The following is a 144,179-nucleotide window of genomic DNA, read 5'->3' as shown; positions in this document are numbered from 1 at the left end:
AGTCGATGGGTTATAAAGAGCTAAAAATATATATTTTTTAAATAATTTTTAATTTTTAGAGTTAGGATTAAATTGACATATTTTGGAAATGTTGAGGGCCAAATTTATTGAATTTTTAGAATTATAACTAAAATGACAACTTTTGTAAACATTGATGGCTAAATTTGTTGATTTTTTTATATATTTAGGATCAAATTGATACAATGTGTAACATTATAAGGCTAATTTTGTTGCTAGACTAATATAAAAAAGCCCACAGAAGCTTAGAGTGACTAAAATATTTAATTTTGAAAAGTTTAGTGACTGAATTGAAAAAATTAATAGTTGGGTGATCAAAATAGAATGAAAGGCAAAATTGGGTGACCATTTTATAGTTTACCCATAGAAAATAATTTCCAGCATGAATTTAATGTTCCATGTCATCATTTAAGAGAAAATTTTAAAGAAAGGGCTAATTTGCACGTTTCAAACTGTATAAGGGTTAATTTATTCATTTTTATTAGAGGAGCCGAAATGTAATCTGCCTTTAAATACAGGGGCTTCCCTAGTACTTTTACCTTAAAATATGCCATAAATTCATGTATTCTCCACAAATTTGGAATTTAATTCATATACTTTTTATTTCTAAGAATTTAGTCCTACTTTTAGATTTCAAAATTTTGGTTCAATTATTAACGTTGTTTTTTTTGTTAAGTTTATTGATGTGGCATTTTAAAATAGAAAAAAATACTCACTTCGTAGTCATGTAACTAAAAAGTGATGTTGCAATAAACCTAAAATTAAGAAAATAACTTTGATAGTATTAACAGTTGGACCTAAATTTTAAAAAATTTTAAAATAGATAAAATAAATTCCCAAAAATAAAAAGTATAAGAGTTAAACTTCTAATTTACAAAGAGTACAAAAACTTAATGACATATTATAACTAAACTCCAAAATCTACATGCTAGGCACAATAAAAATAAATTCAAATTAAGAAAGCAATGTAAAAGCTAAAAATGTTCACACAAAAAATATATTATTAATAATCATTTAAAAAAACTAAATTCAACTTAATTTTTTTTAACAATGTATCATCGGGATACAATTTTATACATTATCGATGTTGTAATGGCCTAAATTCAAGGTTATCGGAACAGTGGTTTCGGGACCACAAATCCGATAAGGAAAAATTTATTTTTCTTATATTTTTATGGTCTACGATTTCAAAAAATGATTTCGAAAAAATTTCGTTCGAAAATTTCGACGTTTGGGCACTCAATTTAGTTAAAAGGACTAAATTGTAAAAAGTGTAAAAGTTGAGTTCTACATGTTAGAGGTGTCCAATTGTTATGAAACTTTAAATTGGAGGTCCTTATATAGTAATTAGACCATTGGTTAAGTTGGTAGACAAAAATGGATATGAGATAAGTGAAATAGGAAATTTTAAGTTAGGGGCAATTTGGTAATCTAGTAATAAAAAGAATTAAAAGGGAAAAAGATGGCCAAAAATATCATCTTCTTCATAGTGAACGAAATCAGCAAGGGGGAAGCCATATTTAGGGTTTTTCAAGGTTCCAATCTTCATAGTAAGTGATTCTAAGCCCCGTTTTTAATGTTCTTTACGTTTTTGAGATTTCGGTAGCTTAATTTAGCTTATTCTAGCAATAATTTAACCTAGGGTTTATATTTAGAAAAATACCCATAGGTTAAAAGTATTTATTTTGATGTTTTATGATAGAATATGAAGCTAGAAATTATGTTAAACAACTTTTGCTAGTCGATTTTAAGCGAAAATAAGTAAAACCCCATAATCGGTAAAATACCTAATATTCATAAATACATGTTAGAGTGAGAATTTGATGTTGTCATAGAAGATAAAAATGTTCAGCGTGTTATAAAACATAAGAATAAGAGATGAAGTTTAATTTCAGAGCCTTGGGGCAAAAATGTAATTATGTAAAAGTTTAGGGGCAAAATTATAATTTTGAAAAAGTTAGAGTCGAGGGTTGTTTTAATGAATTTTAGTATTAAATAAGTTAAATTTTCTATTTTAGATCAAGAAGAACGAAACTCGAGCTTAGACTAAGGGAAGAATAAAGTTGAAGACTAAGTTGGTGAATTGGGTTATATTTGGTACCGAGGTAAGTTTACGGTAAATAAATGCAATATTTCAATAATTATTATTAATGCTACTATTTTCCAGCAACTATGAATTTATTTCATGAAATTATTTGATGTTGATTCAAGTATAAAATGATAAAGAATTAGTATTAAAAAAGTCCCGTTGATACATGAGGAAAATATTGGATACAAATGTCATGACATTTGGGTAAAGAGATCCCATGTAAGACCATGCCTGGGACATGGCATTGGCATCCTTGAGATCACGAGAGGTCCCATGTAAGACCATGTCTGGGACATGACATTGGCATCGAGACGAGAGGTCCCATGTAAGACCATGTCTGGGACATGGCGTTGGCACCGAGATGAGAGGTCCCCTATAAGACCATGTCTGGGACATGGCATGGCCACCGATATGAGAACATCCTATGTAAGACCATGTCTGGGACATGGCTTTGGCATGTTATGATCAGAAGAGACCCAAGTATCCTTATTATTCCAATGTCGCTCAACGGGCTAGTAAACGAATCATATATATGAAAGTTCAGTTAAAAGCAAAAAAGGCAAGCTTAGGTGAGTTATAAGAGTTAAGAATTTATTAAATTAACAATTGATATTCAACGATGTAGCAAGAGAAGAGTAAGTTATGCACACAAGTATACTAAGTAAACAAACAAGAGAACTAGAATGAGATTAACTAAAGAGTAAAGTAGAGATATAGACACTTGAGTTTAATTATTTGTGTTTAATGTTGTTATTTATTTGCTAGTAAACTTACTAAGCGTTATGTTTACTTCTTTTATTTCTCTTTCTCTTATAGTATTGCAAAGCTACTTCAATGATCCTAAAGAAGTCGAAGATCGTCCGTACTATCAACCACAACTGCTTGGTATTTTATGATGAAACACGTTTGAGTTATGGCATGTATAGGGATTTAGTTATTTTGCATGTTTGCAATTATGATTTTGCTAAAGAATGATGTGTAAGTATTTGATGGTGAATGGTTATTAAAATGGTTAAGTATGAAGGTGTTTGTTGTTATAAGAGTCTAGGTGATAAGTTATGCATGGAAATCATGAAAGGGGTAAAATTTTGCAAAGAAATAGAATTCAGGCAGCACAGTGATGTGACTTTGAAAAATCACCTAGGATAGTATATAATGATTTAGAAGGTGAATGATATATAGATTGAAAGATTATTGAGTCTATTTTCATGGAAAATTAAAGGTTTAACAAAAGGAATTTTATATTTTGAGATATGTGAAATTTAGTGAGACAGGGTCAGATCTGTTTTTGGAGTCCCCTGTTCTGAGTTTATAAAATCATTAAAAATTGTAAAAAAATGGTTATGAGTTATAGTTTATATTTCTAGATTCCTTATTGAGTCTATTTTTTGTAGAAACAAGTAAGAACTTCATATGAAAATTCTAAAGTGAGAAAACTTATTTTTAGTGGCAAGTGGTCAGGACAGTTAAGTGGTGAAACAGGAGAGACTTTAACTAATATATGAGCCTAGTTTCAGGGAAAATTTACGGAATTAAATTTTGAGTCCCGTAACTCGAGTTATAATCAATTTAATAACTGCTGCGCAATTGGACAGATTTGCTGTAAATAGTGAAATTAATTTTCAAAACAAGTTTTTATGCTCCGAATTAATAAGATAAGCTAAGTAATGCCTCGTGCTCGACTCCGGAAACGGTCTCGGGTAAGGGGTGTTACAGATGCATCAAATATTAATATAAAAAATTAAATTTAAATTTTGTCATGGGTTCTATTCGTATTTATTTTATCTAGGTCCATATATATTTTAATTGTTAGTCAATCACACTTCATATTAATTTATTTTTATTTTAATTATTTAAATATATTATTTTTAAATATAATTGTGAATTTACTATAATTATATTTATAATTTAAAAAAAAAGTAAAAAATATCATAGATCTCTTTTTCTTTAAATTATAATTGAAAACTGCATGGCTTTTATTTTATCAATAAGTCCACTACTATAATAATATTTCTTTATTTATGAATTATAGGTATCCAAGTAACAACTCCCCCACGTTTTACATTATCTTCATCACTGCAAATAGCCTAATTAAATACATTTTTTTAGCGTAGAAGACAAAGCAAAAGGCAATAATTGCGGCTTATAAACAAAGATGAACCAGTTATAGGACCAAATTGAACAAACCAAAAAACCGGCTGCCCCTCTTCCACAAATCTTCTATTCTAAAGGCTACTCATGCGTCCTTCTCTCTTTCTTTTTCTTGGAAAAAGTACTCTTCTCACACATCTTCATGCGTCATAATCATTTAGCATATTTTATACAATAATGTTATAATTTTAGTATTAGCCTGTTGATGGTTTAGCTTCGATGGTTTGGGGTAACTGTTGTAATATTTTATTATAGGGGTGAAATTAAAAAATTTTTAGGAGATTAAAATTAAATTATAATTTTACGATAGTAAAATTATAATTTTATTATTTGAATAGTTTATACTTTATAATTTTTAAAAGATTAAATTAATTTTTTTATTATTTTTAGAAGAGTCAAAATATAATTCTATCTTTATTAATTTAAAATTTTAAAATATTTAAATAAAAAATTATTTTAAAGGGGCCGGGCCCCTAACTACACCTCTGTTTTGTCCTTTACTCTCCACCTGAAGTAATTTTTTGACTTGTTATATGTTGATGCTCATATTTTGTAACACTAAGAACTGTGTTTGCTTAATGTTTGTCTATTTTTCCTTGATAAAAAAAATGTTATAATTTTAATGGATAATTTCAACACGTGATTATTGTAAGTTAAAATTTGTAGTTGTTCCAACCGAATCGAGTTGTATCTTTATTTAATTTATAATTAATTTTAATTATATAATGTAAAAATAAATATTTTTATATTAAAAATATTATATAGAACTTAATTTTTAAAAATATTATATAAAACTTATTGAATTAAAAATATTTATTGAAAATATTTTAAAATATACCAAAAATATGTTCAAATACTATTAAACAAGTCATTGTGTTAAAATAAAATCTAAAAACCCAAAATCTTAAAATTAATATAAAGAAAACCTAAACATGAAATTAAACCAAACTCATGGGCGTAGCTAAGAGGGAAAAGCAAGGACCCGACTTTAGGGGTGTTTAAACAATTAACCGAATCAAATTAATATTAACCAAAATTTTTAATTATTTAATTGTAAATAGAATCAAATTATTTTTTAAAAATTAACCGAACTGAAATATTTCTAACTGAATTAACCGGAATTTATATGTTTTTTTGTTAAAATAAGTATAAAACATATCAATTTTTTTGATAATGTTCATTTGATCGAATTATCTGAATTAATTAAATAAAATTACATATAATTTGTATTATTAGTTATTAAGTTCGGTTAATTACTTAATTTCGAACCGAACTAATTGATAATCAAACTTCCAAAAAATCATTAACCAACCGATTAACCGAATTAAATCAGTTCGACCGATTAATTCGATTTTAATCAAAAATTGAACACCCCCACCCACAACATTTTAAAATTATCTTCGTATTATAACTTACAAATAATATAAAATTATATGTAACTCTTCCATAATTTTTAATTTAGTCTTACTAATTTTGTAATGTAAAATTGGTAACACTTTTAATTCTACATTTCTTATTACTTTTAGCTTAATTTCTCTATATTTTTTAATTAATCAAATAGATATATTTATATTAATTAATTTGTTAGTAACATTTTTCATTCTATGCTCACAATAAAAGTAAAAATTAAATCATTATAATAATTAGTACAAAACTACAAATTGAATATTACTTATTTTACGTCTTAGTCAATGCATTCTTATTTTTTTAAAATAATTAATTATATTACAATTTCTTAGAAATTAACTTTAATAATTATAGAATATTTTAAATAAGTAACCACAAACACAATTTATAATATTTGAAATATAAAAAATATTTTATATTTTTTTAGTTTAAAATTTATATAATATTTAAATAAGATGTTTTGTTCATATTTAAAAATATTTTTAAAATTTGAATATTTTAATTGTTTGACATCTAAAGATTATTTTTTATTAAAATCGATAAAATATTTTTAAATTAAAAAAATTATTCAAATAACCGTCAAATTAGACAAATAATCTATCTTAATAACTTACTTTTAAAAAAAAATTAAATAATTAAATATAAATATATATTTAGGTATTATATAATTTAACTTCGCACCTACCGCCCTGACTGAACTATTCGAAAAATTCAAAATAACGAATCAAACTGGGTTGGGTTTAGCGAAAAGAGCGAAGAGGAAATCTAATGTTAAATACATGGAAAAGTGTGATTGGTCGAAGAAAGTCAGCTTTTTCTCTTTTCTTTGCTTTCTCTGACACGTAACCCTCTCACCTTCGCTTTTTCATTGATTTTAAAACTAATTAAAATTTTTAATTAAAATAATAACATAAATTTTTAAAAATATTTTTCCAACAAAAAATTATGTAAATACGATGAGTTGTCATGGTGGTTCTAAGGAAAAAGAAGAAGCTATGCAACATTTTAATTTAGAATAATTAATGATATTAATTATTTAGATTAATTAATGTATTATAAAAGATATGGATTAAATTATCTCAAATTAAACTAAAAGATTAAATCTTAAATTTCACCAAAACCATAATTTGATCGAGTACTTTTATACGAATAATATTTAAATTTCAATTATATTAACTACTATCAAGCTAAACGAATTATAGAAAGTTAAATTTAATGTGGGTTTGTATGGGCGGTGCGATACGATATGTTTAGCTTAATTTTTGTCTCACACTAATTGCAGATAAATCCATCCAAACCCACTTTTAATCACGAGTGAAGTCAAAAATTTTTTGTAGGGGCCGAAATTAGATTGTAATTTTTGCGATAGTAAAAATATAATTTCACTATTTTAATAACATATATCTTTATAATTTATTCAAAGGATTAAATAAATCTTTAATCATTTTATAATGAGAGTTAAAGTGTAGTTTTACCTTTATTAATTAAAATTTTAAAAATTTTAAAGAGCCTAAATATAAAAATTTTCATTTTAGGGGGGGCCAAGGCTTGTTAGCCTCCTAGCTACACCCTTAAATAGAATTATAATAAACTCTAACATAAATATTTATTCTAACATAAATAATAAATTTAGATAAAATATGCATATGTTAATATTTAAATTCAAAATAATATGAGAGTTTTCTTTTTTTGAAGGTTACATAACAAGACTTAAACTTGAATACTTGATATAAAACAGGGCGTAGTTAGGAGGGCTGCCAAGGCCTCGACTAGAGGTGCTCATGGGCCGGGTGGCCCGACTCGGCCCGACGGCCCGCCCGAAATATGAGAGAGTTTGGGTAAAAATATAGGCCCGAAATATGGGATTGGGCAAAAAAATTAGGCCCGTTTTCTGGCATTGGGCACAACTTTTTTGGCCCGGGCTGGGCCCGGCCCGAATATAATAAATATATATTTTTTATTTTTTTATTTTTAAAAATATTTTAAAATAATTTTTTTATTTTTAAAATACTTTTTTTAATTTTCTAAAAAAAAATTTGGTGTTTATTTAGAAAATGGGCCGGGCCCGGGCTTAGGAATTTTTCCCCGGGCCGGGCCTGGACAAAATTCTAGGCCCATATTTCGGGCCAGGCTGGGCCCGGGCCTAGGACTCGGGCTGAAATTTTTTTATGGGCCCGGCCCATGAGCACCTCTAGCCTCGACCCCCTAAAATGAATTTTTTTATTTAAACTCTTTAAAGTTTTAAATTAATAAAGGTAAAATTGCACTTTGGCCCCTTTTAAAAATGATAAAAATTTGATTTAATCTTTTAAAAGTTATAAAGATATAGACTATTAAAATGATAAAATTATATTTTTACTATCGTAAAAATTACAATTTAATTTCGTTCTTCCTAAAACATTTTCTGGTTTCGCCTCTTATGCAGAGTAATATCAGATTTTGCCAATGTTCTTTTAGTCACATTTTTGTTGCAAATTTCTAAAACGAAAATTTGTCACGGGAAACAGAAGAATTTCGAATATTCTGATATTCTCTGATTTTTTTAATTATTTTTTATGGTAGTTATTAGTTAAGCTCTTTTTGTACCGAACAATGATTAATAAATCCTAGGGGGACCCAACAAGCAAATTTCCACGGTCGGCAAGCAGGGATTATTCTAATTATTAATCCAAAAATAAAATCCACCTCCCTTAACAACTTTAATTCTTTATTATATATAAAATTCAAAATTATTTGGACAATTTTGTTTTTATTCAGCTAATTCAAAACCATATTACGAATCTTACAAAACAGATCTCCGCCGGCAATCTATTTATATTTTTATTAAATTTGGAATGAAGTCTACTTTTATAAAAAAAAATTCTTAATTTTTATTTTATTTTACAAGAGTCATACTTAAAAACCCTTATAGTTGAAAATAACTATATTTATATATTATTTTACAGTAAACCTATATAACGAGAAATGATTTTATGGACCCTTCCTACTACATCATTTATGGTTCCTTTTCGATTATTTAATAATATTTTAACAACTTTTTCTATGTCATTGATACATAATTTTGGTAATTTTTTTATTTTAAACCCTGAACCTTCAACCTTAAATTCTGAACCCTAACTCGAAATATCATTAAATAATTGAAAATGACTTGTTTAAAAGTTAACTTGCTCAAGTGTCAACTAAGTTTAAAATATTATTTTTATATTTGAATATTAAAGTAGAATCTTCCATGGAAATTCCAAAGAGTCACATTCTTCTCTTGGCTTGTTTTAAAACAGAAGTTGTTGATTAATGTGGAACGTGTTAAGAGAGGAATAGGATATGATAGCTCTTGTGGTATATGTGATTATCATTCTGAAGATATTCTGCATGTTATCAGAGATTGTCCGGATGCTAAAGTAAATATGGATGCAAGGTCTTCCAAATGAAATAAGTGGGAGCTTCTTTGCAGGAGACCTTCTCTCGTGGTTCAAGGTTAATTTGCAAAGTCCTGCTAAATCAGCTGATGGTGAAGTAATTTGGTCATATCTATTTCATTTACTTACCTGTCGAATTTGGAAAAATCAAAATTTTTTTTCGTTTTTCAAGGGGTTTCATGGAATACAAGTGAGATAATTAAGATTTCATATATACGAGTAAAACTGCTTTTTTTTTTGTTTTTTTTCATAGAGAAGACGTATCTAGCATATAGTTGGATTAGTCTTTACACCAATAGGACGGTTCAGATTGCTTCTAAGAATGCTGCATCAAGGGGAGAAATAAGAAATAAAAATGGAGAGTGGATTATGGGTTACAGCAAGTGCTAATTTTCATTTATATATTTATGGTGACGTGGTTCAATTCATACAAATTATTTAAAAAAAATTAAGTTAGTTTTGAAAAGTAGGCAAAACGTAGAATCGACACGTTTAGTGTTTGATTGCATGATTAATGAGTAATCAACCATTAATAAATTAGTTTAATTTAATTTGGATAGGATAATCATCAACGACCCCAAAGGAAGTGGGCACAATGGATAATGCTAGTGGGCCTCACAAGAGACCCAAAGTTTTTTTTTTTTTAAAGATAATGGGCAGTTAAAAGTTGAATATCAGGCAATGTATTAAACTTATGATTAATATTATTTTTATTGTTAGTGGATTTTTTTTTTAAATTCAAAAGTGAAACTAAAAACTTTGAGGTTTTTTTTATATTATTTAAAAAATTAATTAGTGAATCTCTAGTAAGTTGATAATATAATAATACTTGATTTTATTAATCACATTGCTATAGAATTATAATAAAATATAACAGGACTCGACCCGAAATTCAATCCGCTCTGGTGACTTGGAATCGACCCGGAAAACCCCCTTGAATACATCTCTAAATATCCTTTTGAGGGGGGTCCACTTTGATCTCCTTCTTCGCAAGAAAATCTTCTTCCTCCCTACTCTAATCATCTAAATCAGGAAGAAGGTGAACTGACCAACAGGGCGACCAACTAAGAGTTTAGTATTGCTTCTCAAAAGTACTTTTAGGCCAAAAAACACTTTTGAGCAAAAGCTAAAATTTTTTTTATGCTTTTGGCCAAAAAAGTGTTTTTACAAAGCATTTTTTTGTTCTAAAAGCACTTTTGAAAAGCTTAAAAATATATTGTTTAGCAATATTTTTATCTTAAAAATACTTTTTGTCCTAAAAAAACTTTTTAGAAGTAATATTAAACTGACCTTAAATCTGTATCAACACATAATATATTTAAATATATGAATTGAACATCTATTAACATATTTAATTGTTTAATTTTATTATTTTAAAATAAACTCAAATATTTAACGAATTGAAATATTCGATTAATATTATTTTTAAAATCAAGTAAAAAATAATAATGAGAGAATAATATATAGATTTCTATTTAAAATAAATTTAAATATGGGCGAACTATCTAGTTGGTCACCCATTTTTAAGGTGCTTTCATTTTGGTCACTCAAAATAAAATTTTTACGATTTGGTCATCCAACTTTTAGCGTACTTTAATTTTAGTCGCCCAAACGTTAAATCTCTAATGGCGGTTAAATGTATACACCATATCATGTTTGCACTTTCATTTTAGTCACTCAAATTTTAGGTCGTTTTAATTTTAGTCACCCAAAAATATATTTTTTTAAGTATTGATTGGGGTAAGAAAAATCAAGGATTAAAGTGAAAAAGCAGTAAAAACTAAAATAAAACACAAAAATTGTCAAATTGTACTTGTTTATCCCATTGCCGAAAATTATAAAATTTGGTTTTGAAATATAAATTTTTAAATATTAAGATTCAAAATCATAGTAGTAAACCAGTTCACATTATTAATGGATTAAAAATTTTCAACAAGTTATTTAATTTATTTTGATGTTTTAAAATTATTTTCAAAAATCAAAAATGAAAATTATTGTCTTTAATGGTTGTTTAAGAAACCCTAATTTCTTTTAATTATATGATCTTGAAACTTCCATACTAATCTAACAACAACAAAAAAAATCCTTACAATTAAATAAATAAATTAATTTTATCTTCCATTCCAAACAAAAATCATAAATGTTTCGTCACTTAACCCAAATGAAGAACAAACAATTAATTTAATTAATTTCAAGTATTTTTTCCTTTACTTTTAGCCTAGCGTGGAATATTCGAGATTATATAATCAAATGAAATTTAAGTTTCGCCTTTTCAATCAAAATCAAACAAACATTTCAATAATCCCCATGTTCGTATTTCAAAAGTAAAAGCTATCCGGACGATAGGCAATTCAAAAAAAAAATTCTTTCTAAATTTTCTATTTTGAAGGACCAGCTCTTACCAGAGTTATAAATGGGCAATGAGGACAAGGAACCCCCTTTGTTTTATGTATTTGTTTGTTTTTATTTCCCTCACAATTAATGAGTTATTTGGGTTGATTTCGTTAAGGATAACCTAGAAATTTAAAATAAAATTTTAAAATTTAAAAGGAGATTTAATTAATTAATTTTAATATTGTAGTAACAAATTGGTTGACATTATCAATGGTTTAAAAATTTTCAACAATTTATTCAATTTATTTTGATATTTTGAAATTTAAAATAAAAAAAAGACTTTTGGATAAACAATTACAATTTGATAATTTTTGTGTATTATTTTAGCTTCTATCACCTTTTCACTTTAATCCTTGATTTTTTTTACCCCAATCAATACTTAAAATTTTTTTTTAGGTGACCAAAATGAAAGCAACTTAAAAGTTGAGTGACCAAAATGAATGTATAAACATGATGCGACTTGTACAGTTTAAAGATTTAATGTGACTAAAATGAAAACACTCTAAAAATTGAATGATCAAATTACAAAAATTCCGTTTTAGATGATAAAAATATACACCGAACCCTTGCGGAAGGCATTGGGAGCCTAATCTGTAAATTTCAAATTTGTGTAATATCATGAATGCCAACCGAGATCCTACATTATCATTGTTTTGTTTGTTTATTTTAATATGGTGATATTAATGAAAAATGGATGACCACTCATTATTCTTCTCCTTTTTAATTCTCTTTTTAGCTCAAGCCCTAACCTTGAATTGGGAGTTATGATTTCACTTGGCATAGGTTTTGCTTTATTTAACTACTTTAATTAAAAGAAGAAAATTTTCACTCCCAGTTTCTGCATGGATCACACAATGGCTTGGTACTATGGGTTTCATTAAAAGTCTGAAAGCAAGCCATCGGCCTAGCGCCCTAGCCAGCCAGCTCCTAGTGCTGTAATTCCATCGAGCTACCAGAAAAAGAGAAGCCGTTTTCTTTTTTTCAATTCTTTCCCTACATGGGAGCAATGTTCTAGGGTGAGAAGAATTAAAATTTGGAAAATTTAATGAAATGATAGTTTTTGAATACTCTTATCGTTGTTATGAGTGTTGATACAAGTTTAGGGTTACGTAAGAGGAAAGTGGTTTGCATGGTAGTGCTAAGAGTAGGGTAGTGTGGTTTAAGAGTTTTGATTGAGCATCTCAGTGGATATATATATATATATTCCTAAGTGTTAACTTAGGAAAAACAATCAAATGAGTCATAAGGGATCTTCAACACATACATGTAAATGTAATTAAATAAGACATTATCTCATTGAATGATCCCTAGTTGAAGTTGATGTGTGTGTTGCATGTATGAATTTGGTTTGGAAGAGGTATGAGTTGACAGTGTAGTGATGTTATAATTTATGGTGAAGCGACTCCTTTGGGTGTGGTAGCTTCTTAAGATTAGTTTTCCATAATTGAGAGAGCTCCTCTTTGTCTCTCTTTTGGGTCAAGGTTGATTCTTGGTAATGAGTTTGGCAAGCTTTTCCATAACCCTGCTAATTATTTTTTAGCTCTTTTCCATGGCCCTAAAAGATCTCTACAGCTCCTACGCTCATGCAAAGGAAATTTAGAAAGATTGCAGGCAAGTTTGGTAGCCATGTGACCTTTATTACATGATACGGTCATATTGCCTTCGGAAATATCTTAAAAGCCCTCAAACCCATGCTTTTCAAATTGCTGTAATAACCAATCATGTTCTTGCTTTCAGTTGTATTGTCAGTTGCTTCTTCCTTTGTGGATTACTGTAATAACAATGATCCTGTTAGTGCTTCCATTTGTACTATCAGTTGCAACTAGACATAGCACACTCAATTTTCATGGTTTCAATTCGCGAAGATATTTGGTCTAGTAAAGATAATTTCAAGAGTTATAGTATAAAAATTTAATAGTAAAAGAAGTTCACTTGATGAAAGTTTTTTTTTTATCACATACCATGTTGAAGAGTTCTGATTAGGGTGTAATTCAAGATCATGCTAATGGAGATTCACAAGTCTACAACTCTCTTGAAGAGTTGTTTTGTTGTTTTATCTGTAAGTTAGAAAAAGCGCTAAAATATTCATTAAAGCAACTTATTTGATTGCAAATTGTTTATAAATCCATTGATTGGGTGACTTATACTTTCTGTTTATAGGGTGTTTGGTGATAACTTGAGAGCGGGTTGTCGGGACTTAAGAAGTGGAGGGTGTCTTCTCCTTGTATGTCAGTGTCACAAGTCGCGGATCCAAGTCCGTGTTGAATGTGCTAAGAGTATCTCATAGAGGTAATCAATTGATGAAATGAGGTTCATTCGATTCACTTTTACTTGAAGCTTTGGTGGCCCAAGTGAAGTACTTAAGAGAAAATTTAAGGCTATCAGGATAAATAAGGAAACCAATATTAGAAGATATTATAATGATAAGATTTGATTTTGTAATCTTAAAGGATTGAGTCAATCCCTTAAGAATCTCAATTCTAAATTAGCTCTAATATTGATAATCGATGTAACTGAATCTGTATCGTTGGTTTTGAGAGAATTCAACTATAAATAGAGGCATTCCCTCTCATTTGTTATCCTCTCAGGATTCTCAATTTTAATCCTTTGTAGTAATTGAATACAATTGAGAGTATTTACTCAAACACTTGATGTGTGTTGCTTTCTTGTAGTATTTTCTGTTCTTTCGTTGTTATTTCGTTTTGAGTTGTTTTCACATTATTTTCGGTGCCTTAGAGAATTTCTATCGAGAATTTTTCGTTTTGGCGAGATTTAGACTGATTTATGTAGATTTGAAATTAAGAAACTGCCTAAAACCACACGGATTGTAAGACTAAAGTTCTAACCCCGTGGCATTAGTAAGTGTATAGGATGCCTTCTTAAACCTTAAAGCAGAGGATTTTTTTGGGTGTGGGCTTCCTTTATTATCGGGCTTCTACTAGTATGCCATAAGGTCATCTTATGGGCCGTTGATGTGTTTTGCTCCCAAGATGAGCTTAATGAAGGCCCTTTGCAAGTCTATAACAGCCGAAATTGGATTCAAATCAGTTCTCTATATGTTTCCAAGTGTTAGATTCAAGTTTATGAACCAACTTTATCATTTGGTGTTCGGTGCTTTCGGTATCTTGATCTGTTTGCCATCATTATAATAATATTTATAATAACATTTTTTTAATTTTTATAATTTCTCAATAAAATTTTAATTATTTTTAAAATATTAATACAATTGTTAATGATTTTAATATATTTTTTAATATTTATAGATGAGACATGCCATGTCAGAATATTTATCAACGTGGCATGCCACATGTTACTTTTTAATTGGTTTTGTATATCATGGTACCTTTTATTACGGTTAAAAGAATTGATTGATTTTATTTTTACTAAAATTTTATTAATATGTTAACTACTAATTAATTTTTAACTTGGGTACTTTTATTAAATAGAATTATTAGTATCAAAGTTAGTATGTAATTGATAAATTATTAATATATTTATTTATTTTACAGATAAATAGTTATAAATTAATAGAACTAGGATTATCACCACGCATTGCATGATTTGACTTTTTATAAATAAAATTCACCATTAACTGGAGGATCAAAGTCGAAGATATTTCACAAAATAATCTTCTTACAAAAAAGGGGTCTTTTTTGCAAGCAAATATCATTCTTTGCTTATAGCCTGTTAATGTTATTAACCACTTGTCTCAAATTTCTTGGCACATTGAGAGGATTCATAATCCACTATACAAAATCGATATCTTCATATTCAACTAACATCACCAAAGATTTCCTCCATGCAGAGCTAGAAAAAAAAGTCAATACATAGCAAGGAAAAAAATTAGACTAAAAATGTAATATCTAGTATCCGACCCGATCGTCGAATTCAAGTTACGAGGTGTCACATTCATTGTCAGAGTAACTATGATTAATCATAGTCAATTAATACTACCAAATGATAAATTTTCAACTCAATTATGCATACAATACAATATAAAACAATTTTCGGGTCCTATACTAGCTTACGAAAACTCTAAAGCTAATCCGAGATAGAATTAAGACCAAATTGTAAGAACTTCAAAACATCGAGTGGATGTCGCGAAGTGAAGGGGTTCCTTGTTGCGTCATGACATACTGTGAGAGTCTCGTCGCGGCGACGTGGTTCCTCGTCGTGCTGTGGCCTGGAGTTCATATCTTGTAGCAACGACATTTGTATGACATCGGGATGTCACATCCTATTTATGCAATTTCTAATAGATATCAACCTACAATTTATTTCCATTAATTTAATATACATATTCAACTCATAAGTAATCAATACGCATATCTTTCAAGCATCAATTCAAGCCCATTAATACACTATCCATCAATATGCTTACGCCATATTACCTATAAATTATCTATCTAGTTCAATTCATTCAATTATACACATAAATGCTAATCCACAAATACCATTTGCAAAAACATCTTTTATACTTTACAAAAACCATATGATAAACACATATACAAATTTTGCATTCATATAATTAAGTCCATTTACCAAACATTCAATTCAACATTCTCAAAAATAGTAAAATACTAAAATCGACTTAACTTATGTACATGCTGTATAACCAACAAAAGAAAACAACACAAAGATTATTCTAGGATCTTTATTTGGATGCTGGAGTTGATGCTGAGAATCTCGATATATACCTAACCTGCACACGGGAAACAAACCATATGCTAAGCGATAAAGCTCAGTGGTATTTTTATAATTCAAATCGATATATCATATGAAATATTCAATTGCATTCAAATTCCATGTATATACTATCAATCAATATGAAAACATTATATAATCATATACTATCAATCAATATGAAAACATTATATAATCAATCTCATTCAACACATCTATATATGTATATATCACTATTATGTTCATACTTAAGATGAATTATATAATCACTTCATGAACTAGTAATCTATATGAATATTTCATACCATTATTACAATGCTAGATAGATTTGTATAATTACTCATCTTGTAACATATAATTATGCTTCATTTGATTACCAAATCGAATGATTCATTTCTTATCTTACCAAATCAGTTCTCTAGCCTTTAATCAGTTCTCGTGATCTTTTCCATACTCTTGACATTCAACGTCGTATATAAGTGCATGCATTTCAACTTTGTAACATTTAATCAATTTCAATCATCATTTAGCCAACTAGTATATTAAACCCCTTATTAACATGACTAGGGCTTGAACGGATACACGGATCCAACCAACACACCAATTTGATACTCAGTGTCTCATCAGAATGTCTGAAATAAGTAAATTCGCCCAACGCTCATCAATTTAACTAAAGTACTAATTGTGCATAGCACTCGTCAGAATGTTCGTAGGAAAATTGCACCCAACTCTCATCGACATATAGTCAAAGTAATCCCGTACTCAATCTATCCTATGACATGTCAATTATATCCAACCCTGCCCGAACAGCTAGTAGGGCAACCAATTATCCAATTCATCAAATAACTCAAATTACATTTCATCATTTTCAATTTATCAATCAATTTATCATTTCATTACATAACATAGTATGATTCAACCCATTTCAAAGCAAATTTCATCATTTCATCAAGTTCCACTATTTTTAATTCTATTCAATTTAGTCCTCTATCTCGATAATCAATCACATTCAATTGAATCAATCATCAATTTAATTTTTTTTATATTTACTTAAAATAGAAGCTGAACAATTAAAAATAAAATTATAATTTGTAATATGCTTAAATTTATTATTAACTTGATTTATCTAATATGTTTATATTCACTCCTAAATAAAATTATCACCCGAAAAGAGCTCAAAAATAGTTACATGTTTGTGTGTGATTATGTATATAAGTAATTGATTATTTGTAACTTGTATGAAATTAAAAGTTATAACAATAACTTCTAAACAATAAAAAGAAATAAAGCATAATATTAATTTAATATGTAACAACGAGATTAATGCATATAAATAGTTTGTAACCTCTATGAAGTTTAAAGTCATAAAATGCAAATGTGAATCTAATTAATTTTGAATCAAAATATTTATTTTTTTTCTTGGTTTAATATAATATTTGGTACTTGAAATTGACATTTTTCTTAATCCAATACCTAAACTTTTTTTTGGTGCAATTCGGTACTTAAACTTGCCAACTGTTACATATATAAGTTACCCCAAAACGCTAACGGTGTTAATTTTTTTTATGAGGTGGCACACATAGTTAATGTATGGCTAACACATGACATGTGAGGCCATCACAATTTCTGTTGGAAAATAATGGATATTTTGGAACTTTGAGGCATATTATTTTATTGATAAAATTGACGGTTTGAATAATAAATTATGGATTTATATTCTATATAACATGCTCTAAATTGTTAAGTGATGAATGATAAATTGATACTCAAATTAAACAATAGTTCTATCTCTTAATTAACAGTTGTATCTTTTGAATAATTGTATCTCTTGGTGAACAGATTCATTGCTTTTGGCTTAATATTGCATCTTTTCATTTATTATGTCTGTTCACTTATATCTATTAACTTTTCAAAAAACTCTTCATGAGTCGGTCTAAATTTCTTCATTCGTTTCCTCTCTTCTATATAAAGCTAAGTTAGGAGACTTTCAAAACACATCATCAAAAACCATCAATATAAAAAAATCCTTCTAAATTGATTCCTCCTGGTGATAGAGAAAGGCAAGATTGTGTTCGATTGATCACTGTTGTTGTGCTACTATTATGATCATTTGTTGTTGTATCATGGGAGACAGACATCCAATGTTACTCAAAGCACCGAGGAGAGGTCGAATTTATCTTAAGGAAACTATTCATACAGGCCTCAACAAAATTCTTTTTCTAATTTTCAACTCTGTCCGATTACAAGTATTTTGTAGGTTACTGCTACTGCATTGTATTGCATTATTATTGTTACTGACATATTAATACTACATACGATATTATATTTTCTTACATTCTTAGAACAAATTATTTGTTGTAGTTTTAATCTAAGGCGTACAGGTTACCATCGTAACTTATTTAGGTTGGTTTATACTCCTGTTTCAAATTTTAATTTATTTACGGATTCTGGTTCTTCATTCTGAATATAGAAAAATGTTTCATACATCAAACAACTCATCCAATTCAAAGGCTGAGGCGATTGTCACTGCTCAGGCTCAGGCTGTGAGCCAAACGTTACCTGTGACTATGAGTCACAATGAAAAGCCTACAAAATTCACTGGAAAGAATTTTAAAACATGGCAACAAAAAATGTTATTCTATTTGACCATGTTGAATATGACAAAATTTCTGAAGGATGATCCTCCTATTTTTAGAGAGGATGAGGAAGATGCTATTACCACTTTCAACATTGCCGAAGCATGAAACCACACTAGACCTGTCCATGGGCCGGTTCGGGCCGGACCCGGAAAAAATTTTCGACCCGCCTCCTAGGCCCGAGGGGCCTGGCCCAAAATATGGGCCTAAAATTTTGCCCAGGCCCGGCCCGGGAAAAATATCATAAGCCCGAGCCCGGCCCGGCATGGCCCATTTTTAAAATAAATATTAAAAATTTATTTTAAAAAAAATTATTTTAAAAGTATTTTAAAATTAAAAAATAAAAATAAAAAAAAAATATTTATTATATTCGGGCCGGGCCCGGGCTAAAAAAGTGGTGCCCGAGGCCCGGCCCGTTTTTTAAACGGGCCTCATTTTTTTTGCCCAAACCCATATTTCGGGCCTATATTTTTACCCGAACCCTCCCATATTTCGGACGGGCCGGGCCGCCCGGCCCATGGACAGGTCTAAACCACACATGTGAATTCACTATTAATCATATAAAAAAAAGGTAAAAAATTATAAATTTGTTGAGAAGTAAAAAAATTTTAAACTTCGTACTCGTAGTAACTTCTATCAAAAGTAACTTCCAAACAATAAAAAATTTAATGCATATAAATAGTTTGTAACTTCTATAAAGTTCAATTACCAATTTATTTATATACAAATAGATTTATTTATACATAAGAAACAAATAAAAATATAATAAAATTAAAATTTATAAATAAACCTTGTTTTTTTTTTGCTTTTTGTTTGCATTATAATTTCAAGATGACCAATACATAATTAACTAAAAAATTAAGTATATATAAATAGATTTATTTATAAATTAAATAAGAAATAAAAATAACTAAAATATAATAATATTTAAAACATATAAATAAATAAATTAACTTTTTTGCAAAACTTCTAAATAACCCTTATTAAGTTTAATGTCTAAATTATCCTTATTGATTTTTTGTACTATCTAAAATACCCCTGTTAAATCCTATGGTTGTTTAGGAGTTAGTTTTATATAATACGCAGATTATGCTGCTTTATTTAAATTTTATCTAACATCTTTTAATATAAAGAACAAAAGTCAGAGATTAATTTATCGCTATAAAAGTTATGAAAAATTATTGATAATGGATATTGTTATAATAAATGTCGATTATAGTAATAGAATGGTTGCAAAATAAGAAAAATAAGAAAACATAAATTTCATGTGAAAATTTTTTGGGAAAAGAAACACGGAAAGAGAAAAAAAAATTCACTAATGTTGAAAAATAATGATATAAGAGGAGTTTTGACTACATCTATTTAATGGTTGAAAAAACTTGTTATAATCAAAATCAAAGAGTAGAAGTATAGTTTTATACGGGCTCAACTTACGTGGAATATTTTATCACTGTATTTATTTCTTCAACAAGTGACGAGATTCGAGTCACACAAACTCTAAAAGATACCAAATGTTAATACCATAAATTTTGGAAAACATGAAAGTCTGGAAATTAAATTATAAATTTTTGTAAGTTTGGTAACTAAATTGAGGCTACCTCTATAATAGCTAGCACCTCCACTTAACTTGGGTCAACACATGATGAAATGTAATTAAGCTGTTGCTATGCAAGTCCTCAAAACACCTCCAATACCTTCAACTCCAGTGTCCATCATTACAGATCCATTGGTATTAAATTTCAACTAATCTCGAGTATGAGGATGCAAGAAACCACCTCACATTGCAGTTTTTTTTCCATAGAAATGGACTTAATTGAATTTGACAAATTGTACACGTTGGGAGGGTATAGAAGCTGTCAATGCCCCCACTTAGCCACCCTGATTGATCCCGTTTTGAACGCTACTGGATAACTATTTTTAACTATTTTTTCCTAAAGAAAATTCTTGCTATTCGTCATACTCCTTTTTTTTTTATTTTTCTGCATTTTCTTGGTGATTTCATAAACGAAAAAGAATTATTTTCCTTCAATATGATAGCATGAATTATATAGGTTAGTCAAAGTTGACGCCATTGTTGCAGCTAATTTACTTTTCCCTGGAAAGCCATTGCTCGCCTTAGAGAGCAAAGATCATGAATACCAATTCTTGTAGCGCCTTTCTAATGATCACTCTTTTGATGCCACTGATCATTTCGGCGTTAGTTTTTGTTGATGCTGAAATCATGGACTACCCCTCATTTGTTGATGGCCCGAAATCTTGGAGAATCCCTCCATCATCTGACTATAATTTCAGGGAGTCATTTGGTGTGAAGCCGATCCTTGTTAATGGGACGTTTGTCTGTGGTTTCCATTGCAGCTATGATGGTGACAATTGCCTATTTGCCATCTCCATCTTCAGCACGAGTTAGATGGTCATATCAGATCTTCTCCACAAGTGGTATGGTCGGCTAATAGAGGCTATCCAGTTGAGAGTCAAGCACAGTTGCAACTCACTCATGATGGCAAGTTTTGGTTGTTAGATGCTTACAATGTTTCTGTTTGGGACGCACTCATCTTTGATACGTCAAGGTTAAACTTGAGTGCGGAGGGAAACCTCATGCTGCTTAACAAAGCCAGTGACATGGTTTGGCAGTCATTTCACCACCCAACGGACTCTTTAGTTCTTGGTCAAAGTTTAATGCTACAGCATCCATTGACGACCAATGTATCGCTACCGAATTCAAGTATTGTTTCGTATGAATTTGCTATCAATGCTTCTGTTAACTACACTGCTTCTTTGGTTACCTATGGTGAACCCACTTTCACTGCTTCTATGGTAACTTATGGTGAATCCACTGCATCTATGGATCCCTATTACGTAAGTCCTATCTTGTCTTATGTTGATCTTGAATTCCAAAAAGGAAAGTTCGGGAGTTTCTCCGTGCCAGCCTCAGCTAAGTTTATACAGTTGGGAAGTGATGGCCACTTGAAGGCATATGAGTGGAAAGATCCCAAGTGGGAGGGCACTGATCTACTCCCCATTGATCCATGTAGTTATCCATTCGCATGTGGAAATTATGGCGTTTGCTTAAAAGAGGGATGCAGTTGCCCTGTTGATGCAAATGAAAATGGAACTACTTATTTTAAGCCAATAAATTATACAAAGCCAGATCTTGGATGTTATGCAGTTTCACCAATCTCTTGTGAGAGTTCTATTCATCAGAGTTTTCTCGAGCTACAAGGCTACAATTTTCATCCCGTGAAAAAATATTTGATCTCTGAGACAAAAACTTTAAAAGAATGTAAAGCACTCTGTTTAAACAACTGTTCTTGCGAAGCCTTTATGGATACAGAGGGTTCCTGCTATTTTCTGTCTGGAGGATTGTCCATCGCGAAAAGTTATTCTAGCGGCTATGGTACTTACAATGACAACTCAGCTTTTATAAAGGTGCAAAGTTCTCCAATTTCACAGAGTTCTAACAAGAATGTTTCATCACCCAAGTATACATCAGTTATTGTGGGCTCAACTCTTGGAGCTATCTTTGGTGTGTTTCTTATATGCGCTTTCATTATTCTAGGATTTAGAAAAGGGTTCCAAGAAGTTGAGGAAGATTATCTAGACAACATGCTGGGAATGCCAACTAGATTCTCATATGAAGAGTTGAAGAACGTCACCAAAAATTTTAGCAACAAGATTGGTGAGGGTGGTTTTGGGTATGTGTTTCATGGAACCTTACCTCCGGGATCTGAAGTTGCAGTGAAGCATCTTGTTGGCTTTGGTGCAGTTAACAAGTCATTTGTAGCTGAAGTTCAAACAATTGGAAGCATTAACCATTTCAATTTGGTAAGTTTGGTTGGATTTTGTGCTGAAAAATTCAACAGGCTTTTAGTCTATAAGTACATGGCTAATGGATCGTTAGACCGATGGATCTTCTATAAAAACCAAGAATCTGCTCTTAGATGGCAAATTAGAAAGAAGATCATTATAGATATAGCCAAAGGACTAGCCTATCTTCATGAAGGTTGCAATCAAAAGATAATTCACTTAGACATCAAACCTCAAAATATCCTTCTAGATGAGAATTTCAATGCCAAAGTTTCAGATTTTGGGTTGTCTAAGCTAATTGGAAGAGACCAAAGTCGGGTCGTAACAGCTATGAGGGGAACCCCTGGTTATATGGCTCTTGAATGGTTAAGCTCAGTTATAACTGAAAAAGCAGATGTCTATAGCTTTGGTATTGTGGTCCTGGAAATTCTATGTGGGAGACCAAACGTCGATAAATCTCAGCTAGGAGAGGATATGCATTTACTGAGACTTTTTAGGAGAAAGCAAGAAGAAGGGCTACTGTTGGATTTAGTCGATCAATGCAGCGATGATATGCAGTCGAATGCAACCGAAGTTGTGGAGATGATGAAGGTTGCTGCATGGTGTCTGCAAAATGAATATGCCAGGAGGCCTTCCATGTCCGCAGTGGTGAAACTTTTTGAGGACTCAAATTTGTTGGATAAATGGCAGTAGCAAAGAAAGCAAAAAACGATTGAAAGAAAAAAAAAACAAAAGAAAAGAACTCAGCAAGAAAAAAATTGTAACTGAGAAGTCATCATAATTTTCATTCAAACTTTGAATATATGATGGTTACAAAAGTATTTGACAGCTACCTACTAACTTAACTGCTCTTACTTACCAATATAGCAACTTGTATACAAAAGAAAGCTGGCATACCAGCTATTACATCAGTCAATCTTTCCTACTAACTTAGCTAACTCATTACAAAGATTTAGACTAAGTTCCATAGGAACAAATATTCAAAAAGTAATTTTATAACTGAACCAACTCCATTTCTTTGCTACAAAACAGTATAGCAGCTCAAATTGTACAATTTGCTGCTGTTGGTCTTTTGACCAATTTGTTGCTGCTGGTTCTTTGTTGCAATGCAGGCCACGGCTTCAACACTCCTCCTTGGTCTGTATGCAACAAACACCAATCCTTTCCTTCAAAGCATTAAATCGGTTGGCTCCCAATGGTTTAGTTAAAATGTCAGCTAGCTGAATTTCTGAGCTGCAATGAATTAAGCTAACCTCCCTAGATTGCTCAGCTTCTCTAACAAAATGAAATTTGATTTTGAAGTGCTTAGTCTTACCATGAAAGACTGGATTCTTGGCTATGGCCACAGCTGATTGATTATCCACTCTAATCTCAGTAGGCTGAACTTGACTTTCATTCAAATCATCCAAGATCTTCCTAAGCCAAATGGCTTGGTTCACAGCTGCTGCAGCTGAGATATATTCAGCCTCTGCTGTAGATTGTGCAACAGTTTGTTGCTTCTTCGAACTCCAGCTGAAAACACTCGAGCCTAAGGTGAAAAAATAACCTGAAGTGCTCCTCATGTCATCAACTGACCCTGCCCAATCGCTATCAGAATAGCCTACGAGTTTCAGCTCCCTTGCCCTCCAAAACTTCACACCAGTATCAATGGTTCCTTTGACATACCTTAACACTCTTTTTGCTGCCTTCAGATGTGCCACATTACTGCAGTGCATAAATCTTGAAAGTAGACTAACAGCATAGACAATGTCTGGTCTAGTTGCTGTTAAATAAAGCAAACAACCAATTAAGCTTCTATAAGCCTTCTTATCTACTCGATCATGTTCACTGGCACTTGACAATTTTTCTCCCAATGCAACTGGTGTAGTGACTGATTTGCATTTCAACATGCAAAATTTTTCAAGCACTTTGGAAGCAAATGTTTGCTGACTTATGAAAATGCCATCACTTCCTTGTTTTATCTCCATGCCAAGAAAGTAGGTCATAAGACCAAGGTCAGTCATCTCAAAGACATGTTGCATCTGTTTCTTGAAGTCTTCAATAAGTTCATCTTTGTAGCCAATAACCAACAGATCATCAACATACAAGGAAACAATTAACAAGGTTTCCTCCTGATCCTTCTTAACATAGAGTGTAGGCTCACTGATACTCTTTGTGAACCCGAGCCTTGCTAAGTAGCCATCAATCCTCTCATACCAAGCCCTTGGAGCCTGTTTTAGACCGTACAAAGCCTTTTTCAGCTTGTAGACCTTCTGTTCTTCACCAGTGACCATAAAACCCTCAGGTTGCTCAATGAATATTTCTTCATTAAGAAAGCCATTTAGAAAGGCTGACTTAACATCCAGATGATGCACCTTCCAATGCTTTTGAGCTGCCAAAGCTAGCAGCAATCTGATAGTATCCAACCTTGCAACAGGTGCAAAGGTTTCAGAAAAATCAACCCCTTGCTGCTGACTATAACCTTTAACAACCAGTCTGGCCTTATGTCTATTAAGAGAGCCATCTGCATTGTTCTTAATTCTATAGACCCACTTTACACCTATAACTTTTCTGTTTTCAGGTCTGTTTACAAGCTCCCATGTATTATTTTTCTGAATCATTTTAAATTCAGCTTCCATAGCATCCTGCCAGCATTTTTCTTTTGCAGCTTCTTCAAAACATGAAGGCTCTACTATAGTTACTGTACATCTCTCATAGATGTCAGTTAATGTCCTGGTGCCTCGAACAGGTTGATCATCATAGCCATTTTCAATTATTTCTTCATTTTCAGCTTGCTGCAGATCAACATCAATCTCTTCTTCATCTGGCAAATTTGCTTCAATTCCATCCCATTTCCAGCTACTTGCTTCACTGAATTTCACATCTCTGCTCACTACAACCTTCTTGGTCAGTGGATCAAAGACTCTGTATCCTTTCTTCACATTGCTGTACCCAACAAACACCCCAGGCATGGACCTCTTGTCCAACTTGGTTCTTCTCTCCTCAGGTACCAACACATAACATAGACAACCAAATACCTTCAAATGAGAGACAGATGGTTTCTGTGCAAACCAGGCTTCAAAGGGAGTTTTTCCTTTGACTGCATTAGTTGGCAACCTATTCAACAGGTAAATAGCTGTATTCACAGCTTCAGCCCAAAAAACATTAGGCATATTAGCCTCAAATAACAAACACCTAGCCATATCAAGGACTGTTCTGTTTTTCCTTTCACAAACACCATTTTGCTGTGGTGTGTACACAGTAGTCAATTGGTGTTGAATTCCAGCATCATCACACAATTTTTGAAACTTCTGAGATACATACTCAGAACCATTGTCAGACCTCAAACATTTTAGTTTGCAATTTGCTTGGTTTTCAACCAAGGCTTTAAATTTGCAGAAAAAGTCATAAACATCTGACTTATGCTTCAAAAAATTTACCCAACAGAACCTTGAATAATCATCAATGAAGAGTACAAAGTACCTGCTGCCATTTAAGGAGGTAGTCTTCATTGGTCCACAGATGTCTGTATGAATAAGCTGAAGCTTCCCTTGTGCTCTCCATGCCTTGTTGACTGGAAAGGGTAATCTGGTTTGTTTGCCAAGCTGACAGACCTCACATACAGCATCCTTTGGCTCAATTTTGGACATATCACTGACCAAATCCATTTTGTGCAGCATGCTCAGTGAATTGTAGTTCACATGCCCCATCCTCCTGTGCCACAAGTCTGTCTCATCAGACTGAGATGCGTATGCCTTGGCTTGCAGTTGATTCACATCCACAATGAAGGTTCTGTCTTGCATAGCCACTGTAGTCAACACTTCACCAGCAGCATTTTTGATCAAACAGTTTTTGCCTTCAAAAATCAGAGAGTAACCCTTCTCCAATAGCTGGCCAACACTTAGCAAATTTTGGTCAATGTCAGGTACATAGAGAACCTCAGAAATGGTTTTAATACCTGACTTGGTGCTTATCAAGGCCTTGCCTTTCCCTTTTGCCTCCAGCAGCTCACCATTGCCAATTCTAACTTTGGACTTGAAAGTGGTGTCAAGCTCCTTAAATATACTCTTCTCAGAAGCCATATGGTGGGTACATCCACTGTCAATCAACCATATTTTACTAACTTTGCTCGAGCTTGCAAAGCATGATGCTGAAAAAACATGCTCTTCAGGTGATTCAACCTCTTCTGCAGCTTGAGCTTGGTTTTGAAATTGTGGTTGTGGTTTTGGCTTGCTCTTACAGACCTTTTCGATGTGGCCAAATTGCTTGCAGGCTCTACATTGAATGTCTGGTCTGTACCAGCAGTATTTCTCGAGATGAGTAGTCTTCTTGCAATGGACACAAGGTGGGAACTTCCTTTTGACAGGTTCTTTCTTCTTCTTCTCAGTCCAGGGCTTCTTGCCTTTGGCATTTAAGTTTGCACTTGAGCTTTCTCTGCTTCTAGCCTGAAAAGCTCCTTCATAGTGGTCCTCCTGCCTATTTGCCCTTCTCTGCTCTTGAGCATAGAGAGCATTTATAAGCTCTGTCAAAGGGATTGTTGACAAGTCCCTTGAATCTTCCAGAGAAGAAATTTTTGCTTCATACTTCTCTGGCAAGGTTGTTATGACCTTCTCAACCACTCTTTGGTCACTGAATTCTTCCCCAAGCAGCCTTATGTTGTTGACAGTAGCCATGATTCTGTCAGCATACTGCTTGATGGTTTCTGAGTCCTTCATTTTGAGATTTTCAAAATCTCTTCTCATGTTGATCAGCTGCTGTTGCCTGGTCTTGTCAGACCCCTGAAACTCCTCCTTGAGTTTGTCCCAGGCCTGCTTTGGAGTGTCACAAGCCATTATTCTTGTGAAAATAACATCAGAAACTCCACTTTGAAGGCACGACATAGCCTTATACTTCTTGGCACAGTCTTCATTGTGCTGCCTAATCTGGGCTATAGTCGGGTTGGCTCTTAGTGGTGGTGGCTCAGTGTCATTGAGAACAACATTCCACAGGTCGTGTGCCTGCAGGTATGTTCTCATTTTCACTGCCCAGATGTTGTAATTTTCTCCAGCAAAGACAGGTGGAGGAGGTGGTGTAAAACTCATTTTTTTAGCAAGCAAAACAACCTCTTCTTCTTTTGTTTCAAACAAAATTTGCTTAGTGACAGTGTACAACCAAGGCCCTCAAAGACTGAAAGCTCTTGATACCATTTGTTGGATAAATGGCAGTAGCAAAGAAAGCAAAAAACGATTGAAAGAAAAAAAAAACAAAAGAAAAGAACTCAGCAAGAAAAAAATTGTAACTGAGAAGTCATCATAATTTTCATTCAAACTTTGAATATATGATGGTTACAAAAGTATTTGACAGCTACCTACTAACTTAACTGCTCTTACTTACCAATATAGCAACTTGTATACAAAAGAAAGCTGGCATACCAGCTATTACATCAGTCAATCTTTCCTACTAACTTAGCTAACTCATTACAAAGATTTAGACTAAGTTCCATAGGAACAAATATTCAAAAAGTAATTTTATAACTGAACCAACTCCATTTCTTTGCTACAAAACAGTATAGCAGCTCAAATTGTACAATTTGCTGCTGTTGGTCTTTTGACCAATTTGTTGCTGCTGGTTCTTTGTTGCAATGCAGGCCACGGCTTCAACAAAATTACGTTGTAAGTAACTTGAATGAAGATTTTCTAAATGGATTAACGTGGGAAATTGTGGGGAGTTTTGCTTCACAAGTTTCACCCTCTATATTATCTGGGCCAAGGTGATGAATATGGATATGGAGGAGATGTTCTAGGATGATATTGATGAAGATGGGATCAATTTAGTTTTGTCATTGTTTCCCTTTTTATCTTTTGCTAGTGTTTACTTGTCCGCTCTCAAAATCTGATCATTCTCCTACTGGTAAAAGATAAGGATGATGTAGAATCATGTTCAAATTGCTGTAATAACCAATCAAGTTCTTGCTTTCAGTTGTATTGTCAGTTGCTTATTCCTTTGTGGATTACTGTAATAACAATGATCCTGTTAGTGCTTCCATTTGTACTATCAGTTGCAACTAGACATAGTCCACTCAATTTTCATGGTTTTAATTCGCGAAGATATTTGGTCTAGTAAAGATAATTTCAAGAGTCATAGTATAAAAATTTAGTAGTAAAAGAAGTTCACTTGATGAAAGTTTTTTTTTATCACATACCATGTTGAAGAGTTCTGATTAGGGTGTAATTCAAGATCATGCTAATGGAGATTCACAAGTCTACAACTCTCTTGAAGAGTTGTTTTATCTATAAGTTAGAAAAAGCGCTAAAATATTCATTAAAGCAACTTATTTGATTGCAAATTGTTTATAAATCCATTGATTGGGTGACTTATGCTTTCAGTTTTTAGGGTGTTTGGTAATAACTTGAGAGCAGGTTGTCAAGACTTAAGAAGTGGAAGGTGTCTTCTCCTTGTAGTAAGCTTAGGAGGTGTGCCGGTGTCACAGGTCACGGATCAAAGCCCGTATTGAATGTGCTAAGAGTATCTCATAGAGGTCAATTGATGAAATAAGGTTCATTCGATTCACTTTTACTTGAAGCCTTGGTGGCCAAGTAAAGTACTTAAGAGAAAATTTAAGGCTATCAAGATAAATAAGGAAACCAATATTAGAAGATATTATAATGATAAGATTTGATTTTGTAATCTTAAAAGATTGAGTCAATTCCTTAAGAATCTCAATTCTAAATTAGCTCTAATATTGATCGTTGATGTAACTCAATCTGTATCGTTAGTTTTGAGTGAATTCAACTATAAATAGAGGCATTCCCTCTCATTTGTTATCCTCTCAGGATTCTCAATTTTAATCCTTTGTAGTAATTGAATACAATTGAGAGTATTTACTCAAATACTTGATGTGTGTTGCTTTCTTGTAGTATTTTCTGTTCTTTCGTTGTTATTTCGTTTTGAGTTGTTTTCACATTATTTTCGGTGCGTTAGAGAATTTCTATCGAGAATTTTCGTTTTTGCGAGAGTTAAACTGATTTAAGTAGATTTAAAATTAAAAAACTGCCTAAAACTACACAGATTGTAAGACTAAAATTCTAACCCCGTGACATTAGTAAGTGTATGGGATGCCTTCTTAAACCCTAAAGCAGAGGATTATTTTGGGTGTGGGCTTCCTTTATTATCGGGCTTCTACTAATATGTCATAAGGTCATCTTATTGATGTCTTTTGCTCTCAACATGAGCTTAACGAAGGCCCTCCTGCAAGTTTATAATAGCCAAAATTGGATTCAAATCAGTTCTGTATATGTTTCCAAGTGTTTGATTCAAGTTTATGAACCACCTTTATCATTTGGTGTTTGGTGCTTTCGGTATCTTGATATGTTTGCCATCATTATAATAATATTTATCATATTTTTTTAATTTTTATTATTTCTTAATAAAATTTTAATTATTTTTAAAATGTTTATACAAATTTTAATGATTTTTATATATTTTTAAATATTTATAGATGAGACATGCCATGTCAGAATATTTATCAATGTGGCATGTCACATGTTACTTTTTGATTGGTTCTGTATACTCTTAGAGGCGAATCTAAGGAGGGACTGCAGGGCCGAGCCCCCTAAAATGTAAAATTACTATTTAGGCCATTAAATTATTAAAGATAAAATTACACTTGACTTGGGTCAACACATGGTGAAAATGTAATTAAGCTGTGGCTATGCAAGTCCTCAAAATACCTCCGATACCTTCAACTCCAGTGTCCATCATTACAGATCCATTGGTATTAAATTTCAACTAATCTCGAGTATGAGGATGCCAAGCAACCACCTCACAATATTGCATTTTTTTTTTCCATAGAAATGGACTTATTTGAATTTGACAAATTGCACGCGTTGGGAGGGTATAGAAGCTGTCAATGCCCCCACTTTTTTAACTATTTTTTCCTAAAGAAAATTCTTGCTGTTCGTCATACTCCTTTTTTTTACATTTCTGCATTTTCTTGGTGATTTCATAAACGTAAAAGAATTATTTTCCTTCAATATGATAGCATGAATTATTTAGGTTAGTCAAAGTTGACGCCATTGTTGCAGCTAATTTACTTTTCCCTGGAAAGCCATTGCTCGCCTTAGAGAGCAAAGATCATGAATACCAATTCTTGTAGCGCCTTTCTAATGATCACTCTTTTGATGCCACTGATCATTTCGGCGTTAGTTTTTGTTGATGCTGAAATCATGGACTACCCCTCATTTGTTGATGGCCCGAAATCTTGGAGAATCCCTTCATCATCTGGCTATAATTTCAAGAAGTCATTTGGTGTGAAGCCGATCCTTGTTAATGGGACGTTTGTCTGTGGTTTCCATTGCAGCTATGATGGTGACAATTGCCTATTTGCCATCTCCATCTTCAGCACGAGTTACGATGGTCATATCAGATCTTCTCCACAAGTGGTATGGTCGGCTAATAGAGGCTATCCAGTTGAGAGTCAAGCACAGTTGCAACTCTTTCATGATGGCCAGTTTTGGTTGATAGATGTTTGTTGAGTACGACTATTATTTTAGTCAAATTTGAGAAACAATATTTTAGTTAAACTCTATTTATTTGTTTCAATTAAATTCTGATTAGTGTAGATTATTTTATTATTTGATGAATGTCTTTGATATGAGCCTCGATCTTTGATCTGTCTATTTGATTTGATTGACATTTCTTAATGATGGTTAATGCATCACCTTCAAACACTTATATTAATTAGACTAAATTGATAAAAAAATGTTAAATGAACAAAATAGGAAAGATATTATTTTAAAGTGATGTGCTTATGCATGTTTTATTATATCAATTTTCATAGTTATTTAAGGCTTAAGAATATAAAAAGTTTTCAAACTTTTTCAAAAAAAGTAATTTTTGCATTCAATTCAGTATTTGAACTTTCAAAATGCATAAAAAAGTCCCTCAAGTTTTTTCAAAAAAGGCAATTAAGCCCTTGCCTTTTTTTTTTCTTTTTGCATTCAATTAGGTACTTAAACCACCAAAATGCATAAAAAAGGCCATTTGATCATTAACTTTAACGGTTGACAGTTAAATTTAATCACCCCTTATTTTTTAGTTAAAGTCACAACATGTTACATCTACGACGTGATGTGTGAAAAAAGAAAGAAAGAAAAATTAATAAAAATTATAAAAAAAATATTAAATTGTAATAAAATATAAAATTTATAAAATCGTAAAAAATTATAAAAAAAATTGTAAAATTTTATAAAAGTTATAAATTATATAGAAATATAGAAAAAAATTATAAAAAATGTAAAGAAATATAAAAATCGTAAAATTATTATTTTTTAAATATCATACCAAAAGAAGTATTTTATAATTTTTCTATAACTTTTACTGATTTTTATTTTTTATCATCTTTCGCCACATGTCATGTTGTGTTGTAACACGTAATGGCTTTAATTGGAAAAAAATTGGAGTCATTAATTTTAACGATCAATGGTTAAAGTTAATGACTAAAGAGTCTTTTTTATGTATTTTATAATTTTTTATTTTTTATAAAAATTTACAATTTTTATATTTTCTTACTAATTTAATAATTTTAATAATTTTATTAAAATTTAATAATTTTATAACTTTTTTTATTTTTATATTATATAAATTTTTTATTACATATCATGCCGTGATTATGATACGGGATGGCTTTAATTGAAAAAAATTAATAACAATAACTTCAACTATTAAAGTTAACATCAAAATATTTATTTGATACATTTTGACATACCAAATTAAGTGAAAAAAAGAAGAAGCAAAAACTTAATTAATTTTTTTTTTAAACATTGATTGATTCCATTTTGAACGCTACATCATAACTATTTTCCTTTTTCCTAGAAGAAAATTATTGCTTTGGAAATTTCAGCTCTTTCGTGGTGATTTCTTCAACGAATTATAGCATGAATTATTTAGTTTATTCAAGTAATTTAGTCTTCCCTGGAAAGCCATTGCTCGTCTTCGAGAGCCATGATCGTGAATACCAATACCTCTAGTGCCTTTGTAATGATCACACTTTTGATTCTAATGATCATTCCGTCCTCATTTTTTATTGACGCCGAAATCATGGACTACCCTTCATTTGTGAATGGCCCGAATTCATGGAGAAACACTCCCTCGACTGATTTTAGCTTCTGGGAGTCAGCCGGTGTGAGGCCGATCCTTGTTTATGGAATGTTTGCCTGTGGTTTCCACTGCAGCTTTATTGGTGAAAGTTGCCTATTTGCTGTCTCCATCTTCAAGAGTAGTTCTGAAGGTAATTCCAGCTTTTCTGCCCAAGTGGTATGGTCCGCTAATCCGAACAATCCAGTTGAGATGCAGGCACTCTTGGAACTCACTTCAGAAGGCAAACTTAACTTGAAAGATGCAAACGATACTGTGGTTTGGTCCCCGAGCACCCCAGGCAAGTCCATTTCCAGGTTAAACTTAACTGCAGAGGGAAACCTCATGCTGTTTGACGAAACCAACTACATCGTTTGGCAGTCCTTTGACCATCCAACGGACTCTTTAGTTCGTGGTCAAAGGTTAGTGTCAGGGCAGAAATTGAGGGCCAATGTATCCTCAGCCGATTCAAGTGAAAGCCTGTACGCATTTGCTGTCATTGATGGTAAATTCGTTGCTTATATGGATTCAGATCCTTCCCAATCCTATTACCAAAGTTCTTCTATTCTCTCTGCTGAACCTGAATTCCAAAATGGGCAGTTCGGGAGTTTCCACGTAGCGGACTCAGCTAATTTTATACAGTTGGGAAGTGATGGCCACTTGAAGGCATATGAGTTGAAAGAATCGGGATGGGAGGGGACTGATCTACTCTCCATTGATCCATGTAGTTACCCATTGGCATGTGGAAATTATGGCGTTTGTTTAGAAAAGGGATGCAGTTGCCCTGACGATGTAAGTGAAAACGAAGCAGCTTTTTTTAGGCCAATAGATTTTACAACGCCAAATCTTGGGTGTTCTGCAATTTCACCAATCTCTTGTGAGAGTTCTCTTCTTCAGAGCTTTCTCGAGCTCAGTAGCGGCTACTTTCAACGCGTGTATACCTCGTTGTTCTCCAACACAATAGCATTAGAAGATTGTAAGGAAGCCTGTTTAAAGAACTGTTCTTGCAAAGCTACTACATATCGAAAGGGCTCCTGCTATTTTCTTTCTCAAGTGGACTCTCTCAAGAAAACTAATTCCAGCGACTTGACTTTTATAAAGGTGCAGAATTCTACAATTTCAGATAGATCACATTTCCCTGAAAGAAAAAAGCAGAATACATCAGTTATTGTGGGCTCAACTCTTGGAGCTATCTTTGGAGTGTTTCTTATTTGCACTTTCATTTTTCTAAGATTTAAAAAAGGGTTTCAAGAAGTTGAGGAGGATTATCTTGACAACATGTTAGGAATGCCAACTAGATTCTCTTTTGAAGAGTTGAAGAACGTCACCAAGAATTTTAGCAACAAGCTCGGTGAAGGTGGATTCGGGTCTATTTTTCAGGGAACATTACCTTCTGGTTCTGAAGTTGCAGTGAAGCATCTTGTTGGTTTCGGTCCAGTTAACAAGTCCTTCATGACCGAAGTTCAGACAATTGGAAGCATTCACCATTTCAATTTGGTAAGTTTGATTGGATTTTGTGCCCAAAAATTCAACAGGCTTTTAGTCTACGAGTACATGGCTAATGGGTCGTTAGATCGATGGATCTTCAATAAAAACCGAGATCTTGCCCTTGGTTGGCAAATTAGAAAGAAAATCATTTTAGATATTGCTAAAGGACTAGCCTACCTTCATGAAGATTGCAACCAAAAGATAGTTCACTTAGACATCAAACCTCAAAATATCCTTTTAGATGAGCATTTCAATGCCAAAGTTTCAGATTTTGGGTTATCTAAATTAATTGGAAAAGACCAAAGTCGAGTCATAACAACTATGAGGGGAACCCCTGGTTATATGGCTCCTGAATGGTTAAGCTCGGTCATAACCGAGAAGGTAGATGTCTATAGCTTTGGTATTGTTGTCCTAGAAATCTTGTGCGGGCGACGAAACGTAGATGAATCTCAACTGGAAGAAGATAGGCATTTATTGGGGCTTTTTAAGAGAAAGCAAGAAGAAGGGCAACTCATGGATTTAGTCGATAAGTGCAGCGATGATATGCAGTCGAATGCTGCCGAAGTTGTGCAAATGATGAAGGTTGCTGCATGGTGTGTACAAATTGAACATGAAAGAAGGCCTTCCATGTCCATAGTGGTGAAGCTTTTTGAAGGCTCAGTTGATGTTGCAGGTAACTTGAATGAAGATTTTCAAAATGGATTAACTCCAGAAGCTATAGAGACCTTTGCTTCAATAGTTTTACCATGTTTGTTATCTGGGCCAAGGTGATGATCATGAACAGGAGATCCATCTTCGAATACAGTTGATGACTATGAATGTAATGTGATGTAAGGGATGTTCCCAAACTCAAAGGTTGTGGAATATTGTCTGTTTTCATTATTGATTATATAGAAGAATTTATCATATTATCTGGTAGATCCATCCACTGATAGCATCAAATTAGGTAGCTAAATGAATTTTTTTAAAAAGTTATTTGTTAAATTAGAATTCATGTTGAATTTTCAAGTCTAAAATCTTTTGTATTCCAGTTTCTCAACGAACATACACATATCTCTGTGATTCCAGCTGTTCACACTCTTCATCTCACAACCGATGCAACACAAACCGAAAGTTCAAAGCTATGGCTTCCCTTTGAACCATAAAATGCTTAGTTCAACCTCGAAATTGTTCATGGCAGCATCATGAAACTCAGATTGTAACATTGTGCCACTCTTAAAACCTCTCGACAGGTTATGCCTCACAATACCAAGTCCCTCGCCTCTATAATGATCATTCGGACAAATGGAGGCCCACGGCCCCCCAGGGCATTTTGCAACAGCAGAGATGAATTGAGGACTCATCTCGTAGAAAGCATCCATGTATGACATTACAATACAATAATTGCATTAACATTACTCTATACATGTCAAGTTACGGTGAAATCAATGGAAGGTTTCTCCACTTTAAGAAAAAGTAAGTCAACCCCACTCTCCCCCTTCCTTTCTATTTCGTCCCCAGCAACGACAGGTAAAATTAAGGAAATTTCTTCTCTGAGTGAGAGTACCTGCCGGCTTCAACAATCGCTTTGTCGCTGAGAAGAACTTACAGATAAATTCGAAGTTTTGCTCTTCCTTCGTCCTTTTGGCCATTACAGACAATAGTTGGCTTTTGCATCTCAAGTGATTGCAGTGTAGATTGGAAAAATATATAATAATAATAAATTAATAACAATCAATAATTACGATGCCTGTTTTATGATTTCAAGTTTCATAGTTGTTGTATTAACTTTTGTTACATGTATAAGTTTAATGAACAATACATATGCGACTGAAATAAGGCGTTGACAAAAAGTGAACATTTTACAGATTAAGTCTTATTGCTCTCACCCCCGCTACATTGTTTGACCCTTGCAGAGTAGGTCTTATTGCTGTCTCCCCCACTACATTGATTGACCATTTTGAACGTTAATGGATGACTACTTGTGTTGAAGCCGTGGCCTGCATTGCAACAAAGAACCAACAGCAACAAATTGGTCAAAAGACCAGCAGCCGCAAATTGCACAAGTTAGATGCTATACTGTTTTGAAGTGAAGCAGTGGGGTTGAATGAAGGATCATATTTTAAATGTTTTATTCCTATGTAACTTTGACCAAATCTTTTGTAATATGATGGCTAAGTTAGTAGGATAAGATTGAATGATTCATTTTGATGTAATAGCTGTTATATCAGCTTTCTTTTGTAAGCAAACTTTATTTTAGTATGTATTAAGTAAGGGTAGTTAAATTAGTAGGTAACTGTCAAATTTGTTCTTTTGTAACTTCCATATATTCAAAAATTTGAATGAAAAAATACAACTTTCAGTTACAATTCTTTGCTGAGTTCTTCTTCATTTTTGTTTTTCTTTCATTCCATTTGCTTCTGTTTATACTGCCATTTATCCAACAAATGGTATCCAGAGCTTTCAGTCTTTGAGGGCCTTGGTTGTACACTGTCATTAAGCAAGCTATACTTGAAATAAAAGAAGCAAAGGTTGTTTTTGGTTGCTGAAAATGAGTTTTACACCACCTCCTCCACCTGTCTTTGCTGGAGAAAATTACAACATCTGGGCAGTAAAAATGAGAACATATCTGCAAGCACATGACCTGTGGAATGTTGTTCTCAATGACACTGAGCCACCACCACTAAGAGCTAACCCGACTATAGCCCAGATCAGGCAGCACAATGAAGACTGTGCCAAGAAGTATAAGGCTATGTCGTGCCTTCAAAGTGGAGTTTCTGATGTTATTTTCACAAGAATAATGGCTTGTGACACTCCAAAGCAGGCCTGGGACAAACTCAAGGAGGAGTTTCAGGGGTTTGACAAGACCAGGCAACAGCAGCTGATCAACATGAGAAGAGATTTTGAAAATCTCAAAATGAAGGACTCAGAAACCATCAAGCAGTATGCTGACAGAATCATGGCTACTGTCAACAACATAAGGCTGCTTGGGGAAGAATTCAGTGACCAAAGAGTGGTTGAGAAGGTCATAACAACCTTGCCAGAGAAGTATGAGGCAAAAATTTCTTCTCTGGAAGACTTAAGGGACTTGTCAACAATCCCTTTGACAGAGCTTATAAATGCTCTTTATGCTCAAGAGCAGAGAAGGGAAAATAGGCAGGAGGACCACTATGAAGGAGCTTTTCAGGCTAGAGGCAGAGAAGGCTCAAGTGCAAACTTAAATGCCAAAGGCAAAAAGCCTTGGACTGAGAAGAAGAAGAAAGAACTTGTCAAAAGGAAGTTCCCACCCTGTGTCCATTGCAAGAAGACTACTCATCTTGAGAAATACTGCTGGTACAGACCAGACATTCAATGTAGAGCCTGCAAGCAATTTGGCCACATTGAAAAGGTCTGTAAAAGCAAATCAAAAGTACAACCAAAGTTTCAAAACCAAGCTCAAGCTGCAGAAGAGGTTGAAACACCAGAAGAGCATGTTTTTTCAGCATCATGCTTTGCAAGCTCGAGCAAGGTTAACAAAATTTGGCTGATTGACAGTGGATGCACCCACCATATGGCTTCTGAGAAGAGTATATTCAAGGAGCTTGACACTACCTTCAAGTCCAAAGTCAGAATTGGCAATGGTGAGCTACTGGAGGCAAAAGGGAAAGGCAAGGCTTTGATAAGCACCAAGTCAGGTATTAAAACCATTTCAGAGGTTCTCTATGTACCTGATATTGACCAAAACTTGCTAAGTGTTGGCCAGCTATTGGAGAAAGGCTATTCTCTGATTTTTGAAGGCAAGAACTGTTTGATCAAAAATGCTGCTGGTGAAGTGTTAACCACAGTGGCTATGCAAGATAGGACTTTCATTGTAGATGTGAATCAGCTTCAGGCTAAAGCATATGCATCTCAGTCTGATGAGACTGATTTGTGGCACAGGAGGATGGGACATGTGAACCACAATTCTCTGAATATGATGCAAAAGATGGATTTGGTCAGTGACATGTCTAAAATTGAGCCAAGGGATGCTGTGTGTGAAGTCTGTCAGTTAGGAAAACAGACCAGGTTACCATTTCCTGTCAACAAAGCATGGAGAGCTCATGGGAAGCTTCAGCTGGTTCATACAGACATTTGTGGACCAATGAAGACCACCTCCTTAAATGACAGCAGGTACTTTGTACTTTTTATTGATGATTATTCAAGGTTTTGTTGGGTGAATTTTTTAAAGCATAAGTCAGATGTTTATGGTTCTTTCTGCAAATTTAAAGCCTTGGTTGAAAACCAAGCAAATTGCAAATTGAAATGTTTGAGGTCTGACAATGGTTCTGAGTATGTATCTCAGAAGTTTCAAAAATTGTGTGATGATGCTGGAATTCAACACCAATTGACTACTGTGTACACACCACAACAAAATGGTGTCTGTGAAAGGAAAAACAGAACAGTCCTTGATATGGCTAGGTGTTTGTTATTTGAGGCTAAAATGCCTAATGCTTTTTGGGCTGAAGCTGTGAATACAGCTGTTTACTTGTTGAATAGGCTGCCAACTAATGCAGTCAAGGGTAAAACACCCTTTGAAGCCTTGTTTGGACAAAAACCATCTGTCTCACATTTGAAGGTATTTGGTTGTCTATGTTATGTGTTGGTACCTGAGGAGAGAAGAACCAAGTTGGACAGGAGGTCCATGCCAGGGGTGTTTGTTGGCTACAGCAATGTGAAGAAAGGATACAGAGTCTTTGATCCACTGACCAAGAAGGTTGTAGTAAGCAGAGATGTGAAATTTAGTAAAGCAAGTAGCTGGAAATGGGATGGAATTGAAGCAAATTTGCCCGAGGGAGAACAGATTGATGTTGATCTGCAGCAAGCTGAAAATGAAGAAGTAACTGAAAATGGCTATGATGATGAACCTGTTCGAGGCACTAGGACATTAACAGACATCTATGAGAGATGTGCAGTAACCATAGTAGAGCCTTCATGTTTTGAAGAAGCTGCAAAAGAAAAGTGCTGGCAGGATGCTATGGAAACTGAATTTAAAATGATTCAGAAAAATGATACATGGGAGCTTGTGGATAGACCTGAAAACAGAAGAATCATTGGTGTCAAATGGGTCTTTAGGACTAAAAACAATGCTGATGGTACTTTGAACAGACACAAGGCCAGATTTGTTGTAAAAGGTTATAGTCAGCAGCAAGGGGTTGATTTTTCTGAGACTTTTGCACCTGTTGCAAGGTTGGACACTATCAGACTGCTGCTTGCTTTGGCAGCTCAAAAGCACTGGAAGGTGCACCATTTAGATGTTAAGTCAGCCTTTCTAAATGGCTTTCTTAATGAAGAAATATTCATTGAGCAACCTGAGGGTTTTGAGGTCCCTAGTGAAGAACAGAAGGTTTACAAGTTGAAAAAGGCCTTATATGGCCTAAAACAGGCTCCAAGAGCTTGGTATGAGAGGATTGATGGCTACCTAGCAAGGCTCGGGTTCACAAAGAGTGTCAGTGAGCCTACACTCTATGTTAAGAAGGATCAGAAGGAAACTTTGCTAATTGTTTCCTTGTATGTTGATGATCTGCTAGTCATTGGCTGTAAAAATGAACTGGTAGAAGACTTTAAGAAGCAGATGCAACATGTCTTTGAGATGACTGACCTTGGTCTAATGACCTATTTTCTTGGTATGGAAATCAGAGAAGGAAGTAATGGTATTTTCATAAGTCAACAAACATTTGCTTCCAAGGTGCTTGAAAAATTTTGCATGTCGAAATGCAAATCAGTCACTACACCAGTTGCATTGGGGGAAAAATTATCAAGTGCCAGTGAGCATGATCGAGTAGATGAGAGAGCATATAGAAGCTTAATTGGTTGTTTGCTTTATTTAACAGCAACTAGACCAGACATTGTCTATGCTGTTAGTCTACTTTCAAGGTTTATGCACTGCAGTAATGTGGCACATCTGAAGGCAGCAAAAAGAGTGTTAAGGTATGTCAAAGGAACCATCGATGCTGGTGTAAAGTTTTGGAGGGCAAAGGAGCTGAAACTCTTAGGCTATTCTGATAGCGATTGGGCAGGGTCAGTTGATGACATGAGGAGCACTTCAGGTTATTTTTTCACCTTAGGCTCGAGTGTTTTCAGCTGGAGTTCAAAGAAGCAACAAACTGTTGCACAATCCACAGCAGAGGCTGAGTATATCTCAGCTGCAGCAGCAGTAAATCAAGCCATTTGGCTTAGGAAGATTTTGGATGATTTGAATGAAAATCAAGCTCAGCCTACTAAGATTAGAGTGGATAACCAATCAGCTGTGGCCATAGCCAAGAATCCAGTCTTCCATGGTAAGACTAAACACTTCAAAATCAAATTTCATTTTGTTAGAGAAGCTGAGCAATCGAGGGAGGTTAGCTTAGTTCATTGCAGTTGAGAAATTCAGTTAGCTGACATTTTAACTAAACCATTGGGAGCCAACCGATTTAATGCTTTGAAGGAAAGGATTGCTGTTTGTTGCATACAGTCCAAGGAGGAGTGTTGAAGCCGTGGCCTGCATTGCAACAAAGAACCAACAGCAACAAATTGGTCAAAAGACCAGCAGCCGCAAATTGCACAAGTTAGATGCTATACTGTTTTGAAGTGAAGCAGTGGAGTTGAATGAAGGATCATATTTTAAATGTTTTATTCCTATGTAACTTTGACCAAATCTTTTGTAATATGATGGCTAAGTTAGTAGGATAAGATTGAATGATTCATTTTGATGTAATAGCTGTTATATCAGCTTTCTTTTGTAAGCAAACTTTATTTTAGTATGTATTAAGTAAGGGCAATTAAATTAATAGGTAACTGTCAAATTTGTTCTTTTGTAACTTCCATATATTCAAAAATTTGAATGAAAAAATACAACTTTCAGTTACAATTCTTTGCTGAGTTCTTCTTCATTTTGTTTTTCTTTCATTCCATTTGCTTCTGTTTATACTGCCATTTATCCAACAACTTGTTTTCCAAAAGAAAATCCTTGCTATTCCTCAAACTCGTATTTGACTTTTCTCCTCTTTCTTGGTGATGTTTTAGAAGAAAATTGCATACATGTTTTTCCTCAATATGATAACATGAATTTGTTTTCGTTTATCAAGCTTGAAGCCATTGTTGCAGCTAATTCAATCTTCCCTGGAAAGCTGTTGGCGCTTCTTAGAGAGCAATGACCATGATTATGAATGCCTTTAGCTACTTTCTGATGATCACACTTTTGATTTTACTGATCGTACCGTCATCATTTTTTATTGATGCTGAAACCAAAGAGTATCCATCATTTGTCAGAGGACCAAATTCCTGGAGAATCACTCCCTCATCTGACTTTAGTTTCCCAGAGACCGACATTAGTGTGATGCCGGTCCTTGTTAATGGGATATTTGTGTGTGGTTTCCACTGCAGCTATCATGGTAATACTTGCCAATTCGCTATCTCCATCTTCAATACCAGTTTTAATGGTGATTATAGATTTCCTCAATCTAGCTTTCCTCCCCAAGTGGTATGGTCAGCTAATCGGGACAAACCAGTTGATGTTCAGGCACTGTTGGAGCTCACTTTTGAAGGCAAATTTATGTTGAAAGATGCTAACGATACTTCGGTTTGGTCCCAAGGCACAGTAGGCAAGTTGGTTTCAAGGTTAAACTTGACTGCAGAGGGAAACCTTATGCTGCTTAACAAAGCCGACCACATTGTTTGGCAGTCGTTTGACCACCCAACCGACACTTTAGTTCGTGGTCAAAGGTTAGTGCCAGGGCAGAAATTGAAAGCCAGCGTATCCCCAGACGACCCAAGGGAAGGTTTGTATGCATTTGCTATCAGCCGTGGTGTATTCACTGCTTACATGGATTTAAATCCTCCCCAAATCTATTACACAAGTTCTGTGGAAGATAATGTTGAATTCAAAAATAAATGGTTTGGGTCTTTCTATGTGGGAGATTGGGGTAGTTTTATACGGTTGGGAAGTGATGGGCACTTGAAGGCATATGAGTTGACAGAATCTGGGTGGGAGGGGATTGATTTACTGGGCCTTGATCAATGTAGTTATCCATTGCCATGTGGGAAATATAGCCTATGCTCAAAAGAGGGATGCAGTTGCCTTGACACTGTAAGTGAAAGCGAAACCACTTTTTTTAAGCCAATAAATTCTACAAGCCTAGATCATGGGTGTTATGCAGTTTCACCCATTTCTTGTGAGCCTTCTGTTCATCATAGTTTTATCGAACTCAAGGGGGGGTATTCTCAACCCATATATAGCTCTTTATTCTCCGACACAATCATAACATTAGAGATTTGTAAGGAAACGTGTTTAAAGAATTGTTCTTGCAAAGCTGCTATATATAATCTGGGTTACTGCTATTTTCTATCTCAAGTATTCTCCATTGAGAAAAACTATTCCAGTGATTATTACAGCAACTCAGCTTTTATAAAGGTGCAGAATTACCCTGAAAAGAAACGACAGAATGGGGCTGTTATTGTGGGTTCAACACTTGGAGCTGTCCTTGTTGTGCTTCTTATCTGCGGCTTATTTTTCCTACGAGCTGAAAAAGGGTTTGAAGAAGCTGAAGAGCATTGTTTAGACAACATGTTGGGAATGCCAACTAGATTCTCATATGAAGAGTTGAAGAACATTACCAAGAATTTTAGCAACAAGCTTGGTGAAGGTGGATTTGGTTCGGTTTTTCATGGAATCTTACCTCTGGGTTCTGATGTTGCAGTGAAGCATCAATTCAACATTGGTGCCGTTAACAAGTCCTTCATAGCTGAAGTTCAGACAATTGGAAGCATTCACCATTATAATTTGGTAAGTTTGGTTGGATTTTGTGCTGAAAGTTCTAATAGACTTTTAGTTTACGAGTACATGGCTAATGGATCGCTAGACCGATGGATCTTCAATCAAAATCGAGATCTTGATCTTGGTTGGCAAATTAGAAGGAAAATCATTTTAGATATAGCCAAGGGATTAGCCTATCTTCATGAATAGTGCAACCAAAAGATAATTCACTTAGACATCAAACCTCAAAATATCCTTTTAGATGAGAATTTTAATGCCAAAATTTCAGATTTTGGGTTGTCGAAATTAATCGGAAAAGACCAAAGTCGAGTCATAACAGCTATGAGGGGAACCCCTGGTTATATGGCTCCCGAATGGTTAAGCTCGTGTATAACCGAAAAGGTAGATGTCTATAGCTTTGGTATTGTTGTCCTAGAAATCTTATGTGGACGACGAAACGTTGATGTATCTCAACAGGAAGAAGATATGCATTTATTGGGACTTTTTAAGAGAAAGCAAGAAGAAGGGCAACTCATGGATTTAGTCGATAAGTGTAGCGATCATATGCAGTCGAATGCAGCCGAAATTGTGGAGTTGATGAAGGTTGCTGCATGGTGCTTACAAACTGAATATGCGAGGAGGCCTTCTATGTCCACAGTGGTGAAGCTTTTTGAGGGTTCAGTTGATGTTACAGGTAGCCTGAATGAAGATTTTCTAAATGGATTAACTCTTGAACCTGTGGATACCTTTCCTTCAATAGTTTTACCTTCAATGTTATCTGGGCCAAGGTGATGATGATGGAGTTGGAGATCTTTGAATATAGTTCATGAAGATGGGATCGATGTAAGTTGATGTATGTCCCCGAAACTCCAATGTTCCTAATTGCTTGTTTAGTGTCAGATGCTCGTTTTCATCCCGACCTTTGGGTCGAAAAATAAAAAACTCAAAGGAAGTGGAAGACTCTCTCTACTGTTTTTATTTATCTTAATCAAATTGTAAATTCGATAATTTCTATTATAATAGACGTGAATAATGACAAAAGAATAATCACATAATAAGAAAAATAAGAACACGCGGTTAGAGAAAAAATTCTAGTACAGTATTATGTTGAATGGGATTTAGTCGTAACGTCGATTGTCCCCACAGATCCTCTTATTTTTGCATTGTATTTTATTATTTTAACAAGTGATGGGATTCGGGACGTACAACTCTAACAATTATATTAAGGTTAAAATGTGCATATAGTCTTTGTAGATTGCGAAAATTAAGATTTCAGTCCTTGTACTTGTATTTTTAGGGATTTAATCTTTTTGTTAAACTTGTACTTCTATTTTTTTTAACTTGTTACTGTGACATTTTGAATTAAAAAAAAACTACACACTTGATTATGTAATTAAAAAAATGAAATTAATCTGAATTCAACAAAAAAATATTAATAGTATTAGCAGTTGAACCAGAATTTTAAAATCTAAAAAAATAAAGGGATTAGATTTATGAAAATACAAGTACAGGAACTATATTCCTAATTTTTGAAAACTACAATCACTATAGGCATATCTTAACCTTATGTTAACCGCGTAGAGATCCATGAATGCTACTCGACTTTGATTCTATGTTGTTATCTTTTGGATAAGCCATGCAATGCTTCCCCAGGTTGAACCGTAAAATTCTGATGTAAAACTTATTAAATCAGGATTTGTCATTATTAAGGATAAAAATTAAACGTAAAAATATACTTAATAATATTAAATTTTAATTTTAATTCTAATTATTTTTAAAATGTCTAATTATCCTAATTTCTATTAAAGTATAATTGTTTTTAAATCTATAATTATCACAACTTCTATTTTATTTCAACTTTTTTACTAATAATGCTAAATTAAATATTATAATTATTTTTAAATATTAATTTAATAATATGATGAAAAATAAAATGTATTATGGTAGTCTAATAATTTTTCCAAACTCGTACTTATATATATTTATTATATATTATAAATGTAAAATTGTAGCCCGATTTGTTACATTTATTTGTTTATTTAAGGATAAAGAAAATCATACAAATGTTGAAATTTAAATATCAAAATTATTGAAAAGAATTATATTATTTAATTTATTTAAATTTCAAAAAAATATTTTTTATTTATTGTGAAAAATAGAATGTCGATAATGACAATATATCACAAAGAAAAGAGAAAATAAAGAACACACAGATTTTTACGTGGAAACCTTTTCGGGAAAAAACCACGGGCAGAGGAGTAGGAAATTCACTATGTCGAATTCGAATGATTAGAAGAGGAGTTTCGACTACATCTATTTATAGGTTGAAAAAAACCTAATTCTAATCAAAGTTAAATATATTATGCTAAAAAATGCTAAATATATTATACTCATAAATACTAAATCTTCAATAAATAAGATATATTTTGTTTAACTTGACTTGCAAACAATCTCTTAAAATTTGGGTCACATAACTCTAACAATCTCCACCTTGACACGAATTCTCAACGAACAAGTTCTTCATCGCGAAACGAACAAGTTCTCCACCTCTTCCATAAAACCCCTTAAGGGTTTAACTTCAACAATAAACACCAATCAAGTCTAAGTAATGCTCAAACTTGGTTATAGAAAGTTACTTAGTCATCATATCTGCAGGATTTTCATGAGTACTAATTTTGCTCACAACAATATCACAACGAGCAATAATATCACGAACAAAATGATACCGAACATCAATGTGTTTTGTTTTCTCATGAAACATTTGATCTTTTGTAAGAAAGATGGCACTCTGACTCTCACAAAATACTGTATTGATTTAAAGGTCTTCATTGAGTTTACTAAAGAGTCCCTTCAACCAAATAGCTTCTTTACAAGCCTCAATAATCTTACTCAGCTTCAATAGTAGACAAAGTAATTGTAGTTTGCAAAAAGGCTTTCCAACTAATTGCACAACCTCCTGCTGTAAAGACATAACCTGTGAGAGATCTTCTTCTATCAAGGTGTCCAACAAAATCAGCATCAACATACCCAATGACTCCATCTCTAGTTCTTCTAAATTGTAAGCAAACATCAATGGTACCTCATTAAAATCCACTGAACTACTTTCCAATGTTTTTTACCGGGATTCGCCATGTATCTACTAACTTCACTAACTGCATATGATAAATCTGGACGTGAACAAACTATAGCATACATGAGAGATCCCACTGCACTAGAGTATAGAACATGTGACATGTACTCAATCTCATCATCTGATTGTGGAGATAAGGCCGATGAAAGTCTGAAATGGGCTGCTAAAGGAGTACTAACAGGCTTAGCATTCTGCATATTGAATCTGCAAAGAACTTTCTCAATGTACCCCTTCTGACTTAGGTACAATTTACTTGCTTTTCTATCTCTGAGAATCTCCATACCAAGTATCTTCTTTGCTGGTCTCAAATCTTTCATCTCAAATCCTTCACTTAGTTGGGCTTTGACCTTTCTTATCTCTCATTTATCTTTTGTTGCTATCAACATGTCATCAATATAAAGGAGTAGATACACAAAAGAACCATCACTGTTTTTCTTAAAGTAAATACAACTGTCAAAGCTACTTCTATTAAAATCATGAGAAGGCATAAAGGAATCAAACCTTTTGTACCACTGTCTTGGTGACTATTTGAAACCGTAAAGGGACTTTTTCAGCAAGCAAACATAGTCCTCTTTTTTTGATACTGTAAAACCCTCTGGTTGTTGCATGTAACTATCCTCCTCAAGTTCTCCATACAAAAATGCAGTTTTTACATCTAACTGTTCAAGCTCCAAATCATGCATATATAGCCACAATACCAAGCAAAGCTTAAATCGAACTATGCTTTACAACTGGGAAGAACACATTTGTGAAGTCCACTCCTCGAATTTGATTGTAACCATTTGCAACAAGCCTTGCTTTATATCTGGGTTCTTCAACTCCTTGAGTCCCTTCTTTCTTTTTAAACACCCATTTACAATAAACAACCTTTTTACCTTTATGAAGTTTCACAAGATCCCATGTTTTGTTTTTGTGGAGTGATTCCATCACCTCTTGCATAGCAAACATCCACTTTTCTGAGTCTTCACAGCTAACCGCATCAAAATAATTAGATGGCTCTTGGTTTGCATCTATATCTTCAGCCACATTTAAAGCATAAGCAACTAGATCAGCCTTAGTATACTTCTTTGGAGGTTTAATTTCTCTTCTAGTTTTGTTTTTGGCGATAGAGTACTGTGGTGAAGAAGCAACTCTATTTTGAATTTTTGTACTGGCTTGAGGAGTCAACTCTGTTGTAGATTGTGGATTAATTTGATGCTCCACCTGCTTTTGATTTTCTTTATTTGAAGAGTATTTAATAGATAAGTTAGGTAGCATAGTAGTTTCATCAAAAACAACATCTCTGCTAATCACAACTTTTTTATTTTTAAGACACCATAACTTATACCCTTTTACACTAGCTTTATAACCAAGAAAAACACATTTAATGGATCCCGGTTCTAATTTTCCATTATCAACATGAGCATACGCAGGATACCCAAAGATCTTTAAATCAAAATAGTGAGCAGGATTACCAGACTATACCTCTTGTGAAGTCTTTTTTTTCAATGGCAACGGATGGAGATTGGTTGATCAAAAAATATGCAGTAGAAACTGCTTCGGCCCAAAATGACTTTGGTAAGTTGGCATTTAACAACATACATCGAACCTTCTCCATGATCATTATGTTCATTTGTTCTGCAACGCCGTTTTGCTGTGGTGTATGACGAACTATTAAGTGCCTCACGATCCCTTCTAACTTGCACAGTTTATTAAACTCATCAGAACAGAACTTTAAGCCATTGTCTGTGCAGAGGTATTTTATTTGTTTTCCAGTCTGTTTTTCAATCATAGTTTTCCAAGACTTAAATGTGAAAAACACATCACTTTTCTATTTTAGGAAGAACGCCCAAACTTTTCTGAAAAAATCATCAATAAAAGTTAGTATATAATTAGCTCTACCTCTTGAAGGCACTCTGGATGACCCCCATAGATCAGTATAAATATACTCCAATGTTCCTTTCGTTTTATGGATTTCTCTGGTGAATCGAACTCTCTTTTACTTCAAAAAAACGCAGTGCTCACAGAACTTCAGTTTGCAAAAACCTTGCCCATCAAGAAGTCCCCTTTTGCTCAACTCTGCCATGCTATTCTCACTCATATGCCCTAGGCGCATATGCCAAAGTTTAGTAATATCATCATCTAACAAGGAAGAGGATGCGACAGCTGCATCACCAGTAACAGTAAAACCTTGCAAAACATATAACTTGACAGTCTTTCTTTGCCATTTCATCACAACGAGGGAACCTTTGGAAATCTTCAAAACCCCACTTTCAGTTGTGTATTTGTGCCCTTTTGAATCAATAGTACTCAACGAAATTAAATTTCTCTTCAATTCTGGAACATGTTGTACGTCACTAAGTGTTCTGACAACTCCATCAAACATCTTAATTTTAATTGTTCCAACACCTGCAATTCTACATGAAGCATTATTTCCCATCAAAACAACACCTTTAGACACTATTTCGTAAGTTGTAAACCAATCCCGATCGGGACTCATATGTAAGGTGCAGCCCGAATCATATACTTGAGTATACTTGAGTTTCGATTCATCATAATCAAATTTTTACTCATATACTTGAGTATCGCTTTCAACATTATCAGAATTAGCTCGGTTGGGAAAGTATCTTTGTCTGAAAATAAAACAAATCTCATCAGAGTCGAGAGATATCACACTATCACAGGTTATATAATGGCATGTATTTTCAGACTTTACATATGCTACGTTTGGACCGAGAATCGACTAAACCGTAGCTCTGATACCACTAAATGTAACACCCCTAACACATACTCGTTGCCAAAACAGGGTTACAGAGTATTACCAAAATTTACACAACAATTTCAATTAATTTATGTCAATTATTGTTCATAACTGAAATTTATTATACACCATTGTACAGACCCAATTTTACCCGGGCCTAGTGCCAAAAATATTAACCCAACCTGGCCCAAATACAAAGCCCATCTAACTACCCAAACCCAACACCCAAAACAGACTCAATACCCCAAGACCCAATTACAATGAATAGCCCAATGACCCAATAACCTAAAGCAATCAGGAAACCCTAATCCCCCTAACCCTATTGCGCTGCACCACCTACTTCCTGACTTCCTCCCCGCCGCCGTCACCCACCCTATGCCATCGCCATTATTTCGCCCACCTGCTCCACCAACTTCTCTAACACCTGCAAAATAGGGCAAACACGCAAAGAGCATAAAAAATAATAGAAAATAGAAATAGATAGGTTATAAAAGCAAAACACCATCTTTGTATATTACTAACAACTACTGAAATAAAAAAGGCAGATCAAAAGAAAAGGTTGATTCCGATTTTTTTCTGTTCTTGTTATTTATTTTCTTTTCTTTTCTTTTTTTTTTGTTGTTTGTTTTCTACTTTTTTTTTACAAATCAAAACGGAAAAGAAAGGGGAAGGAGGTACTTACCGATTTTGAAAGCCCGTCGCCAGAGATCTTCTTCGGTGTTGGAATCGGACCGAAAAGGGTATGAAAGACCCCTCCTTCTTCGGCCTTTTGAGTCTAGAGGACCGTTTTTTTAAGGGGGTCGAGAGCAGGGTTTAAAAACTTGACTTTTGGAGACTCCGGCCACCGTCTGCGGCGGGGCTGGCGGTGATTTCTTGCCGAATTCTGGGTAACTCTCGGAGAGGGCAGAGAGAAGGAATGAGAGCCTTCTGAAATTTTTGAAAAAATGAAGAGAAAGTGATTTTTTTAGGGTTTTTTAAAATTATTTATAGAGTACCAAAACGGCGTCGTTTTGCACTCAAGGGTCAGGTGCCAAAACGACGTCGTTTTGGCCCTGACCCGCGCGGTGACCCGACCCAGGGGGAGGATCCGCGTGTTTTCTTTAAATGGGATATCTACGCGCGCAGTCCCTCCGACTTTGCAGCGCGTTGCAATTTGGCCCTTTTTCATTATTTTCTTTTATTCTAATTTGGCCACAAAATTTTATTTCTGTTTCATTTTAGTCTATAGCAACGTAGCGTTTTGAATGCTTGGTTTATTTACAATTTTGGTCCCCCTCTTTCGGTGCGTGTTACACTTTAGTCCTTTTCGTTCTTTTATTTTGAATTTGCCCTGTATTTTTGTTTTTATTTCAATTTAGTCCCCTTCTTAGCAATTTTATAGTTTAATTAATTATTCTAATTATTATTATTAAATGTTATTATTACTGTTAATTATTATTAGTTTCATTTTCCTTATATCTATTCGTTACTGTTTTGTTAGTATTTTAGTTAGTTTTATTATTATTCTAGCTTTATTTTCATAATATATATGTATATATACCTATGTATATTTTTGTATATATGCATACACGTTCTTTATACTTCTTAATATTCATGCGTACTTTTATAACTTACATATATTTTTCACATTTCCATTATTTTTATATATACATATATATATTTTTTATAATTTTATTCATTTTCTTTATTTATTTATTTACTTATATGTCTAGTTTGATGCTTTAGCTTTATTTGTTTATTTATTTATTATTGTGTATACATGATTGACTTGTCTTTTATATTTATTTATTTCATTTTTGATGATTGTTCGTATTATTCGTACTTACATTACTGAATTCATTATATTAACATCGTGTTTTATTTTTACTATTTTGCGTTAAATTGTCTTTGTTCAATGAATAAATTATGATTTTTGAATAAGCAAAAATCTCGTGTTTAGATTTGAGAAGGTCGTACCCTAACTTACTGGGTTTCGATTTTCACAATAAATCTAAATACATGAATCTTTTTAAACTCAAGTTTTAAATGATCTCGGGATTTGAAAAAAGAATCGCGTCCTAACTTACTGGCTGTGATCTCGCTTTTAAATCCGAGATAGCTAAAATACTTTTTAAATAAGCATTTTTTTGCGTATTGGGAATTCGAGATATTGTGTCCTAACTTACTGGATACGATTCTCTTTCTCGATTAACGTAAAATATGCTTCTTTTCCCAAAAATTTTAATGTTTAATACAAGGATCGTATCTTTAAAATTTTTTAAAATTTTCAATTCTCGACATCAAGACATTAACTAATCAACTAGGTACCAATTTTTGGGCGTTACGAGGGTGCTAATCCTTCCTCGTACGTAACCGACTCCCGAACTCGTTTTTTTGAATTTCGCAGACCAAACTCGTTGTTTTAATAAAATTAAATTGTTTATTAAAAACAACCTCTTTTCAAGGTGATCCAATCACACCTTATCAATAAAAGATTGGTGGTGACTCCTGTTTTCATTTTTAAAATCAAAGTCGACCCCGTTTTCATCAGAAAAATGGTGTCAACAACCATCATATAGTTTTTTTTTTGGCTAAACTCAACACACTATATATAAACCATCATTAAACAAAATACCTATACATGTCATTATAACCAAAATCAAAACATTCAAACATACCGATAGTGTGATATATCTCTAACAAGCTTCCAACCCAATCGAGCTTTCGATAATCATTTTAACCAATAGGTTGCCATCTGCCTAAGCATCAACTACAGTATTTGTTAGCATACTTGGACATGTTTCATATAAATTCAACATTGATAAACTTATTTTCTCGACATGTCACACTTGAGTTTATTACTCGTCATAATATACATAATTTCTTTGTATCAATATATCAAAGATAATCACATATTTACATGTCATGATACATATCATTCTCTTACTGTTTCTTCATAAACATATATCATTCATTTCATTATTTCAATATTTCATATGCCATCATTTTAATGAATTTCGTGTATATACCGGTAATAGTTCATTTCAAACTTATGTTATCTCATATCAAAACTTTGCCCATTATATCATTTAAATATCAATGGTTACATTTATTTTAGATCAATACCAATAATAATCTATAGATCTTTCAATTCAATCACACGACTTATGGATATGAGTACATCATTCTTTTGTGCCATAGTCCAACTATGGTTTTGCACATATAAACACTACCATGGTCTGACCATGGTCTTACGTTCATAGTGCCATAACCTAGTTATGGTCTTATCTGTCAATTCATCCTTTGCCACAGAACGACTGTACTCGATCCTGCGTTCAATCCAAACTGAGTATTAAATTTGATAATATATTTCCAATAATAATTCATTTCTCAATATTTACAATTCAATTTGGCTTTCATTTGTTAACATCATATACTATTACATTGAGCCTTTATTTTTCTTATGAACATTTAGTTCATGCTTTCTATTCACATTTTCATATTATATTCCACAATCACGTTTCTTTTCAATGGCTCAACTGATTCATTTCGTTTGATTTAACTTTTCACTCAATTACCCTATTATTTCCCATATTTATCCCATTGAATTTCTTGAAATTTCGATGGATTTTTAGAGGTACACTTTTAGTGTACTATTCTGGGTCCGTCAATTCATATTCATGTGCGCACATTTTCATTTCAGAAAGTACACTATTGCGAACCTCATCCTTATAGCAGGATTACCAGTCCAGGCTAAATCCCTTGTAATATAAACTCATAGAGTATTGTTGAGATTACCAGTCCAGGCTAAATCCCCTACAACGACAATTACTCTAATGAGCTTGGATCTAAATTACCAGTCCAGGCTAAATTCAGATCCTAATTCGAATTACCCGTTCAGGCTAAATACATTTTACACATATTTTTCGGGAGGGCTATATCAGGATAGGATCACCCGTCCGGGCTAGATCCTTTTTACTGTCAATTCCTTTTCAGAGATCCATCGAATTTTTCTTCCATTCAATTGGGATTTCTTCCCCTTTTTATCAAATATATCAAAGTTTTATAAATTTTCATACAATGAACATTTAAATCATATTCACATCAACAACATACATTTCAAGTATTTAAGAATATAATTCAGGTTACACGAACTTACCAGGCTAAATTGCAGAAATGCCAAGATATAGAGGCATTTTGGTAATTTTTAATTTCCCTTGATTTTCCACTCGATCTTGATTTAAACTAATATTTCATTCAATTTACTAATTTAAATATTAAAACAATTTATTTCATGCAATTTGGTCATTTTGACATTTTTACAAAATTACCCCTAAAGTTTTACTTTTATTCAATTTAGTCCCTAAGCCTAAAATACGTAAATTAGCTATTTTTAAAATAAACTCATACTAGCTGAATATTAACATATATTTTCCTCCTCCTCCACTCTATTCCACATCCTTGATATATACATAGTACCACTATTTACTTGCATACTCATAACAAGTTATTCACTTAAGTCATAGTCACTAAATTAATTATATCTTGAGCTACGAAACTCCGAATTAAGATCCGCTAAATTTTTATAAAACTAGACTCACATATCTTCCTGCCATAAAATTTTAAAAATTTTTTGTTTAACCAATAAGTACAGTTAATTCTTCAAATCGTCCCTGTTCTGCTGTCTGACAGTTCTGACCCTTCTTCACTAAAAATTAATTATCTCTTAGTACGAAATTCGGATAATGTTCCTGTTTGTTTCTCTTGAAAATGGACTCATTAATAATTTTAATCATATAAATTATAACCATAATTATTTTTATAAAATTTTTAATGATTTTCCAAAGTCAAAATAAGGGATTCCAAAATCATTCTTTGTGTCACATAATTTATTATATCTCACAGTCTACAATTTCGTTTCTTATATAGTTTCTTCTGGGTGAAACTAGGCTCAATGCACTTTAATTTCATATTTGATTTAACCTCTAATTCAAACTTTACCATTTTTAGTGAATTTTCAAAGTGAAACCACTGCTGCCATACACAACTGTTTGGTGCTAATATTTACTTTTTTCTAGATTCTTTGCATTAATTTTCATTTAGTCACACATAACCATTATATTTTTAATTATCATTCAATTTAATCATTATATTTCACTTATCATCAACATATAGCTTTAAAAATACTTCTCTCATTTTAATTATAAATTTCACCACTTTTACAATTTAACCATTGTTATCATAAAAATTCATCATCTAATATAATATCACTATAAAATCATTTTGTAATAAATTCACTAACACTCAAAATTTCATTTTAAACTTTCTAGCACAACAATATTTCTCACACATAAACTTTTGTACACTTTAAAATCTAACCATTTTCCTACTACTTCATTGTATTATTTGCACATTCACAATTAATTAAATCAATTTAGTATACTCTATACTTGGTTTAAGTTAGATTAGAAATATTGAAGTACTTACCTCAATTGCTTGTATTCATTACAATCCCTTTTTTTCTCCCTCTTCTAAGACAACCATGGATGCTAATCTTGTGAAATTGTACTACTCTTTTCCATTAATTTCATCTACTACTTACGGAGAAATTTTGAAGGTTGGAGCTTAATTGGATAAGAAATGAAAAAAAAAGACTAAATTGAAAGAAAAACAAACCTTAAGTTAATAGCATGGAGGATAACGTGAGAACCATGGGTGATGGGCTGATTTATAGCCCTTTTTCCCTTCCTTTTTCTTAATTTCTCTAGACTTTTCTATATAAAAATCTAATCAAAATATCTTTTAAATTGGTTAATTACACTTTGACCCTCCAATCATGTTTTGCCACCAATTAAGTCTTCATAATTATCTTCTTTACTAAATGACCATTTCGCCCCTCATGATTCTTCAAAATTCCTCCATTGACTCATCATTCAATTGGGTAAAATTACGATTTAGTACCTTACAATTCTTCACCTATTCAATTTGGTCCTAATTCATCCATTTTCCTTAGTTTCTAGATCATTCCACCCTTAAAATATTTGCACTATTGGTCTTTCAAATTTTTATATTTACTTTAACCCCTCAAATTTTAAGTATTTACTCTTGGGAAACAAAACTTTTTTTACTTTTACGATTTAATCCTTTCTTGAATTAATATGTCATAATACACTTCCTAATATTGACATAACTCAAAATTTCCCTTTTTGTCACTTTATTTCCTTATTTTACCATATCAATGATACTATCTTACTTTCTTACTGTAGTAATTTTCGGGATATTATAGATAAGGATGACATGGAATCATAGTTTCATACAATCCTTTCTCCTCAAAGTAATGTAATTGTTGTCAATCTTTCTGCAACGTTCTGAAGTTTTTTATGAGTCAGAGACTTATTTCATTACGATTTCTAGGTCCAAAAACTAAATGTTAAACTCAATAGGCAATCAAAAACTCAAAGGTAGTGGAAGAATGTCTATTTTCTTTATTGCATATACATGTGATTTTAAAATAAATTCTACTCATTAATTTCTCAGTCCATGGGCTGGGTTGGACACAACCAAAATTTTAAACCCGGACCCAACTCGAAAAATGGGCCTAAAATTTTGCTCAAGCCCAATTTGGATAAAAATACTAAAATTTGGATCCGGCTCGACCTACCATTATTACTTTTTTTTACATAATTTTTTTAAAAAAATATAATACATCAAAAATAATAAAACCATTAAAATAAATGTTTCCCAAAAGATTTTAAATAAATTAAAAAAAATATGTATACGTAAATAAGAATAAGATAGGTGTAATTGACCAAACAATAACAACAAAATAGTAGCAACATAATACTGAAAAAAAATAAGAAAATACCAACAAAACAGTAAAAAATAGCATATTTGGGCTGGGCCATGTTCAGGCAAAAAAAAAACCTTACCTGAGGCAAACGTGCCTTATTTTTTTTACCCAAGTCTATTTTTTGGGTCTATATTTTTATTCAAACTCTCTCACTTTTAATTGTTCTTAAATTTTATTTAATTACTTTTAAAAATTCATAATAATTACTAACATTATTAAATTTTTATATTTTTGTCACTCGATTGTTTAATTTTATTAAAAAAATTAATGTTACGTTAATAGCTAATTTATGCTTTAGCTATAACTAATTTGCACCTTAAATAAGTATACCATATGAATCAATTACTTGCATCTATTAAAAGTAATCTGTTGATAAATAAACCTAGAACCTGTATATGTATATATAGGTCAAACTCTCAAATATCCAAAAACAAGCTAAGGAATATGCAGCTTTGATTATGGAAGAATTAGACCCAGACAGTTTGGAGTACATCTTGGATTCAATTCCATAACCAAAAATCTTATGTTTGAAACAGATAAGCAACTTAGAAATGCTTCTGCTACAAGCACCAAACCAGTCAGTATGAGGTGAAAGTCGAAAACTGAGCCAAATGCTAAGCCAGAAGCTTAAGCTGGAAACAACAGCATACTGGTGGCAAAGAACACCTGCTGTTGTTGTTCAAGCTGATCACCTAGAGAAGCGCCCGTGAGGAAGGAAGTGCGGCCGCCGTTATCATTGATAGTTGTCATAGATCCATTGTTGAGAAAATGGTGAGGTTTTCGTTTCTCTATTTTTGTGGTACAAAGAGGAGGGGGTAAAAAAATATTTTGGAATTATAAAAAGTGTCACGTCATTCAATTAGCCAATGTACCAACCATTACTGGATTAATGAAAATTTTTAACCGTGATAATTAATTCAAACATTTATCTTTTTTTTTTAAATCAAACAGGTTGAACCTTATTTACTAATTGCTCAAAATAGTCTAACAGATAAACATGTGGAACTACTATGAAAATAATAAAACTAACACCAAATCCATAGCTAGAAAAGAAAAGAAATTTAAAAAAACAAAAGATAAGATTTTCCTGCCCAACCACATTTCATGCAGAAACTGTGCTTTCAAATCAAAACTTTTCAAAAACTAGATAGTTTCAGCTTCCAAGGAACCAAACCTCATTTCCAATATGATGTTATTTGTTCCTTTTAATTCCATGCACATCCCATTTCAGTCTGGTTCGCGTTGTCTCTTCGTACTTAGCCTCCTCGCTGAGTATTCATCGTTTCTCCGCACTACGGGGCTGAGGCTTCCGTTCAAGTCCCTTAAAAAGTAAATTTTTCAACGTATGCAAAGGCGGCCGCTTTGTATGTTTTGGGAAGGTTGCACAGTCGGTTGGTTAGCTTACTGCGTCAGAGGTTGGCGAGCCCAAGAGACAAAATGGTGTGGGATTCGCCATTGAGAAGCGTTGATCTAGCATAAGACGATCCCACAAAAGCGATTGTTAGCTAGAGTCAGGTTCCATTAAATTGTAAGTCTAAATCCTTGAAAATAGTGGTTGTAGGCGTCCTCTTCCACTATAACTGGCTTATTCGGTTTGGGAAGGATCATCTAAAAGCCAAGGATTGAACCCAAGGCAAAACGAGACAACTGGAGGCTGGAATCTCCCATAAGAATTTCCATTCTCTCAACTTTATTTTTAATTTCTCTAATTTTCGATTCAATATTCTTAATTTTGTTTTTATTTTATTTTTCGTTTCCAGATCCAACCCTTTAATTCTGTTATTATTTTTATTTTTTTCAAGAACGCAGGTTGTCTTGGGCAAGACTCTACCCGGGATTCTACGGAACAAGATATTGTGCAAATCTAGTCCCCGAGGATTTGACCCTACTTCCCTTTTACTATTCTTTTTTTATTATTTATTAGGGATAGGATATTTTTGGTGCTTTCAACGACCGCATTAAATTTTGGCACTGTTGTTGGGGACTGACAACGTACTAATCTTGAGTAGATCTGCTCCATATAATCTTACGTTCGATTCAGAAATTGAGGCTAGAGCCAATCGCAAAGAGACAAAGTTACGAAAAAAGCAGTCAGCGGTGGTTGGAACTCAGAGTAACCCACAGCCAGAAATTGAAGTCGACGACGAAGCTGAGTCTAGGGTTAACGAAAACCCTACTCAAACACTTGAAAGCAAAAAAGTAGAAGTCGACTCACCAGAAGAAGTGCTTAACGCTAGGGTTAACGAAAACCCGAATCTAGCACACCAACCAATGGCTCAAACGATTCGGTAACTGGCCGAAGCCCGACAGAACAACCGCCATTGTGCATCACCTTTCCTACTATAGATACTGATTTTGAGTTGAAGTCAGGTTTAATCCAATTACTGCCAACTTATTGTGGGTTGCAAAATGAAAATCCCCACAAGTATCTGAAAGAATTTCATATGGTTTGTCTTAGCATGAAACCTCAGGGGGTAATTGAGGATCAAATTAAATTGCGTGCTTTTCCTTTCTCCCTAGCAGATTCTGCTAAGGAATGGTTATTTTATTTACCCCCTGGATCTATTACAACTTGGGCTGATCTATCTCGTTTGTTTCTGAAAAGGTTTTTTTCAGCATCTCGAGTAGCTGAGCTAAGAAGAGAGATCGTTGGAATAAGGCAAAAAGAAGCTGAGTCCCTTTACGATTATTGGGAGCAGTTTAAGAAGTTGTGTGCAAGCTGCCCACAACATGGTATAACGGAGCAATCTCTCCTCCAATATTTTTATGAAGGTTTGAAGCCCATGGAGATGAATATAGTAGATGCTACTAGTGGAAGAGCATTGGTCAACATGACTCCCCAACAAGCGAGAGACTTGATCTCTACGATGGTTGCAAATTCTCAGCAGTTTCGAGCTAATACTGAACCCCCTAGAAGGGTTCACCAGCTAAGTAATTCAACATTAGAGGATAAAGTTGATAGACTTACTAATATGATAAACTCTCTTATTGCAGAAAAAGCGAAAACAGCTAGGTTATGCGGAATATGTGCTACACCTGATCACGCAACTGATGCATGTCCCAGTTTGTATGATGATACCACGGCCCATCTGGATGCTGTGAGAAATTTCCCTGGGCCGCTACAAAGGCAGTACGACCCTTACGCTAATACCTACAACCCAGGGCGGAAGGATCATCCTAACTTGAGTTATGGGGCTAATCTACGAAATAACCAGCCATACCAAAATCAGTTTTCGCAACAGCCTCAAGGTTCAGGTAATTTTCTAGAAACCATGGTCAATAAGTTAGCAGCTAATGTTCTTGATTTTCAACAGTAAAATCTTAATTTCTAAGAAGAGATGAAGGATTTCCAATACAAAACTGAAGCGTCCATCAGAGAGTTGACCACATCGATCGAGAAATTGACCTCTCAAGGTAAGCTACGGTCACAAATAGAACCAAACCCTAGACAAAATGCAAATGCAGTGACGTTACGAAGCGGAAAGGTACTGGAATTGATTCCTGACAGGAATCTTGCCCAAGAAATTGCCTAGGAAAAAATCGAAAAAGACGAACAGGTCTAACCGAAGCCTCTATTGCCTAAAATTCAACCTCCATTTCCAGAACGATTCAACCAGTGTCGAAGAGGTAAAGAGGACAAGGAAATCCTCGAAACATTTAGGAATGTCGAGATCAATATTTCGCTGTTAGACGCCATCAATCAAATACCACGGTATGTTAAATTTCTTAAAGAGCTTTGCACCAACAAGCGAAAATTAACAGGTAATGAAAGGGTGAATGTTGGTGAGAATGTATCCGCAGTGTTACAGTGAAAAATGCCGGCAAAATGTAAGGATAGGGGCATGTTTGCAATATCATGCAAAATAGGCCATCTAAGAATTAAAAAGGCTATGTGTGATCTAGGGGCTTCTATAAATGTAATGCCATATTCTATTTATGAATCACTTAACGCAGGTTTTTTTGACAAAAACAGGTGTTATCATTCAATTGGCGGACAGGTCTGTTGTGCATCCAGAAGGAGTCCTTGAGGATGTTCTGGTAAAAGTTAACGAGCTTATTTTCCCTGCAGATTTTTATGTGATCAAAATGAAGGAGGATAGCACTCCTGGATCTTCAGATCTCCTGCTGGGTCGACCGTTCCTTAGTACAGCTAGTACTAAAATTGATGTTTGAAGTGGAACTCTCACGATGGAGTTTGATGGGGAGATCATAAAGTTTAATGTCTACAACGCTATTAGCCATCCAAGCGAAATCTTGAGCGTAAATCGTATCAACATAATTGACTCTTTGGTGGAAGAGAATTTTGAGTCAATTTATGGAGATAATTCTGAACTTAATGAATTTGAATTTGTTAATGAGTTATTATCTTCAAATACTAAACTGCGACCTTTTGTTATACAGGCACTAGAGTTGGAGTTAGAACCCCCAGGACAGGCAAGCAAATTAAACATTCGAGAGTTAGAAGAAATTCGCAATGATGCCTACCAAAATGCTCACATTTATAAAAACAAGACAAAGTTGTTTCACGATAAGAGAATAGCTCAGAAGCATTTTTTGGTAGGACAAAAAGTTTTACTTTATAACTCTGTGTTAAAGTTATTTCCAGGTAAGCTTCGATCACGATGGCAAGAACATTTTATTGTTACTAAAGTGTTCACACATGGAGCGGTTGAAATAGAGAGTGAAGAATCTGGAAAGCAGTTCGTAGTCAATGGCCAGCGGTTGAAGCCGTTTTATGAGAATTTTCAAGCCCACAGCTTGAGAAAATCCATTTGAAACCACCATAGAACCAATAATGGCGTCGAGCTAACGACGTTAAACAAGCGTTTGTTGGGAGGCAACCCAATTTTTATTTTTATTTATTATTATTTATTATTTTCTCTTTTGCTTAGATAAAACAGAGCAAAAATGCGAAGAAAACCGTTGAGCAACTCTTAGAATGCATTGAGCCCCAACTTGAAACCTTTGGCCAGCAACTGACCGAGCTCATTGCCATCATATGCGATCGACAGAAACAACACGGGGAGTTTTCCTAAACTTTTCTACCTATTTATTTCTTTTCGTCCACATTGAGGACAATGTGCTTTCAGTAGGGGGAGGTACTATTCGTTATTACTATCATTTTCTGCTGTGATTTTGGTTATTGTTGTTGTTGCTGTGATTATTTTTGACTGGTGTTGCTGCTTGAGGCTTTATTTTGTCCATATTTATTTTTGGAATCTCTTGCCTCTTTTCATGCCCAAGATTTTTACCAGGAATTGCCTACTGTTTGACCTACAAGCATGGTTCTTATTTTCTGAGAAAATTATGGATTTTCCATAATTGATGCCATCTCCACTGTTTTATTCTTATTAGACTAAAAATAATTGTGATTCATAAAGTTAACTTTATCTTGCTTTTCGTAAAATTGATCAAGTTTAAATACAAAGTGGACACTCAATATGTTTGCATGCTAAAATATGTTGATGACTATTAAGGTAATTACTGAAACTTATTTTTGACACTTGATTTTTTTTCTAAAGTCCTCATAAAAAAAGTTATTATTAAAATGTCGTTTAATGTTTCCGTGGTTATGAGTGCAGCTTAAAAACGTGACTGACTGAGTAACCGGGGTAGGGTGCTTGGGTTGTCATCCTATTTCGCGTCAAAAGGTTGTGTGACGTGTTGGTAAAATTCCGCTAACCGGAATTAATTTTTAAAAACATGTTGGGCTGAGTAACCGGGGTTGGGTGCTTGGCTGTCATCTCTCTTCGCGTCAAAAGGTTTGATGTGTTCTTAAAAAGAATTATAATAAATTAGGAGTCTGCTGGGCTGAGTAATCAGGGTGGGGTGCTTAGCTGCCATCTCTCTTCGCGTCAAAAGGTTCAGTATATTCCTAAACCATAATAAATAATAATAATAATAATAATAATTTGGGGACTAAAGGAGGAAACAAATAGGGTGTCTTGGTAAGTTTGGTAATTTACCTAATTTTCATTAAATAATTCAAGTCGATTCTAATTTTTGCGTGTATTAATTGGAAAATTTTTTCTGTTTTACCTAAAGTAAGCTTAGGGTTCTCTTTATTTTTTATATGCATTTTTGACTGATTTTTATAAAACTTTGGAGTTGTATTTCTTTTATGGCAAAATCTAACTTTCACAGTAGATAGGAACCATACTTGAGGGTAAGCATGGGCTAAGTATGGGGGATTTGATAACACTCTAGAATAACGTATTTTTATGTATTAATTATGTATTTATTCTGAGTATGATCTTGCTAATTTGAGCTATTTATTATCTTTTATCTCATAGATACTAAATTTGAGGCAAAAGTGAAATTAAGGGCCAAAAGCGTGAATTTAGAGATAAAATGGGCCAATGTGCGACACAAGGAAAAGTTGGTGCCAAAAGTGCAAGCATAGAGGACACAAGGGTTGAAATGCAAAAAGAAGATATTTTATTCTATTAAACTCTATTTTAATTATATTAGGATAATTAATATTGAGATAATTTATTAAGGATTATTTTTATGATTTTATTTTTATTTATCTTCAATTAAATGTATTTATCTTTTAGGAATTTAAATAGGATTAGAATATCTCCCCTAACACTATAAATAGGGGGTGAAGTGACTCAAAAGAGGATCCCATCTTTCTTTTTCCGTAAACACTCTCTCCCAAAAAGTCTAGGGTTTTGTTCTTTTCATATTTCCTTTCAATAAAATCTTTATTTTTATTTTATTTATTTTCTTTTCTACCACAACCATGAGCCACTAAACCCATCTAGCCGAAGGTTGTCAAAAATCCCCAAAATGGTTCATGAGGCTTAGAATTCGTACTTAGCCTCCTTGCTGAGTATTCATTGTTTCTCCGCACTACGGGGCTGACGCTTCCGTCCAAGTCCCTTAAGAAGTAAGTTTTTCAACGTATGCAAAGGTGGCCGCTTTGTATGTTTTGGGAAGGTTGCACAGTCGGTTCATTAGCTTACTGCGTCAGAGGTTGGCGAGCCTAAGAGACAAAATGGCGTGGGATTCGCCATTGAGAAGCGTTGATCTAGCATAAGACGATCCCACAGAAGCGATTGTTGGTTAGAGTCAAGTTCCACTAAATTGTAAGTCTAAATCCTTGAAGCTGGTGGTCGTAGGCGTCCTCTTCCACTATAACTGGCTTATTCGGTTTGGGAAGGATCATCTAAAAGTCGAGGATTAAACCCAAGGCGGAACGAGACAACTGGAGGCTGGAATCTCCCATAAGAATTTCCTTTCTCCCAACTCTATTTTTAATTTCTCTAATTTTTTATTCAATATTCTTAATTTTGTTTTTATTTTATTTTTCGTTTCCAGATCCAACCCTTTAATTCTGTTATTGTTTTTATTTTTTTCAGGAACGCAGGTTGTCTTGGGCAAGACTCTACCCGGGATTCTTCGGAATAAGATATTGTGCAAATCCAGTCCCTGAGGATTTGACCCTACTTCCCTTTTACTATTCTTTTTTTATTATTTATTAGGGATAGGATATTTTTGGTGCTTTCAACGACCGCATCATTACATTAATCTACAAGAACATTAAACAACACAATTAAGCTTAAGGAAGCTTAGTAAGTTCGATAGGTTAAACATAAATCTTACTGAACCTACTATAACACATCAATTAAATAAATTCATTCAATGTAAATTCTCTGTCAACCACAACTTCAATCGATGAATATGCTTATTTCAGACCAATACTAATAATAACAATAAGTCTTCCAATTTCAATTACATAAGTCACTTACCAAATCTTACCAAATCGAAAAACGGCTTACGGATATGAGTACATCGTTTTCATAAGCCCGAAGGCTAAACAGAAGCACATAAGTGCTAAACAGAAACCCATAAGGGTTGAACGAAAACTCATAAGAGCTGAACGAAAACCCATAACGGTTAAACAGAAGCTCAAAAGAGCTGAACGGAAACTCATATGAGTTAAACTGAAGCTCGTGAGAGCTAAACAGAAAGTAAACACTAAAGTTCGCAACAAATGCTGAACCTCGGTTTACTTGGGTAATTCACCACATTCTTCTCCAATGCTGTCAATTCATCACATGCCGAATGTACTCAAATCCCACGTTCCATTTGTTTCAAACATTCAATTTATATTTATAACTTTAACAATATTTCATTTTCAACAATAAAATAAATACATAATACTATTCATCAACTCAATATAAATATTAAAGTTCAACCGTACGAACTTACTTAGGTTAAATTGTAAGATTTGCAAAAGTTTGAGGACTATTCCGCTAATTTTCCTTTTTCACGAGTATCAACAGGATTTTGATCTAAAATATAAAAGTACTCATTCATTAGCATATATTTCAGTTCCAATTTACTTCACAATTAATACCCCTCAATTTTTTAAAATTACACAATTACCCCAACTTTTACAACTTTTACAATTTAGTCCCTTAACTAATTAGTCTATCAAATGAACTAATTTTTCTTAATTAATAATTTATCTAAATATTCTAGGCTACCGTACAGCCCTTGATAAACAGAAATTTAATACCAAACCCTAATATTTAACCTTGTTACAATTTGGTCCTAAAATCAATATCTAACAAAATCACTTTATAAAATCATCATACAACAAAATTAAAGCTCTAAATCCATGTTATTTCATCAAAAACATCAGTATTCATCAATGGAAATTTTCAAAATTCTCAATAAAATCAAAAACTAAGGTAATAGCTAGTTGGAGCTAATTGTAAAAGTCTTAAAAACACAAAAATTACAAGAAAAGGCAAGAATTAAAGTCACATGGAGCTAAAACATGACAAAAAGCTTTAAGAGCTCTTCAATGGTGTTTTTGGACAGAAATTTGGAGAAGAAATTGTCTAGAAACTTTTAGATTTTCAATTTAAAATTCTAATTTTATTTTATTTACAATTTTGCCCTTAAATCACATCATTTTTTTCTGTCTTATGCCGCCTCAGCTCTTTTCTTTTGGCTTAATTGCTCCTCAAGCCCTCCCTTATTTATTTATCATGCCATTTAATCACTCATTTCCTATAATTAGTAAGTTTTGCATATTTTTCAATTTAGTTCTTTTTAATTAATTAACTATCAAAATGTTAAAATTTTCTAACAGAACTTTAATATTACCTTATAATGACACTCTTTAAATATTTATAAAAATATGTAAGGCTTGGTTTATGGAATTAAGGTCTCGATTCCTCATTTTTTAAACCACTTGACCTAATAAATCCTTATAAAACACAAATTACTAACTCTAAAATCTTTCTAAAACCATATTTAACTCGTAAATACTAAGTAATAAAATTTACGAGCCTACCCATCGGAATTGGCGACCTTGAACTACTATTTTCGACACCACTAAAAAATCAAGCTGTTATAGGACTATTTGATTTGCTACCTTGCTTGTGTGTTTGAATCGAATCCATCCAAACTGTTGTGAAGTCTGATGAATGTCTTTGATATGAGGCCCAATCTTTGATCTGTCTATTTGATTTGATTGACATTTCTTAATGATGGTTAATGCATCACCTTCAAACACTTATATTAATTAGACTAAATTGATAAAAAAATGTTAAATGAACAAAATAGGAAAGATATTATTTTAAAGTGATGTGCTGATGCATGTTTTAATATATCGATTTTCATAGTTATTATAAGGCTTAAGAATATAAAAAGTTTGCAAACTTTTTCAAAAAAAAGTAATTTTGCATTCAATTCGGTATTTGAACTTTCAAAATGCATCAAAAAGTTTCTCAAGTTTTTTCAAAAAAAGCAATTAAGCGCTTGCATTTTTCTTTTCTTTTTTTGCATTCGATTAGGTACTTAAACTGTCAAAATGCATCAAAAGGCCCTTTGATCATTAACTTTAACAGTTGACCGTTAAATTTAATCACCCTTAATTTTTTTAGGTTAAAGTCACCACATGTCACATCCACGGTGTGAGGTGTGAAAAAAAAAGAAAGATAAATTAATAAAAATTATAAAAATCGTAAAAAAATTGCAAAATTTTATAAAAATTATAAATTATATAGAAATACAGAAAAAAATTATAAAATTGTAAGAAAATTATAAAAAAATGTAAAGAAATATAAAAATAGTAAAATTATTATTTTTAAATATCATACCAAAAGAAGTATTTTACAATTTTTCTATAACTTTAATTTATTTTTATTTTTTATCATCTTTCGCCACATGTTATGTTGTGTTGCAACACGTAATGGCTTTAATTGGAAAAAAATTGGGGTCATTAATTTTAACTATCAACGGTTAAAGTTAATGACAAAAGGGTCTTTTTGATGTATTTTATAATTTTTTTTATTTTTTTATAAAAAATTACAATTTTTATATTTTCTTACTAATTTTATAATTTTTAATATTTTTATTAAAATTTAGTAATTTTTATAACTTTTTTTTATTTTTATATTATATAATTTTTTTATCACATGTCATGCCATGATTATGACACGGAACTGCTTTAATTGAAAAAAATTAAAGACAATTAACTTTAACATCAACTATTAAAGTTAACCGTCAAAAGATTTATTTGATACATTTTGACATACCTAATTAAGCGAAAAAAAAAGCAAAAAATTAATTAATTTAAATAAATAAATAAAACGTTTGAGTCATATTTGTTGAACGCGAAACACACGACTGAAATACTTCGTTGACGAAAAGTAAACCTTTTGTAGACCCTCAGAACATTGATTGATCCCATTTTGAGCGCTACTGCATAACTATTTTCCCTTTTCCTAGAAGAAAATTATTGTTTGGAAATTTCAGCTCTTTCGTGGTGATTTCTTCAAGGAATTATAGCATGAATTATTTAGTTTATTCAAGTAATTTAGTCTTACCTGGAAAGCCATTGCTCGTCTTCGAGAGCCATGATCATGAATACAAATACCTCTAGTGCCTTTGTAATGATCACACTTCTGATTCTACTGATCATTCCGTCCTCATTTTTTATTGACGCCGAAATCATGGACTACCCATCATTTGTGAATGGCCCGAATTCATGGAGAAACACTCTCTCGACTGGCTATAGCTTCTGGGAGTCGGGCAGTGTGAGGCCGATCCTTGTTTCTGGAATGTTTGCCTGTGGTTTCCACTGCAGCTTTGTTGATGAAAATTGCCTATTTGCTGTCTCCATAGGTAGTTCTAAAGATAATTTCGACTTTTCTACCCAAGTGGTATGGTCCGCTAATCGGAACAATCCAGTTCAGATGCAGGCACTCTTGGAACTCACTTCAGAAGGCAAACTTAACTTGAAAGATGCAAACGATACTGTGGTTTGGTCCCCGAGCACCCCAGGCAAGTCCATTTCCAGGTTAAACTTAACTTCAGAGGGAAACCTCATGCTGTTTAACGAAACCAACTACATCGTTTGGCAGTCGTTTGACCACCCAACCGACACTTTAGTTCGTGGTCAAAGGTTAGTGCCAGGACAGAAATTGAAAGCCAGCGTATCCCCAGACGACCCAATTGAAGGTTTGTATGCATTTGCTGTCAGTCGTGGTGTATTCACTGCTAACATGGATTTAAATCCTCCCCAAATCTATTACGAAAGACCTGTGGAAGATAATAACTCAGACAATCCTTATGTTGAATTCAAAAATAAACGGTTTGGGTCTTTCTATGTGGGAGATTCGGGTAGTTTTATACAGTTGGGAAGTGATGGGCACTTGAAGGCATATGAGTTGACAGAATCTGGGTGGGAGGGGATTGATTTACTGGACCTTGATCAATGTAGTTATCCATTGCAATGTGGGAAATATAGCCTTTGCTCAAAAGAGGGATGCAGTTGACACTGTAAGTGAAAGCGAAACCACTTTTTTTAACCCAATAAATTCTATAAGCCTAGATCATGGGTGTTATGCAGTTTCACCCATTTCTTGTGAGCCTTCTGTTCATCATAGTTTTATCGGACTCAAGGGGGGCTATTCTCAACCCATATATAGCTCTTTATTCTCCGACACAATAATAACATCAGAGATTTGTAAGGAAACTTGTTTAAAGAATTGTTCTTGCAAAGCTGCTATATATAATCTGGGTTACTGCTATTTTCTATCTCAAGTATTCTCCATTGAGAAAAACTATTCTAGTGACTACTACAGCAACTCAGCTTTTATAAAGGTGCAGAATTACCCAGAAAAGAAAAGACAGAATGGGGCTGTTATTGTGGCTTCAACACTTGGAGCTGTCCTTGTTGTGCTTCTTATCTGCGGCTTATTTTTCCTACGAGCTGAAAAAGGGTTTGAAGAAGCTGAAGAGCATTGTTTAGACAACATGTTGGGAATGCCAACTAGATTCTCATATGAAGAGTTGAAGAACATTACCAAGAATTTTAGCAACAAGCTTGGTGAAGGTGGATTTGGTTCTGTTTTTCATGGAATCTTACCTTTGGGTTCTGATGTTGCAGTGAAGCATCAATTCAACTTTGGTGCCGTTAACAAGTCCTTCATAGCTGAAGTTCAGACAATTGGAAGCATTCACCATTTTAATTTGGTAAGTTTGGTTGGATTTTGTGCTGAAAGTTCTAATAAGCTTTTAGTTTACGAGTACATGGCTAATGGATCGCTAGACCGATGGATCTTCAATGAAAATCGAGATCTTGCTCTTGGTTGGCAAATTAGAAGGAAAATCATTTTAGATATAGCCAAGGGGTTAGCCTATCTTCATGAAGAATGCAACCAAAAGATAATTCACTTAGACATCAAACCTCAAAATATCCTTTTAGACGAGAATTTTAATGCCAAAATTTCAGATTTTGGGTTGTCGAAGTTAATCGGAAAAGACCAAAGTCGAGTCATAACAACTATAGGGGAACCCCTGGTTATATGGCTCCTGAATGGTTAAGCTCGTGTATAACCGAAAAGGTTGATGTCTATAGCTTTGGTATTGTTGTCCTAGAAATCTTATGTGGACGACGAAACGTTGATGAATCTCAACAGGAAGAAGATATGCATTTATTGGGACTTTTTAAGAGAAAGCAAGAAGAGGGGCAACTCATGGATTTAGTTGATAAGTGTAGCGATGATATGCAGTCGAATGCAGCCGAAGTTGTGGAGTTGATGAAGGTTGCTGCATGGTGCTTACAAACTGAATATGCGAGGAGGCCTTCTATGTCCACAGTGGTGAAGCTTTTTGAGGCTTCAGTTGATGTTACAGGTGGCCTGAATGAAGATTTCCTAAACGGATTAACTCTTGAACCTGTGGATACCTTTCCTTCAATAGTTTTATCTTCAATGTTATCTGGGCCAAGGTGATGATGATGGAGTTGGAGATCTTTGAGTATAGTTCATGAAGATGAGATCGATGTAAATTGAGGTATGTCCCCCAAACTCCAATGTTCCTAATTGCTTGTTTAGTGTCAGATGCTCGTTTTCATCCTCACCTTTGGGTCGAAAAATAAAAAACTCAAAGGTAGTGGAAGACTCTTTACTGTTTGTATTTATCTTAATGAAATTGTAAATTCGTTATTTTCTAGTATAATAGACGTGAATAATGACAAAAGAATAATCACATAATAAGAAAAAATTCTAGTACAGTATTATGTTGAATGGGATTCAGTCGTAACTCCGATCCTCTTCACACATACTTTTATTTTTGCCATTGCATTTTATTATTTTAACAAGTGATGGGATTCGAGACGCACAATTCTAACAATTATATTAAGATTAAAATGTGCATATAGTCTTTGTAGATTTCGAAAATTAAGATTTCAGTCCTTGCATTTTTAGGAATTTAATCTTTTTGTTAAACTTGTACTTTTTTTTTAACTTGTTGCTGTGACATTTTGAAATAAAAAAAATTACACAGTTGATTATGTAATTAAAAAAATGAAACTAACCTAATTCAACAAAAAAATATTAATAATATTAACAGTTGAACTAGAATTTTAAATTCTAAAAAATTAAAGGGATTAGATTTATGAAAATACAAGTATAGGAACTATATTCCTAATTTTTGAAGACTACAATCACTATAGGCATATCTTAACCTTATGTTAACGGCTTAGAGATCCATGAATGCTACTCGACTTTGACTCTATGTTTGTTATCTTTTGGATAAGCCATGCAATGCTTCCCCAGGTTGAACCGTAAAATTCTGATGTAAAACCTAATAAATCAGTATTTGTCATGTTAGATTATTAAGAATAAAAATTAAATGTAAAAATATGCTTAATGATATTTAATTTTAATTTTAATTCTAATTATTTTTAAATGTCTAATTATCTAATTTCTATTAAATTATAATTGTTTTTAAATCTATAATTATCACAACTTCTATTTTAATTCAACTTTTTTACTAATAATTCTAAATTAAATATTATAATTATTTTTAAATATTAATTTAATAATATGATGAAAAATAAAATGTATTATGGTAGTTTAAGAATTTTTCCAAACTCGTACTTATATATATTTATTATAAATTAAAAATGTAAAATTGTAGCCCGATTTGTTACATTTATTAGTTTATTTAAGGATAAAGAAAATCATACAAATGTTGAAATTTAAATACCAAAATTATATAAAATAATAATATTATTTAATTTATTTAATTTTCAAAAAAAATATTTTTTTATTTATATTGCAAATATATTTTCTTTTTCTTTTATTTTTATTTTAGAAAGATATTGCAAATATATTTTAAAAATTAAAGTGGGTTGGGTCAAATTGATAGGAAAAACATGGCGGATCCAAAGTAGACCCATAAATACATGGATCAAAACATATTTCGGGCCTCAAATTCTTACGGAGCCCTAGTCCAAGAAACCTAATTCATTTCCCATTCCGACCCGAACCCGCTAAAATTTTAAACCCCACACGCTTATTATCAAGAGCAGAGAGGTTTTTGGATTTTTAGGTTCGAACGTTTTCTTCCATCCCACTTCCTCAGCAGCCACACCATCAATGGGGAAAAACAAGAGATCCGATAAGAGACCCGAATCCGACCACTCACCTGCCACCGTCTTCGTCACCAACTTGGCTTACTCTTTTACGAACTCTCAGGTATTACTCCGTTCTGGGAATTTAGTGAGTCTTAGATTCTTCTTTGCATATTTAGAAATTTATATATATATTGTTTTTCCAGCTTGAAGAAACATTTAGCGATGTTGGTCCAATCAGGCGTTGCTTTATGGTTACGAAAAAGGGTATGATTTTATTTTTTTATTATTTTATCATGATTTTAATAATTGGTTCATTAGTATACTGATATGTTCTTTCTATTGTTCATAGGGTCAACTGAGCATCGTGGTATTGCCTTCGTTCAATTGTAAGTTAATTTAGGTTCATTTTTATCTTCTTCCTTTTTTTCTTTTGATGGTGTTATTTTGTTTTGTTTTAGAACTTTTGAGCTTATCGTTGGGCTGAATTTTCATGTTTCATTTGGAGTTTAAGTTTCTTGTTTACCTTTTGCTGTCTATTTGTATGTCTTCTGCAGTGCTGTTGCCGAAGATGCTAACCGTGCAATTGAGTTGAAGAATGGTTCTTCAGTTGGAGGTCGGAAAATTGGAGTTAAACATGCAATGCACCGTGCTTCATTGGAGCAACGACGGTCAAAGGCAACACAAGGTTTGTTTATTTCAATGTAGTTCAGGAGTTGTAAGCACATGTTATCCGACACTAATTACTAACTTTCTCAGATGATGCGACAAAGACAAAGAATGACAAAGATGGTCTTCTTACTTCAGCTGTAGAAGCACATGGTTCAGACCTGCCAAAATTAGGTTACTAAAGCTTTTATACTATTCAATTATAGTCCTTTGTTGTTAATTCTTATTAGTGACTTGGTTTGTTTTTGATATTTTGAATGCAAATATAGAGAAACCCGTGCAACCTAAAAAAGCAGCAACACTTTGTTCTGATCTAGCTGATAAAGAGAATTGTTCAGAGAAGCAGAGGTACTCAATTTGCTTGCTAATACCAAGTTTTGGAATTAGATATGGACTTTTAAACATTATCATGTAGTTCTTGGCAGTAAAATTTGAATTAATTTTCTCCCATGAATTGAATCTTTAGAATGCTTTATGTTTTTATTCATCATCATAAATTTAAAAAATACTCCTTTTTTTATGCACGTTTAGTTCTTTTCTTTTTTTTTTTTTTGCTTAATACACGTTTAGTTTTTACTTGAGTATTATGATATTCACTCTCTGACATATCAGGGCATGACTTTTCTTCTGCTCTTTCAATGTATGAAGGGTTGCTAGGACTGTTGTATTTGGTGGTCTTCGTAATGCTGAGATGGCAGAAGATGTTCACCGACTTGCAAAAGAGATTGGCACTGTTTGTGCTGTAACTTATCCTCTTCCAAAAGAAGAGCTTGAAGAACATGGTAAGCAAAAAGGTGTTCTTTGCTATCATTTAACTGAATTGTTCTTTTTACCCCCTATGACACCCCCTATGGTTAAAGCTCAAAAATAGAGAAGTGTTGCATTTGAAGAGCTCCTTGGATAAATTCCTGTTGGTGTAATGTATTACTTGCCTGTCATTTGCATGTGTATACACCATGGCTGTAATGACTTTCCGTACATACTTCGGTGCTTTCATTGTCCAGTTATATCCATTTACTGAAAATCTATGATATTGCAATATTTTGGTGCTTCCAAATTTGCCAATAGATATACTTTGTTCAAATATTTGGCATATGGTTTCTGGATGGAAATTTACTGATAATCGAAGTCTTGATATGAAGAGTACATTAATTGTTGTGGAATAATTGCAAGCCATAAAATTCAAACTTTACTAGGTCTTGCACAAGATGGATGCAAAATGGATGCTTCAGCTGTACTTTTCACAAGTGTCAAATCAGCTCATACCGCTGTGGCAATGTTACACCAAAAAGAGATACATGGAAGCATTGTTTGGGCACGCCAGCTAGGTGGCGAGGTAAAGTAACCATGACAATGCAGTCATGCTGAAATTATTTGTGTTCATTAATTTCAGGTTCATACTCATTTATGCCTGAGATCTAATTATTTCTATCTGGTACTTGTGATCCAGGGCTCTAAGACTCAAAAGTGGAAGCTCATTATAAGAAATCTTTCTTTCAAGGTTGTTTGATAATTGATGCTAATGGTGTATTATGATTATCCCTTTAGTTGATTTTGCCGGTTGAAACTCAAAAGTCTTAGACCTCTAAAGTAGCTCATTGAACTGCAGGCTAAATTAAGTGAGATAAAGGATATGTTTTCAGCAGCAGGGTTTGTTTGGGATGTCTTTATTCCACATAATTCTGAAACAGGGTATCTTCGCTTCATAGAAGATCATCTGAAATTTTCAATTAAATTTGTATTTTTTCAAATCATGTAACAGTCTCCCCCCTCCCCCCTTCCTTTTTTTTTCCTTTTTCTTTTTCCAGGTTATCCAAGGGTTTTGCTTTTGTCAAATTCACATCTAAACAGGATGCAGAAAATGTACTACTTCTGGATTATCCTTTTGTCTTAGATGTGAGGTGTTAGAGATTTTTTCTGCTATCTGTTTGAACATCATTTTCCATTTTCAGGCCATTCAAAAGTTCAATGGGAAGACCTTATGCAAAAGACCCATAGCTGTTGATTGGGCTGTTCCGAAGAAACTTTACAGTGCTGGTGGTAATACTGCTGTTACTTCGGATGATGGTTTGTGTCCTTAACTGAATTTTGTCTATTCATCAATACGTTTACTATCTTATTTCTTCTGAGCCATTGGCTGTTTCACTGAGAGCTGAATTAGTGATCTTAACCTTTTGGATCAATCATCCATATCAATTAGCAGAAAAAAAGGGTCTATATTTCTTGTGTTTGTAGAAGTAGAGAAGATAAACACATGAGATTAGAGAACTATTTTAGGAAGTTAATTGCATACACAATAAGTTTCTTCTGCCATGCATGCTTTTCTAAAAGATTGTTATTTTTTGACTTTCTGATTGGTCATCAAAACTCTGCTTGAATATTCAGGTGATGTATATGTCTGTTTCTGTATCACATGCAAGCACATAGGCACACACAAGCCCACTGTAACAGAGTAGGAATATTTTATCTTTGAGTTTTAATATCAAATATGTGTTGATGTTCCTGGTTTATGTATAGCTTATGCCTTTGCTTAAGGGTAATTGATGTGTGTTATTTCATCTCTTATCTTCTATACTTGGCTTTTTATACGTAATGCATTTTTCTTGTTAAATTCTTCGGTAAAATTTTGATCTCTTGCATTTACATTATGAGTTTGTAGTAAGACACCATCTCATTACTAGTGGCTTTACAGGGCAGCTGAATAATAAAGAGGAGGAAAGTGATGGTAGTAGCATTGATATGGAGGATGAAGGTGGGGATAGTGATAATGATAGTGATGATGGTATTGCTTCAAATGATTCAAATATGTCAGAGATGGAAAGGACATCGACAGCAGTGGATTTTGATAAGGAAGTAGACATTGCTAGAAAAGTGCTGAATAACTTGGTGACATCCTCTTCTAAAGATTCTCTTTCCCTTCAAGATCATGGGGTTCTGCCCAAGAGTGAAGACAATACTAATGTAGATGAAACCATCAATGTGCAAAATAAGTTACCCATTGAATCTGCAATAGGATCAGATGTGATTAAACCTGAAAAATCTGGTACAAATAAACAAATAGATAGTGAAGAGGAATTGCAGAGAACAGTTTTCATAAGCAACCTTCCGTTTGATATCGACAATAAAGAAGTAAAAGAAAGGTTTTCTGGATTTGGGGAAGTGCAATCCTTTATACCAGTCCTTCATCCAGTTACCAAGTACTGACTCTAAATAGTTTGAAATGGTTTGCTTTCTTATTCCTTTAAATTAGTAAATACTTATGGTTCTTTTGCTCCCCTGGCAGGCGACCGAGAGGAACTGGTTTCCTCAAGTTTAAAACAATAGATGCGGCTACTGCAGCAGTTTCTGCAGCAAATGCTTCTTCTGGCTTGGGTATTTTTCTCAAAGGTAGACAGATCAAAGTGTTGAAAGCTTTGGATCGGAAATCAGCACATGATAAAGAATTGGAGAAGGCCAAAGCTGAGGAACATGACCTTCGTAACCTTTACTTGGCAAAGGTTGCTTAACTTGACAATTAACTGAATTTTCATAGATTTAATGTGTTTGTAGTATAGTTTTGACATTCTTGTTTTTCTGACTTAATAGGAAGGCCTTATAGTCGAGGGGACTCCAGCTGCTAAAGATGTTTCAGCTAGCGATATGGAAAAACGCCAAACGTAAGGATTTCTTTTATTTGTTTCCCTTGATATTATAAGTCAGATACTGAGCACAAGATTCTTCTGCCTATTTGCTGCACGATGCAAATCGGTTCTGTTGTATTGACCATTTTGTAGTTAAGAGATCTTTGGTCTGGCCAGGAATGATTTAAAAGGATAGTAAAAACAGAAGAGCAGATAAGAATAAAGTCAAATCGATGTTTCTGAATGTTTCTCTTTTAATTTTTCATATGGAAATGAATATGCGAGTCTGTTACAAAATCCTTAAACGTGATGTTGCTTCAAGTTTTGAAAGCAACTTGATATTGGTAGTTCTTAATTCTCCTGCTGATTCTCATGTGAAATTTCACTTACCTATTCCGTTTATTATAAGGCTTTTTGGATGTCTTGCAGGTTGCATGAAAAAAAGATGACCAAGCTTCAATCTCCAAATTTTCATGTCTCAAAGACAAGACTTGTTATTTATAATTTGCCAAAATCCATGACTGAAAACGAATTGAAACAACTTTGTATCGATGCAGTTACTTCGCGAGCTACAAAACAAAAACCTGTGATACGACAGGTTAGATAAATATATTAATCTGTTATTATAAAGTGTTCTTTTAATTCTTTACTATAGTTTTCTGCATATATAGAGTACGCTCTTAAGTCTTAAATTTGATATCACTATGCTGTCCTGCAGATTAAGTTCTTGAAAACTGTGAAGAAGGGAAAGATTGTTGTTAAAAATCAGTCACGTGGGGTTGCCTTTGTTGAGTTTACGGAACACCAGCACGCACTTGTCGCCCTAAGGGTTCTTAACAATAACCCAGGTAATTCCCCTTATGTTACAATCCCATTTGTATGATGGCTGTAATTCCAATGCTAGATTTGTCATGGTCTTTTTCAGTATCTTCTAAGTGGAAAAAGGTTATTCAATTATATATATATATTTTCTGTTTATAGTCTAAAATGTGTAGTTGGTTTTTATTTGCAGAAACTTTTGGTTCTGAGCATCGTCCAATAGTGGAGTTTGCTGTCGATAATGTGCAGACATTGAAGCTGCGGAAAGCAAAGTTACAAGCTCAGCAGCAAGATGCTAGCGATGATTTGAACGATGCACAGCAAAATGCTAAAGCATATCCATTTGACGATCACACTAACAAATCCAGAAAACGGAAATCTAGAGATGACCAAAGGGCAACGAAACATTCAGAGTTGAAAAAGGCTGAGATGGAAAACGTGGTTGCCACTGAAGAAGGCCAAGCTAGTAAGAAGCCAAAGCATAAACCGACCGGTGAAAAGAGAGAACCATCTTCGAAAGAAAATTTGGAAGGCTACAATCAGAAGTTGAAAGGATCAAGGCATAAGCCCAAGGATCGTAAAGGTGGCGCAAAACCTGCTGTTGGTAGTTCCGACAAGGTTGAAACAAATATTAATGAGACCAGCAAATTAAAGTTGAAAGAGGTGAAAGCAATTTCACACCCGAAAGAGAGGACACGACAAGAAAAGGCAAAGCCGGAGGAGGGAGAGACAAATTTAAAAAGGAAAAGGCCAAAAAGGAATAAAGATCCATCAGGCCGAGACGTGGTAGACAAACTCGACATGCTAATTGAACAATACAGATCTAAGTTCTCACAGCCGAAATCCGGAACACCCGACGCGGAAAAGCAAGGTTCTAAGAAGCTTAGAAGGTGGTTTCAAGCTTAATTCCATTAGCAGCTGGTTAGAACCAGTTTTGTAGCATATCCCATCATACTCATCTTTAAGGGGAAAATATGAGAATATTAGATGAGGCATTTGATGTTAATGCAATTGCTATAAATTTAGTACCTTGTTGAAAGGTTTTAACAATTTTGTGCACTCTGTAACATAAATGTACCAAGTTCATGCCAGTCTGTTGAATATTCTCTACGGTAAAAACATGTTACTGAGATGTATCAATGGCATCTTATCTACATTTGGAGCAGACATTGCTTAGGGATAACACTTTAGATTGAGTAAATTGGTGGTACGAGCTAATCAGGCATCAACGACTAGACAAGATAAGAGTTAAATTTGGGGCTTAAAGTTTTATAAATATTAAAATTTTCATAAATATTTTACTTTTTAACTTTTTATAAATATGATTTTAACATAAATTTTTTGTATATCGTAATCTAAGTTTAAATAAATTCTTAAATTTTGTCACTTTATTTAAATAAGTTACTTTATTTTTGTAATATTTAAATAAACCTTTTAATATTTCTTTTTTAACAATCTCATTATAACTTCTGATTATATCATTTCGCACATTTTCATTATGTACCTTAAGTTTTGACCTTCATCTCATTAAAACATTTAATTTTCAAATTGAAATTTAAATAACCGTAAATCATCTCGAACATAAAAGCATATTGAATATATCGAGGAAAAGAACTTAATGTTAGAGACATAACTGTAATTAATTTAAAAGTAATGAATAGTTTTTTTCTTAACATAATGAATAATTAAGTATATTAAATAGGGTTAAATCTGAAAACTATACATAAACTTTGAATTCGTGTGTAATATTATATACATAAATTTTGATTTTGCGTAATTTTATATATTATATTTTTCGATATAGCACTATTTTATACTTACATATTGTATATACAAATATTTAAATATATCTATATATAAAAATAAGTTGATATTTTTTTTAATATATGCTTATAATTGAATCAAAATCAAAATTATATATATACTTGAATTACAATCAAATTTTATGTGTATATTTATATCAAACAAAATTTACGTGTTGTTTTAAAATTTATCCTTATTAAAATATAATTTTAATATAGACAACCAATTGTATTGTATATAAGGGATAATAACCTACTTTTACACCATAATGGCTTAATTAGATATAAGTCAAAAATTAATGATTATTTTGGCACCAATTAAAGCTATAACGGGCTGTTTACATCAAATAACAAAATTGAAAGGCTTATTTGAATGGGAATAATGGAAAAAAGGCATCCCTTTACTTTATTAAATTTGTTTATGTGGCACTTATATTTTTAATTTATTCAATTTGATTCAATTTGACATCTGTATAATTTAATGGTATTAATTCTGACATAAAAATGACACATAGACCGATAATAAAATGCCACGTTGGCATGTGGGTCATAGAAAAAAAAGCTCAGCGGTCAAAACATAAGGACTAGCTATAAATTCCCCCCCCCCCTTTTTCTTTTGAAGGTTAATATTACCTTCTCTCTCATTTTTTGTGTTTTCCTTTTTTTTCTTTTCTTTTTTAATTGGGTTAATATCAACTTATATTTATTAGACCTGTTCATGAGTCGGGTTATTTGTCTAGATTCGAAGGCCTGCCTGAAATTTGAAAAAGTTTGGATAAAAATATTAGGCCCGAAAAATAGGCTTAGGCAAAAAAATTAAACCTGATTAAATTATGAGTTGAGCTCGGACTTGAACATTTAAAGCTCGAGGTCGGCCCAGCCGGTTTTAAGTTTATAATGCTTTATATTATGTTATTTTTATAAATTATGTAATTTAGAACACATTAAAAATAAACATATACTAAATATATAATACTACTATAATGTAAACATTAAAATAATGTTAAGATAACTATATAAAAAATTTTAATATATAAATTATTTAATATTAAAATAAAATAATATGAGCAGACTATGGGCGGGTCTGGCTAAAATTTTAGGTCTAAATTTCGAGTTAGATCAAATTTAAATAAGTATAAAGTATACTAATATCAGGATTCGATCTGACCCGAACCGAGCCGTGAACACTTTTAAAAGAGAAATTAAGCATCTATTGATGAACGAATTTATCCTTCAAATTAACATGCCAAAAGTCCAAATCCGTAGTATGATATCGAAGTCAAACAGTATAAAAGATCCCTGTACTATTCCCTTTTTATGGATTTAGCCCCTCTATTCTAATTTGACAATTCAACCACCAATCCTATTGTAAAACATTGAAATTAATATTCATGAATGAAACAACATTGGTTAAATAAACGTGTCATGTCTTTGAGGTACCATGTTGGGATGTTCCCAGTCTGATTCAAGAAGTCAACACAAAATTTATGGACTGTTTTAGAATAATTTAGGGGATATGCTTCAAAAGATTTAGGTTTAATTCCGGTTTTAATCCCTGTACTATGTTTAAAATCAAGATTTGATCTTTCATTTTAATTTGACATAATGGTATTCCTTTACTTCTATATTGTTATTAGTAGATCCAAATTAAAAACACCATTTGGTGTTGTCGTTAAAATGATGACGTGAAAATTTTAATTTATTGTTCTTTGTAGGGGTGAGTGCTTGATTGAATCGAGTGAACATTTTTTGAGTTAATCGAGTTGACGAGTCCTATTTTATTATCCTAACTCGATTTATAATTTTTTTTGAATCAAATCGAGTGAAATAAAATTTTTGTCAAGTCGAATCTAGTGAAATGTTCGAGTTAAATTAAAAAATTAAACATGTCAAATTAAAATCTTGTTACAGTATAACTAATCTCATGTTTGAGCACATAAATTTGAAATCATATATATTTGAAAACATTTTCAAAGCAAAATAATGAAAACATACTTAGTATGATAAATTTAAATAATTAATTAACTTATTTAGGTCCCAAAATTATTATTCTAGAAATTTTTAAAATTTTTAACTTTCTTTATATATTTTTTTAGATTCTTTTTGAAATATTTATAATTTTGTAAAAAAATATAAAATTTTGAATTCTTTTATAAATATTTTGAATTTTTGAAATATTTTGTAATTTTTGTTGAGAGGGAGACTAATTTGCTCATTTTCAAACTTGACAAGGACCAAAAAAGTATTTACACAAATCTATTATTTGAATTATTTGAGTTATCTCAATTGTAAAATTCAACTTGATTCGATTAACTCGAAATTCAAAAAAAAAATTAATTTTTTCGAATCAATCGAGTTTTGCTCACCCCTAAATCTTTAGTCACATAATTAATGCCACATGAAAATCTAATCAAGCACATTAAACTAATAGTATCTTTACATGCTTAAGAATGTGTTAAGAAAAGTTCCATATAATTAACGGTGTTAATGAACGTACTCATAAATAATATTAGAAAATAATGGATCAAATTATATCAAATTAAAATAAATAAATCAGACTCGTTCCTGACATTTTTGAGGCTCTAAGCAAAATAATAAAATGAGTTTTTAGGTTCCTTAAAAGTTGAAAAAAAAAATTTAAGTCCCTTAAAAGTTGGTAAAAGAAATTTTGGGGCCCCTCAAAAGTTGATAAATAATTTTTCTGACCTTTAAAAGTTAAAAACGAAAATTTTTTGGCCCCTTTCAAGCTTGAGCCTTGGGTGACCGTATCTCTAGTCGACCGGGTCTAGGATAAATTAAACCGTAAATTTAAATAATAAATGGACCAAAACCCATAATTAGACGCAATATTTCAGTTGTAAAACGATTGGTGAATCAATAACTTAAAAGTTTGAAAAGTTACAACATTAGGTAGCCTCACAATTCACATGCCTTTAAGTTTTGATGATGCTGAATGACATGTGTATCCCAAAATTTAATATATTTAAATAAAGAAGAAAGATGACGATGAGATGCTCATTATGTCAAATGGAATTTAATACCAAGTAAGGTATTCCATTTGTTCTATTGTCGTTGTAGGATGGTTTTTAGACTTTCCAAGTAGGCCCAAAACCTCGCATCGTGCTAGTTATTAAGGACTTTGCACACTCCACAATAGTTATTTTATTTGTGATAGGAGAATAATAGAAAAGATCATTAGTTGAAAGTTAAGAACGTCAAATATTCACCTAGTTCAAAACATAAGTACGATTTCGAGAAAAAATTATCACTACAGATATCATAAATTAACTCAAATAACAACGATTGCAACAAATTAAGAAGAAAAAGAAGAGGAGGCGGCAAACAAAGTAAACTAAAGCCGATAAAGCAAGTAATGAAGGTGAAGCAAGACTCACATTAACCACCTATTTGTAAGCTCCATAACCCATCCAAAATGCATGCAACTGCCCTTACGCTCCAATACTGCGTAACTTTCACATACATCACTCATCAACCACCATATGATCTTCTTATATATCGTCACGTACCGCCATGCCTCATCATTAAACTTAATAACAAATGGCAACCAACACATGTTCAAATCATGTTGCCATTAAAAGTCACAATTACATCATCCACTAGTCTTTTAAAATTCAAAAAAAAAAATTAAAAAGAAAGAGAAATTTTGCTCTCACTAACATCTCTCTAAGAGGGCAACTTTTGTCTACTCTTCGACTAGGAGACAATTGTTTTATCACCTCTACAGACACTTCTGTCGAGTGATACACCTCTATCTCAATTACTGTTCACTTTTTGTCACTGCCAAAGACCATTTATTGACAAAACAATTATTATCCATCATTAACTCAACCTATAACATTGCATCATCATCCTACAAGGTCACACAGCCGCCTTCACTAAATGACAACGAAATGACTCGTCTATTAATAGAACTCTTCCACGTGACAACTTAATCCCTTGTATAAAAGTCCACTAGAAAACAGTAGGCGTCATTCTCACACTCTCCCTCCCTCCCTTTTATAGCTCTCCTCCGCTAGGGTGAATCAACATCACACCACTGTTTGTCTCTCCCTTTCGTTGATACTTGGTATCAACAACATTGATTCAGAAAATAATAAGATTTTATTTTTATTTAATTAAAATATACTTTTAAAATTTTAATTTTAACTTCTAACTTAAAAGACATGCACCTTGCACATTCTTGTTGGTTGATCCGTTTTTCTTTTAACATTGTTTAATTGTTGGACTAAAAACTATAACAGAGTAATAGTTTAAAGAAAGTTTAGGTGCTAAAGTGGAAAAACCAGTATACTTCAAGTGTCCAATAGTGAATTAAACCTTATTTCTAAATTCAATAAAAAGTGTTTGTTGTATTTGTTTTATCGGATTTAGTCCTTATACCATAATTTGATCAGATTCAATTTGTTTACTTTTTTTTAAATATGTATTTTCAATATTGATATTATTATTTTTATAATAATTTCATCAAATAATTTGATGTACACATTTTTATTAAAAAATTTGATAGAATTTATTGAAAAAAAAAAGTTATTCTCAAGATTGAAAGGGACACATTTCAAAAAGTGGATGGATTAGGTATTATTAAATTATAGCAGAGGGATTAAATCAGGAAAAAAACATAGTACAGGGATCTTTATAAAATTTGACCAAACTTTTACTATTATTTTTGAAAATTTAATTTTTGTCGGCCTTGTACTTGTGCATGCCTTTGTATTGTATTTCACTGAACAATTGTCGTTTATTTCTCTTTTTGTACTATTTTCTGTTCTTCTTCCATGGCCAAAGCTAAAGCTCCGAGGAGACCTCTAGAGTCTTGCACAATCAAACACATCAATAAAACAATTAACGGTAAGCCAAAGGAAATGAAAAAGATAAGAGCTTTAAGGGTTTTTTTTTTTCTAAAAAGTGGTGGTGGTGGTGGTGGTGATTGGCAGCTGGGGATTGCGTGTTGATGCGACCACCGGATCAGTCAAACCCTCAATACGTGGCGAGAATCGAGCGGATCGATGCGGACGCACGTGGAGGAAACGTTAAGGTGCTCGCAAGGTGGTACTACAGGCCGGAGGAGTCGATCGGAGGGCGGAGACAGTTCCATGGATCTAAAGAGCTTTTCTTGTCTGATCATTACGATGTGCAAAGCGCTGATACTATCGAAGGGAAGTGCACAGTCCATAGCTTCAAGAGCTATACGAAGCTCGATTCCGTCGTAAACGATGACTTCTTCTGTCGTTTCGAATATAATTCCTCCACCGGTGCTTTCAATCCCGATCGCGTCGCCGTGTACGTTCTTTTTCTTTTTTTAATTTTTGTTTTAACAAATGCCTGAATTCTAACTTCATAATTGTTAATTAGACTCATGTTTTTCCCCTGTTTTCTCATCGCTCAAAATTCATACTTCAATGGCTTAATTGGTGCTTTTTTTGTTAATTTATCACTAATGGTGTTTTGATCAGTTAATCGCTTGACTAAGATTAAGTTAGTGAATATAAGTTGATTAACGTTGACTTCAACATTATATTTGTGTGCTTAATGTTTGATTAATGTTCACTTGAAAAACATAAATAGAGGAAGTGCAGTTTTATATGGATTCCGGCGGTTTGGGATCTTTAGCGGGTTTCGGCCGTTTGCCCCGCAAATCTCCTTATTTTGTCAGTGTATTTTATTTCTTTAATAAGTGATGGATTCGGGTCCTACGACTCTAACGGATTGAAATGGTTATTTGAAAGTGAACATTTTTACTTGAAATGAAGTTCGAGTGTTTTGCAACTTTAAGTATTAGATTATTCTATTTAATCTTTTTTTCCTTTGACCTTTTCTAGTTTGTTATGGTGATGTGGCAGTTATTGCAAATGTGAAATGCCTTACAATCCTGATGACCTAATGGTTCAGTGTGAAGATTGCAGTGACTGGTAAGTTGGATGCTTGGGAAGATAGCTATCTCAGTTATGCATTTATTCTCTAAGTTCTTAGGATGAATATATTGTATGCATCTTTGCAAGATATGCCAGAAGAGTTCTCTCCAAGTGCTTTTCTTTTTCTTTTATAAATTTGCATAAAATCCAGTAACATATGTTTGTTCAAGGATGTGGAAACAGTTTAATAGAGTGACAGATAGGCTACTGACTATTGTTTTAGCTGTCATTTATCAGCAGGTCGTTGAAGAATTGGAACTGGTATTATTTTAGCTGCCACTTTCAATTGGAGCAAAAATGGTTAAAGAAGTTCTAAAGTTTGGCCCTATAGTGGAATGATGATCCCTTCCTCTCCTTTTCTGCTATGGAAACTGAACACTATTGTTTTCCCCCAACTTTTTGACTGGTAGTACGGCTAGGGTTTAATTAGCATTTTCTTTTAAGAAAATAGCTCCTTCTAGGCCTTCCTGGGAGGCATTTATACAGTTGTGATGTAACTAAAGTCTTTGTTGCCCTTCACTAGAATAAAAGGCGGAAAACATGGTTCTCTTTTATAATGCTATTGGCAGGTGCTGGACCTAAGTTTAACTTTATTTATCCTTAGAGCCTGCTCAGGTGGGGGCTGGGGAAGAGTGATTTGGTCCTGGTGCATAGGCCTTTAGACTTCGTATTGTCTGTGTAGTTAATTATGTTGATATGAATTGATTCAATAGGCATGATATTTGCTTAGATACAGTGTTCACACTGATAGCTCATGGATTTACAAATCTAGAATTATTGGCATTGAGTTGGTAGGTTTTAAAGTGAAAATCCAAATTGTATTAAAGTATGAAAATCTGGAGAAGTGATCACTTAACTTTATGATGTGTCAACTGATATTCGTTTGTGTTATAAAGACCTAATACACTTTATTGAAGATAGAGAAGCACCCAGAAGTCTGGTTGTTTCCATGAAATATAAAAATATTAACATGGGATGAATTCTTAGTGGTTCAGAAGCATGCCGATGGACAGGTTTTTGTTACATTTTCACTTTATGTGTGTATTTGTAGGTTGAGCTTTTTGGTTGATCCTAGCTAGGAAATTTAGTTTTCTTGAGTTTTAGAGGCCAGTCCTGGAAAGACTTTTTCGTTTGATTTACTCTCATGTCTAATTTCAAAGGTTAATTTTGATTTGCAACCAATTTACCCTGCATGCTGTAAAAACCGTTGCCATATTCAGCATACTACTTTTGATTCAGGTTTCATCCTGCTTGTATAGAAATGACAGCAGAGGAGGCTAAAATACTTGACCACTTCTTTTGTGAAACTTGTTCATCTTCTGGTCAGAAAAAGTTGCAGAATTCCCATGCTGCTTCCAGACCCTCGGATACAAAGGTCTTCCCGATTCCTCGCTCTTCCATTCATTTTCGGTATTCTTTATTAGCTATTCACCACGGTCTGTATCTTTATTTGAGAATTTAGGTGCTTATCTGGCTACCTGCTTGTATGATTTAAGTTCCTGTGTAAAATGTGCTAAGGGTATCACCGAATTCTTCAGCTGGTATGTATTATCAACTACAGACATCACCATTGGTTCATTATGTTTCAGGTGGATGCAAAACGACGCCGGAGGTGACAAAAAGGTACATAAAAGGTAGCATTTTAGTCAAGATACCCAACTCGACTCGTTTTCTCACTGTTAACCATGGAGTAGGCTTGGAGCAAACACAGACACTAATATACGTGCCATCCAAATCTATAAGCCTTGTAAGTTCATAATCCTTGAGTTGACAGTAACTGGTTTGAAAACTTGAGTCCTGTTTATATTGTTTGAAGGGCCAGTCAGTGGAAGTTAACAATGTTGTGTATGTATGTATGTATGTATGTATGTATGTATGTATGTATGCATGTATGTACGTATTTTCGAGACGTAGGGTTTCCTTTCTTTCTTCTGGTTTATGTATTAGGGTTGTGGATAACCAAAACCTGTTTTTTAACTTATAAAGGGACGCATTAGATATTCTGGGTTTCTTACAGGCATCAAATACTGCTCTATTGATTTCCTTGTTTGCCTGGCTAGAGTCGCCTTTGTTCCTTGGTTCCCTCGCCTAGTTCGAAAAATCAATCCAAATAGTAGTAATTGGTTTTATTAAATTAGGTATGATTTGTTTCTGTCATTAGTTAAATATATTCACTTCAGTTTTTGGTTCACAGGTTAAATATCATAATATTTAATTTAAATTCAATAAATATTTTATATTTGAAATAACTTATATAAAAAGTATTATTAAATCTATTCAAAAAAATATTATTAAATAAATTAAAAAATAAATTAAGAGTATTATTAAATTTTAAAAATTTTAAAAGACCTAAATGAAAAAAATTTCTATTTTAGGGCCGAGTCTTGCTAGCCCCTAATTACACCTCTGCTCTAACTATTGGATGAAATTACATGGAAAAACAAAAAAGAATATTACGTAGGTTTAACTTCAAGTTCGCCATTTAAGCCCTTAGAAAAGCTTTCAGTTATTTGTTCATATATTTTGTGAAATTCAAAATGTACAAGGACTAAAAATTACTAAATTAAAGTATAAGGATTTAATTCACAATTTCTATAAAGTATAGGGACTAAAAGCAAAATTTAACCTTGAAAATTTTGAAAAGTGCGAAGACTCGAACCTTAAATCAACTATTCTAGACCCGTAAGATAACTTGATGGCAATTTACTGAAAGTGAAATTGTAGAGTAAGAAATGTGAAGAAAAATATTGGAATATTCTTTTTATTGATTGTAACTTGTAAAGGTGGAAACATAGCTTGTTATTCTCACTGTGAGGCTGAAGACTCGTCAACTGGATGCCAGTATCTATTGAAAAACCACATTGAATCCGCTTCAACTGCATATCCATCATGGTTACGGTGCCAACTATAATAAGCATGAGTCTTGTTCTTGATATCGAAAATGGCGTGACCGAAACTGGCTTCGCGATATGCCGAGTAAGCCGGCTGTGGCTCGGTCATGCTGCAAATACGAAAAAAACCAAACCGTTTGACATAAATCATGTAGGAAAACCATCACATACAAGAAAAGAACAATCTTTTACTTGTTTGCTAAGCCTTCAATGTTCCCTCCATCGCCGATCGTAATGTATACAGGTGCGGATTGATCCTTCACGGGAGTGCAAAGGCCATTTACGATGTTGTATGCAATGTTGGATATGCGTTCCTGTAAAAATACATAAATCGGTCATCGAGCAACTTCGAAACAAACTCTTTTCCATTAGGCATTTCAAAAAATGGTTCAAACCCCACAATGCAGAACCTAATGATACAGGCAAAGAGCTTACGGTTCGTTCGTAGGCATGGACGTGACCGGCAAATACAACATCGACTTTGTACTGCACAAACCACGGTTCATACATTACTCTCATGGTTTCTCCTTCCATGTAATGGTAGTTGTAGCTGTTGTACCATGGGGAATGCATAAGGACTATTAACCATGGTGTTTCGCTCCGGTTTACTTTCGGTAGCTCTTCTTCTAGCCATTTGTACTGTGGAGTGTATTTACCTGTGGAAATATTATTGATAAGTTACCAGATGAATCCAGCATGCATCCCTGGTGAATCATACACATACCATAGGCTGAATACGAAGACAATACTATGATGTACGCCGAAGCTCTTTTTATCGAGTACCAAAAGGGAGCAGTACTGTTTGATGCTTGATAAGGAACATGATAACGGTGCATGTAAGGCTTAAAAGGCTCTGTTTCACCCTGCAACAGAACCATAATCGTGTTATTATCAATTCACCAGGCCAGCCATAACAATGAGAAAAGAACGAGTGCTTACGATTTCAGGGGCGAAGTCGATTTCGTGATTTCCTGCTGTCCATATCCATGGTTGATATGCAACAACTCTCTCAGTAAACCTTCCCCATGTATCCCATCTTACATTATCATGATTGGGGTAGTTATCTGCGTAAGAAAGATCCCCAACAAACAACACTGCTTCACCTTTCACTGGATTTTGCTCATAGTGAGTCAATGTCCTGTTTGAATCAAAAGACTGCCCTAGATCCCCTGCATTATGATATACATTACCACGTCAAAACATGATACATACATACATACATTAATCAAGCTTTCCCTTACCAATGAGACCAAATGTGTATGGGACATTGGGACCAACTCCGGGAGGAGTTGTAAACCAGAATTTTCGCATAGTATGATCCACACCAACCACATAGTAATATTTGGTGTTATACTGCAAAAACATTCAACAACCAAATGAAAAAAGGACTCGGAATCGAAATCAAAGAATGCCCCCTCCAGACTTGATAACGCAAACCGTACTGAGTACTATATAGACCATAGCCAAGCAGGCATAAGATAGAACAGTAAAAGGGAGACTATGAATACAGTAAATAATCCCAAATTTACCTCCAGATTTCTGATGGTGCAGTGATGAATAAAACCAGAGGTGTAATTGAAGAACCTGTAGATATTGAATTTGCCTTTTGCCTTTTTCTTTTCCTTGCTGTTTTCACTCCAGTAAACAACAGTACTGGAACCTGGTTCATCCTCAGTTACCCATGAAACAATCACAGCTTTTCCAACATGATCTCCTTGTGTTAGATGAACCTTAAATTTACAAAAACAATGTCAATTCTGAAACAACCAACACCTATTGGACCGAGTGGCCCCTTAAGCAAAGTCGGCACTAGGAGAGCTTTGCTCCCTGTCTAGATTCCGACATGGACAAAAGAAAAATATAAAAAACAAGACTAAGGAAGCGAGAAGCAACCTGTTGGGGTGCATTGTAGCCTGGGGGAACTCCAAAAACATCACTGTCAAGCGGCATATCCACAGTTTTCTCCACTTTCCTAACGTAGGTGCTGGTCTTTCCCCCATTGCATATCACTGCTGAATCCAAAACTTGAAGAACAATGACAAGAAAGGCCAGAACTAAAGAAGGAAGGGAGTTCATCTTTGGTATCTAGGTCTTAACGCCACACAGGCTCTAACACATTGCATTTATATGGATAATTGTCAATGAAATAAGGGAAGAATATTCAGGCTATATACGAATATACAGAACAGATCATATTAGAAGTCAACTCATTGAAAGCTTTACGAGAATGGGTGATGTGAAAAGGAATTAATTATATAGGATATATAGAGATATAAATCTGAACAAAGCTTGTGCCTTGTGGTGATGAGGCAATGGACTCTAGTTTGCCTGTTGCTTTCCTTATGTACCAAAAATAAAATTCTAAAAAAACAAATATTAATAATAAATAAATAATAATCCCTTCACGTTCTCAACTATGAAATGATAAAAATAATACAACCTAAGGATTACTGGATTTATTGAAATTATAAACCATTAAACTAATCAGCTTCCTTGTGTCCCGGGTCACAGATGTTTTTAAGAGCATTTATTCAAATATTTAATGCATTTTTTTGATGTTTTAGAAAATTTTTACGAAAATTCTCATTTTTCAAAAGCAAAATTAACTTAAGTGAATTTAAACTAAAAAATCATCTAAAACTGCACGATTTGTTAGATTAAATTCTAAATTCTAATACTGTAATATAAAAAGGAAAGAAAGAGTATATGTTATACTACATGATAATAGACTATAAGAAATTCGCAGGTCTTCGTTTATCATTAACTTTAGGTGAGTTTGGATGAACGGTGAGTTTACATGCGGTTAGTGTAAAAACAGCGGTGACGGTGAGATTAGACACTGTAGCGATACTGTAGCGTGAGACAAAAAGTAAACTAAACGCATCGCACCGCACCCAATCGCTCATCTAAACCCCACCCTTATCTAAACCCCACCCTTTGTCCTTATCTTCCTACAGTATAGATGGCGCAAACAATGGATCACAGCCCTAGGCATACGTAACAGCTTGCGTAAAGCTAAAGGAAACAGAACTTGAACTGAATAACAAACAACTGCATTTAATTGTAAAATAAATTGTAACTTAGGTTAGGAAGAGGATTAAAGAATTAGATACTGATGCAGCGGTTGATCGAGGAATTGGAGCGGAGTCTGCTGGTGGAGTGATGCTAGATTACAATAGGAATTGGATTTTCAGTTATAATCGATTTCTTGAAAAGTGTAATATTTTTGAGGTTGAACTTTAGTATATTTTGGACGGCATGATTACGTCACTTAGTAATGGTTTTAATAGAGTTGTAATTCACATTGATAATTTGGAAGTAGTTCAAATTTTATAGGATAATTTATTGGAAGATTCGGGCATTACAATTCTCAGGAGGGTCCAAAAGATAATGAGCACGGAAGGGTGTTGGCTGATTCAACACGTTCCCAGAGAAAGCAATCGTGTTGCGGACTGTTTGACTAAATTGAGCTCAGACAGGAGGACAAGTCTCCAAGTTTATGACGAGTGTCCTCATACTACCTCAAAAGTTCTTTTTCAAGATAAAGCTAAGGGAGCGACAGATAAAATGAATATGATGTAATTTTTCATTTATTTGTTTGTTTCACCAAAATAATAATAATAATTACTCTTACTGAACCCCATATGTTAACCTGATGATTAGGATGTTCACCATCTCAAGTATAGCCTAAATTTGAATTACGCTAATCGTGTTGCTATTAGAACTTTACCCTATTATAATTCACCAAAATAAAATAAAATAAAATTTACTACTGCGAAAGAGCACATGAGAGTTGAAGTGTCGGTTGCATATGGTTGGCTGGATCAAGCATTCTTAGCCTAACATGTTAGACTGATATAAGAGTTTCTTCTTTGAAAAACAAGAAAGGGGAACATGAATTTAGACCCTTTTCTTTAATTCTATAAATAAATTTATAATATTATCACAAGTTTTATTTTTAAACATCCTTTGAAAAATATATGTGATATTTTAACTTTTACCTAAATGTAATTGTAAAGTTTTATCTTTTATTTTATGAAAATTAACAAATTAATCCCTATAAATTGTCTATGAATTCTTATCTTAAATTGTTGATTTTTGCTAATTTATTGTATATAATTTATTGAACCGTCAACTTTTACTAATTTCTTACCTATAAATTATTGATCTGGTGATTTCTGCACTACACCAAGATAGGCTTTTAGCGGCACTTTTAGTGGCATTTTGTGGAAAAACGCCGGTAAAAATCGGGCATTAGTGGCGTTTGTGAGAAAACGCCACAAAAAATAGGCCTTTAGCGGCGCTTTTGCTAAAACGCCACAAAAACTCCAAACTCAACGGCGTCGTTTGGTGACCTTCAGAGGGCTTTATTGGCGTTTTTAAACAAACGCCGCTAATGTTATGGTTTTTAGTGGCGTTTTTTCTGAACGCCGCTAATTTTAGGGCTTTTAGCAGCGTTTTCGATAATGCGCCGCTAAAGTTAAGGTTTTTAGTGGCGTTTTTTTGTAAAGCGCCGCTAATGTTGGAGTTTTAGCGGCGTTTTGATGGAAACGATGCAAAATACATTTTATCTTAATTGGTTTAATATTATTTAGATTAATTAAATAAAATTCAACTTAATTCTAGAATATGTAAAATATTCAATGGATAATATTATTTAATTTAAATTCAAGGTTGGAATAGTAATACTTTAATAATTCATGACAAACATTTAATTAAATACTTAAATAAATTTGTGAATTTGAATTGAAATCAATATTCAAATTAAAATATATGCATATACCTAACTTGCTATCATTCCTTTTGTTATCACTTCAATATTAAAAAAAATGCCATATATATATAGTTGTTCGTCCTTCTTGTTTTCATTTATCTAATTGAGAAATTAAGAATATAATAAATTTGTTAATCAGAGAAATTTATTCATTTATCAATAAAATAAAATATTAAAAATTCTATACTTTATATAAAAAATAAATTTTATAAAGATTAATATTGTTTATTGCTACTTTATACAAAATTTTTAACTATTAATTATTGTTTAATCTATGTAAACTATATTTTATGATTATTAAAGATTTAGGGGATTTTTTGGAAGGTATTTTAAGGAGTAAGGGGTATGGATTAGGGTTTGGGATTAAGGTTTAGGGGTTAAGGGTTAGGAATTTAGGGCTTAGATGTTAAGGGTTAGTGATTTAGGGGGTTAGGGTTTAGGGGGATTTAAGGGTTAGGGGTTAGGGATTTAGGGGTTAAGGTGCCAAGGGTACTCAAGTTAGGGTTGGTTGCTTAGATTAATTAGTTTAATTAATTTATATATTAAATATGTTCTTATATGTTTGTAAAATATATAATGATAAATTTAATATATTTAAATTATGAGTATATATTACGTCTTATCGGCCTTGAGTATGTGCTAGCAGTCGAGTAAGTAGTGACTGCCCGGTTTTGTTTCTCCAATTTTTTGTCAGTACTCTACAAAATCTAGTTCACCCTTCTTTATAGTAGAAAGGATTGTTCTAAATATATTTATTGATGAACGACGGGATTTGGATTGTTGGAAGCTAGAAGCCCCCTTTCGGTTTTTTGGCAATGTTCCTAGGGCACCGATAGCACATGTCAAGAATCCTACAATTGGTACGTGGAGGCTCAGTGATCATTTAAGATATTTCAAATATGTATAGTTAATTTATATTATTTAGTTAAGAGATATAATATATATTAGGGTTTAAGATATTTCAAAGATGTATATTGAATGGTTAAATTAGGGTTTAAGGTTTATTTGAGACTTGTTAAATGATACAATTAATAAATTAATACTTTTATATTTAAAAATATTTAACCTTAACAATTCGATATTTTTTATATGGATATATATATAGGTAATTAATTATTGAATTTGGATAGGATCAAAATATTAGAAAAAAACTAACAAAATATAAAAATGAAATAAAAAAACAAAATTTTATATTTTTATCAAAAACTTTTAAATATTACTTAAAATTTTAATATTTATTTAATTAAAATTTTAATGAAACATAGAAGAAATAAATAAATAAATAAAATATGTGAGATTTAGCGGCATTTTCAGCAAAAAACGCCACAAAAGTTTTTAATAATTTGGAGAAAATGGTGTAGTTTTTTGCTGGGAATTTAACGGCCTTCGCGGCATAATGTCTAAAACGCCACTAAATCTGGGAATTAGCAGCGCTAGGAAGAAAACGCCGCAACGTTGCTCTGTAGTCTGTAATTAAAACGTTGACGTTTTGTGTGGCATATTAACGGTATTAGCGGCGCTCAGGTAAAAACGCTGCAATTTTTAATTATATATATTTTTTAAATATTAATTAAAAAAACAATGTTTTAAAATTTCTGAAAACGATGGCATTTCAATAAAAGAAATTAATGTACTAGTGGCGTTTTTGTATAAAACACCGCGAAAATTTGATTTAGCGGCGTTTTATTCATAAACACCGGAAAATATTATTAGTTTGGGCAAAACGATGTAATTTTTGTTTGGGAACTTTTTTCGGCTTTAGCGGCGCAACGCCTAAAATGCCACTGAAGGTAGGTTTTAGTGGTTCTATCAAATAAAATGCCGCAAATTTTCCGCCCATTTTAGAGAAACACTGTCCTTTTACATGACACCTTAAAGGCATTAGTGGCGCTATATTAGAAACGCCACAAATGAAATATAGACACTATTTGGGAATTAGTACCATATCTCATGTCATACGCATGAAAAAAAATTATTATTTTTAAACAAAAATCAAAGCAAACTAAGCAGTATATTCCGTCTTGTTGTACATTGTTATCCTGCTAATCATGAAAAATTTTGTTCATACAATTAATATAGTTGCAAGAAGGGACATACCATATAAGGATCCATTGTTGTCTGGAAGAAGGGCAATGAGTAATTCAAGTTATTTTCCTTCAAGCTTGTTTGCAGCAGCATGGTATACGTATTTTAGTGCCTTGTTAACTTGATCTGGTCTAGCTGAATAGATAGGAATTACGGGGTCTCGATCGAATTCCTGCATTTAAAAGACCAAATTGATCAAAGGTTCAGGCACCAAACGGCATCCATTGGAAGCTGTTATATAGATAAATTAGTTGGTTAGTGAAAACAAAGGTTAGGAAAATTCACCATGCCAGAAATTTGGCACATTTGAACCAACTCTTGACAAAAACCTTGTGCAGTGCTCTCTTGAACACTTCGTTGGAATATACCTTATCAAATAATTGTTGTATTTGGTCCCATAGGCTGTCAAGTAATGCATTTCTAATAACATTTCTCATTGCATAATAATTCTCACTCTATAGCTTATCAAATAATTCTTACTCTATAGCTTATAAAATAATATAAATCTAATAACATTTCTCGTTGCAAATTTTTGTTCATAATTTGTTTATATCCTGTTTGTAGTTTACAATAGTTTGTAACCGTTCATAATTGCTGTTTGCGTTGTTGTGCTTAGCTTGCTGGGTTGGAAGGATAACGCTATTCTTTGGCGTGAAAGGTCAAGTTTTTGCCGCTAGCTTGCTGCGTATTTCGCTGCTGAACTTGTCTACTTTTTTGCGTGGAAGGTAAATATTTATTCTTCTGTTGTAATGTATCAGCCTTAGTTTGATTGAAAGAACAGAATTTTTTGAAGGTAAATTTTCTGTTGCAAACAAAAGGTTTGGTAGTTAATCATCTTGCTATTCGAGGTACTGCTATAGCCGTTGCATTTAGTCACCGTCTTGACATGTATTATGCAAATCCCCAAATGGTTTTAAGCAAGTGGACTTTGTTTATGTGCTAATAGTTCTTTTAGCCAATGCAAATAGTATTATTTAATACTAGTATTATTTAATATGGTTCCATAAACAATACAATTTCGCTATCTTTGAAATACATAAAAAATATTAAGATATAATTACTTGTTGTTCATAGTAATATATATGATTTATAATTGTAATTACACTTTGAAAATCAATGATTAGTTATAAAAGAAAGAAATGCTAGTATGAAACTGATATACTGTTATTTATAGTTTGAAGATAAATAAGTTTAAAAATGATGAATGTAATCATTGAATTTTGTCCGGGATTAATTTCGTGTTTGAAAAAAAAAGAATTTTTTTATTTTTTGCATTTTAACCCCTGTACTTTTCAAAATTTACATTTTGACCCTAAACTTTTCTAAAATTTACATTTTTACCCCAAAACTTTATAAAATTACATTTCGACCCTTATACTTTCTCAAAATTTCACTTTAACCCCTAAACTCTCAAGAAATTACATCTTGGCCCGTATTTTGCTAAAATTACGCTTTTGCCCCAGAAACTTTGCATCCCATGCAATTTAGTCCTTCTGGACTTGTCAAATCGCCGCAAGCAACTGCCGAGCCTACCCCTCCCCAGCCGGGCTACTCCAGCAGCCTCCCTAGGCCATGATGGCTCCTCTACCACCTGAAAACAATTAGAAAGAAGACAAATTGGAGAGATTAAAAGGGGAAGAAATGGAAAGTGAATGGGGGGGTTCTTTTTTTTGCAAAAAGAACGAAAGAAAACAAAGAAAACAGCAGCAAAAAATCAAACAAAAAAGAGCAACGAAAGGGCCCTCACCACCGTCGCGCTCTCCCAACCACCGCCTTCACCACCACCGTGCCCACCGCCGTGCCTTGCATTCTTCTAACCACCGTTGCACCTACAAAGCAAAGCACAAAGAAAAAAACAAAAAGAAGAAACAAAAACAGCAACCAAAAATAGCAACCAAAAAGGAAGAAGAGAAGAAAGAAAGGGAGAAAGAGAGGAGAAGGGAGTCGTGTCGGCCACCGCAACACCGGACGGAGGAGGCGTCGGCGGCGGCGTTGGGCTAGAGTTCAGCCCCGAAGAGGAAGGAAAAAGGAAGAAAAAAGAAGAAAAAGAGAGAAGAAAGGAAGGAAAAAAAAAAAGAAAAAATATATATTTTTTAAACCCAGTCGGGTTGACCCGCACCGACCCACACCGACCCGACCCGATCCAACACCCAGCAGCCCCAAAAAAAAACAAAACGCCCAAAAAAAACAAAACAGCAAAAAAAACCAGAATAGCAAAAAAGAACAAAGCAGGCCCAAACCAAGCCCAGCGCAGCCCAACAAGAAGCAGGCCAGCCCAGTCCAGCGTCAGGCCCAGTGCTCAGCAGCCCAGCAGCTTCAGCCCAGTCCTTTGACAACCCAAATTTGGCAGCCCAACATCTATTAGGCCAAGAAGAAGAAAAAGAGAAAAGAGGAAAAGGGGGCTTTTGGTAATTTCATAAATTTTTAAATTTAGTTCATTTATTTAAATATTGTATTATTTCAATTAAATTAGTATTTTTAAAATGGTTTTTTTAGAAATATTGTTACATTTATTTTACTCGTATTTTTTAAAAATAAAAAAATATTTAATGCATAAGTCAACGAACCGATTTAATTTTAAGTCATCGAATTCATTGCTATGTTGGGTGAATATCGATGGCTCGTGTTAAATACGGGACGCCCTTCTAAAAATCGAAAAGATTCAAAATTCCTCGTATTTTAATAAAATTTCTCAGAATCTCGATTAAATATCAAATTGAATCGATTTAACACTAATTCGATGATTTCATCGCCATATAGGGGTGAATATCATAGTTTCGTGTTAAATACGGTATGTTTTTTAAAAAATAAAAATAAAAATTCATGTTTCAAATTTTCGTATTTTCAAATATTACTCGTATTTTAAAATTTTCTGACTTTTAACATTTTCAAGAGTTTTCGTGTTTCACAAATGTTAGTGTTTTAAAATTTTTGTGTTTCAAAAATTTTCATGTTTTCAAAAATTCCCGTGTTAAAAAAATTTTCGTGTTTTCGTGTCATAAAAATTCTCGTGTTTCAAAAATTTTCGTGTTTTCAAAATGTTCATGTTATCGTGTTTTCAAAAAATTCTCGTGTTTTAAAAAAATTTTGCGTGTTTCAAAAATTTTCGTGTTTTCAAAATTTTCATGTTTTTGTGCTTTCAAAAAAAAAATTCTCGTGTTTTTAAAAAAAATCGTGTTTTAAAAAAAATTCATGTTTTCGAAATTTTCGTGTTTTAAAATTTTTCGTGTCATAAAAATTCTCGTGTTTCAAAAATTTTCGTGTTTTCAAAATTTTCATGTTTTCGGGTTTTCAAAAAATTCTCGTGTTTTAAAAAAATTTTCGTGTTTCAAAAAATCTTCGTGTTTTCAAAAATTATTATTTTGTTTCAAAGTTCTCGTGTTTTAAAAACAAAAAAATTCGTTTTCGTGTTTTAAAAATTTTTTAAAAATTTTCGTGTTTCAAAAAATCTTCGTGTTTTCAAAAATTATTATTTTGTTTCAAAGTTCTCGTGTTTTAAAAACAAAAAAAAATGTTTTCTCAAGTTTCAATCGGATCACAATTAAATATTAAATTGAACTTGTATTTTTGAAAATTAAGACAACGCGTGTTTTACGAGATACCAATTTTGGGCGTCGCGAGAGTGCTAATACCTTCCTCGCGCGTAACCGACTCCCGAACCCTAATTTTCTCTGGATTTTTACGTGGACCTGAAATTGCCTCTTTTTTAGAAAAGTTTCAAAATAAATTTTTCTTCTGAAAAGAGAATTTTGTAGATGTCCGATCACACCTGGAAAAAAGATCGGTGGCGACTCCTTTTCAAATAAAGTCGAGATTCAATTTTCAAATTTTCAATAATCACTTCAATTAGCGCCCACACCAAAATTTTTAGGTCGCTACAATGAAAAGACCTTAGTGCTAAACTTGTAGAAATAAAAAAGAAAAGCATGCAACTTTAGAATCCACGGGTTTTATGCTTTTATATTAGATTTGCTTTTATCTTTTCTCTGCAAACAAAATCAGCAAACATATACTGCAGAAAGTAGTGTTTATTTTGTTGTCAAATCAGTAACAAATATACCTTTCCATCCCTAATTGAGTGCAAGATTAGTTTAAAAGCAAAGATTGCTCGTAATATTTTATTTTAACCTCTAATATGCCAGCTGATCTCGTTCTTTTTGGCTTAACCCTATTTTATTTTTCAAATATATAACCTATTTTTCTAAAAAATTTTGAGAAGATTTTTAAAAAATCACGCAATAAATTTGCCGAGAAAACGTAATCAATTTGGGACATAAATTGATAACTTACATATGTAATACTATATTTTTAATATTATACATACATTAATTTACGTATATAAGCTATATTTTACTCAAAAGATCAAACTGATGAGGGTTGGCACGTTGTACTCCGTAACATCCCTAGAGACTTGTTTGACATGGGCAGTGGAAGTAGAGATAACATCGACGACAGATCAGAAACTTTGCCATTTCCAGAACAAAACTTAAACGATAATATCCCTAGTACTAGTGCACAATTTCAATGGGTTCGTCAGGATACGGATGAAGATATTTACTAATAATGATCACTACACCAGAACAGGTTTTTAACGGCATTTTTTAGGCCTTTAGCGGCGCTTTTTAACGCCACTAAAGGCATTTGTGGCGCTTGAGGAAGCGCAACAAAAAATGCCGCTAACGACAACGTCGCTAACTTTTGTGGCACTTACAGAAAAAAAAAGCCGCTAAAGATCATGTTCTTTAGCGGCGCTTAGTAAAAAACGTCGCTAAAGAACATGTTCTTTAGCGGCGCTTATTTCACAAACGCCACTATATGATATGACTTTTAGCGGCACTTTTTTAAAAAACGCCACTAATTTGGGAATTTTTTAAAATAAAATTTTCTGTTTTTTTTTTCAGCCCTCCTGCAACAACAAATCAAAAGCAACCAGATCTAAACTAATCAAAAACAATAAATTTATATAATATTTTAAATTAAACGACTAAAATTATATTAATATCAATAAATAAAAGTGAATTCATACTTTTCTTTACAAAAGCGTTAAAAGTTAAAATGATAAAAATATTTATACAATATACACTATGACGGCGGAAGTTGCGAGTGCTGAAACATCTTCATCATAATCTGAAGCTGCTGTTGAAGTTCGTCGTACTTTTTGCTCTGCTCTGCTTCTCTCGATGCCGCATCTGCTTGAAGTCGTAGCTGTAGTTCTTCAAATTTCTTTTGAACCTCTGCTTCTCTCGCTGCTTCTCTCGCTGTAGCCTCTGCTTCCCTCGCTACCGCCTCTGCTTTAAGTTGTTCCTGAAGTTCTTCATATTTCCTTTGAACCTCAAATGTGGTCGCTTGCATCTGAGCCATCTGGTCTTTTAACATCTGAACTTCAGCTTGAGATTGACTCCCCGAAGCCATGTATTGATGCGAGCTGGATCCAAAATATTGGATTGGGCTGATAAAAGATCATTGAAATCGAACCCGACCATACCTTTCAAGACCCAAAACTTCAGTAATAATCCGGTTATCAATGTCTTCAAGATGAACAAAACTATCACTAGAAGCAATCGCTTCGTACTCCGTCTTTTTATCATTTAGTTTTTCCTAATAAATAAATCACATAGTTAGGAACGCAATATATATTAAAAAAAAACAAATGCAATATAACAATAGTCGCATTACAAGCAATGAATTAAACCATTAGAAAATAAACACTATAAATAACTAAAACAAGTCAAATCGTATTAAGTAAATGTACCATAATTTCACCAGCTTCAGGAGTCATAGCAGATCCATCTTTCTTCTTATGTGTAATTTCAAAAAGTTGAAGGCGTCCAACTTTTTGACCGGACGACCGTTCCTACAATATATATTAAAAATATTATTTAATAGAAAGTTATACATATTTGAGAATATCAAAAAATTAAAAATACCTCTGCCTCAGCTACACATGCAAAACTTCTCGACCCGGCTGTGTGAGTGAATTTTTGTTGCTGCCGGCTACTTTTTCCAACTCGTTCACGATCCTACGTTATAAAATTTTTAGTACGTAAATAGTAAATACTATAAACCAAAATAATTACAATAGTTTGGAAGTACGTCGTACCTCGCCTTTCTTTGAATGCCAAAATCTAACCGCATCTTCCCATTGGTACCTCAACATACCCGGCGGAACATTTTACAATTTCTCATCGAGTGTTGTTTTTATCTTATAATAATTTTTCTTCAAAGTACTTTTATTATCTTTCCATCTTTTTCCCAATGCCTTCTTTACATAAGCATCCGAGACCTCTAAAGCAAACCTCGCCTACAAAAAACTCAAGTTAATAAAGTAAATATAAATTACACTATTTCTCAAGCATTATAGATGACATTAACATTTTGTTACCTTAATATTATCGAGGGCTTGGTTTTTGTTGCTATCGGGCATTTGACGCCATGACTCGTAGTTGATAGGCAACATATTCGCATTTCGTGCTAAAATGCCCATGTATCCTGCTAAAAGCCGAGCTTCTGATCCAACAGGCTGACCAAAACTGTTTCTGCATACCTTGACACGCTCGACTGGATTTAACTTATATAACTCTCTAAGTAGCGTACGTCCTCGACCTTTGCGCGTCCCACCATTTTCAGCTACAAATGGTATATTATAATGTAAGAATTTGAAAAATAAATCAATTATAAGTCAACGCGCATGTAAATTAAATGTAAAATTACTTTGAACTTCCGTAGGATCCTCAGGTGTAATCGGAACATTCAAAGATCCAATTACTGTCTGTTGTTCAGTACTATTTGTTTTTGTCGAGTTTGGATCATTTTGAACAATGCTTTCCCTTACAATTTTTCTTCTAGGCATTTTATCTGCAATACACATAAAATGTAAGTAAACTTAATAACTAATTACAACAATAACAGCACATATAAAATAGTTGAAATATATAATAAAACCAAGATTTAAATTATGATATTACATATAATTAAACACTCGTAAAATCTTACTACATCATTATTCGTAAATATATTCATCCGTATCCTGACGAACCCATTGAAATTGTACACTAGTACTAGGGATATTATTGTTTAAGTTTTGTTCTGAAAATGGCAAAGTTTCTGATCTGTAGTCGATGTTATCTCTACTTCCACTACCCATGTCAAACAAGTCTCTAGGGATGTTACAGAGTACAACGTACCAACCCTCATCAGTTGGATCTTTTGAGTAAAAAACTTATTTGACTTGAGATGAGAATACATACGGCTCATCTATTAGTTGTTGTCCTGTGTGAATCAATCGGTCAAAGTTCACCATTGTAAAACCAAATTGATCTTGCTTGATTCCACGAGCTGTATTAACATCGGCCCAATCACCTCGAAATAAGACAACTTTCCATTTGCCGTAGTAATCCAACTCAATTATGTCAGTGAGATGTCCAAAATATTCCACATTCCCCTCGACAGGATTATTGTCCCTAGCACTAACATAACTTGTAATTGCAGAATTAACAACTATTCCACAATTTTCACGAAGTTAACTAAACTAAAAAAAAACTAAAAAAACCTAAATGCATAAATGATTTAAGGCCATATCATATACATTGTTTCTTTTAAACATTATTTATCAGCTTATTACATTATTTAAGAATTACATTAGAAGGGATTTCCCAGTCTAATGGCAAAGCTTATTTTTTCCTTCTCGTTGACTAAACAAAGTATATTTCAACTAAATCAAGATTCAAATCAAAATATTAAATTTGATTTATTTTAACTGAAGTATGCCTTAGCACAGTTAAACATAAAACAACTACAATCCCCACAAATGAACAAACCAGACTCTGAAAATAAGAATACATTTGACAGTAGCAACCAAACATTTGACAGCAGCCAAATTGAAAACTTAATGGTGCACATCCAATTTCTAATATACTTAATGATTAAACTAAATAGAAAGCATACCAAAACAAACATTGAAAATACATTATCACAATAATATTAAACATAATTAAAAAGTCATTTAAATGCATTAGATCACCTGTCTGCCTACCAATTTGTAATGAAAGCTAGAAACAAGAAAGAAGAACCAAAACTACAAAAGCACGTACAAAAAATGTACACCAAATTAGGAACATATTTAACGATTACAGTGAAATTTATATGCTGCGCACTTTGTAGAACAATATGCTTTGTTTTGGGTCTGTAATGAAGCACTATAGAGAACTATAGAGAACAATTTGCTCTCTCTTATGCAATAGCTCAGTAAATAGTTAATCGTTTGACTCCTAGTATGCTCGTAAAAGGCAGTCAAGCAAGGAAGCAAGAAAGGACAGTGCGATTACAAGCGATTTCTAAAAAAGAATCCACCGGATTCAGTACCAATCAATGCTGGATCCTCAACTTTCCCCTAACTTCATACTATACATAACAATTTAAAACACTGCAAACCCCGAATCAAACTCAATGAAAATAACGAAATTTTTAATTCATGGAAACCCTAGAAGTCGGGTGGGCAAGAGAACAAACCTCAAAAATGGCGATTCCAAGGCTGCCAATTTCGGGAAAGTAGTGGGGCTACTGATTTCTGCTGATTTCGGGTAGAAATTTGGGATTTCGGGAGGAATTTTCTCAAACTCTAAAACGTTAGGGGAGGTTTTTGCTGCTGGGGAAATGAATGACGATCGATCGACCCTCTGCTGGGGAGAAAGGGGGAAATGAAAATCAGAATAAGGGGGAAAACGGGGAAACAACAACGTTTTCGGTAAAATAAACAAACCTTTGAAGGAACGACGACGTTTCGGCTACAAGAAATAAACACTTGCGGTGTTTTAACAAAAACGCCACTAAATACATAAAAAAACGGTCACGTTTTGGTAAACACAAAATAACATTTTTGCGGCGTTTTAAGAGAAGCGCCGCTAAAGTTAGGGGTGAGCAAAACTCGATTCGACTCGAAAAATCGAAAAAAAATCGAATTTCGAGTTAAACGAATCGAGTTATTCGAGTTAATCGAGTTATTCGAATCAACTCGAATTTTTTTTTCGAATTTTGAGTTCGAATCGAGTTGAGTTTTCGAATTCGAATAACTCGAATAATTCGAATATCAAACTATAATATTTTACATTTTTACCCCAAGCTCCCAAACTTTTTTACTTTTCCCTCAAAACTTTTCCTCCTTCCCACTTTCCCCCAAAACTTTTACTCCTCTCCCCTCCTAACCCCCAATCTACCCAAAATCCATTTCCCACCAAGATTTTACTCTCCCATTTACTTTTTCTCAAAATTTTACTCCCAAAAACCCTCAAAACCTTTTATTTTCCCCCAAAATTTTTACTCTCTCCCACTTTTCCCCTAAAACTTTTATTCCCTTCCCATCCCACCTCCCATCTACCCCAAACCCTCCCCTCCAATTTTTTTTAATATTTTCCCTCCAAAATTTTACTCCCCCTATTTACTTTCCCTCAAACTTTTATTCCCCAAAACTTTTTATTTTCCCCTAAACTTTTACTTCTCACCCTTTACTCTCAAATAAAAAATCAAAATTATCCAAAATAATACTAAACATAAATAGTAATAATTTTATTTATATCTACTATTTATATTATTAAATTAAATTTCACATTTTATATTATTTATATTATTGAATTGTTTAGTCATATTGAATGTTTATATTAAAATTGAATTATTAATTATGCCATAAAATATTCGTGTTAAAATTTTATATTGGTATCAATTCCACATTTTATTTTTAAAATAACTTTTATTAAAAAATCATATTTTTACATTTAATATATTTTTAATTCCAAAATACATAGTGACAAGAATATGAAAATAATTGAAACAACTAAGCAAGTAAAGAAGCTAACCAGTATATAAAAAATTAATAAATAAATTATGGTGTGATGAAAGTTATTAAAAAATTTGACTAAGGTGGACAAATTTTATTACGATGGTTGACAATGGTTACAAGGACCCAAAATTATTTTTTAAAATTTAACTCGAACAAATATATTCGATTCAATTCGATTCGAATTCCATCTCACTCGACTCGATTCGAGAAAACTTCAAATAAAGTTAGGATGATAAAATGAGATTTGAAAACTCGATTAACTCGAAAATTTTTTATTCGATTCGATTTGATCGAATGCTCACCCCTAGCTAAAGTAACATCTTTTGCGGCGTTTTAACAAAAACGCCACTAAATACATAAAAAAAGGGTCACGTTTTGGTAAACACAAAATAACATTTTTGCGGCATTTTAAGAGAAGCGCCGCTAAAGTAACATCTTTTGCGGCATTTTAACAAAAACGCCACTAAATACATAAAAAAACGGTCACGTTTTGGTAAACACAAAATAACATTTTTGCGGTGTTTTAAGAGAAGCGCCGCTAAAGCAAGATCTTTTGCGGCGTTTTAACAAAAACGCCACTAAAAACATAAAAACGGTTTCGTTTCGGTCAACACAAAATCCAACAAAACAGCAACGTTTTTATTATAACCCATTGAAATTTTGCGGCGTTTTCAACGCAGCGCCGCTAAAGGCTGACATTTTTCGGCATTTTACAAAAAACGCCACTAATAAATCCTACACCACGGAAGCGTTTTATTAAAACAGAATCACATTTTGCTGCGTTTTTAATCTAGCGCCGCTAAAGGCTGACCTTTTGCGGCATTTTGGCAAAAACGCCAGTAAGAAATCCCACAAAACGACAAGATTTTTATTGAAACAAAATCACATTTTGCGGCGTTTTTGACATAGCGCCGCTAAAGGATGATCTTTTGCGGCGTTTTACCAAAAACGCCAGTAAGAAATCTTACAGAACGGCAACCTTTTTATTGAAACAAAATCACATTTTACGGCGTTTTCAGCTTAGCGCCGGGAAAGCCCAAACTTTTACGGCGTTTTACCCAAAACGCCACTAATATATCCTATAGAACGCCACCGTTTTTATTGAAACAAAATTCCTTTAAATTAAATTTGTTTCTATATTTCAAAGTTTTAATTATTTCGTAAATTCCTTTCAATTAAATTTATTCTGTTCAACGCTATATATTTAATTTGTAAAATTTTATAATTGTGTATGAAAATAATTTTTAATAATATGAAAACTGGAGCTGGATATATATGTTTTCTTGATGAAGAATACGTAGTTTTTTGTATTAAAGAAGACAAAGCTGATAATGTTACGATAGAATCGAACAAATTAGAAGGATCAAAACAATCCGAAAAAAGTTCATGATTGGTTAATAGAAATTAAGGATATATAATTCTATTCCTTTGACTCTTAATTTTAATTACTTCAAGTATTCGTGTCTAAAACTTGTTTCAAACACACCCACGAACATATGACATTCTAAGAACCCTACAAGTAAGGGTCAAAAAAGCTTGATTAGATAACACTAATCAATCTAAACCCTAAACACATAGCCCTTAAATCCTTTAAACCCTAAACCCAAAATCATAATCTTTAAACCTAGCCTAGACCCTAAACCCCAACTCATAAACCTTAAACCCCAACCCGTAAACCCTAAACTGTAAACCATAATCACTAAAGCCATAATTCACATAAACCTTAATTAAACCCTAAACTCTGACCCTAAACAATTAAACCATAAAACCATGCATAATACCTAAACCCTAAATCTTATACCTTAAACCATAAACCCTAAACTATAATGATAATTAATTCAATATTTTAAAAATAATACTATCTCTGTTACGATTATATAAGAAACTATTTAATATATAAATTAAAAATAACCATTCCTGTACCCAATAAACTTAATTTAAAATTATTTTAAACAACAGTCTCTTCATTTTTCCCGTTTTTAATAAATATTTTTATATATTTTTACATATTTTTACTTTCAAAATTTTTTGTACGTGTCATTATTTTTTACTAAATAATTTAAAATATTTTAATTAATATTTTCTTAAAAAATAGAGCATTAGCGGCGCTTCTTCAAAAACGCCGCTAAATCCCCAACCAAAGACTCGAAAACTAAGAAAACGATGTCGTTGGGCTTAGGTTTTTTGCGGCGCTTTTACAAAAACGCCACCAAAGCCTCCCAAACTAAGAAAAACGACGTCGTTAGGCTTAGGTTTTTTGCGGCTATTTTTAAAAAACGCCGCTAAAACCCTGAGCATTAGCAGCGCTTTCCCAAAAACGCCACCAAAGCCTCGAAAACTAAGAAAATGATGTCGTTGGGCTTAGGTCTTTTGCGGCGCTTTTTAAAAAACGCCGCTAAAGCCCTGAGAATTACCTGCGCTTCTCCAAAAACGCCACCAAAGCCTCGAAAACTAAGAAAACGACGTCGTTTGGCTTAGGTTTTTTGCGGCGCTTTTTAAAAAACGCCGCTAATGCTCATTGTTAACGGCGTTTTTGTAGAAGCGCCGGTAATACTGATATTAAGCGGCGTTTTTTTTAAATCGCCGCTACTGCTTAATTTTTAGCGGCGTTTGTTGTCCAATCGCCGCTAAAAGCGCCGCTAAAAGTTTGTTTTGGTGTAGTGGATATAGTAAGATTTTACGATTGTTTAATTATATGTAACTTACATTAGTATTAAATCTTTGTCTCATTATATATTTCAACTATTTTATATGTGTTGTTATTGTTGTAATTAGTAATTAAGTTTAATTACATTTTATGTGTATTGCAGATAAAATGCCTAGAAGAAAAATTATAAGGGAAAGCATTGTTCAAAACGATCCAAACTCGACAGAAACAAATAGTACTGAACAACAGACAGCAATTGGATCTTTGAATGTTCCGATTGCACTTGAGGATCCTACGGAAGTTCAAAGTAATTTTACATTTAATTTACATGCGTGTTGACTTATAATTGATTTATTTTTCAAATTCTTATATTATAATATACCATTTGTAGCTGAAAATGGTGGGACGCGCAGAGGTCGAGGACGTACGCTACTTAGAGAGTTATACGAGTCAGATCCAGTCGAGCGTGTCAAGGTATGCAGAAACAGTTTTGGTCAGCCTGTTGGATCAGAAGCTCGACTTTTAGCAGGATACATGGGCATTTTAGCACGAAATGTTAATATGTTGCCTATCAACTACGAGTCATGGCGTCAAATGCCCAATAGCAACAAAAACCAAGCCCTCGATAATATTTAGGTAACAAAATGTTAATGTCATCTGTAATGCTTGGGAAATAGTTTCATTTATATTTACTTTATTAACTTGTGTTTTTTGTAGGCGGGGTTTGCTTTAGAGGTATCGGATGCTTATGTAAAAAAGGCATTGGGAAAAAGATGGAGAGACAATAAAAGTACTTTGAAGAAAAATTATTATAAGACAAAACAACCCTCGATGAGAAATTGCAAAATGTCCCGCCGGGTATGTTGAGGTACCAATAGGAAGATGCAGTTAGATTTTGACATTCTCAGAAAGGCGAGGTACGACGTACTTCTAAACTATTGTAATTATTTTGGTTTATAGTATTTACTATTTACGTACTAAAAATTTTATAACGTAGGATCGTGAAGGAGTTGGAAAAAGCAGCCGGCGGCAACAAAAATTCACTCACACAGCTGGGTCGAGAAGTTTTGCATGTGTAGTTGAGGCGGAGGTATTTTTAATTTTTTAATATTCTCAAATATGTATAACTTTCTATTAAATAATATTTTTACTATTATATTGTAGGAACGGTCGTCCGGTTAAAAAGTTGGACTCCTTCAACTTTTTGAAATTACACATAAGAAGAAAGATGGATCTGCTATGACTCCTGAAGCTGGTGAAATTATGGTACGTTTACTTAATACGATTTGACTTGTTTTAGTTATTTATAGTGTTTATTTTCTAATGGTTTAATTCATTGCTTGTAATGCGACTATTGTTATATTGCATTTGTTTTTTTTAATATATATTGCGTTCCTAACTATGTGATTTATTTATTAGGAAAAACTAAAGGAAAAAAAGACGGAGTACGAAGCGATTACTTCTAGTGATAGTTTTGTTCATCTTGAATACATTGATAACCGGATTATTACTGAAGTTTTGGGTCCTGAAAAGTATGGTCGGGTTCGATTTCAAGGATCTTTTATCAGCCTAACCCAATATTTTGGATCCAGCTCGCACTAATACATGGCTTCGGGGAGTCAATCTCAAGCTGAAGTTCAGAGGTTCAAAGGAAATATGAAGAACTTCAGCAACAACTTAAAGCAGAGGCGGCAGCGAGGGAAGCAGAGGCTACAGCAAGAGAAGCAGAGGCCGCAGTGAGAGAAGCAACGAGAGAAGCAGCAATAGAAGTAGATGGTTCAAAAGAAATATGAAGAACTACAGCTACGACTTCAAAAAGATGCGGCATCGAGAGAAGCAGAGCAGAGCAAAAAGTACGACGAACTTCAACAGCAACTTCAGATTATGATGAAGATGTTTCAGCAGTCGCAACTTCCGCCGTCATAGTGTATATTGCATAAATATTTTTATCATTTTAACTTTTAACGTTTTTGTAAAGAAAAGTATGAATTCACTTTTATTTATATCAATTAATATTATTTTAGTCATTTAATTTGAAATATTATATAAATTTATTGTTTTTGGTTGCTTTAGATCTGGTTGCTTTTGATTTGTTGTTGCAGGAGGGCTGAAAAAAACAGAAAATTTTATTTTAAAAAAATCCCAAAATTAGTGGCGTTTTTTAAAAAAGCGCCGCTAAAAGTCATATCAAATAGTGGCGTTTGTGAAATAAACGCCGCTAAAGAACACTACTTTTAGCGGCGTTTTCCTCCCAAGCACCGCTAAAGAACATGATCTTTAGCGGCGTTTTCTTCCTAAGCGCCGCTAAAGAATATGATCTTTAGCGGCGTTTTTTCCTAAGCGCCGCTAAAGAACATGATCTTTAGCGGCGTTTATTTTCTTAGCGCCGCTAAAGAACATGCTAAAGAACATGTTCTTTAGCGGCGTTTTTTTCTGTAAGCGCCGCAAAAGTTAGCGATGTTGTCGTTAGTGGCATTTTTTGTGGCGCTTCTTCAAGCGCCGCAAATGCCTTTAGTGGCGTTAAAAAGCGCCGCTAAAAGCCTAAAAAAACGCCGCTAAAAACCTGTTCTGGTGTAGTGCTGTTTTAATGGTTTGACGACAAGATTGAACAATATTATCTAATTAAATTATTATTTTTTAATTTGTTCTTAATCCTAATTATTTTAAAGTATATATGTTATATTATATCATGAATTTCACAGATCCTCATTTACCAATTGCTTTGTTTTTGTGTTCTTAAAGAAAAGATTGTATGAAACAGGGTCGCAACGTCATTCTGTATCCCTTTCCAATTATTTAATGACATTTCAGTAATTTTTTCTATATCATTGATACATAATTTTGATAATTTTTTTAACCTGAACTTTGAAACATGAGTCCCAAACCCAAACCTTGAAACATGAACTCAAATTCAAAACCCCAAACCCCAAATCCTAAACCTAGAAGTCAGAACCTTAAACTCTAAACTCTAAATCAAGAGACCAAGTTTAGGGTTCGAGGTTCAAGGTTTAGAGTTTCGGATTCGAGATTTTGAAATTAGGTTTCAAGGTTCAAGTTAAAAAATTACCAAAATTATGTATCAACGACATGAAAAAAATTACTGAAATACCGTTAAGTGATTAAAAAAAATATAAGATGACGTGATATCTCTATTTCATACAATACTTTCTGTGTGTTCCTATAAGGCTTGACACATGTAACAACTGTTGTAAAGCTGAAGGTAACAAACAATTTAAATGGGTTTTAATTTATGACTATATCTAACTAATTATTTATAAAATAAAAATTAAGATCTATCGTGACAAAATATTATAATAATATCAAATAAATAAGAAGGATGAATCATTCTTTTGCTACATTTGATAATCTACCTTTTAGGCTCAAAATCTTTAATTAATATACTCAGATGTACAAGACTTTATGCATCAATTTTCATAAGTGTAATGGATGAATACATTATGCTTCTATATTCACATTTTTTTTTTCTTAGGGGAGGCTCAGTCGGATGTTTTTGTTTCTTGGGGTCAAAATGTCGAGCATCCTGTAAAATAACGGTAAATTGTGGCACCAAACGCTATACAACATTCTTCGATACTTACAAGAGGATAATGATGATATAGTGCACTTTGTAGGTAATGGAGAGGGGTGTTGTTAATGGCTATATCTCACATCGGTTAAGCACAAGTTATTAAAAGGATTTTTATATAGCTTTACTTTTTGTTTTCATCGAGTAATTGGGTTATAGACCTATCATATGTGTATGTTGTCCATTTGGTTCATGTACTACATGTATTTCTTTAAAAATCTAGAACATACATATATTTTTTCTTGTTGAGCACGGAAATGGTGGGATAGGGTTTCCCTTAAATTCTATTGTTTTTTTTCCTCTTAAATCACTTTAGAATTTTGAAAATTGAAAACGGAAATAGAATAGGATGAAAAAGATAGAAAATCAATAAAAGAAGGTGAGTAGAAAAATTTATTAGACACCGGGATCGAGGGTATCTAATAAGTTCTACCTACTATTGGATTTGAACAAATGACTTCAACCGTATGAAAGCAATACTCTAGCCGCTGAGTTAAGTATGTCATTTATTATCATAAGGCATCATAAAGAGAAAAAAAAAAGGGACCTATTACATCGATGGATTATAAATTTAATATTACTTCTAAGCAATACCAATCACACGGACCAAATGGGTATGATTATGATGTTGGATCATGTAATATTCATCTTGACAAGAAATTATCTACATAATATGATAAAATATGTATCACAAATACAAGGGCTACAGCTCAATTGGTAGAGCACCTCGTTTACATGTGCGCCAATATTTTTCAGGGAAGTATATCATACAATCAAAAGAATTGATCTTTTTGAGAAATTGAAGTCAAAAATTCTATCTGGGAATTTGGGTTTTAAGCGGGACCGACTGTAACTCCCCCAAACTTTCCTGGGAATTGATCTTACTGTGATTTCCCTTAAAAGAGCAGCACCAATGGAGTTTCATCTTCTTTATTCAAATGTACGAATATTGAAACACTATGTTAAACTTAGGGGACGACGTCCACTACACAATTATACCAATAAAAGTGAATTTGTTTCTAAAATAAAAGATTTACCACAACGCAGTAAATTTTTTATTTCTAAATTCTTTATTTATTTTCCAGTAGCTTATTATCCAACACATTTAGTTATAAAGAGAGTTACAACTCACTTATGTTCCAAGTCTAACATAAGAGTTTCTTCTTTGGAAAAACAAGAAAAAGAACATTAATTTAGACTAGTAGTTTATATCTTGTCTAGGTTGTTGGTATTGAAAAAAAAATGATTTCGTTTTACATCATTGAAAGGGATTCTTTATTAAATAAATAAAATAAAATATTAATTTTTAAATATATTTTGAAAAATACATTTAATTTTAAGCTAGGTTTAATTATGAATTTCGTCCTTCTATTTTATGAGAATTAAGAAATTAATCTCTCTATTTTAATTTATTGGCATTTGATGTTCATACTTGACTAAAACCGAAAATTTAATCAAATTGTTGGTACGTAATCTTGAACCGTTGATTTTTATTAATTTATACTATATAAATCGTTATATCGATTTTGATTTAAAAGACAAGATTTAGTAATATTATCTAATTAAATTGTTTTTTTAATTTTATAAAATATAAAAATCAAACTAAATTCCAAAAAATCCGTCTACCCAATTGTCAATTTTGGGTGTAATCCTAAAAGCAAATCCAACATCTACGAAATTGCTGAGGCAAACAAAACTGTTACATTACACCTTTATAACTAAAAGTGGAGAAATTATTTTATTTACTCTTCTAAACACATTATTAATAGTTTATTTTTAATTATTTAATAATTTGTTTATGTTATAGACATATAATTTTAATAATTTTTTATTTTGAAGTTTAAAATCTAAATTTAGAACCTTAAATCTTAACCTGGCCTCTTGAATCTCGAATCTTGAATCAATTTCTAAATTTAAACTTTAAATTCAAACCTGAATTCTAAACTTGATTTGGGGTTTAGGGTTTGAGATTTAATATTAGGGTTCAAGATTCGAGATTAAAATTTAAAGTTCGAGATTTAAAATTAAGGTTTAAGGTTTGAAGCTCAATATTTAAGATAAAAAAATTATAAAAATTATATGTTAATGAAATGAAAAAAATTACTAAAACATCAATGGCGGAAAGTTTGATAAAATAAATTCTCATAAAAAGTTATTACAGGGCATCTTCGACGAGCAAACAAAGAAAATGAAACCGAAAACAATCGTCAAAGGTAATCCAAATCCAACAAACCCAACTTGTTCGCTATTTTCATGGAATCTAATCTCTTGTTAAAAGAACAGCCCGAAACCCCAAAAGCAACTGCCATTCAACCTCTAACACTCCACTCTTCCACGTGTCTTCTACCCCTGCCTTTTATTTCCCTCACTCTTAAGCAATCTTTTTATCATGCTTTAATCCTGGTTTTAGTGCTTCTGCTATACCCAAATTTAGGATTTCATCCTTTTTACTTTAATTTGACTTAATTTAACCATTCTTTTATACTGATATATGTCGCTAAAATGATGATCAACGAACTCTAGCATTAAACTAGTATGTAAATTTATTATTGGTGTTAGAGTTTGTGTGACTCGAATCTCATCATTTATAAATATAATAATAAAATAAGTTTTTAATAATATTCTTACGTTATGAGAACAAACAAATATTTTTTTTGAAAGGGTTATTATTACAAATAGAATTCAAACAACTGATTATAGAATTACGCATAATGGCTTTTTTGATCCTCCAACTTTAAAAAAAGTTATTCTAACTCTATTTAATTTTTCACCTCTTTTACCTTTAAACTTTTATTTTTTTGTCTGATCACCTCAAAATAGATGAAAAAGTTAACTTTGTTTACGTGATATTAGAGGTGCTCATGGGTCGGGCGATATGTCAGCAATTAATTAATTTTTTTAAATTTAAAATATTAAAAAAATTACAATTTTTATACTTTTTAAATTATTTTTTATCTTTAAAAATATTTTTAAAATTTGAAAAAATTAATTAAATGTTGACATGTCATCTACATATATGTCACATCAGCAGAACTAAAAGACATTAATTTTTTATCCATTTTTGGGTGATTTGACAAAAAAAACGTAAATTTAAAGGCTAAAAAAATGAAAATTTAAATAAATGACTAAAATAATTTTTTTATAAAATTAGAAGGTTAATTAAGTCATTATACCATAAAATTAAATTAATACAAATCAAATGAATGACAAACCGAACAAAACTAAAGGTAATCTAGTTAAAAACTTATACGTAACATACGTCCATGTTGAAACTAGAGACCTAAATATTTCAATCGTATATTGTAAAACTCAAATTTAAGTAGTCAGTTAATTCCAATAAAACCCGACCTAACATAATAAAAATTGAACCAAATCGAAATCAAAAGCAACAATTTTTAGTTTTATCGAATTTTCTGCGCAGCCTTAATAACATTGGCTGCTAATTCTAGTAATCAATTTGCACGTTATAACAGCATTAAATCTCAAATTATACTAAATTATTTAAAGTAGAGGTATTAAATATTAAATTTTAACATAGTTGAAGGATTAAAATTGATAATTAAAACTTTCAAAACCCCCAAAATATCCTCATGACTGTTAGCTTTGAAAATTTAAAGTACCCCACCGGCCATGAATGGTGCCTTTAAATAACGCGCCTTCGTTTCCCGTTTCCTCTGCAACTTTCACTTTTTTTTTCCAAAAAAAAAAAATGGAATACCGCAATGTTTTTCCCATTTTTGTTATTTTTTCCTTTTTCATCGTTGGCGTGATTTGTACGGAGACTTTCTCGGCGGAGGGATTTGAAGTTGATCCGTTGATCGAACAAGTAACGGACGGTCACGAAGGAGCCGAGCCGCAGCTGCTGACGGCGGAGCATCACTTCTCGCTGTTCAAGAAGCGGTTCAAGAAGTCGTACGGATCACAAAAGGAGCACGATTATAGGTTCAAGATTTTTCAGGTTAACCTGAGACGAGCGGCGCGTCATCAGAATCTTGACCCGTCTGCGACTCACGGGGTGACTCAGTTCTCCGATTTGACTCCAGGCGAGTTCAGAAAGGCATATTTGGGATTAAGGAGATTGAGATTGCCTAAAGATGCAACTGAGGCTCCGATTTTGCCTACCGATAATTTGCCTCAAGATTTTGACTGGAGAGAAAAAGGAGCTGTGACACCCGTCAAAAATCAGGTTTCTACTTCTGTTTTTTTTTTTTTAAATTTATAAGTTTTAGTTTTATGAATGATATATGAATTTATTATATGTTTTGTGATTAGGGTTCATGCGGATCATGCTGGTCTTTTAGTACAACAGGAGCCTTGGAAGGAGCTAACTTTTTGGCAACTGGGAAACTTGTGAGCCTCAGCGAGCAACAGCTCGTGGATTGTGATCACGAGGTTCCATTTCTTTTACCCTTTTTTCTTCCATGTTTTTAATATATACACACACTTTGAATTTAGGTAAATAATGGATGTGAGGAAATAAAAAATATTTTGGATTAATGTGTGAAATATTAGAATGATTTGAAAATTTTACATACATGCCTGATTAAAATATAATTACGTTAATAAATTCAGATTAGTAAAATAGTAATCATGCAAAAACAGAAAGGGGAACTGATAAGACACATATTTTACCATATTAGAGCCCTGTCCACGTCATATACATGTTGGACGTTTTGCATAGATGACAATGTATAAGCAATGATTGTGCTGCAATTATAAATTCAATTGTTTACTTGGATGTTTGGTTTGCAGTGTGATCCAGAAGAAGCAGGTTCATGTGATTCTGGATGCAATGGGGGGTTAATGAATAGTGCTTTTGAGTATACCCTCAAAGCTGGTGGACTAATGCGTGAGGAGGACTACCCTTACACCGGCACTGATCGAGGGACCTGCAAATTTGACAACACCAAGGTTGCTGCCAAGGTGGCCAACTTCAGTGTTGTTTCTTTAGATGAAGATCAAATCGCTGCTAATCTTTTCAAGAATGGTCCTCTTGCAGGTAAATGCATATAAACATTCATCACAGTGGACCTATCAATTCTGGTCTCAACCCGAAAACCCGATTCAATCCAATTTAATTGTAGAAAGTCAACAACTCATATTCATCGAACCCGAACTTGAAATAACAAGAATAAGTAGCCTTGATTTGAGTAGAACTCAACCCGCAAACCCGAATGATTTGAGCCAGAAATGATCTGAAGAGTTTAAGACCCAAATTGACCCAAAACAATGATGAGTAGTTTCTAATGATTGTTGATGTGTTTCTTTTGTTTTGATTGCAGTGGCTATCAATGCGGTGTTCATGCAGACCTACATTGGGGGAGTTTCTTGCCCATATATCTGCTCTAAACGCCTTGACCATGGAGTATTGTTGGTGGGGTATGGTTCAGCTGGTTATGCTCCAGTTCGCATGAAGGATAAACCGTACTGGATTATCAAGAATTCATGGGGTGAAAACTGGGGAGAGAATGGGTTTTATAGGATCTGCAGGGGTCGTAATATTTGTGGAGTAGATTCCATGGTTTCAACTGTTGCTGCCGTCAATACCAACTCAGAGTAGGGTTGGGTGCAGAGCTCTTCTTTTACGAACAGTTGCTTTGTATATATGTATCTCGTTACAATTAATTTGGGTTCATTATGTTTCTCAATCGGGTTTACACGTGTTTATTAGTGCAAGTTTAATGAATTAACCTTTTTTTTATGAAATTCTTAGCTTTTATTCCCCCTCATTCGTCTCCCTGAAATGGAACTCGAGATGTTCCTTTGTCTCTTGTTAATTAATACTCATGGCTACTGCAATCTCCAACTTAAACTCGACTACTGTAACTAAAATTATTTTTAAAGGTTACAAGTACAATTAAAGTGCAAATAAAAATCCGTCTGAACAGTCCCAAAATGTAGAATTGAAATATAGATGGACTAACAAATGGAATAAAATGTAAAATCAAATAATTACAATACAAATAGATTAACAATTGAAACAATATATTTACTAATTGAACTTAAATCCACACATACGAACCGTACAATATAAGACTAAAACTGACCTTAGAAATCACACGCATAAAGTTATCCATGTTGAGTCAAGCCTTCACCTTTGTTAACTTTACCAAAGACATCATTGGCAGATTTGAACATGTTAACTTTTGTAATTAGGGCAAATCTCAAAACTATACATGAATTTTAATTCAATATATAAGTTAATACATAAACTTTAGTGCAATTATACATATGAAAATTTGACTGTGGTTTATATACGAAATTTTAATTTTAATTCAATTATATATATTTAAAGAAATAAATATAATCATTTATTTTTAGATTTAGATAAATATAATTATTTGTGTACAATATAAACACAAAATAATGTTATTAATAATTGTGTTATTAATTTATGAGAATTAAATCAAATCAAATCAAATCAAAATCACATAAAAAATTCGAGTATAGAATTACACATTAAATCAAAATTTATGTATAATTTTGAAATTCATCCCTCGCTATTTTATTATATGATGATACTAAACTGTATCTTTTCAAATTTATCTACATTTTTTAAAAAAAAATCATATACTATATTTTCCATAAAATATCATTTGTCATAAAGACATGATACCTAGTTGATGCAACCAGAGCAACTAGAAATTTTCATAAAATTTAAATAGAAAAATAAATTAAATCAAGTATATTTCATACATAGCTGAATACCACATATAAATACCAGCCCAAGCAGTAGGCCATTTATTGCTTCCAATAACAAACTATTTATCAACTGGAGGGGTAAAGAAGCAGCGTGTCCTTAGGCGGCTTTAATAAAAACCTCCTCAACTCCAACTATATAGGGTAATCTATATCCCCAATTTTCGTCATGTTTAAATGAAAAAATCAACATAACTTCTTACCTATCCACGCTCAAGTCCATTCAACATACATTCTTTTGTATTCGATTCGGTGCATCGCATCAATCATCCTCATCATCGAGTAATGCGAATGAAAATGGATAGAACTTGTAACCGTCTCCCTCGTAGAATTTGTTCTGGAATTCAACCCAGTGAAGTCGCAAAGCATGTAGGAAAGCACTGAGGGTCTCCATAATTAGCAACACACCGACAGTTGCGAAAATAAAGACGATTATGCCGACAATGAGGATGATTATATTGTTATACCTGCAGCAAGCAAAAATGGCAATATCATCATGCATATGCCTTTAGATCTATAGACTCGGAGAACACTTAGAAAATGTAAAAGAAGAAATGGATGGAATCATAAGAGCAATATGATATCATAAGATACAAAGTGCCTATATATGTATCTGGGTTGAATTCGTAAGCATGGAAAATGTGCAAGACGTACCCCCAAGCAAGAAGAAGAACCTTCTCGTAGAACACAACTGACAACTCTGAGTGAGCAAGACTGCAAAAAGAATGAACAAACATGGTGCAGTTTGCAGTTAGGCTTTACTTAAATCAGACAACATTGATAAAATAAAAAATAAAAATAAAAACATTTGTAGAACACACTAAACCTGTCAATCGAGCGGGATGGGTTAAGTTTTGATCTGGGTCACTTCAGTTTGGGTCAATTTTGACTCCGGGTCATTCAGGTTTGGGTCAATTTCAAGTTCAGAGCATTTTGGATTTGGGCCATTTCAAATTCAGGTTGTTCTGGGTTCAGGTAATTCATGTTTGAGGCTCAGTTTTTTCGGGTTGGGTCATTACAAATCTGGATCATTCTAAGCTATGGTAACTTTAGGTTCACATCATTTCAGGTTTGGATTAATTCGGATTCGTGTCTGACGGATTTGGATTGTTGACTTCTATGGTAAACTCAGATTATGTTGGGTTTGGTTCAAATTGATCAAGTCAGATTTCAGATTTGAATCAGAATTGACAAAACGAGACTCATCAAAAGATGAGATCTTTTTGAAACTCAAAGCAGAAAGTAAAATTTAGAGATGGTGTTACTTCAAGCAAAACCAAGTGAAGTCTCAGCATCAATTAAGTTACTAATGACATACCTGAGGGCCCATAAACGAAGGTATGAAGCTGTATTTGAAACTGCACCAAGCACAAACTCTATGGTATGGATCAGTTGATGCACAAAGACTTCACTAAACTCAAATTCCTCATGGTCATGACCATGGGAATCATGATTTGCGACTGAAAGGAGAGTTTCATCTGTGCTTTCAAGTGGTGCGTAGGATTGGCCTTGGTGCCTCTGACAAAAAGGTGCATATAATAAGTGATGGGACAAGGATGAAAATAAAACTTAAAATATGTTCAACAAGAAATCGAGAAAGTTGAGCATAAATACATTTTCGTGTTGTCTCTTTAGAAGAAAAGGCTTTGGTAATAGCATCCATGGCACAGACACCAGGGCAAGTAATAACAGCACTTGCTGGAAAGAAATGCACAAGAATATCAAGTTAGATGACAATCCCTGCAATGAATGATATATTTTTTTTGTTTTAAAGTACGAGAAATAACCTGAGTTATCTTTTGGCCAGGAAAAAGCTGATTTTCACCCAGTTCATCAGTAGGACTCAGGAACATGTATATCAATATGTGGTACAAATCAGCTTGTGAACCAGTGGACCATTTCACAATGATAAGGAATGATAGATAGCCAAACAGACTGTTCAGAAATATCATCTGGGGAATAAATTGGAACCTGAGTAACACATGAGCAAAGACAAGCTTTCAGTTAGCAGTCACGTCAAAACCCCTAGAAAATGGAAAAGCTAAGATCTTGATTGGCATATCAGTCTTACCAGACGTTCAGACTATTACGAAAGAATATTGCATTGAAGTAACTCAAAATAATTCCAAGGTTCATCTGAGCCACCCCAAGAAGGATTGACATTTTCATCTTCAGAGAGTTCAGGAATGGCAGCTCACTACGGCTACCATGCCATGCAGGATCCACTCCAAAGGGGTAAGTGTCGCGAACCTTAATCAAACCAACAGTAGTCGCATCTCTGGATAAAAAGCAGTCAAAAAGCTGTTACAAAGGACTTATACCATAATAGGAGGCTTCTAAAACATTTGGTATCATCAGAAGTGTAAGTGAAATACCGGCAAGAGAGATCGCGGCAAGCATAAGCTGAGCGACCAAATAATTCAAAGGGCACAGAGAAGAACTCATTATAGACCAAACCAGTATAAATAGAGAAGAGTGACATCATCATAATCACATAACGACCACCAAAAGTCATTTCTGTGATATCTCCAAGCTTCTGCAGATTCCAAGAATTATAATTCACTTAGGTTCCACCCACAGAAACAATAGACCAATAAAGATAACAATCACAAACAGGGAAAACTAACAGGTCCTTCTATCTTGGAAGTAACCCTTCAAACCAAAAGCTCAGACAAGGCAAGGTCATGTTACCACAAATTCTATGATATGATGATGTTCACAGTACACATCAATGTGACCCTTAACAATCTCTGTTGTTAACAAAATAAAGCAAAAAAGTTCATGCAGTATAATCCCATGTCGTGTTTATTTACCATATTAGCAAATTTAAGATGAAATTAAGAGATGGTTAATGACATTTGTAGCCCAACTAAATCGTATAGAAATCTTGTAGATTCAGCATTTAATCATTGATGAGACTGAGAAATTAGTAGCAGTTACATAGCAAGTAAAAAGGAGGCTAATATACAGAACTCTTACACAAACAAAACGTAAAACAAGTCTCAAAGCGGAAGATTAAACTTGAAACTATTTTGTCCAAATTCAATGGGACAAAGGGCTTTCCAAGTCATTATCTTACGGAGGTGCAATTAAAAACATATTTCTTCTTTCTACAACTTCAAGGAAAAACAGAATCAAGGAGTAAGTGTCCTCAATTTTTTTTTTCTTTCTTTAATGTACCACAAGAGATTACCTGACTAGAAAGTTTCTTTTCCCGGACAATAAAATATAATGTTGCAAGTAATAAGCATATTCCATGCCCCCAATCACCAAACATGACAGCAAAAAGAAAAGGGAATGTAACAATAGTGTATACACCGGGATTTGCTTCTTGATACTTTGCCACCCTGCAATTAAATCAGCAAGGATATTAATGCAGAACATACAGACAAAACACATACTCCCAAAAAGGAAACCAGTGCAGGAGCCCTATTATAAGGTGAATTTACCACTAGGAAATAAAAACTGGATACATAACAAGAATATAACATGTACAACAGTATAAGTATAGGTCAAATAACACAGAAAAGAATACTGTTCACTCTCTTCTTCAGGAATGAAATAGGAAGAGCACTTATGCCATAATATCTATTTTCTGACATATGCAGATCGGCAATCAATAATTTATTAATCAAGTCATTACTAGCATCTCCTTAATAAGAACAAGCTGTACTCTAAATCTTATCTCTTCCGAATATCATTGCATTGAATTACAGTGGAAAGCAACAGATAAAATGTAAGCTCCTAATTCCCTAGCTTAAAGGACATCAATGCTCATATTTAGCTTGGACATGCATCCTATGTATAAGCAGATAATAAAAGGCCAAATCAATATAAAGAAAATGCCTAAAAAGTGTATGTATAAGTCTATTAGGATAAACAGACACATAGACAGACTCAGCACATATGGGCATCATTTACGATGGATATCTGGTTTTCTTTTTGCTCTGAAACACAATATAAGTTCAGTCTTACTGTGAACTTACCCATAGGCATCAACAATTTCCTGAAAAGCAGAAGTAAATTTATTTGTGCGGAAGTAGGTAGGTGGTGATTCTCTTGTATGCAAGACCTGGAAAATGGCTCCAACTTGAGAGTTGGAATCAAATGCAGCCCTCTGCAGTGCCTCCTGAATCTGCACCATAAAATTGCAAACTTATACATAATTAATCTACTACATATATAAAAGAAACATCTATTGAAATATAAAGCACAAGTGGCAGAAAACTAATACCTGTTTTGTGGCAAAAACGGGACTCCATCCCTCAGCCACAAGACATTTCTTTGTTACGTCAAGGCTAAGCATGTTCAGAGTGTGATAGATTGATTTCTCCTTTTTCACCTTCAGGAGTTAAAGAAAATATGGTTTACTCACTGAACTTAATCTAGGCAATTTAGAACATCAGTCCTCAATGCATCTCATGTGCAAGAGGAAAATATAAGCATATGTTACATAATCTATAAAAAGCTGATAAAAGATGACCATCAAGTAACATTATTTAAAGTTCAAACAGACCTTAAGGTTCCATTGCTCAAACTGATCTCCAATAGTCCGCAATAGATTGTCCCGTTGAAGCAATCCAGCATCTATGGTGGTTTTTAGCTCTGAAATTCTTCCAGAAACCTGAAATGAAAAAAGATTCAAGTTCCCATGATGCATCAAAATAATTGGAACAAGAGGGAGGAGTGGATGTTCCTCGTCAAGAAGTAATATTGAAAGAGTGGTCTGTGGAAGAAAAGATTTAGGATACAGGCATATTCAGAAATTCTACTTAATACAGAACTGGACAGCCTGGATGTCCTACAGGAACAAAAAAATATAAAGCAAGCAGCAGTCTGCCAAACCATTAAGAAAATACAACAAAGTGATAGTTTAAATAAATAATAATAATCCATACCTCGGTAATCATGAGAGCTTGTTTGCCTAGGTCCTCAGCAAAAGGATAACGATTAGCACCAAAAGCTTCACATATCTTGAGAATTTTGTTTTTTGCCCTTTCTCCAGAGTAGAAAACCACAAATACATTTTTCTCCATCTGCACATTAACATTCAAATCAAATACAACAGAAAACTTGGTACAAGATTAGACAATGATATACTCTTCACAAGTCCATAATTCAGAATGCTAAGCTCGCCTAAACAACACACGTAAGCATTAACTGAGTGGATTACACAATAAATCCTACACCAAGAGTTGTATTTTTCTCATAAACTAGAAAATTAAATCAGCTTTAACATTTCCAGCTGATGCTTTGCTATTTGCATACATGCACATGTTAATGAACATGGAAACACATCTAGTGGTGCAGATAGAAAAAATTCCAATGGAGTCATATTTCAACTTCTTTTTTGTTAATGTTTATTGAAGAAAACACTTCTATGTCAAATGCAAAAGTTCTTAGTTTAGAAAAATATAAAGGAAATAGTATCACATTACTTTATTTAGAAGCAAATACAATGGCATAAGATGTTAATTTATATCTGCATTGTGATCATCCATGAATTTTATGAGTCCAGCTGGGTTTCATTTCATTCTTACTAGGTTTAATATTATTTATCTTTTTCTTCTAAAAGATGAAGACAAATGACACATTAACATACAAGAGTAAAATTACAAGAATAATTAAATAAGTTTTAATATACATCAAGAAGAGAAACCAATAAACAATCCAAACTAAAAAACCAACAATTGGATCAATCAGAACTTTTATTAAAATTTTAGCTGGGTCGATATGAAAAATTACAATATATATATATACTATCGCCCTATACTAAGTTCAGTTATTTTAGCATTGAGATAGTCTGCGGTTATGGTCATGAATAAATGCAAAAACTCTTTGTTTGATACTGTTTCAGAACATAAAATCTAAGTTCTTCAAATAAATGGCACGTTGCCTGCACAAGAACTTTGTTCGATACTCTTTCACAACAAAAAACCTAAGGTATTCAAATAAATAATTAATTGTCTGCGCCAACATGATAAAGACTTTGCACATCTGAGTAACATAAAAATATAAGAAACATTCTTTCACGTGCAGTGTGTGATATCCATCAGCATTTTGTTATGCAAATACTTCAAAGATATCATTTGTGCCATAAAAACAATTTTCACCTTCTCTCCAGAAACAGGATCTGTGATGGGTTCCTCTGCAGGAACTTGCTTGAGGAACACATTACCCCTGGTTGCACGAAATAAAATCCTCTCAAATGCCATAGATTTTTCCCTAGGAACAAGACCAGTAATAAACCCCAATTTCACTTGCTTTGATAAATCTGTTGCGGTTTCCTACAAATAACAGGAAGATTTTTATAAGTGAAGGTATGGCATTATAGATAGATAAGTAGATAGTAGAGGATACTGAAAGAAAGATGGTGCTATACTTGCTCACGCAATAAAGGAGTTTCTAGGGTTTCATCACCCATTTGCTGTGATTCCATTTCTCTCTGCTGAGCTGTAGCACTGCGCTGAGCAGAAGTAAAAAACTCACCAGCCTAAATAGAAAAACAAGTTAGCATTTTATGCAATAATTATAAAGCATTACAAGAGATCGTGAAAAATATTTTGAAAAAAAATACTTAATGTACAAATAAGAGTAAGTTAAAATTCAACACCAGTAAGATATAACAAGAACATAATATTACATAAAAACTACAGAATCAAATTAACTTTTTATCTAAGAGAATATGAAAAAAACATTGTTTACAGACTATCCAATTACTAGCTGAGTGTCTCAACTATGAATTGTTTTACTCATCCAAACATATATAACCTTACTGCAAAAATTAGCAACTTCAATGACCATATGCGTGTTACTGTTTCTCAAGATGTAAAAACAATAGTAGTAACAAGGAAGTGATCCATCGCAAAAACCATCTGATTGGAGCAGCAAACAAAGCATACCTTTTGCAAAACAAGCTTATACTCAAGCAGCTCAGTATAACCACGTTGCAACTTGTCACCATTTGCATTCATTTCAACCAGTTCGGCCTCAAGTTCTCCAAGTTTCACCTAAAACATAACAAAGAAAATTGATTTCAATTTACAAAAAGAAAAAGAAAATTAAACATTCTACGTAATAGATGCCGTACCTAAAAATAAAACAAAACAAAACAAAACATTTCTAGGTAATAGATGTTGTACCTCTAAGTCATCAAAACCATTGTCAGTTTCTCCCAAGGATTTTGCTGAAGAGGAGAAGCCCGCTTTTAGCATTTGCTCCTTGAAAAAACGCAACTTGCGTGCCATCTCTCCGCATCTTTTAATCTTCATGAGAAAAAGATGTTAACAAACAATGACCAAAAATGCGATGGGGAGGTGGGGGAATTATGAGAACAAAATATAGCATGATAAACATTGTTTATTTAAATAACTGTAGTAATTCCAATACAATAGAAAGGCAGTAGGATAAGGTTCGCTGTCTCAAATAAACATCCATCATTTGAGATCCTAAAACATCAGTTGAACTCTTCTAGGACTTCCTTAAACACCAGCATATGCTATATAGTGCATGCAACACATCAAACTGACATTTTGGTTAGGTGATGCAGTAGATTGATTCAAGAGATCTAATATTATTTATTGCCAATTTTTTTGAGCCAGTGAATTTTCTACTAGCATAAAATTCCCGACAGTGTAGCTCTTTAAGTAGAAGCAAAAGAAAGAACGAGCAGCATCAGAATGTGTTAATTGCGAATATATCAAACATACTACTGAAAAACAGCAAAGAAAATACCTGAGCAGCATAAGTTCGCTGAAATGGACTCTTATCCGAATTGAGCTGCAAAATATCACAATTTAAAAAAAAAAATTAGTCCTAAATCTCCACCAATTGATCCATCAAATCTTGAAAGAAAAGTTAAAATAAAACTAGCTTCTCATGAAAATTTATTTAAAAGAAAGTAGAAAAAGAAAGAAATTGATGCATAAAACAAAAACCCTAGCAGTAGCAATCATTAAAAAAATCCGATAAACCGATCTCAACTACAAAGAATTTCCGGCACATAGTTCAAGTCTAGGGCTGCCATGAACTAAAATTAAAGACTCAAGCACCGATAATCCGGTTCAATTCCGAAGTAGAACAAAGAGAGTACAGATTTCGATAGCAACTGAGCATCCATCAAAAGACAAAGCATGAAGAAGTGTCGGACAAGTAAAAAGACAAGTGTACAGACATCTTTGAATTGAATGAGACCGAGGTCGCCGAGGTAAGAGACGGTGAGGTGAGCGGACTCCATGGGGATAATGAGCTGGACCAATTGCATCGCCTCCGAACGGAACAGATCCATCGGAGGGCAGCATCCTCCTCCACGGTCTCCCATCGAGTTCCAACTCCGTTCGATGACTGTTGATTTTTTTTCCGATCACACGAGAAAAAGCAGAGTGAGATGGATCTCGAGAGAGAGAGAAATTTTTGCTTTTGGATTTGGTTTGTGGAGTTCAAATAATTCAGCGCGTAGTAAAAGCCAAAGAAAAATACGGTCACAGAAAAAAAAAAACTAAGGAAACCGGGAGATGGTGTTTGTAGATTATAGAGATTTCGTCCTCTACTTCCTTACTACCACAATCTTCCACGTAAGCCTTTTCCTTTTTTACCGTTCTAGTTGTCTTAAGATTCCTTTTCTTCTGTTTTTTTATTCTGTAAAAAGTTAATCCTAACATTTTACTGCCAGGTGATGGTTATTGGTTGAAACTTGAAATGGAAATAAATATATGATCATGCTAAAAAAATCCCTGTAAAAATAATTAATTTTTAATTAATTTTAAAATTGAAAACTGTAATTAATCGAGTAAATTAATTGAAAATAATTGAGTTGATTTTCTGGGTCACGAATAAACCTATTTATGGTCGAATTATCTATCTAGACTCGAAAATCTGCTCAAAATTTGAGAGGGTTTACACGAAATACTAGACTTGAAAAAAGAGTTTAGGCAATAAAATTAGGTTCGTTTTATTTTTTTTTCAAACTCATTTTTCGGGCTTATAATTTTACTTAAACCTTTCACTTTTCGGATAAGCCTTCGAGTTAAGTGACCCGACCCATGAACGAGTCTAACTTTGCCACATGACACCATCTTGATGTGCCATGTGACGAAAATAACCCCTAATAGTTGTCTTTGCTCTTTAGCAGGCAAAGGACTTTATTAATCGAATTTTTTTATGCTCAAAAACTCAATTGAGTACATAGGTGCTTGATTGATTTTGTTGAAAAAGCTCAAGAACTTTAACCACCCTTTAGCCTTTTTAATAAATTATAGTTTTCTACATTTTTTTATAAATTTCTAAACTTGTTATAATATTTCAATGGCTCGTTAAGGGTTCTAATGGAAAATTATATCTCAATGTATTAATTGATTGCAGTTTTTAATCAAATAACTTGATTGATTTTTTAAATTATTTTAAGTGATTTTTTTTAATATTTAGACCTAAACATATTTGATGGTAGGGATCAAAAATCAGTTGTTTGTTTGGCTTTTACATAATTGATTTAATTGATCAACTTTCAATAATAATAATTGATATTGTATTTAATTGGTTTATTTGAATCAATTTAATTTTAAGTAGATTAATTGATTTTTTTTCTTGTTTGAAATAAATTAAAAATAGCATATATTATATAAAATAATATATATTTAATTTATACCCAATATATTTAGAATAATTAAAAATATATATTAAACAGCTTAAATCCGATTTAATTTTGAATTTCAATAATCAACCCACTTATCAATTTAATGAATATAATCGGTTTAAAAAAATTGAAAAGGTTGATTATAATGCTATTTAATGAGTTTTTTTTATAAGGGAATTATCTAAAATTTAAATATTTACAAATATGATTTTCAATTCGTAGAAAGAACTTCTCATTCTTTTTCCAAATCTTTTTTCACAAAAATGATCTGATAATACTTGCAGAAATAATTACAATTACTCCATTTTCAAAATTTTGTTAATTCAAGCCAAGTTGGATGCAATTAGACCAACAAATTTCAATAACAAAGCTTTTGGGATAAAGATAGTCTTGCATTGTGTAAAAATATTATTTTTATAAACCTCAATTTTTATCCAAATCCAATATGATAAGATTAATTTAAATTTAAATACAAATTTAATATCTAAACCCCTTATTAATCGCTTTAAGAATAATTATTTAAATGATTCAAATTTAAAATAATTCAAAATTAAAATAACTCATAAAATTAACTTAAATCATCCCACTCAAAAAACCCAAAATGGATCCTTTGCCTTAAAGCATTTGGTAAATTTCTAGCTATCTAAAGTATTGTAAAGCTTCTATAGTTGAGCCATATACCATCTGCCTAGGTTGAACCTAAAATTCTGGATTAGGTTTTCACCATATCACGTACCCTCGAGAACAAACTTTCTTTCCTATTCAATCTAATCCACCTCATAAAAGCCTCTCTAGATGTACCCAATGAAAAGGAAATTAAACACCCTTTGCACTTAGTACCACTTAATTGTTATCGTTTAAAAACATTAATTTAGACATCTTAAAAGAAGAGACATGGAAAAGAATAAGCTCAGGTATTACACTAGCAGCCGGTAAGGATATGATACATGTCACAATCAACTAATTAAATGACATACCTAACACTCAATTCTCTTCTTTAAGTCCACCACAGGCTAAGTGATACCTTAAGAGTAAATGTCTTTCGCAGAGGGCATCTCGGAGGCAGCATTCGCGGTGGTTAGCACGTTTGCGGGCTATTTCGTTCGGCTTTGATAGTTTCGGTCTTTTTTGTAGCTTTCTCATTCACATTCTCTTCACGCTGTCACCATGAAGAACAACAAATCCCTCACTGGCTAGAGTTGCAACTGCAGTTCTTAGCTGAATTGGCCAAATAAAGACAAATGACAAAAAAGGGTTTTTCATCAGTTTGATCATATTCATTTTTAATGGAGTGTGCAAGAAAGAGGCTTGGATTCTCACATCATGAAGGTGAATTTCACTGCCAGAGTTTTGCTTCTTCATTTCATCTAGTAACTGCAGGATTAATCAAGCAATGTGATCAATAAGTTAATTTTGGGGACTAAATGAAAGCTTTCCAGCTTTAAATCTACTAAACCAGCTTACCTCTAGCAATCGCATTGATGGTCCCCCAAGTTGTAGCTTATCCATTATTATGTTGCGTGTTGCTGATAACACACTCTCCCTCCTCATCCTTTCACTTGCAGAAACTCCAGTGGTGATAAGATCCATATCAATAGTTCCTTTAAAGAGAAAGGAACAAAAGGAAAAAATGGAAGGATTCATTAGATTGTTCTTATGGGGAAAAATGAATTCACAATAAAGAACCATGGCTGAAACATTACCTGTGGAGTGATCAGTTGCTGATTGCTGCATAGCAACCTCCAAAAGCCGGAATGCCTCAGTTACATCTCGCATTTCAACCTACAAACATCAGAATGGGTTGTCATTATTCTGTTCATAGTGAAATCAATTTAGATGTTAAGATAAATCTAAGCTGACTTAACTGTTTCCGAGAATCGAATACGAGCCAAGGCTTCACTAAGGCGTATCAGACTCTCAATTTGCCTTGGTGTTGCTGTGATGACCTGTTGACATATCGAAACACAGCAAAAGGGTTGAAAAAAGTTAGCAAGCTGGTATGCCTTAGATCATGTACTTAATCCATAATTAATCAATTCAGGGCGGCATCTTTCTAGCAATCAATGATTACACAGAAAAATTACTAACAAAGAAAAGAATGGGGGAGACAAAAAGTAAATGCATCTTACCTTTTTACTGCTGCCTGGGAAATTTCCTCTTTTCCTCATTTCAACATATCCTCGGGTTAGCTCTTCAGCAGCTTCATCAGATAATTTTGGGTGAATATTCTTGCGAGCATAGCTCACATATGCTGTTAATGTAGCAAGATCTATGACATCATGCTCAGCAATCTGCGAATAGAGGCAAGGGATTAAAATGAAAAACCACAGGAAAAAGAAATCCTAAACATGGTAGAGCGCAAGAGTTCGCCAAACCTCTGTGTCCTCAAAATGTAAAGAAACAATATGCTTAGCTAAACGCCTATCTGTCTGCTCGTCAGCCTTGTCGAGAATCAAGTAGATTAAATCAAATCTGGGAAACGAATACCAATTAGGATGGAATTGTTAAATGCATAATAATGATCCTGTACTTTTCAAGCAATATCATATCAATTTCTAGACAGTGCCAATAAGTACCACAAAGACTATTAAAATAGCACATTCAACAACATTTGAAACTAGATATACCATTTTAAGCATCTAAATCAAGATATATAGGCAAGGCAATACTTATACAATAGCATTAAAGACATTTAGACCAGATAAAAATTAAATATGGTACATAAGACCTCTAAACCTGCTAAACCATAAAGTTGCACAGCACTTGGTAGCTGGTAGGCATTATCTTACCTGGACAGCAAGGTTGGAGGCAGGTGTATGTTGTCAATCACAGACAGACGCGGATTATAGCGCGAACCACTAGGATTTGCACAGGCCAAGACTGAAGTCCTTGCATTAAGAGATGCAATTATACCAGCTTTTGCTATTGAAACAGTCTGTTGTTCCATGACCTGGAAAATTGAAGCACAGTGAATCAACAGTACTCAACTTTCATGGCATATATAAGAAGAAAACAAATGGTTAAAACATGGAAAGCGTTTAAGTCCTGAGTTTAAATATTTGACACCTCATTCTGGTGAAATACTACTCCCAAAAGAAGAAAGCACATAGCAACTTAATAATGCAAAATTGCTGATAGCCTAATATTTAGAACCGCCAAGACTTGGGATTTTAAGCACTCTTAGCATCTACAATTTTCTCATCTTCAACATAGGAGCAATGCACATATCATGTCGTAACAGGGAATAAGGCAAAGCATAACCGACCTCATGCAGCATGCTCCTTGCATTATCAGACATTTTATCAAATTCATCAATACAACAGATGCCTCTGTCACTCAGAACAAGGGCTCCACTCTCCAAAACCTGGAGGTTATTCAAAATTAAATGAAAATCAATCATCAATTTCCAATATTCCAACTAATACCAAGGTAAATAAGTAAAGCATATCATACAGTTTCTCCGGTTTCAGGGTCCTTAGCAACATAAGCAGTCAATCCAACAGCAGAGCTCCCCCTTCCACTGGTATAAATGCCACGTGGAGCAAGCTTGTGTATGTATTGGAGAAGCTGGGACTTGCTGGTTCCAGGATCACCAACCAGAAGGATATTGATGTCACCACGGAAGCTAGCACCAGATAGCAATTTCAAAGCATTCCCGCCAAAAAGCTACAATGAAAGCAAATAACTAGCTATTAGTATCTGAGCAAATATGAATGTCTAATACCACAAACAATACCTGGCAAAGAAGACCTTTCTTAACATCATCCAGCTCCCAAATGTTGGGTGCCAATGACCTTGTTAATCTTTCATATATATCTGGTTGTTTGGATAACTCTTTTAACTCTTCCACCTGCAGTTCAAAAAAGGTCATGACACAAGTAGCCAATATAACTGAATTTTGTGAGACAAGGATAGGCTATCAATCAGACCTTGTCTTCATCAAACTGGACATCATCATCAACCCTTTGTGACCCCTTATCAACTTCCATAGGGTCCTCAGCCGTCATTCTTGACTTATCAGTTTTTTTTATGTGAAGGCAATCTATGTATGTCTGCATGCAAAGGAAAATCAAAACAAAACTTTATTGAAACGCTTAGAGTTCTATAAATCTAATAAAAGCATTAGAGAACACATGCCTTGAACAATGATTTCACAGTTCTTTGTGTAGGCCCAACTCTGACACTCATAGCCCTGTAAATGCCAGTGACCTAGAGAAATAGACAAGAACATTAAGCAAACAACTGAAACTGCCAGGCTACTTGTGATCACAGAACATGATTTGATAAGTGTCTAACCTCAACCCTGTCCCCAGGTTTTCCAGCATCCACCAGCTTATCATGCATCAACAAGCTCACTGTGTGTGGTGTCCCTCCTTCTGGAATCTCATCTGGTGTCTCCTGGAGCCTTACAATCTGCTTATCAGCAAACCTGATGTTTGGGCAATAGAACCAATAAACTTTGGTCTCATAATAACTCAAGTAAGCATAAATGTTTGATGCCAAAGTAACCAAGCCAACTTATATAAGCAGCATCAAGTTAAAATGAACTCAATTGTACTGAATACACCTATAAAACAAGAAATTAAACATTTAAGCAGGTCCTAACATTACTACAACTAAGCAAGTTCACTTACAGTAAAACCTACTGAAATTTAAATATGTAGTTACCTGCATCTATTATGAACCAATGCCATCGAGTTCTTGGCAAGACACTCTTGCTTCAAGCAGGAAGTAGGCTCACTAATTCGACCTTATACCATCAAGGACAGCAAACAAATCCATTACCAACGTTACTCCAAAAATCAAACTTGAAAAATGAACATAACAAAAGACGCTTACCTCTATCCACAACAACAGGCTCAGAATGGTACCCACAAACAATACACCTAAACACTGCTTCCCTAATCTCAGGAATTATCGAACTACAACGAATAACCATCCCCTTTAGTGACACCATCTTCTCAATATCTAAAGTCAAACAAAGACACCCCAATCAATCCAACACACACAGAAAAACAAAAAAGAATAACCTAAGGAAAAAGAGAAAAAGAAAACTGACCAGATGGGTTTAGATTTCTCATGGAAGTAGAGCTCTTCAGATTATGAATCCGAACTTGAACGTGTTTATCAAACAAAGGATTAATCACACTAACAATGTCCATCAAAACGATGTCGAAAATAGCTAAAACCTCAAGGGGATACCTCATCATTTTGTTATACAGATCAGAGTCATAATTAAAAACATCATGAGCATCAACGTCAATCCACTCTCCTTCTACTTCAAGAACTCTATGTATCAACCTCGTATACTTTCCTTCCCCGTAGATATCATTGCTTAATTCTTGGGGATCCCTGAAATGCTTGATGAACATCTGGATTGCATTTTTCACGTCTTGGACGCTAATATTGGTACCCCAAACGAAGGTAGGGGTCGCCTCCTCCATATCCTCGCCCCCCTCGGAAGAGGGCATCGAGAAATCGTCGGTGGAGGAAGGAGTGGCAGCGACGGCGGGAGATGTGGACGTGGCTGGGCCTGGGCGACGACCACGCCTGGTGGAACGAGCTGGGGTTGGGGTAGATGCCGAGTTGGCGAAACGAGAAGGGTTTGGAGGTGGAGTTCCGGCAGCTGATGAAGGAGTGGAGGCTTGACGGCGGCCACGCCGGCGACGATGAGCTGGGGAAGAGGTGTTAGCGATGGGACTGGAGAAGGAATCATCAGGAGAGGAAGGACCTGAAAAGCAAAAAAAATAAAATACTTAGATCCAAATATAACTTAAAAACAAAAGAACCCTGTAAATTGCAAAGAGAGAACGAGAATTACCATTATTGAAATTAGCGGGAGAAGAATCGGAAGCCATGGCTACGAGAAAGAACAGAGGCAAAGAGCAACGGAAAGATTTTTCTCTGATACTGAAGTGAGAAATGCAAACGGTACTGCCTCATTGATGGGGAAAAGGGGATCTTATTAGGCGGGAAATCATCGATGATTTTCGCGCCATAATTGATGTGGGCTTATGTTTGGGCTTTTTCGTACATTCAAATTTTCGAGTCTTAGGGGGCCCATTATTCACTCTCTAAATGAAATGGTTAGTAGTGCGCTTAATAGCTAATCAATCCTCGTACTCTTTGAACTTTTAAAATTTAGTCCCTTTGTTTAATTTAAAAATTAAAGTTGGATGATAGCACTATTTATGAAGTTTCATTAAATTTAAATATGTAAGATTTTGATATTTAAAGGTTTTATTTAAAAATTAATATTTAATTGAACACATATTCTAATTTAAATTGATTTTTTTTAAAATTAGATTAAATTTCAAATCTCAATGATTATAATTACTGAGAGCATTAAACGTAAAATATATATTGTATATACATACAAATATAATTCATAAGTATATAATTATGTATAATTATTAATTAGATTCAATAATGTAACTTAATTATTATGTTTTATTTCTTAATATATTCAATAAAAACAATAATTAAGAAGACTTAAAATATAAATCTTATCCCGTACGAATTGATGTACCCAGTTTCTTACTGTAGAAAAAGAAAGATATTTTTTTTGGTATAATGATTTATTTGGCTCTCCAATTTTAGAATAAATCATTTTAGTCCTTCATTTATATTTTGTCTCTTTTAACCTTTAAACTTGTGTTTGTCAAATCACTCCAAAATAAATAGAAAATTGCTAACTTGGCATATACGTGTATTGCCACATGGACGCCATGTTGATAATTAATTTTTAAAAAAATTTAAAAATTTATAATAATAAAAAGTATTAAGAGTGTTCTAAAATTTTATAAAAAAATGTAAAAAAAATTTCCAATATTTTTATTTTTAAAAATTAATCAATTCCTAATATAAAATACACATAAACTGTCACGTGAATGTTAACAAAGTTAATAAATATTATTCACAACAAAAGAGAGTGCAAAGGGCAAAGATTTTGTTATCATTTTAACCTTAGGATTTTTTTTATTATTATAGGTGTTAATGGGTGCTCGAGTTGGGCCTATACATAATATCAAAATATTTTGAGTTCGTTTGTTTTACTGAAAATAGTTTTTAAAAAATGATTATTTTTTTGAAAAAGTTAATATTTTCTGGTGTTTGGATAAATTTGTGTACAATATTTTCTATTGTTTGACAAATTTCTTAAAAATATTTCATAAAAGTTGTTTTCAATGAAACAAACATATAGTTGAGATTTTCTCATCTTTTCATTATTTAATTGAGTTTATTTTATATCTATAAATTCATATTTTACATTGTTTTTGCATATATTAAAAATATTTTGTTAAATTTAGGTTTATTACAACATTGTTTTCTAGTTACATGACAACCAAGTGAGTATTTTTTATTTAAAAATGTGACATCAACACTTAACTCAACAATTAAACTTGATTTTCAAATCTGAAAAGTAGAGGGACTAAATTTGTGAAGAGTACATAGACTTATGATATATTTTAACCTTTATACTGCAAAACATTTATTATTTTCAATACTATTATGTGAAGAATATTATTTAAAATTATTATTTTTAAATTTTATTATTAAAATAAAATTAAAATATTAAACAATTTATTAAAATAATAAATTATAATAATAATTTATTATATGACTAAATATAAATAATTAAATATATATGTTTAATAATATTGAAAAATATAATATTTTAATATTTTTTAAATATTTTTAAAAATAAATTTTATTATCAATATAATAATATCAAGCTTGATTTCAGTTAATTTTTATATAAAAATAAAATTACTTATAAAGAAACTCTTTTCCGGAAAATAACTTATATTTTTCAAAAGGGTAAGTCATTTTACAGTAAAAAGGGCGTATTTTACATTGACATGTAAATCATTTTCCGTCGACCAAGCTATTTTTTGTGAAACAAGCACAAGAAAATGTATAAAATATTTTCCGTAAAACCTTTTACATGTAAACAAACGAACCTTTTTATGTTTGTCTAAGTTTGGTCCGACATATAAGTTTAAAATTTTGTTCAAGCCCATCTATGTTTGTAAATGACCATCCCGAGCTCGTTTTAGACCCACCCGTATTATTTTTTAAAATATATTTATATTATTTTTTAAAATATATTTATATTATTTTTAATTTATATTTATTAATTTTTTATTTTTATTTATTAAACTTTTTTTATATATTCATCCTGACATTTTTTAATCTTTAATCTTTATGTGTTATAAATAACATAATATAAAAAAATTACTATCTTAAAAATTGGTCGAGGTATTTAAGACTGGAGGCCAACTCATATTTTAAACAAGTCTAATTTTATTGTCCTAACCCATTTTCCAGACCTACTATTTTTATCCCAAACCTCCCAAATTTCGAGTGAGCCTTCAGCCTTAGATGTGTGGCACAGTCCATAAACAGGTTTATTCTAATAATCATCCTATCCTAAACACATAGGTCAAGTTCTAAACTAGATTTTTCAACATTGATACTGTAACGACCCAATAGTCATGGGTGTCGGAAAGTGCATTTTCGAGACTTCGTTATCGTAAATCGAATTCGTAAATATTTACTAAAATATTGACGAAGTTAGTTGTATAGTTAATTAGGTTTTGGTTAAGTGAATTTGCATGAATTAAGAGTAATTAAATAAAATAATTAAATTGCATAAAGTGAGAATGTTAAATTATAGATTAAAAAATTAAAGGGACTAAAGTAACAATTATGTCATTGTCTTAAAATGAGGCGGCATAATGTATATATTATTATAAAAATTTAAAGTTAAAATATATATTATAATATTATAATATTAAATCTTAATTATTAAGTATATATATTATATTATAATAATAAAATAAGTAATAAAAAGAAATAGAAAAAGAAAGAAAGATAGAAACGAAACGAAACAGAAAGAAAAAAGAAAGAAAAAGAAAAGGGAGAAAGGAGAAAGACGAAGGGCCTTAGGGGTTTCAGAGTTTCATGTTTAATTGGTTAGTCAATTTAGTCCCTTTTTCTTGTAATTTTTATGTTTTTGGAATGCCGGTGTTAAATACTACCCGACCCATGTCGAAATTTTAGAAATTATTGAGTTTTTAAGTGTTGTCTATGTTGAATAGTTTTAGAATTGGAGATTAAATTGATAGATTTTTAAGTTAGAAATGAAAAAGGATTGAATTGTAAAATAAATTGTAAATTTTGAGTAATAGGGACTAAATTGTAAAAAATTTGAAATTTATGGATTTAAGTAAAAACATGGAGTTAAATTTAGTTTAAAGTGAAATTTGTATAAAAATATAAGATTAATTGTAAATAAATAAAGTTAGTCTTGGTTTAGGGACTAAATTGAAAATTTGGCAAATATGGAGTCAAAATTTAAAATATTTAATATGAAATTGAATTGTGTTATACTGATGAATTTTAATTGTTTTAATTCCGTAGCTAACGTTGTACAAGAATCATCTACTAAAAAGGGGAAAGATAAAGTCGACGAGGAATAACTCGGAATTTCTGGTTTGTATTTCTATAATCCGAATTAGTTATTAATTGTTGTATTTTGATTAAATGTTTATGGTAAGTGATTGAGGTGAGTATTTGGCATTTTGATATTGAATTGAATTTATATGTATATGTGATTATATGAAAAATTGATATTGGATATTAATTGTTTTTGAATTGTGAAATTAAACCCTATTAAATGTATCGGGCTGAGTTGGATATAGATGGCATGTCATAGGATTGGAAGAGTTCAGGGATTTCTTCAACTTCGAGTCGATGAGACACTGGGTGTCAATTTACTACTTTGGATTAATTCGATGAGGCACTGAGTGTCAATTTATTACTTCGAATTATCCGATGAGGCACTAGATGCCAAACTGGTGTGTTTTGATTGGATCCGTGTATCCGTCCGAGTCCAAGTCGTGTTAATAGAGGTAGATGAATAATAAAGTTTTATAATTGATATTGAAATTGTATGGTATGAGAAATGAAAGTGAAATAGTGAATTGAAAATATAATGTGAAATATGTTGCAAATATATGGAATAAATGAGTTACATACTCATAAAATGAATATGGAATATAATGCAATTGTATAATGAAATGTGAAATAAATTGTGAAAAGCTATTTATATAGCAAGTATGAGAATTGAGATATTTGTGAAACAAATGAAATATGATATGGTTGTTGTAATATTTAAATATTAATATGTGTTTATATTTCAATTGTATATTTGTAATTTCTTATCTTTAAATATTCAGATTATAGAAATACCATTGCGTTTTACTCAGCGTACGGTTTTGTTTTCCGTGCACAAGTTAAGTACTTAATTTAGATCGCCGATTTAGCATCCAACAACGGTCCCGATCTCAAACGTGGTGATGTTTTTTATCCTTTTGTGTCGGCGTGTACCTAAGGTGTCTAACTATTAGATATTTTGTGAATTAATTGTAATGAGATTATAAGTTTAATATTGGTTGGTTATAAACATATGAATATGTGTTTGTGTTAAAGCTGTATTATGGCATGTTTAATTGATGTTTAAGTGTTCATAAACTAGGCAAATGAATTGAATTAGGTATGTTTATGATTTAGATTTGAATGATGTTTTGATGATATGAATTAATGATATAATTGTGGTACCAATGAGGGTACATTGGTTAGGCACCTAGGATGATTGTTTTGACATGTTTTGAATGTGTTTGATTGTGATTTGAAATAGTTAAAAGAATGATTTTTGAGTTGCTTAGTGTGCAAGCTTGCAGGGAATGGTAAACTTGTTGTTTAAGGTACATTTTGAGTCCACACGGCTAGCACATAGGTGTGCGAGACCATTTCGAAAGGGCACACGGTCTGTCACACGGGCGTGTGGCTCGGCCGTGTGACCCAATTTAAATAGTTACATGGGTACAGACACAGGTTGGGGCATGGCCGTGTGTCCCTATTTCGAATACCCACACAGCCTGAGAAATGGACATGTCTCCTAACCGTGTGAACACTGCAGCTTTGAAAATTTTTATTATTTTTCGAAAAAATTTCTGAGTTTTTGAATTAGTCCCGATTTGTTTCTAACGTGTATTTTGGGCCTCGGGGGCTCGAATAAGGGACAGTATGTATGAGTTTAAGTGGTTTTTGACCTGAATATTATATGATAAGAAATGTTTGAAATTTATGTCTGTTTGATCGATAAGTTTCAGTAATGTTTCGAAACCCTATTTCGACAACAGATGTGGGTTAGGGGTGTTACAGATACAACTCGCTTTATTATTAAAAAAACAATAAATATAATTTTATATTAATATTTATATATTTTCATAATTAAATTCAAATAAAGTATTTATTATTTTTAAAATAATAAACCAATTATTTTGAAGGATTGGTACCTTAATTAGGGGTGAGTATTCGATCGAAACTATAAAAAAATTGAATTAGTCAAGTTGACGAATCCCATTTTAACAACTGAACTCAATTTGAATTTTTTTCGAATTGAATCGAATCGAATTGAGTTAAAAATTTTAAAGTTGAGTCGAGTTAACAAATCATATTATTTATACTCAATGTTGCGTTTACATGGAACGATTATTTAAATAGTAGACAAAGTATAAGATTATTTAATTATATAAACAATACAATGGCTTTGCCTTTTAACTTAATGGGTAAATGACAACGTAGTTTTGCCTTATAATTTCATGGTTTTGACTTTTAACTTTAGAAAATATAAACATTTATTAGAACGACGTAATTTTGCCTTTTCTTATTCGGATTTTCGAATAACTCGAATTGTGTAATTCATATTCGAGTTAAACCAAAAAATTTGATTTTCTTATTCGAGCTAATCCGAATAACTCGATTAACTCAAATAACTCGAACTATTTAATTCAAAATTTAAATTTTTTATCGAATTTTTCAAATCAAATCCTGCTCACCCCTAAATGAAAGTTAGAAATAATAAACTAACCTTTTTAAATATTAAATGGGATTTCGATCTTAAACAAATAACCTAACCTTTGATGAAGTTTATTCTTATATAATATTTTTTTTTGTAATATTCTTTTTTCCAAGTAGAAATGATATATTCTAATTTTTTCATTCAAAAGGGCATAAATTTTTTTTTCCTTTAGTAAGAGTAATTGCGTCTTTATTACAACAAAAAAGTTAAAAAGTCATCGTAATTTAAAAATTAAAATTCTTTCAATATTAAAAATTATTGATTGAGTCTTTAGTTCGATTGGTATAGACATTGTTATAAATGTAAAATGACGTGAGTTCAAATGCGCTGAAGCGTATCATATTCCCTAAACTTATATGTCAAAATCGGGCCTTACAATTTTTATTTGGTCTAATTATGCTGTTTATTTATTTTTTACTCTTTGAATTTTTTAAATTTAATCTATTTATTTTTAATTTTAAATTAAAATCTACCAGATAATATTGCTAACTAAATTTTGTACATATTGAATATTTAATGAAAATTCATTCACAGTTTTATGAATTGTAGTTTAATTTTAAAACAGACAAGGATAAGGATTAAATTCCTGAAAAATAAAAACAAGTGGACTAAATTTCAACAGTCTGATGGTTACAATGACTCTGGACATAATTAAACCTTTTTATTTCTTAAAACTGTGATGAATATTAGATATGTATTAGGGCAAATACAAAGCGATCGCCTGCTATAACCAAAGAAGGCAGAGGGAAATGGGAGTTCCAACTCACTGAAAGTGAGTAAAATTTGCAAGAACAAAAAGTTCTTTTTTTTCCTAAAGCAATTTTACCCTTCTTCCCTCGCAGTTACTAAGGCTTTGGTTGGTGGAGGAAAAACTGCGTACTAGGTGACATGAAAGCATTAAAGGGAGATGTATACGCGAAGGGAAGAAGAGTTTCTACAGTAGCCGAAGTAGTTGTAGTAGCCATTGTTAGAGGGTCGGCAGCAATGATTTGATTCGGCTGCTGTTGCTGCAAATGTGTCTGATCTCGAGAGGAGCTTTCGCCTAATGAGTGGTGAGGGCCTTGATCATAGAGAATACCCTTGAACACACGTCCTTCAATGTTCACACTTGTCCTATAAGCATATTCATCATCTGCATCTTCCACGGAGCTCACTCGAACACACTGGAATGTCGCCGGAGAAATCACTTCCGCCGGAAATTTCCCCACTTCTAACCCTAAACAAGGACAACCAATAAAAAGAAAAGAAAGATATAACAGCTGCTAGGGTTCCAATCAGTCAACACAGTACAAATAGATCTATGTATGTGTATACATGGAAAAGGCAAAGGTATAGGTGTGTACCTGAAGAAGGATTTTGTCTAAGCCTTGTAGGGTTACGAGAGATCTGTGGGTTTTGTCTAATCCTTCTATAGGCAGGAACCCAAGTACTTTTGATATGAGTTTGGCACTGATACCCTTTACTCCTACAACAAGTCCGGCACCTCGTGAACCCACATTCTTTCTTGGCTTTGTTGCCACAGTCTTCACACCTTGTGCTGCCTTGCCTCAACATCATCATCCTCCTTAATTCATTCATTCAAACACTTGCTTAAAACCCAATTCATTTTTCCAGTTTCAAAAAAACAAATTTCATCTTGGATCTTCTTCAACCTCTAGCTCGCCTTATTTTTATAGTGACAATTAGGGAAGATGGTGGTGTTTTATCTTGATTTGGTTTGTGTTTATGGGTTGTTTTAGACATGATTTTTGTAGTGGTTTTTATAAAGCTGTGAAACCAGTAAAAGTAGGATTTTATTTAATTTGGTTAAAAGATGCAACAAGTCCCTCTACTCTGCGTAAGTTTAGAATTTAGTCACACTTCTTTTATTTCAAAATATTTAATCTTTATTTTTCAGATTTAAAAATATAAATTCAATAATTAGCAATATTAAAATTATGAATTCATCGCAATATCAATATGTTTTAACCTTTCATTTTTTCTTTGGTTTCCATTATATGTCAAATCCTAAGTTATAGCAAGAGGTGATTCTAGGAGGAGCTGGCATGGCCCCGACCCCTTAAAATAAAAAATTATCATTTAGACCCTCTAAATTTTTTTAAAATTTTAAATTAGTAAATGTAAAATTGTACTTTGTCACCCTAAAATTATAAAAATATAGACTATAAAAAATTAAAATTTCATTCGACCCCCTAAAAAATTGTTCTGGCTTCACCCCTGGTTATAGGGTCTAACATTTTTTTGGGTGCTTGTCATTTTGAGACATTTATTTTTAACATTAAACATGATGATGTTTTTAGGTCAAAGTCTAAGTGGAATCTCTATATTGTTATATAAAATTTAAATTAAGAGATGGACGAAATTTATTGTTAAATTGTAACGATATCATAATTTGAATAAATTTTTAATGTTTAAAAATTATTCTAAAATAAATTTTAATAGAAAAACTAAAATTAACTTTATATAGTAATGTAATATTATCTTTTTTAAAATTACTTACATATTATTCAACATCGAACAATCTCAAATTTCAGCATTAATCGAGTTATGTCATTTTAACGGTTGGCACTTATCAAGTCATCTCACTTTATTGGTAAAAAGTAAATTTCTGATAAATTAATCCAATGACGTAAGATTTGATAATATAACGAACCGAGAAAGAATTGTATGAAACAGAAACGCCACGTCATTTGTATCCATTTTTCAGTAGTTTAATGCCACATCAGCATTTTCATCTTGAGTTTCAGTATTTTCATTTGGATTTGACATTAAACTATTGAAAAGGGATAATATATCACTGTTTCATACAATTTTTTCCCATAACGAATAACCTTAACGCCCATATAATTTTATATTGAACTGTATCAATTTTACTCTCAACCTTTAATGAATTCGATCAATTTCATCCTTAAATCGTAAGGACAAGATAATAAAAATTAATAAAGCTCTTGACATTTAATATATCCTTTCAAATAACATTCTAATTCTAATTATTTATTAGTACTTATTACTATAATTATTACAATGTTACCAATTTTAGCGAGTCAAATAAAGATTGAAAATTGAATAAATTCATCCCAAAAAATAGTAAATTCAATCAATATCATAATATCACTATATATATAAACCAACAAAAAATAACAAGTTTTTAGTTCTTTTGTTACGATACTTATTATTACCGACCCGTAACTCAAATGGATCCCATATCAAGTTCGCGTGTTGGGCTCGCACAACTAGCTCGCATGGTATTTGTAGCGACCTAAAAATTGGGCACGGGCGCTAGTCGAAGTAATTATTGAAAATTTGAAAACTGAATCTCGATTTTATTTGAAAAAGGAGTCGCCACCGATCTTTTTTTTTCTAGGTGTGATCGGACACCTAATAAATTCTCTTTTTAGAAGAAAATTTTATTTTAAATTTTCTAAAAAAGAGGTAATTTTAGGTCTACGTAAGAATCCAGAGAAAATTCGAGTTCGGGAGTCGGTTACGCGCGAGGAAGGTATTAGCACCCTCGCGACGCCCAAAATTGGTATCTTGTTAAACGCGTGTTATCTTAATTTTCAAAAATACGAGTTCAATTTAATATTTAATCGTGATCTGATTGAAACACGAGAATTTCTTGTTTTGAAAACACGAGAATTTTAAGACATAATATTTTTTTTAAACCAAAATTTATGAAACACGAGATTTTTTTTTTGAAAACACGAAAATTTTCAAAACACCGAAATTTTTGAAAACAAGAGGATTTTTGAAATACGAAAAATTTTGAAAACACGAAAATTTTTGAAACACGAAAATTTTTGAAAACGAAAATTTTTGAAACACAAATTTTTAGAAGACACTAAAAATTTTGGAAAATAGATTTTTTTTTTTGAAAACACTAGATTTTTTTACACAAAATTTTTGATTTTTTATTAAACACGTATCGTATTTAACACGAATTGGTGATATTCACTCAACATAGCAATGAAATCAACGAATTAGTGTCAAATCGATTCATTGTCTTATTTTTAAAAACACGAATATTTTTTTTTGAAACACGAGAAAAATTTTTGAAGGCACGAAAAATTTTGAAAAATAGGAATTTTTTTTGTAAATATGAGACTTTTTTTAATATTTTTTATTTTAAAAAGGGCGTATCGATTTTAACATGAACCGGTGATATTCACCCAACGTAGCGATGAAATCAACGATTTTATGTTAAATCGATTCGTTGCATTATTTATTAAAATTATCTAAAATAAAATAAAATTAAAATTGAATTAAAAATATAAATACCAAAATATAAAAATATAAAGATGCATAAAATGTTAATAATATTATAAGGAAACAACATAAAAATACGATGGTTAAATTTAAAATAAAATAAACGAAATTACAGAAAAACTCCCGAAACACGAGCTTCGTCGAACGGGTTACACGAATTGAAACTCTTTTCTTTTCTTTTTTCTTCTTTTTTCCTTTTTTCCTTTTTTCTCTTTTCTTTTTTTCTTCTTTCTCTTTTTCTTTTTCTTTCTCTCTTTTTTTCCTGGCCTGCTTCAGATTGGGCTGGGCCTGCTGGGATTGGGCCGCGCGGGCTGCTGATGCTGGTGGGCTGCTGTGGCCTGCTTCTTTTTTCTAGGCTGTTTTTTCTTTTTTTTGGGGCCTTTTCTTTTTGGGCTGCTTTTTTTTGCTTTGGTTTTTTTTGGGCTGATTTGTTTTTTTTTGTGTTGTTTTTTTTAATTAATTTTGTTTTGGGCTGTTGGGTTTGGGTTGCTGCTGGGTCTTCTTGGGTCACGGATCGGGTCGGGTCGGTTTGACCCGATTGTTAAATTTTTTTCTTTTTTTTCTTTCTTCTTCTTTCTTCTTCTTCTTCTTCTTCTTCTTCTTCTTCTCTTCCTCCTACACGAACCCTAGCCGCCACCACCGCTTGCGCCACCGCTACCTCCTCCGACGCGGGTACTCTTTCTTTTCTTCTCCTCTTTCTCTTTTCTTCTTTTTTCCTTCGAAAAAATCTCTCCTTTTGCAAGTTTTTTTGATTTTTTTCGTGGGTGTCGGGGTTTGATTTTGGGGTTTTAAACCCATTTTATAGTTGATATTTGCTTCCTTTTTGCAGGTGGTAGGTGAAGAAGGAGCAGCCACCCATGTTTGTGGCCTGAAAATCTGGGAAGTGGGTGCCCCAAATCACGTAACCTGTCTGAAGGACCAAATCACAAATGCAGCAAAAATTCTGGGGCTAAATGTAATTTTTATAAAATTTAGGATTAAAATGAAATTTAATGAAAGTTTAGGGGTCTAAGTGAAATTTAAAGAAAGTTTAAGGGTCAAAATGAAATTTAGGAAAAGTTTAGGGGTCAAAATGCAATTTTTATTTTTTAAATTTTTTTTTGAAATTTTGAAAATTAAACACAAATTCTAGTCGGACAAAAATTTAGTGCTTACAACTGCCCCTCTTTGCTCATCATTGTGAAACAAGGATAGTGCAAAGACTTAAAAGCACTAAATTTTGTTCAATTGTCCAATCTTTATTCTTTACTCGGCATGTGATCCTGAGCTCAACTCATTTCTCGCAATATGAATTGACTCTTTAAAACTAGACATTAAAAATAGAAATTGAAAATAGCTCAGCACGTGAGCCAAGGCTCAACTCACTTCTCGCAATATGAGTTGATTTTTGAAAACAGAATTTGCAAAAGGCTCAACTCACCTCTCGCAATATGAGTTGATTTTTTGAAAAATAGAAAAAGGCTCAACTCACCTCTCGCAATATGAGTTGATTTTTGAAAAATAGAAATTAAAAGGCTCAACTCACCTCTCGCAATATGAGTTGATTTTTGAAAAACAGAAATTGAAAAGTAGAAATTGAAAATACCTCAGCGTGCCCTGAGGCTCAACTCACCTCTTGCAATATGAGTTGATTTTTTTTGAAACACAGAAATTAAAAAAACAGAAATTAAAAACAGAATTTGAAAAGACCTCAGCGTGTGGCCTGAGACTCAACTCACCTCTTGCAATATGAGTTGATTTGAAAAGTAGAATTAGTAAAGCAGAAATTGAAAATACCTCAGCGTGCTTTGAGGCTCAACTCACCTCTCGCAATATAAGTTTATTTTTGAAAAACATAGATTGAAAAAACATAAATTGAAAATACCTCAGCATGTGAGCCGAGGCTCAACTCACCTCTTGCAATATGAGTTGATTTTTGAAAAACAAAAATTAAAAGGCTTAACTCACCTCTCGCAATATGAGTCAATTTAAAACATAAACTAAAAATACCTCGGCGTGCCCCGAGGCTCAACTCATTTCTCGCAATATGAGTTGATTTTTTTTAAAAAAAAATTTAAAAATACCTCAATGTGTCTTGAGGCTCAACTCATTTCTCGCAATATGAGTTGATTTTGAAAAACAAAAATTAAAAGGCTTAGCTCACCTCTCGCAACATGAGTCAATTTAAAACATAAACTAAAAATACCTCGGCGTGCCCCGAGGCTCAACTCACTTCTCGCAATATGAGTTGATTTTTTTAAAAAATTTAAAAATACCTCAACGTGTCTTGAGGCTCAACTCATTTCTCGCAATATGAGTTGATTTTGAAAAACAAAAATTAAAAGGCTTAACTCACCTCTCGCAATATGAGTCAATTTAAAACATAAACTAAAAATACCTCAGCGTGCCCCGAGGCTCAACTCACTTCTCGCAATATGAGTTGATTTTTTTAAAAAATTTAAAAAAACCTCAACGTGTCTTGAGGCTCAACTCATTTCTCGCAATATGAGTTGATTTTG

General features: G+C 33.0%; 10 protein-coding genes, 1 long non-coding RNA gene and 2 pseudogenes across 14 annotated transcripts; 8 read left to right on the top strand and 5 right to left on the bottom strand.

Moving 5' to 3' along the window:
* Positions 1–20,817: 20,817 nt before the first annotated feature.
* LOC107919446 (G-type lectin S-receptor-like serine/threonine-protein kinase SD2-5) lies at positions 20,818–23,327 on the top strand. Its single transcript, XM_041109963.1, has one exon. The coding sequence runs from the start codon at positions 21,390–21,392 to the stop codon at positions 23,289–23,291; it is 1,902 nt and encodes a 633-aa protein (XP_040965897.1). The 5' UTR covers positions 20,818–21,389; the 3' UTR covers positions 23,292–23,327.
* Positions 23,328–32,662: 9,335 nt separating this feature from the next.
* On the top strand, positions 32,663–35,048 carry LOC107919793 (G-type lectin S-receptor-like serine/threonine-protein kinase SD2-5). The gene has a single exon (XM_016849159.2). It carries the CDS (start codon positions 32,763–32,765, stop codon positions 34,947–34,949), a length of 2,187 nt encoding a protein of 728 aa, XP_016704648.2. The 5' UTR covers positions 32,663–32,762; the 3' UTR covers positions 34,950–35,048.
* A 7,575-nt stretch (positions 35,049–42,623) lies between these two features.
* On the top strand, positions 42,624–43,701 carry LOC107919448 (G-type lectin S-receptor-like serine/threonine-protein kinase SD2-5; annotated as a pseudogene).
* Positions 43,702–66,266: 22,565 nt separating this feature from the next.
* Positions 66,267–69,093, top strand: LOC107919031 (EP1-like glycoprotein 2). Its single transcript, XM_041109962.1, has one exon. The coding sequence runs from the start codon at positions 66,489–66,491 to the stop codon at positions 67,407–67,409; it is 921 nt and encodes a 306-aa protein (XP_040965896.1). The 5' UTR covers positions 66,267–66,488; the 3' UTR covers positions 67,410–69,093.
* On the top strand, positions 67,891–69,093 carry LOC121225596 (G-type lectin S-receptor-like serine/threonine-protein kinase SD2-5; annotated as a pseudogene).
* Positions 69,094–70,452: 1,359 nt separating this feature from the next.
* On the top strand, positions 70,453–76,694 carry LOC107920290 (RNA-binding protein 28). 2 transcript variants are annotated; one of them, XM_016849916.2, is made up of 18 exons: positions 70,453–70,619; positions 70,702–70,762; positions 70,848–70,884; positions 71,053–71,183; positions 71,255–71,338; positions 71,434–71,512; positions 71,813–71,946; positions 72,361–72,500; positions 72,615–72,665; positions 72,774–72,856; positions 72,973–73,027; positions 73,117–73,204; positions 73,857–74,361; positions 74,448–74,661; positions 74,750–74,820; positions 75,214–75,382; positions 75,503–75,632; positions 75,797–76,694. In XM_016849916.2, the coding sequence occupies exons 1-18, from the start codon at positions 70,521–70,523 to the stop codon at positions 76,507–76,509; spliced, it is 2,844 nt and encodes a 947-aa protein (XP_016705405.2). In that variant the 5' UTR covers positions 70,453–70,520; the 3' UTR covers positions 76,510–76,694. The 2 variants fall into 2 exon arrangements, with proteins under 2 accessions (XP_016705405.2, XP_016705404.2); XM_016849915.2 differs by having other exon boundaries at positions 73,117–73,231.
* Positions 76,695–82,127: 5,433 nt separating this feature from the next.
* Positions 82,128–85,338, top strand: LOC107918307 (chromatin remodeling protein SHL). 3 transcript variants are annotated; one of them, XM_016847834.2, is made up of 5 exons: positions 82,128–82,274; positions 82,361–82,706; positions 83,267–83,335; positions 84,578–84,713; positions 84,928–85,338. In XM_016847834.2, exons 1-5 carry the CDS (start codon positions 82,202–82,204, stop codon positions 84,952–84,954), a joined length of 651 nt encoding a protein of 216 aa, XP_016703323.2. In that variant the 5' UTR covers positions 82,128–82,201; the 3' UTR covers positions 84,955–85,338. The 3 variants fall into 3 exon arrangements, with proteins under 3 accessions (XP_016703323.2, XP_040965895.1, XP_040965894.1); XM_041109961.1 differs by lacking the exon at positions 84,928–85,338 and having other exon boundaries at positions 83,579–84,664; XM_041109960.1 differs by lacking the exon at positions 84,928–85,338 and having other exon boundaries at positions 83,576–84,664.
* A 735-nt stretch (positions 85,339–86,073) lies between these two features.
* LOC107918664 (purple acid phosphatase 2) lies at positions 86,074–88,672 on the bottom strand. The gene is made up of 8 exons (XM_016848249.2): positions 88,123–88,672; positions 87,759–87,959; positions 87,471–87,582; positions 87,169–87,398; positions 86,954–87,092; positions 86,665–86,885; positions 86,422–86,543; positions 86,074–86,339 (listed from the first exon to the last, which is right to left on the bottom strand). The coding sequence occupies exons 1-8, from the start codon at positions 88,303–88,305 to the stop codon at positions 86,144–86,146; spliced, it is 1,404 nt and encodes a 467-aa protein (XP_016703738.1). The 5' UTR covers positions 88,306–88,672; the 3' UTR covers positions 86,074–86,143.
* Positions 88,673–94,327: 5,655 nt separating this feature from the next.
* LOC107918665 (uncharacterized) lies at positions 94,328–95,147 on the bottom strand. The gene is made up of 2 exons (XR_001690193.2): positions 94,836–95,147; positions 94,328–94,679 (listed from the first exon to the last, which is right to left on the bottom strand). It is a non-coding gene; the product is annotated as an uncharacterized lncRNA (long non-coding RNA).
* A 17,682-nt stretch (positions 95,148–112,829) lies between these two features.
* Positions 112,830–114,859, top strand: LOC107920206 (cysteine proteinase RD19a-like). The gene is given in 4 exon segments (NM_001327170.1): positions 112,830–113,339; positions 113,426–113,545; positions 113,906–114,152; positions 114,436–114,859. Coding segments are annotated over 4 exon segments (1,122 nt in total). The 5' UTR covers positions 112,830–112,862; the 3' UTR covers positions 114,714–114,859.
* A 930-nt stretch (positions 114,860–115,789) lies between these two features.
* On the bottom strand, positions 115,790–124,371 carry LOC107920034 (V-type proton ATPase subunit a3). The gene is made up of 18 exons (XM_016849529.2): positions 124,026–124,371; positions 123,587–123,631; positions 122,995–123,117; positions 122,755–122,862; positions 122,235–122,345; positions 121,966–122,139; positions 120,751–120,888; positions 120,369–120,476; positions 120,087–120,194; positions 119,839–119,987; positions 119,046–119,199; positions 118,228–118,388; positions 117,924–118,130; positions 117,640–117,823; positions 117,467–117,550; positions 117,171–117,370; positions 116,507–116,566; positions 115,790–116,319 (listed from the first exon to the last, which is right to left on the bottom strand). The coding sequence occupies exons 1-18, from the start codon at positions 124,170–124,172 to the stop codon at positions 116,115–116,117; spliced, it is 2,466 nt and encodes an 821-aa protein (XP_016705018.2). The 5' UTR covers positions 124,173–124,371; the 3' UTR covers positions 115,790–116,114.
* A 1,917-nt stretch (positions 124,372–126,288) lies between these two features.
* LOC107920789 (DNA replication licensing factor MCM4) lies at positions 126,289–131,418 on the bottom strand. The gene is made up of 18 exons (XM_016850637.2): positions 131,305–131,418; positions 130,543–131,214; positions 130,323–130,451; positions 130,152–130,233; positions 129,780–129,912; positions 129,621–129,692; positions 129,413–129,535; positions 129,220–129,333; positions 128,937–129,149; positions 128,749–128,847; positions 128,273–128,433; positions 127,859–127,955; positions 127,613–127,774; positions 127,349–127,429; positions 127,187–127,265; positions 126,948–127,084; positions 126,804–126,857; positions 126,289–126,701 (listed from the first exon to the last, which is right to left on the bottom strand). Exons 1-18 carry the CDS (start codon positions 131,339–131,341, stop codon positions 126,627–126,629), a joined length of 2,520 nt encoding a protein of 839 aa, XP_016706126.1. The 5' UTR covers positions 131,342–131,418; the 3' UTR covers positions 126,289–126,626.
* A 6,626-nt stretch (positions 131,419–138,044) lies between these two features.
* Positions 138,045–139,125, bottom strand: LOC107944166 (protein SHI RELATED SEQUENCE 3). The gene is made up of 2 exons (XM_041109959.1): positions 138,759–139,125; positions 138,045–138,631 (listed from the first exon to the last, which is right to left on the bottom strand). Exons 1-2 carry the CDS (start codon positions 138,991–138,993, stop codon positions 138,261–138,263), a joined length of 606 nt encoding a protein of 201 aa, XP_040965893.1. The 5' UTR covers positions 138,994–139,125; the 3' UTR covers positions 138,045–138,260.
* Between the last annotated feature and the right edge of the window lie 5,054 nt (positions 139,126–144,179).

The sequence above is a fragment of the Gossypium hirsutum genome, chromosome D13 (genome assembly GCF_007990345.1).
Source record: "Gossypium hirsutum isolate 1008001.06 chromosome D13, Gossypium_hirsutum_v2.1, whole genome shotgun sequence".
Taxonomy (NCBI): Eukaryota; Viridiplantae; Streptophyta; class Magnoliopsida; order Malvales; family Malvaceae; genus Gossypium; species Gossypium hirsutum.
This window is presented reverse-complemented; position numbering and strand designations above follow the sequence as displayed.

Coding starts and splice junctions, on each gene's coding strand:
- LOC107918664 (XM_016848249.2), bottom strand. CDS start 88,305: ATGAACTCCCTTCCTTCTTTAGTTCTGGCCTTTCTTGTCATTGTTCTT. Junction 87,399..87,470: donor ATACACATTTGGTCTCATTG/GTAAGGGAAAGC, acceptor ATCATAATGCAG/GGGATCTAGGGCAGTCTTTT. Junction 86,544..86,664: donor TCCATGCCTACGAACGAACC/GTAAGCTCTTTG, acceptor GTATTTTTACAG/GAACGCATATCCAACATTGC.
- LOC107920290 (XM_016849915.2), top strand. CDS start 70,521: ATGGGGAAAAACAAGAGATCCGATAAGAGACCCGAATCCGACCACTCA. Junction 71,184..71,254: donor ACGGTCAAAGGCAACACAAG/GTTTGTTTATTT, acceptor TAACTTTCTCAG/ATGATGCGACAAAGACAAAG. Junction 71,947..72,360: donor AGAAGAGCTTGAAGAACATG/GTAAGCAAAAAG, acceptor AAACTTTACTAG/GTCTTGCACAAGATGGATGC.
- LOC107944166 (XM_041109959.1), bottom strand. CDS start 138,993: ATGAATGAATTAAGGAGGATGATGATGTTGAGGCAAGGCAGCACAAGG. Junction 138,632..138,758: donor TAGACAAAATCCTTCTTCAG/GTACACACCTAT, acceptor GTCCTTGTTTAG/GGTTAGAAGTGGGGAAATTT.
- LOC107919446 (XM_041109963.1), top strand. CDS start 21,390: ATGCTGCTTAACAAAGCCAGTGACATGGTTTGGCAGTCATTTCACCAC.
- LOC107919031 (XM_041109962.1), top strand. CDS start 66,489: ATGATCATGAATACAAATACCTCTAGTGCCTTTGTAATGATCACACTT.
- LOC107920789 (XM_016850637.2), bottom strand. CDS start 131,341: ATGGCTTCCGATTCTTCTCCCGCTAATTTCAATAATG. Junction 131,215..131,304: donor TCCCGCTAATTTCAATAATG/GTAATTCTCGTT, acceptor TTTGCTTTTCAG/GTCCTTCCTCTCCTGATGAT. Junction 126,858..126,947: donor CATCAATGCGATTGCTAGAG/GTAAGCTGGTTT, acceptor TTAATCCTGCAG/TTACTAGATGAAATGAAGAA.
- LOC107919793 (XM_016849159.2), top strand. CDS start 32,763: ATGTTTGCCTGTGGTTTCCACTGCAGCTTTATTGGTGAAAGTTGCCTA.
- LOC107918307 (XM_016847834.2), top strand. CDS start 82,202: ATGGCCAAAGCTAAAGCTCCGAGGAGACCTCTAGAGTCTTGCACAATC. Junction 82,275..82,360: donor CATCAATAAAACAATTAACG/GTAAGCCAAAGG, acceptor GGTGATTGGCAG/CTGGGGATTGCGTGTTGATG. Junction 82,707..83,266: donor AATCCCGATCGCGTCGCCGT/GTACGTTCTTTT, acceptor GTGATGTGGCAG/TTATTGCAAATGTGAAATGC.
- LOC107920034 (XM_016849529.2), bottom strand. CDS start 124,172: ATGGGAGACCGTGGAGGAGGATGCTGCCCTCCGATGGATCTGTTCCGT. Junction 119,988..120,086: donor CCGTTTTTGCCACAAAACAG/GTATTAGTTTTC, acceptor TTTATGGTGCAG/ATTCAGGAGGCACTGCAGAG. Junction 118,131..118,227: donor TGCCGCGATCTCTCTTGCCG/GTATTTCACTTA, acceptor CTTTTTATCCAG/AGATGCGACTACTGTTGGTT.